We start from the raw sequence: 144,179 nt of genomic DNA, 5'->3' as shown, positions 1-144,179 counted from the left end.
GGGTATTTGTTACAGCAGCCTGGCCTAATACTAATTCCTTCACCTGCTCTCTGGCCGGGATCCCGGAAGATCTTCTTCTGCCTCATTCAAATGACCCATCACTGCAAAACAAAAGGACTGTGCCTTTGGGAACAACTCTGCCTCTCTAGGGAAAATAAAATAAAATTGAAGTCATAGACCAAAAGCTGGCGAATTCTTTCTGTAAAGAGCCAGATAGTAAATATCTTAGGCTCTGAGGGTCATGTGGCCTCTGTCGCAACGACTCGGTTCTGCTGTTGCCTTGCAAAAGCAGCCCCAGACGGTATGGAAATGATGGGCTTGGCTGTGGGCCCATTGAGCTTTCCTGAGAAAAACAGGCCACTGTGAGCAGGCATGCACTGACCCCTGCCACAGGCTCTTGGAACTGGGAGCTTAGCAAACATCAGATCCAACCCCGGGTGGAAAGGACGAGGACCAGCTAGAGGGCAGAAGGGACGTGCCTGAGGTCCCCTGGGGAGCTAGTGGCAGTCAGACTAGAAGTGGATGGCCCACTTCTTGTTTCTGCCCAGCGGTTCAGAAGCGAATCTCATACAGGTAGAGCTGGATCCTAAAGGTTGACAACAGAGGGTGCCATGTTGCCCCAGAAGGAGAAGGAAACCAGAGAAGTCAGCCGAGAGCCAGGCGTGGAGACGACTGTCAGCCTGACCCTCTGGGGTCTGCCTCCAAGGGGGCACAGCGAAGGGGCAACCCTGAGGCAGAGGATGATGCTGACCCATCATCATCAACAGGGGCCCAGAGTTCCGGGCCCCTGTTGCTCTTCGAGGGAAGACGGAAGGCTGGTCCCTCCCACCGCCGAGGTCAAGGTGAGGGGCTGAGGGAGGAGGCGTCCCAGTGGCTCAGAGTGCGGAGACCAGCTGAGGAGAGACCCTGGGTTCACACGTCCACGTCTGGACTGCTTACCTGCACAGGGGTGACCCAATCCCTGCTCTCACAGGCCTCTGCTTTAGGAACGAAGCCTATTTTGAGCCTTTTAATTTTTTAATTTTTTTTTGGCCTCCCTCCAAGGCTTGTGGGATCTTAGTTCCCTGATCAGGGCTCAAACCCTGGCCCCTGGCAGTGGAAGCGTGGAGTCCTAGCCACTGGGACGCCAGGGGAGTCCCACACTGTCAGCCTGTTCTGAGACATGCCAGCTCACACACTCTGACCTTGGCTTCAGCTTTCACAGAGGCTGCCTCCAGGGAAAACGTAGGCCCACTGGTCCCTGGAGAAGATATAAGGGACCTGGAGTCATCAGGACCTGTGGCCTCCCCTCTCTGTCTGTCCGCCTCTGTCTCAATTCTGCTGCCACAGACTGCTGGGCTCAGATGGAGGCCTCTTAACATATGCAGGGAAGGGGGGCCTGGCTCACCGAAGTGACCTTCTGAGAGCAGGGAGACTCTCTCCAGCCCCAGAGGCTCCTTGCGTGCTGTGCCGTGCTTCGTGACTCAGTCGTGCCTGACTCTTTGAGACTCCTTGGACTGTAGCCTGCCAGGCTCCTCTGTCCATGGGGATTCTCCAGGCAAGAATGCTGGAGTGGGTTGCCATGCCCTCCTCCAGGGCATCTTCCCAACCCAGGAACCAAACACAGGTCTTCCACATTGCAGGCGGATTCTTTACTATCTGAGCCACCAGAGGCTCCTTAAGGGCCCCTCAGAACCCTGGGCCTGCTCAACCCATATAGTCTCCCAGGTCAAAGTCTCAGGTTTTCAAGAAAGAAATGTTCAGGTTTGGAAAAAAGGCCATGGGGACTGTCGGGCCCTTGAGAGGATTAATTCTGTTTGGAATTCTGTGACTACCTCCAGCCTGAGTGAAGAAAAGGGACCCAAGCATATCACCAAGACCTGAGAGACAGATTTTTTTTTAACTCTTGGTATCAACAAAATTTCCATCTTCAATCATCTCAAAGTAAATAAAACCTAAGCAGCAGGAGTTACTGGAGACACATAGGGGTAAAGAGAGAATGGGGGAAAAAAGAGCTTTGCATCACGTGAATTTTTTTTTTTTTTTTTGATGCAGAAACTTAATGAGAAACACACCACATTTCCAGAACCCTCTTTCTAGTCAGGGCTCCCGCTGAGATAAAAGGTCACAAGAAGAGAAGGCGGGAGCGTGGGCGGGGGCTGGGGCTGGGAGCAGGCAGGCACTTTTACTGGAAAACAGGCCCAAATGTCATACAAGCTGCTATCAGCCTGAGAGTCTAGACTGATGATTTTCTTTGGATGCCAGATGTGAAGGGCTTTCACAAAGGAATCTCAAACGTCACCCATTTAAAAACAAATCGACCCAAGCTGCATTCACTGATGCAATTGGAGAACTTTCTATCCCAGACGGCAAGGAAAACACTGCCTGGTGGGGAAGAGGCCTGAACTCGGCGGCGTGTCCCGTTGCTGCCCCCTGCAGGCCATGAGCGGCAGGGCACCCGGGAAGCTGGCCAAGCCTGGGGACTCTAAGACGGGGGCAGGCTTCTGCCAGCTGCTGGAGACTTTCTGACCACCTGGCCCACGGTGGCTGGAGAATGGTCCTCTGTGAGGTGCCAGATCGTGGCTGGAAGGACTCCACTAGGCCTGCGCCTCAGCATTATACACATCGTCTCATTCAATCCCTAACCCTGCAAGGTGGAGATGTTGCCCCTACAGATTCCAAGAAGTCGAGTGATTTGCCCAGTGGATGCAACTGGCTTATTCAGTATCAGCATTTGACACCGCTGCCCCTTCCCTGACCCTATGTGCTGTGGCCATCACTGCCGGAATGCCCCTTCTCGGGAAAGATGGAATGATGTAACCAGACCTGCGTTATCCACACCAGACCAGACCAGCAAGTAGGAAGCCCTGCCTGTGAGGCCCACAAGGCCAGGCTGGGAGTGGCCTGGACTCAGGGAGGCTATTTCTGCTGTAAGGCTGAGTGGGGTGGGGGGTGGTGGGAGGGGTGTCTCCTTAATCCCCTCCCCCCACTGCCGGGGCTCTGGGAGGCTTGGTAGAGCAAGGAGCATCCTGGCCACCCTGGAATCTTCTGACAGTCCTGCGTTTCTCCTCCTGCCATGGCCATCTTGGGCTGTGACCCCCTCACACACACACAGGAACTGACTCTGTAAACATCACACTGAGATGACCCCTGACCAGAGACATCCCACTTGGCTGCGGCTACAGATCACAGTGCCAGACACTCCGGATCAGTGACCTTTAGAAGGGGCCGGGCGTGGCAAGGACCCCACGAGCGATTCATGTTTAATGGAGTGTGAAAGGACCTCTGCCCCCACCACCCAGGCAGCCTAGCCCTGCCCCACGCCCTCTGGCCTGCCTGCTCCCCCAGGTCACAGGGACTAGACAGGATGCTCTGGACAGCATTTGGTTTTCTGTCTGTGCTGTTGACTTAATCTGGGGTGGAGGAACCACACCACGAGGCATGTGGGATCCTTGTTCCCGAATCAGGGATTGAACCCATGCCCCCTGCATTGGAAGCATGGAGTCATAACCACTGGGGCATCAGGCGAGTCCCTGGTGCTGTTGACTTCAGATGCTGTGTGGGCATTCCTTCCTTTCCTGAATGTCCCTAAAGTGGCTCACTCACCTTTCAGGCTCCACCTGTCCACAGGGCTACTTCTCTCAAAGGCAAGGCTGTTTACTGAGCCCAGGGCTCCCCTGGGCTTGCATAAGCAGCTCCTCTGTCTGGAACCCCTTCTAGCCTTCATCACCTGCTTAACTTGAACTTGTCACCAAGCATCAACCTTCCCAAGATAGTTCTTCCCTGTCTCCTCCCCCGACCGCTCAGGCAGGGTGCCTGTTGCTCTGAGTTCCACCGCACTGCCCACCCTCGCCTTCCTCTGCCAGCAACATCACCACGCAGTCACCTGACCGCTGGTTCATCTTCCTGCCTAGAGTCCATCTGGAAAGCCCTTAGAAAATATTTGGTTGATTCCCTAACCTCTTGGCACCTGGATGTCACTGCCCTTATGCCCAGGGGCCGACTTGCTGAATTGGAAACTGGGACTTGGGACCTGACCACGGACTAAATATTGGCCTTTGGAGTTGTCCTGGGAGGAGAAGAGGTTTCCTTCCCGGTCCCTCACCAGCTTGCCCGGGTGACAGGGATAGGGGCCAACTTTCCTGTACCACTTGGCCTAAGGTGCCCATGGGGCTCCAGGAGGAGCAGCCGCTCAAGGGAGGGGCCCCTGAACCAGGGTTCCAGGCCCACCCTGGGCCTGGCTGACCCTCTCAAGCCACCTCCTCCCAGAAGGAGGCTGGGTTACTAGAGTACATGACGGGGAGCTGGGGAAGAAATCTCCCACAGTGGTGCAGCTCCTTGTGTTCACTTCTGGAAGTGCCGTCTGGAGAATGTGGCTGAAAGAGGCCTTGTTCATAGTCCCTGGGTAAAATCTAAGGATTGTTGTATAACGTATCAGTCATTTACACCTTAATGAAAACAAATGAATGTGATCCGGTCACTGAATCCCAGAACCTTAGGATGAAAGGGGCGTTTGCCACCAGCACCCTTTCAGTCCTGTTGCCTACTGTCCCATCCTTCAACTCTGCTGCCATACCTTGAGACGCTTACAAAACACATCCCCTCCCCCTCCTTGGTAGCTCAGACTGTAAAGAAATCTGTCTGCAATGCAGGATACCCCGGTTTGATCCCTGAGTTGGAAAGATGCCCTGGAGAAGGGAATGGCAACCCACCCCAGTATTCTTGCCTGGGAAATCCCACAGACAGAGGGGCCTGGCAAGCTACAGTCCATGGAGTTGCAAAGAGTCAGACATGACTGAGCGACTAACACCCCTCACAGCCCTCACTCTTTCTTAATGAATTTAAAATTCAGATGCTGACCAGGTACCTTATTAACACAGGCATCCCTCCATGAAATTACAAAACAGCTGAAAAGGTACCTGGTCCAATGCCCAGCTGGTGCAAACACTCTCTCATCTAGATGAAGCCCTGGGACCTGGGAGGCTCCCAGACACCCTGGGGCCTTTCAGAGAAGAGAAAAGCAGGAGGTAACAGCTCTGAGGTGGTGAGGAGGCCGTCAGCCTCAGGAAGAGTGTCCTGTATTTTCCAATTCTCTGTTCTTAGCGTGACTCCAGTCAACAGGATCTAAACAGGTCCTGAGAACATACCTGGAAATGTCATTGTTCCTAAGGAAGCCAAGTGGTGCCTGGGGTGGGGAGACCCCTCCTCTCATCCACTCTCCCTGCAGCAGGACATACCCAGAACAGGGCTCTCCATCCTGCCTTTCTAGATCTCCCACCACCCTCCTCTCTTCCACTCCACCCCAGGAGGGAGAAGCAGATGGGACTGAACTACCACTGACCCCAAAGAGGAGCCTTGAGGCTGCAGTTGTATAGACACAGAGGGGAAAGGACTTTGAAGCCTCCATCTGCTAATAAATGAAAATGTGGACAATAAGACACATTGTCTCCCACAGAAGCAATATCTCTTTGATTGGAAGAGGCCATCTCAGATATTGGGGAGAGTGCTAAGTCTTGAAGCCACAGCCTGGGATCGAAGCCTCCTTCTGCTAGCCGGCTGGGAGTCTAGAAGTACAGTGTGGAGGTTTCTGAATGCTGAAACATTCAGCGCTGTGTCCGGCACATGACTGATGCCGGAGGAGGAGGAGGAGTAACTGGCACACCAGGAGACTTGGGACCATAGGAAGAGCCACAGCAAGCACTTATGGCCAAAGTGCTCTTGGTTCTACTCTTGCACGTGATGCTCCAGGAGGCTCGAGCTGGAATCATGCCCACATCACAGAGGAGAAAATGAGGTTTCAAAGTGCCAGGAGCCTTGCTTGTCATCTACATGGGTTGCCCGATGCTTGGCAAGCCAGGAACATCAGAAAAGGAGAGGAGGTCTGATAAGGCCACCCAGCATTTCACCATCAGGAAACCTAGACACTCCTTGGTGATCGCACCATGCTCATTTGGGGTCTTGCAGGTACAGGGCTGTGTTTACACTTGTGGGGGAGGGGAGGGGTGCCACGAGCTCTCCAGAGTCCAAACCCAGCTGTGTGCCCCCTCCCTGAGGTAAATGCAGACAGGGCAGGGTTTCCTTGCTAGTCTCGGGGCATTCAGATCTCATGAGGCCGAACAGCAGATCCTGGAAGGCCCGCACATGGATGTCGTCATCTTTCACGTGTCCAGTTCTCCCCGCCCGCTTCACACTCAATTTTCGGTCAGAGATCCCACTACATTCGTGTGCCCTCTGTGCAGGTGTAGCCACCGCCGAGTTGCCCGGTTATGCCTGCAACTGGGCGCCACCTCGTGGCAGGTTTGGGCATGGCGGCCGAGTGTGCATTTTCTTCCAGGGCCGCCGGCCTACCCTGAGTCATCGCGTGGGAAATGGACACTTCGGACTCAGCACACCTGTGGCCCTGGTCCTCTGTGAACCTGTCCATATATCCTGCCCTGTGCCAGTTCCTCAGCTTTAACCATGCTGGGAAGCCTGAAGGCACTAACTGCCTAATTCTAAACCCAGTCCAAGACTGCCCACAGCATCTTTCCTCTTGCTCATAAAGCCCACGGGACTCTGACTTCCTGAGGGCTTTGCTGGAGCTGAACCGGCAGTCGCCTGGTGTGGCAGAGAGTATAAATGTAAGCATCCAAATACCTGAATTCTAATTTCACCGTCTCCACCTAGGTGGACTCGGTAAGTCACCCAAGTTCTCCAAATCCGCCTGCCCACCTGTGTAACCAGGATAAGACCCAGCCTCAACAACGCATCACGTCTTTCATGGTGAATGTGCTGCACAGATAAACATGTGATATTTCTCTGCAAGAGTCCGACACACAAGCCAAGCAAAAGTCTACATGCTTTGAAGAAATAGGTGGCAATCCTTATGCCCCGCTTCTCCTTGCCCTTGTACATGCTGGGTGCTCAGCCTGGCATCTCTTCGCCTCATTCCTCCTGGCTAACCCCTCCCTCATACACCCATCACCTCCTCCAGGAAGGCCCTCCTCCTCACTCCCCTGGACCGGACTAGGTACTCCTTCTCTGGCTCACACAGCACACTGCTCCGGCTCCTGTCGAACTTCGTTGGCATCCTCAGTTTCTTTTCATGCGATGAAACTGTGCTCTTTCAGAGAGAAGGGACTGTCTTCTTTATTCTTGCGTCCCTGCTGCTCAGCACAGAGTCCAGAATACAGTAAGTTCTCGATCCCTCTTTGTGTTGAATGGCTGAAAAAACGGAATGGAATAAACAAACGGGTCGTGAGAATGTTCTCTGTAATCTTCCAGAAGCCTTTCTATTCTGGATCTGAAATCCACCTGCATTTTGTGTATACATGAGGCAGGGGTAAAGCTAGACTCTCTCCCCATGTAGCTCTGCAGTTGACCCAAGACTTTCATTAAAAAGACCATTTTGGGGGACTTCCCTGGTGGTCCAGTGGCTAAGACTCCACGCTCCCAATGCAGGGGGCCCGGGGTTCGATCCCTGGTCAGGGAACTATATCCCATATGCTGCAACTAAGACCCAGTGCAGTCAAATAAATAAATAAAAACAAAATAGGCCCTTTTGTTCCCACTATATCGCAGGGTCACCTTTGTCATAAATCAGGGGACTATGAGTGGGTCAGACTCTATTCTGTCCCATTGATCAGCTATTCATTCAGCTTCCTGAAGCTAAGATACCATTTCAGACATTTTCAATGCAAATAAATAACTAAGTTTAGGCCAATAAATGTTTTCAGCAGTGCCAAGCCCACTTGAGAGCCCAAGGGGTGGACAGAGCCAGAGGAAGTGGCCAGGCTATGAGCTGAGGGAAGGTTGCAGCCATCTCTAAGGGCCCATGCACCTTGTGGAGCCAAACAAGGGGTGGATTGTCCCTTGACAAGAGCAGAAGCAGAAAGGCAAGCCAGGGCCCCAAGACTGGAGGAACCAGGCATCGCCTGAGGTCCACGAGAGGAGCCAGGGGGCTGTGCGCATGCTGCCCAGGGCTGAGTCCACTGGTGCCTGCTGCTCCGGCGTCTGGCTCTCAGCCCTGCAGGCAGCTCTTAGGGAGGCCCCCTACGGAGCAACGACTCCCCTGCGACTCAGTGGACACGAGTTTGAGCAAACTCAGAGACAGCGAATGCCGGGGAGGCCTGGCGTGCTGCAGTCCATGGGGTCACAAAGAGTCGGACATGACTGAGTGACTGAACAACCACCACCGCCTACAGGGTAGCTCAGTGCATCTAGAGAGTTCTGACAGCTGGGGCTGGGAAGGCTGCAGAGAATCGGGGCGGGAGGATGTTGAGAAAGGCCTCAGTTCCTCTTCGTCTTCACTTGGGAACCTCAAAGGAGTGACGAGGCTCTGGGCAGGGGCGGGTGGGGGATTGCATGCTGCGGAAGGGACATGTCCAATGACAGGGCACGTGGCTTTCCTTAAGGGGCAGCCGCTGCTCCGCCAAATGCTGCCACAGGGGAATAGCACCAGAGTCGCCAGCTCTTCCAGTTTTCCAAAAAAGGCTGCAAATTCAAACCTGTATGTCAGACTTTTAAGCATTGGCAGCTAACTATGTTTAATTGTAAACCCTGTGAGCCACATAAAACACCCCTGCAAGCTGTATTTGACTGTATTTGATTGGTATCTGATTGGTTTCTTTGAAATCAATATAGGAAGTCGTAAATCGTCTTATCCTTGAGTCCTGGGTATTGTTCAGCTATCAGGAGGAGAGTGTGGAGGCAGTGAGAAAATTTACTGTGAAAATGAGAAAAAAATAAATAAACGTGGCCCCCCTGCTGGGTTACTTTTCCAAGTATAATTGCATTTTAATAATCTGGGGCTAATTCTGAAGGTATTAATTGTTTGATTCTCACATTGGGTTTGTGCTGATTATTTTGGAAAATGTGTTGAAGCATATTTTATTTTCCGATTTTGTACCACTTTAATGAAAATTCATTTCCAACAGGGCTTTCTAAATTGGAAAGGGAGAAATTTAATATACATATCTCTATATAAATAAACAGGTATGCTAAAGAGATAAATTCCTTTTGAAAGTTGGAATCACATTGCTTTAAGGTTTGTTTATTTATTTATGGCTGTGTTGGCTCGGTAGTTGCGGTGCTCAGGTTTAGCTGCCCCACAGCATGTGAGATACTAGTTCCCCAATCAGGGCTTGAAACCTGCATCCCCTGCATTGGAAGGTGGATTCTTTATCACTGGACCACCACGGAAGTCCCTAAATAAATTCTTTGTACACGCGGTATCTGGCCCATGCTGATCAAATACAAATAAGGGAATATTCCAGCCTCAGCACCGAAAACTATGGAAAGAGTAAGTCAATGAAACAATACTATGTCAAGTGTCATTTGGGACAGCTATGTTATAAGTGATAAAGCATTAGAACCATAAGATCTGGTTTAAGTCCAGATTCTGCCCTTCTGGATAAATTAACTTCTGGATTATAAGATCATATATTCTTGCCCTGTGGGCCAATAAAAAGAGCAGAAGTGAGTCCATTTACTGTAAGTAAAGCTTCAAGAGCTTGTGCAAGTTTTATTGTGCTCTTTTTTCCTTCTGATATAGTGATCAGCAACATGCCAGGTGGTGAATACTCTGTCACCAGCGTACTGTCATGAAAACAGTGATGCAGAACAGTCTCAGCAATCCACCATGGACTTGAATATGAGCAAAAAAATTAACCTTTACTGTCTTAAGCCACTGAAAGAGGGTGGGCTGCTTGCTACTGCAGAACAGCCTGTTGTTGTTGACTCACTAAGTCCTTTCCGGCTCTTTGTGACCCCAGGGACTGTAGCTTGCCAGGCTCCTCTGTCCATGGGATTTCCCAGGCAAGAATACTGGAATGGGTTGCCATTTCCTCCTCCAGGGATAGAACCTGTGTTTGATCTCTAAAGGAGCTCCATGAATGTGTACATTCCTTTCTTTAGAAGAAATTTAAAAATACATAGCTGAGAGCATAGTGATGCATGTTACCTCACCCCACAAGGAGTAGGTAGGTTGAATTACTCATTTTTCTACATATACCACATACCACATCCATGCCCTCTATTCCCCATTATATATTTTACGTATAATTATATGTTGATATTTTCATGATATTATATTTCCTGAAGACAGGAATCCTGTCTTTTCAACTATATATCTCAAATAACAACAACAGAAAATCAAGCCATTTCAAGTTGGTATGGGCTTTTGCACCCAAAGCAAAATACATCATCCAGGGTACCATAAGAAAGACATCCTAAGCTCATCTTCCTGCTACAGAAAGAGACGGCATTTGGCAGGGACTGGAAAGAGTCCAATCACTGAACGGTCCAACCGCAGTGCAGAACTGCAGAACCGCAGCCCAGCTGGAAGGGCCAGATGCGAAGGGAAGACCAAAATGAAAGCTATCAACAGGATAAAAGAACACACAGGCAGGAAAACAGCAGGAGGGCTGCAGAGAGAGAGAGCTAGGCGCAGGGAAAGAGACCAAAAACATGAAATGTGCTGTCACTGATTTGCATGTTGGATTGGACCACTGCACACCATTTTTGGAATAGAAAATTAAAATGGGAGAGCATGGTTTTTAATGAACAAGAAAAGAGAGTATGCAGGCAGATTCATGATAACCTGGGAACAGGACCAACCTCTTTTAGCCAAAATCAAATCCCTGCAAGAGGAGGGGGTGGGTATGTGAATAAAGACCCATTCTAAACAAAGAGAAGAAAAGGTATTTGGGGTTGAGAGATGCTGTGTGTCTGAAGGCAGGTTCGTTGAATCTTTAAACATAATAAACACACATAAGGAGAATAAATGTTTCTTAAGGTATATGGTTCAGAGGCTAGGAACCCAAGACTAAAAGGCAGAATGAGCAGAAAACAGGGCATTTGGCCATCCCAGGTCACTGACATTGTCACTCATTATTCCACGTACGTTTAGCAAGCCCGGAGCCTGCAGTGTTCACCACCCAAACTGGACCACGGGATGACATCACCCCCTCATTCCTTGTGCCTTTTTCTTCCCCAGACCTCACTAAAGGCTCATGAATGCTTTCCTTCCACTCCGCAACCCTCTGCTCTGAGCAAGTCCCACCCCGCAACTCCCTGTGTTCCTGATCCAGCCTGAATCATAGTCCTCAACATTCCCCACCCCCCCCACCCCCAGACAGAGGTTCAGAAGTATGTCAGAGCATCTATGCTGATTTCTTTTAGATGTGATAATATAGGGTTTGTAAAACTACCTATCTTTTAAAGTTACCTACTGAGGTATTTATGAATGGAATGATGTATTTGAAATTTGCTTTAACATAATGTTGGAGAATATTACACAGCAATTATTAAAAACAAAAAACCAAATGGATGAGTCTCACAGACAATGTTAAGAAACTAGACCCCAAGAGAGTACATACAGGGGACTTCCCTGGTGGCCCAGTGGTTAGGACTCTGCGCTTCCACTGCAGAGGATCGGGGTTCAATCCCTGGTTGGTGAACTGATATCCCACATGCCTTGTGGTATAGCCAAAAAAAGAAAATCCCCAAAGAATACGGTTCTCTTTACATGAAGATTAAAAACAGGCAAAACCAACCATTTGAGAAACTAGTTAAAATAGTGGTTAGAATGCCTTGCTGGGAGAGATGTGATGGAAATTAGAATATACCTGCTTCTGGGTGGTAGGTGTTGACTGGAAGGGGACAGGAGGGAACGTTCTGAGATGACTGAGACGTTCTACATCTTGTCTTGCTGAGGACACACAGGTGTATGCACATAATTGCCAAAACTCATCAAATGCTCCAGATAAGCACATTTTATTGTATACTAGTTATAGTTCAATAAAAGTAGGTTTCAGTCTCTTGCCATCATAACAGTTGTTTCTTAGCTTAAAGAACTCTGGCTATCAGTTTTCTTCATGACTATTGCTATGGATATTCTCTTTGTATATGAATCTCCATGTAAGCCCATAAGGCATTAGTTTTCCTTGCCAGTGAAGAAGTGAATGAAAATAACTGTACTGTTATGTAGCTATGAGAATAATTCCATCCTGGGGTCATGGATACTTAGGAAAATCCAGCATCAGTTTATCACTAATAAATCACCCAACTAGGGATCTTCACTCTGAATTATCTTTTTTTTTCTTAGGAGGTATGTCAAGGATCCATGACCAATGAATATAAAACGAAAGTTCTCATTGGAGAGGCCAAAAGGCACCATATCAGTGAAATGAATATGGTGAAGCCAGAAAAGCCCAAACCCAGAAGTCCAGTGAAGGCAGGGGACCTCTTTGCCCTTCAAGCCAAGTATTCGAGGGTGTCAGGGTAGAGGTGACCCGCACACACCCTTCACAGGTCTAAAGGTTCTTCAAGGGGTGAAGCTTCTCCTCAGGAAAGAACTTGAGCCTTGGAAGCTAAGTACATTTTGAAAATAAATAGCAACTCAGCAGAGAGATGGAGGGTCTTCCCAGTCCTAAGAATACTGTGGGATCACCTAGAGGGTCATCTTAGCCAAGGTTCGCCTGGCTCTGAGTAGCAGGACAATTGTGACCTGAAGACTTAGGAGCTCCAGTCTCAACCTGAATTTATTCTTTCTTCCCCTGGGGTTGTTTATAGCTCTGTTTGAAAATACTTGGCAGCTTTCACCTGATTGGCATTTTTGTCAGTCTACTGAATTAATAGTCTGAAGTATGCTGGCATTCTGCAGCCATTTCACCTGCCAAGGAGAATTCAATAGAATTATAAAACTTGATTCATGTTCTGTCTTTTGTTCCACAGATTATATACATAGAGAGATTAAAAATCAGGGAGATGATACAGACAAGAAAGGAAAAGGATATTTACCTAAACCCTGAACATCTCCTGCAAAAGTACTTACTAACTACAAAAGGAAAAACAGGAATTTAATGGTGGAAAAAGCTGATGGACACCACCTTCACCAAATGATCAGTGTTCACAGCATCCACAGTGAAGTCAACCCACAATTACACTGAGAAGGACGTAATATCACTTCTAGGATATTCTTGGCCAAAAAGGATAATCTGAATCGAATAACAAGGAAACATTATAGAAACCAAATTTACATAAGGTAAAGGTCACCAAAGATAAAGAAAGGCTGAGGAACCGTTCCAAATTACAGGACCACAGAGAGGCATGAAAACTAAACACAATGTGTCATCCTGGCTTAGAATAAAAACAGCCGTGAACGACATTAATGGGATAACTGGCAATACTGGGATGCAGAGTATAAATTAGAAAATAGTATTGGATCAATGTTAAATTTCCGGAATCTGACAACTATGTTGATGTTACAGAAGAAAATATATTTGCTCTTGGATATGCCCATGGAAGTGTTTAAGAGTGAAGGGACATGAGGCATGCAACTGCTCTCAAATGATTCAGAAAAAAAAGTGTGTGTGTGTGTGTGTGTGTGTGTGTATATATATACATATATATACATGTGTGTGTATATATATATATATACATACACACACACATACACACACATGTATATACATTTATGTATGTGTGTGCATAGGGTATATATGGAGAGAGAGAGATAAATGAAATATGGAAACTGTTAACACATAGCTGGTGAATCTTTTTTCAAATAGGATTGTAAAATGAATAGTGGCTGGATCTAGTTTCCAGTGTTTATCTCCAGCATTTATTGCTTGTAGACTTATGGATTGCAGCCATTCTGACTGGTGTGAAATGGTACCTCATAGTGGTTTTGATTTGCATTTCTCTGATAATGAGTGATGTTGAGCATCTTTTCATGCATTTGTTAGCCATCTGTATGTCTTCTTTGGAGAAATGTCTATTTAGTTCTTTGGCCCATTTTTTGATTGGGTCATTTATTTTTCTGGAGTTGAGCTGTAGGAGCTGCTTGTATATTTTTGAGATTAGTTGTTTGTCCATTGCTTCATTTGCTATTATTTTCTCCCATTCTGAAGGCTGCCTTTCCACCTTGCTAATAGATCTTTAATCCATTTTGAGTTTATTTTTGGTGTATGGTGTTAGAAAGTGTTCTAGTTTCATTCTTTTACAAGTGGTTGACCAGTTTTCCCAGCACCACTTGTTAACGAGATTGTCTTTAATCCATTGTATATTCTTGCCTCCTTTGTCAAAGATAAGGTGTCCATATGTGCGTGGATTTATCTCTGGGCTTTCTATAGAACTGCCTTATGATCCAGCAATCCCACTGCTGGGCATACACACTGAGGAAACCAGAAGGGAAAGAGACACGTGTACCCCAATGTTCATCGCAGCACTGTTTATAATAGCCAGGACATGGAAGCAACCTAGATGCCCATCAGCAGATGAATGGATAAGAAAGCAGTGGTACATATACACAACGGAGTATTACTCAGCCATTAAAAAGAATACATTTGAATCAGTTCTAATGAGATGGATGAAACTGGAACCTATTATACAGAGTGAAGTAAGCCAGAAAGAAAAACAGCAATACAGTATACTAATGCATATATATGGAATTTAGAAAGATGGTAACAATAACCCTGTGTATGAGACAGCAAAAGAGACACTAATGTATAGATCAGTCTTATGGACTCTGTGGGAGAGGGAGAGGGTGGGGAGATTTGGGAGAATGGCATTGAAACATGTATAATATCATGTATGAAACGAGTAAAAAAAAAAAAATGTAGGTGGAGATCTGAACTGGGCTCATCCCTTCTCTGGATCATTCTCATACCAGAAATGTCAGAAGTCTCAGTTGATCCCAATATAACCAAATTGAACCAGTTTTGGGATCTATGTACACCCAGCTAAAGGACCTAAAATGACTCAGGATTTCATTTTATTCCCTTTGTTTCCATGGCTAACATTGTGCTTCCTCACACCACTTTTTCTTAGAAATATCACCAGTTTTTCATAGAAATATCACTTGCTTAAAATCTAGGCACAAATAAAATAAAGTTGTAAACAGTCCTAATTTTGCTCCCTTCCTCATCAATAAGGAAAGACTAAACATGCCACTTCTGATGCTGTTCATTTGCCTTTTACTAATAACAAGCACTTATCTACGTAAAAGTTAAAGTGTTAGTTGCTCACTCATGTCGAACTCTTTGCGACCCCATGGACTGTAGCCTGCCATGCCCCTCTGTTCATAGAATTCTCCAGGTAAGAATACTGGAGTGGGTTGCCATTCCCTTCTCCAGGGGATCTTCCCAACCCAGGGATCGAACCCGGGTCTCCTGCATTGCAAGCACATTCTTTACCATCTGAGCCACCAGGGAAGCCCATCTACAACTGTATATTTGCTTAATGTTTTAAGAAAATCTTTTCTGCATGTCCTTAAAGTAATCCTACCATTGTGGGAGCAGCTTATTCAATTTATAAACAAACTAGGATCCATAGATATTATTTGTCTGTATTTTAGTATGTAGTGAGAGCTCTTTTACAATTTATAGTTCATGAATCCCTATATATTTACTGCTTAGTCTTCTGGTGACATTAAGTTATAGCATGAATTATGATGAAGGCAATAACTACTTACACAAAGATGCTTTTGTAATTTATTTCTTCAAAAAGCATTTATTGAAAGCCTTCAATGTGTCAGGCACTCTGTCAGTTATTTGGAATGAGAGAGCTGTATGCATTAGACATGTCAATCAACCATAGATTATTTACTCTTTTCTTATACTAAAAAAAAAAAAAAACCCAAAAAACAAAAACCCACCACAATGGCTACAAGTTCAAATGAGAACCAACAGTTGATGACTGTTCATCACCGTCTTTCAGCACCAAGATCACAGAGATCTACCTTATCATTCAGGTTGGGTTTCTGCATGAAGAGAGTTGGAAAACCAGAAAAATGTCCAACAGCCCCACAGCTATGAACTAGACTAAATGCACCAACTTCAGCCTTGGACAATTCATGCTCAAGCTAACTCGAGACACCCAGCTCCCAGCTCACAGTTTCTAAATACTATTCCCCAAACCAGGAATCCTTGGAGAAATGGTTTATTTCAGGGCTGGGGATGGGAATTATCAGCCAGAAAACACAAAAATGATCAAGGACTAATTAGAGATAATTTAAGAATAATAAGAGGAAGAAATATGATTATAGAAAAGCATGAGTCCACAGCAATATTTAGATTAAAAAGGGATAAAAACATTATCATTGCTATTATTTTTTGGCTGTGCTACACACTTGCAGGATCTTAGTTCTCTAACAGGGATTGAACCCAGGCCATGGCTGTGAAAGCACGATGTCCTAGCCATTGGATCACCAGGGAATTCCCTAAAAAGATTGTCTTTACACTGGCTAAACTATGTAGAAGAAATAACAGAACTGGAAAAATACCCTCCTGCAATCTCCAATGAACTATTAGGGAAAAAAATCATTAATGGATTCTAAAACAATTAGACAAAAGGTTGTTGGGGAATAAAAAATTAGCATGATGTTCGAGTATCATGACATTAAATTACATAGTGATTTCAAAGAGAAAAAGGTACCTTTACAATGGAAAGATCTAGCGATTACCAATTTAACCAAGTGATCAAACTTAGGATTGTTAATAGGAAGGTACATGTGTGCATGCTAAGTCACTTCAGTCATGTCTGACTCTTTGCGACCATATGGAGTGTAGTCCACCAGGCTCCTCTGCCCATAGAATTCTTTAGGCAAGAATACTGGAGTGGGTTGCCATGCCCTCCTCCAGGGGGATCTTCCCAACCCAGAGATTGAACCCACATCTCCTGCACTGCAGGCAGATTCTTTACCATGGAGCCACTGGGGAAGCCCTAATAAGAAGGTATCTTAGCATTAAAGCCTCCTGAAAGATACTACATCACCATTACATGTTTTTGTCATAATCTAATCAAATCTCTTGACAAACTTTAAGGATACGGAGAAGAGAGGAACAAGTCACTACCCAGTGGAAGTAACCATACATATCAAGACTGGGGGACATTTTACAAGAAAACATTTTTTAAATTAACTACCCTTTTATTAGCACAAAACAAACCAACCCATCAGCCCCAGAGCCCAGAATAAATTAAGACACAGGGCCCTAGCCCTACACACCACAAACTTCCTGACCAGACTCCCAGGGAGGCAGATGGTTGGAGGATGCTTGAGGGGCTTGTCCTTTGAGATGAGGGAAATGGAGCAAGGTGTGAGTCCAAGAAGGGCCCCTGTAAACGTGAGGACACTGGATCCTGGCTGGTGGCATCTTCTGGCCATCCCGCCAGAGGCTCATTCCCACAAATAGGGCCCTTGATGGCCCAGTAGATAAAGCTCATATTGGACTCCAGGACCGGTGACAGGAATCCCGGCAGGAAGAAGGTGGTGCTGGAGACACTCGGAGCAGGGCCACCTGCAGCCCCACAGGATCAGCACTCTTACAGCACTCTTACTTGTGACCTCATAAGCAGGAGAGAGGAAACCTCCAGGGACATGCTTAAAGCAGACACTGGTCTTCTCCTGTTCCCCAGCCCCAGCAGCAGGAGCAGAAAGGATGCCAGAACCCCTGGGGGCTCCCCCTGCATCGAAGGGTATTGAGGTTTGTCTCGGAAAAAACAGAGACATCATAAGAAACATCAATTGAAACAATCATATTCAATTCGGGTTTGCTGGTGTTCCCTGGAGATCTCTGCCAGCTTGTTTCTCAATGTCTCTGTAACAGACCTGGGTTTGGGGGTAGGTACAGAGTCAAACAGAATGAGCATGGAATCTTTAAGGCAGGATATTTGTTGTAAAGAACATGGTAAATCAGTCAAAGGCAAGGCAAAAGACATTCCACAAAGGTTCATCTGATGACTTACCAGAGCTTATTGCAGCACCTATTATATGCGGGATGCGGCAGGGTGACTAAGAAAGTGGCCTGTGATTTGGGTTTTTGTTTTGTTTTTTCATTCTACTACTGTCAATCATCAAAAAGTGATGACAATTTTTTTCCTCTCCCCAGGAGAGTAGCCAGATATCTCAGAAAGTACAAAATCTGGATTTCCCTCTCCTTATGGGGGCAGTTAATAAGGGTTTGTGTTTCTAAAAAAAAAAAAAAAAGAAAGGAACTGTAAATCAGAGTCTAGTGTGAAAACAATATCTAAAAATAGGCATTTGCTACATTCTCATAATGAAGATGCACCAATGAGCATATTTAATACCAAGCTATGGACCTCCAGTTGTCTACTTCCCAGCAATGGCCTTTCTAGTCAGATCCATCCATGGGATCTTGCTGAGAATCAGGCCTTAACTCTCAAGAAATTAAGAGATTACTAGCGATATAACTGGGTTTCCCAGGTGGCTCAGTGGTAAAGAATCCACCTGCAAGACAGGACACTTGGGAGACTCCAGGGTCGGGAAGATCCCCTGGAGGAGGAAATGGCAACCCACTCCAGTATTCTTGCCTGGGGAATCCCATGGCCAGAGGAGCCTGGTGGGCTACAGTCCATGGGGTCACAAAGAGTCAGACACAACTGGGCACAGCAGAGCACAGGATATAATTATCATTATAAAGATCTCTTTGAAGCCAAAAAATTTTAAAAATAAAACCAGGCATTTGCTATTAGAAACAAACTTCTTGAGGACATTAACTAGACTGGGAAGAAGATGCAATGCAGGCTTTGTGTTTTTCTGGTTGGGAGAGGAACCTAGAAGGAAGACAGTTGTGCTCCCAGGATTGGAAAGAGAAATGGGAGAGGTGTGGACGCGAATTGGGGGTATTCAGAGGGTCTGAGGTGGCAGGACTGCAGGTGAGTTTGTCCACCGGTTCCTGGAAGGACTGAGCTGTAAGCCCTGAATTGTGGCAATTTCTGTGGAGGGCATCAGGTAATCTGTGTTTATGGAGTCCTCTGGATCATTCTTAAGCATGTTCAAGCTTGAGGACTAGTCTCTTAAAGGATCCCATTGGGGTTTAAAAAATTGTGTGTGAATACATGTACATACACACACACACACACACACATATACGTACATATATTTAAAAATCATACACATTCATAAACATATGCAAGAAGGCCAGAATAACATAAACTCCATTCACAGTAACATACGGATGAAAGATCCACTTGCTGTGTGTCTTTGGTTAAGAGTGAACAAATGGACTCCTCGAAACCCCTGCGGTTGCCCTAGTGTGTCATCAGCTAGAACCACAGCACGCTGCCGTGCCCTGGCTGGTAAAAAGAGGGGTGTAGGCCCAGCATGATCAGCTTGGACCAAGCAGGGTTTACCCTTTGGAGGTGCCCCTGCTACACATGGCCAGTGGAAGGCGCGAATGCTGAAAACTGGGTAGAAGGAAGAAAAAGATTGGCTGTTCTGTAGGCAATCAACAGTAGCTGCCACATGTTTATATTGCTCTTCACAGTTATTAATTTTAGACAGAATCCATTTTCTGGTTGTGATCATTAAGGATGTAATTTTTTACATCTCAACTCCAGTGTTCTTGCCTGGGGAATCCCAGGGACAGGGGAGCCTGGTGGGGTCGCACTGAATCGGACACAACTGAAGCGACTTAGCAGCAGCAGCAGCATACTCCATCATTCTCCCAATATATCACAAATGTTGGTTGTAGAATATGTAGTGCTTGCTTATCATGGTTGTAAACAGTTACTTCATAAGCCAAGGTATGTTTTATGATTACATGTTTCTTATTCAACTTTTGATTTCCCTGTACCTCAGAGTTGCCTAGATTTTTCTTTTGTAATTTGCTTTGTTTTGTACCGCCCCTTAATATCCTTTCCAGATTCTCCCACAGGTCTGTGAAACAATATTTTTTTCTGAACCATCAAACACTTCAGGTAATCCATCAGTTTCATTTTTGTTTTTTCAGATCTCTATCCTCCTATTTCAATCTGGACTGGTTACTGTTGCCATCTTGAAGCTTCCTTTCTTCTCCTGTGCTGGATTTCCAATTTCCCAGATCTTCTGTATTTTTTTCTACATAACATCCTCCTTTTTCTGAAGCACACATATTCTTGTAACATGATGATTAAATTACCTAGTCCTTAGATGTCTGAGGATACATTTTATACTACTTTTAAATTTCAAACCTGTAGAATAGTTCTAAGACTAAGAATAATTCCATGAAGGTCATGTTATCTCTTACCCACATTCACCTATTACTAACATTTTGCTCCATTTTCTTTAGTATTTCCTTTTTCTTTCTCTCCTCTTTCTCTCTCATGGATGGATGGAGGGATAGATGGAAGGAGACAGATGATCATTTTTTTCTGAAATGTTCAAGAGTAATTTGCATACATCATGGCCCTTTATCCATAAATACTTCAGTGTGTATATTTCCTTAGAATATTCTCTTATGTAATGACAATACTATTATTTTTAGTAAATTTAATACCAATTTTAAACTAATTTTTATCCAATTTTTACCTTATTGTCTATATTTTAATGTATGTCGGCCCAATAATGTCCTTTATAGCAGTTTATTTTTCCTTCAATAGAGCATCCACTCAAGTATTGCATTTAGCATCATATCTCTACAGTCATACTTAATCTGGAATACCTTCTCAGTCTTTGTCTTTTATGACAATTACATTTTTGGAAGAACAGGGAAACTCCTTTTTGAATAGAAATACACCATACTGGGTTTGCCTGGTGATTCCCCGTGATTAGATTCGGGATAATCATCCCTTACTAGGATACTCACAAGTGACGTGCTTTTCTCAGGTCATCAGGTATAAAGGGTACAATCTCAAAACGCCCCCCATTGGTGGTGTTAAGTTTGATAACCCAGTCAAGATGCTGTACAATTTGTAGAGTTTGTGATTACACTTGCAACTAATAAGCTTTCTACGGGTAGACACTGAAGGTTATACAAATACTCTAATTCTCATTAAATTTCCCCCTATACTGAGCATCCATTGATGACTCTTATCTGAACCAATCTTTATTATAATGGTCACAAAGTGATGATTTTCTAGTTCCAGCACTATCAGTACGTTTTATATAGTTAGCACTTGGCATTCTACTTGCATTAATATAGAATCTACTCGCATTAATTCTACTTGATGGATAGCTTGGCTACTCAGATAGTAAAGAATCTGCCTAAAATGCAGGAGACCTGAGCTCGATCCGGGTTGGGAAAATTCCCTAGAAGAGAGCATGGCAACCTACTCCAGTATTCTTGCATGGAAAATCCCATGGACAGAGGATCCTGGTGAGCTACAGTCCATGGGGTTGCAAAGTGTCAGACACTACTGAGTGACTAACACTTTGCCTAGGACTTAAATTCAAATTTGAAAATAATTTTCTTCAGAACTTTTAAGGTACTGCCCACTCTCCTGGAGCATCTCATGACGCTACTGAGAAGTCTCGTGCCATTCCGATTCCACTTCCTCGATGTATGTGACCTATTCCTCACTCCCACACACCTGCAGAGGCTCTTAGGTTCTTTCATCTTTGGTGTTCTGACAGTGCATAATGATGTGCCCGGAATTAGAATATTGTTGTCCTTTTTTCCTGGAGGCCTAACCCCCACAGTATTTCATTATCCTACTCAATTCAAACGGGCTGTTGCCTAGGACAGGTGTACAACTCTCTTCCCATCCCTTCACTATTCTGTGAATACTGGATCCTTCATTTCCTGATCTCTAAATATTTCTCTTTTTTGGTTTACTCCCTTACTTTCCTGAATCCTCTAGTAACATACCTCAAGCACAATGGTAATGAGGGAACATGATGCTGAGTAACAGGGGAGAGACTAATAACCCACAGAGACAAACAGAGAACCTGCGCATGAGGCTGCCCACAGCATGACTGCCTCCAGCGTCCCTCGGACAGCAGCACCGATGCTGGCTTTTTCAACGTGAAAAGCAGGGCCACTTATTTATAGAGTAGTTCTGGGAAAATAATAAAAGCAAAACAGAAGAACAGAAAGTGTAATGGGGTGGGTCCCCAAGGCCTACTGGCATTGCAGTGAGCCCTCCCCCTTTACTTTGTAAAAGGAGCCCGAATTCTGACTGAAGGAAGACGGTTCTTTGCGACAAGGCACTAGTCTACCATCTTCCTGGCCTGCTGGCTTTCCAATTAAAGTCATTATTCCTTGCCCCACAACTCATCTTTCAATTTACTGGCCTGTCCTACAGGGAGCAGGATGAGCTTGGGCTGGGTATCAAAGGGGCCCTCAGTTTAACAGAAATATTCCATTTCTTTTATTTAAAGAAAACTGTAGAAATGAACTAAAAATAAATAAATAAACCATAACTGTGTCAATCATGTATGTACTAGATATTCATCAAAGCATTTAAGGAGATTCAAAATGGAAATATCCTAAATGTTAAATAATAAGAGATTGGTTCCAGGAAGAAGAGAAATCCATGCAGTGCAACTATATGTAGCTATTAAACATGATATTACAGATGATTTGCCGACTAGGACAGGTCCATGGTGTTCTGCTAACTAGATAAAGCTTATGACAGAGTGCGTGCAGTTATAATTCACGGATGCATGTACATTCACTTTGTGTGTTTGTGTGGTCACCAAAGTGTTAAAAGTGGTGAGATTCAGGCCTAGGTACTTCCAGGCAAGATTTTTGCTCCAAAGCATGTATTTCTAATTAGAAAAAAAGAAACGTAAGAAATTTAAAGGCCACTTTATATGGTCAAGAGACTCAAAGTGGAAATAATATAGATACCTCTTCTTAATTACTTATAATTATACAATAATTAGGCATCTTGTTTGTAGAAATGAGAGTGCTGAGAAGGTATAAGAAAATTGCCCTGTTCCCAGCACAACAGTGCTATAAAAAGATCCTCCTTCTCAGGAATAGATACAATTTGGCTAGATGGTTTTGCTGCCTATACATCTGAGACTCATAATTTGCACTTTTATTGATACAATCTAATGACTGTCACTCCTTCCATAGTTAACCAATTTGCTAGTAGTCACTAAAGAAAAGATTACAACTAAGCTGTTAAGACTGCATGCAAAACAAGGGCAAGAAAAAAATTTATCTATCCCATATAAGTAATTTTTGATACACTGAAAATGCCTCCTATAATGGAGACTGTTTTTCTTAGAAAGTAAAACTTAGAGCTGAAAGTGGGCATTGAAATACTTCAGTTCTACCAAGGAAACCAGAACTGAAAGAGACACATGTACCCCCAGTGTTCGTTGCAGCAGCGTTTACAATAGCCAGGACCTGGAAGCAACCTGGTCCATGGCAGATGAACGCATAAGGAAGCTGTGGTACATATACACAATGGAATATTACTCAGCTGTAATAAGGAATGCATTTGAGTCACTTCTAATGAGGTGGATGAAACTGGAGCCTATTATACAGAGTGAAGCAAGTCAGAAAGAGAAACACCAATATACCATATTAATGCATATACATGGAATTTAGAAAGACGGTAATGACGACCCTATATGCAAGAGAGAAAAAGAGACACAGATGTAAAGAAAAGACTATGTGGGAGAAGGCAGGGGTGAGATGATTTGAGAGAAGAGCACTGAAACATGTATATTAACATACGTAAAATGGATAACCGGTGCAAGTTTGACGCATGCAGCAGGACACTCAAAGCCTTTGCTCTGGGACAACCCTGAGGGAGGGGGTGAGAAGGAAGGTGGGAGGGGGGTCCACGGTGGGGGGACACATGTGCACCCGTGGCTGATTCATGTCGATGTATGGCAAAAACTACCACAGTACTGTAAAGTAATTATCCTCCAATGTAAATAAATTAATTAAAAAAATAAAGAACTCAAATCTAAAAAAAAAGAAATACTTCAGTTCTGTCTCTAGTCGCTATGTCCTTAAGCAAGGTCACTTACCATTTCTGGAGTTTCTTTTTATACAAACCTGACATAGAGAAATCTAGCTTTCAGTGCATTGTGCTTAAATATTACGTGGCAAATAGCACCAGGAAAGTAGATATGTTTATCATTATTAAAATTCAAGAGGAGTGCCCTGATGGTCCAGGGGTTAGGAATCCCAACTCCCACTGCAAGGGGCCTAGGACCAAGCCCTGGTTGGGGAACTAAGATCCCACAAGCCAAGGGTTACAGCCAAAAAAAATTAAAGGTGCTCTTGAGAAGGTGTTTTTCAAAAAAAAAAAAACAAAAAACACCTGGGCCCCCTGCAGTGGAAAAGAAAAACTTAAAGGTGTTCTTGAAGAAAGTAGGGAAAACCACTAAACCATTCAGGTATGACCTAAATCAAATCCCTTACGATTATACAGTAAAAGGGACAAATAGATTTAAGGGATTCGATCTGATAGAGTGCCTGAAGAACTATGGAAGGAGGTTCGTGACACTGTATAGGAGGCAAGACCATTTGTATAGGATCAAGACCATCCCCAAGAAAAAGAAATGGAAAAAGGCAAAATGGTTGTCTGAGGAGATCTTACAAATAGCTAAGAAAAGAACAGAAGCTAAAGGCAAAGGAGAAAAGGAAAGATATACCCATCTGAATGCAGAGTTCCAAAAAATAGCAGGAGAGATAAGAAAGCCTTGCTGAGTGATCAATTCAAAGAAATAGAGGAAAACAATAGAATGGGAAAGACTAGAGATCTCTTCAAGAAAAGCAGAGATACCAAAGGAACATTTCATGCAAAGATGGGCACAATAAAGGGCAGAAATGGTCCTAACAGAAGCAGAAGATATTAAGAAAAGGTGGCAAGATACACAGAAGAACTATACAAAAAAGATCTTCAAGACCTAAATGACCACAATGGTGTGATTACTCACCTAGAGCCAGACCTCCTGGAATGTGAAGCCAAGCGGGCCTTAGGAAGCATCATCATGAACAAAGCTAGTGGAGGTGATGGAATTCCAGCTGAGCTATTTCAAATCCTAAAAGACGATGCTGTGAAAGTGCTGCACTCAATATGCCAGCAACTTTGGAAAACTCAGCAGTGGCCACAGGACTGAAAAAGGTGTTTTCATTCCAACCCCAAAGAAAGGCAATGCAAAGAATGTGCAAACTACCACACAACTGCACTCATCTCACATGCTAACAAAGTAATGCTCAAAATTCTCCAAGCTAGGTTTCAACTGCACGTGAACCAAGAACTTCCAGATGTTCAAACTAGATTTAGAAAAGGCAGGGGAACCAGAGATCAAATTGCCAATGGATGACAGAAAAAGCAAGATAATTCCAGAAAAACATCTACTTCTACTTTACTGACTATACCAAAGCCGTTGACTGTGTGGATCACAACAAACTTTGGAAAATTTTTATAGAGATGGGAATACCAGACCATCTGACCTGCCTCATGAGAAATCTGTATGCAGGTCAAGAAGCAACAGTTAGAACCAGACATGGAAGAATCAGTTCAGTTCAGTCGCTCAGTCGTGTCCGACTCTTTGCGAACCCATGAATCACAGCACGCCAGGTCTCCCTGTCCATCACCAACTCCAAGAGTTCACTCAAACTCACGTCCATCGAGTTGGTGATGCCATCCAGCCATCTCATCCTCTGTCATCCCCTTCTCCTCCAGCCCCCAATCCCTCCCAGAATCAGAGTCTTTTCCAATGAGTCAACTCTTCGCATGAGGTGACCATAGACTGGTTCAAAACTGGGAAAGGAATCAAGATTGCCAGGAGAAATATCAGTAGCCTCAGATATGCAGATGACACTACCCTTATGGCAGAAAGCTAAGAACTGAAGAGCCTCTTGATGAAAGTGAAAGAGGAGAGTGAAAAAGCTGACTTAAAACTCAACATTCCAAAAACTAAGATCACGGCATCCGGTCCCATCACTTCATGGCAAATAGATGGGGAAACAATGGAAACAGTGACAGACTTTATTTTGGGGGGCTCCAAAATCACTGCAGAAGGTGACTTCAGCCATGAAATCAAAAGACACTTGCTCCTTGGAAGAAAAGCTATGACCAACCTAGACAGCACATTAAAAACTAGCGACATTATTTTTTCATCAAAGGTCCATCTAGTCAGAGCTATGATTTTTCCAGTAGTTATGTATGGATATGAGAGTTGGACTATAAAGAAAGCTGAGCATCAATGAATTGATGCTTTTGAACTGTGGTGTTGGAGAAGACTTTTAGAGTTCCCTGGACTGCAAGGAGATCAAACCAGTCAATCCTAAGGGACATCAGTCCTGAATATTCATTGGAAGGACTGATGCTGAAGCTGAAATTCCAATACTTTGGCCACCTGATGGGAAGAACTGACTCACTGGAAAAGACCTTGATGCTGGGAAAGATTGAAGGCAGGAGGAGAAGGCGACAACAGAAGATGAGATGGTTGGATGGTATCACCAACTCGACAGACATGAATTTGAGCAATCTCCAGGAGCTGGTGATGGACAGGGAAGCCTGGCAGTCCACGGGGTTGCAAAGAGTTGGACATGACTGAGTGACTGAACTGAACTGAGAAGGTGGCAAAGGTGTTAAGATGAAAATTGTGACCAACTGAAATTTCCTTTAACAGCACAAATCTATTGTAACTAGTGAGGAGACTGGTAGAAATAACAATCATCACTGAATTATTTATGAGAAATACAAGAGCCCATCTTATAATTGGGCTTCATATAATAAAAGTATCAAAATGTTTTCTTTAAGCAATACACTTTTTTATATATTATTTAGCTTTTAACACAATATGACTTTGGGGCTTCCCTGATGGCGCAGTGGTTAAAAATCCACCTGCTAATAAAGAAGACATAGGTTTGATCCCTGCTCTGGGAAGATCCTACATGCCGCATGGCAACCAAGCCCACACATCACAGTTACAGAGCCAGTACTCTAGAGCCTGCGAGCTGCAGCTACTTAAGTCTGAGAGCCTATAGCCCCTGCTCCACCCCAATGAGGTTGCCGCAATGCAATGAACCCACGCACTGCAATGAAGAGTAACCCCGGCTTGCTGTAACGAGACAAAAGTCTGAACAGAGCAACAAAGACCCAGCACAGCTAAGAATAAATAAGCAAATCTTAAAATAAAACAATATGATTCTTAGGTTAAAGCAAATCATATGACTTCTTTCTGGACAGCCATGAAATAGCTATTTGTACTGATCCAGGGGTTTTAAAAGACCACATTTCATAAAGTACTTTGAGAATCATTAATTCAAGATATTTTTGGAAACAAAGCCCACTATTGTTTTCAGAAAACAAGTAGAGCAATGGTTGGGAGTGCTGGACCATGAGAGGTCAACATTTGGGACTGGGTTCCTGGAATACAGGACAGAATAAGAGAAGTAGGATTAGTAAGAGGAGAATAGAGGAAGGAGAGAGGAACAGTATATTTTCTCAGGCTGCACCACTGATGCTGATTGCTCTAAAAGTAATTTCTCTATAATTCTGCACTTTGTATAAATGTGTATAACTACGGCTTCCCTCATGGCTCAGTTGGTAAAGAATCCACCTGCAATGCAGGAGCTCCCGGTTCGATTCCTTGGTCAGGAAGATCCACTGGAGAAGGGAAAGGCTACGCACTCCAGTATTCTGGCCTGGAGAATTCCATGGACTGTAGAGTCCACGGAGTCACAAAGAGTCAGACACAACTGGGTGACATTCACTACTTCATTACTTTATAAAATGTATCTATTTCTAAACACTCTATTGTTGTTTTAACTCATATAAACCATATTACAGTGTATCTTAGGTTGTGGGGTGCGGTTTTGTTTTTGCTTTTGTGTTTTTGATTATCAATATATTTAATATCTATCTTATATCAAAAAATCTCCCATCTTCTTCAAAAATGGCTTGGCTATTCTTTGTCCTTTGCTCTTCTGTATAAATTCTAGAATTAATCTGTAAGGCTGCAGATGTGTGCACATGCACAACACACACACAACCCCCTCCTCTAGTAACTTTGATTGAAATTGCTTTTAACATATAAATTCATTTGGTACAAACTAAAATCTGGATATTCACCTTCCCTATCTATGAATATAGCACATTCATCAGAGATTTCAGTCATTTTCTATGCCTGTAAAGAGTATTTGATATTTTATAGCTGCCCAAAATATTTTGAAAATCCTTTCTCCTTTTCAGGACTCCTCCACATTATAAATCTCACTTTCTGAGAATGAATCCAAAAATTATTTCCTTGGAGTCCTTGCTCCTTAGATGTACACATACAGCCAATACAGTTGAGTGGCTACAACTTCTTGGAAGATGGAAATAAAGGTCATGAGACCCTATAGTCAGGATCCTTCTCAAACGGATGTGGATGCACCTGGTTTTTCTCAGCGCATGTAGCAAGCCTCCTGGAGGTCTAGCCCCTCTCTTCGGTGTGGTGAGGGTGCCAGTCCAGCAGCAGGCACCAGCAGCTGCTGGGTTTCCACTGGAGCCTCTTGGTACTGTCCTTGGTCCCTCTTCTGGGCATCTGCATATGTGAGATCCCAGCTTGGTTCCTTTTTGGGAATTCTGTAAGCTACCTAGTGGTTTGTAGCAAATCCCTTTCTGCTTAAACATGTTAAAATAGATTCTGGGGAATTCACTGATGGTCCTGTGGACAGGACTTTGCACTTTCACTGCTGTGGGCCCAGGTTCAATTCCTGGTTGGGGAACTAAGATCCTATAAGCCACATGGTGTGGCCAAAAAAAAAAAAAAAACCCCAAAAAGATTCTGTTGTCTACAACCGCACACTGACCAGGAATTAGGAAGTAGAAGCAGGTTGCTGAACGTGACAGAGCTGCCTTAGGACATGAGATGAGAAGTGGGTGGGAGAAGGTCAGATGTTGCAAGTTGAAAAGGGGAAGAGATAAGGGAGGGCCCCACCTGTGTCTCCTCACTCTGGCACCAGGGCCGAAGGCACAGCCACTTCCTGGAGCTCAGTTATCCCAGCGGAGAGCACAATCTATCAGCTGAGGCTGGTGACGACCGGGCAGGAGGGTCTGGGAGGTTTGTAAGAGGAGGTACAGAGCAGCAGGCCAGGAAAATGAAGGGAACCCTGGAGATACAGTATGATGTAGGAGGCATTAAGGGCCTACTTGAAGTTACTTATCATGAACCTCAAGCAGGATAATTCCACATGACAATGTGCTTTTCCCTGACTACTTTTGGTAGCATGGACGCAGGCACAAAGAAGGCAAAGAACTGCATTTAGTCAGAGATGGGGTCCTGCCAACTGAGTATACACCAAAGCCAGAAAAGGGCAAGTCCATTAAAGGAGAATGTAGAGGAACTGTTCTAATAACTGACCATGGACTTTAAGTGGGATAAAGAAAGAACAGGCATGAAGGAAGTGAAGAGCAGTGAAAGGGGGGAACAGTGGAGCTGAAGGACTGTTAGCATCAGGATTCTAAAAGGAAGAAATTAGAAAGACAGGTCATAGAGCAAGATATTTAAAGTGCTGAGGTTACAGAGGGGTGAAGTTTTGTATCATGAGGTCTAGGATATGATCAAGGAGTGGTTCAGGTAAAATGAAAAGGTAAGAAAGAAAATGAGAGGTGAGCTGTTGGAAGGCTCATCCACTGAAAACACCAAGAATTAAGACAAGATTAATGTTGAGCAGAGTGACAGCAGGTGATGAGCTAACATCTTCAAGGAACAAAGGGCATGTGACCCAGAGGTTCCAGCCTGATGACAGGATACAAAGATGGAGGTTTGGGGGCAAAGTGAGAGGTGAAGAGTGGCCTGAAACTTTCACAGAGAAAGAGGACCCAGAATTGTGATGTGAGGGATGGTGCTGGGGAAGCAGCATCCTCAAGAGATGAGTAGGTTTTGATCAGAGCAGGAAGGACTTAACATTCAGTGTGGTTCCCTGACACCCAAAATTCTGCTACACTGCTACTGAGGAGAGAAAGGTGGGGAAGTGACCCAGAATCTAAGTTTTTTTTAAAGACTTAAGCCAGTTTTCCTGTTCTTTGCCCCGTTAGCATCCCCATACACTTTCAGAAGTTATCTGAATCTTTCCTAAGCTTTTCTGCCACATGAGGGCACTGCTCAGCTCCCTGCAATGTGGCTTAGGATTTGCTTTCCTCAGCTCTGCTCCAAGTCACAACTCTTTCATCTGATTTCAAGCTTCCAAAGTGTTATCATCAGCTTATTTTCACTGTCCTGAGTTTATGTCTTTTAATTTTTCATTTAGTTTTCTTAATGGGGTTTCAGGAGGGTGTGGATGTCAACATGTTCAACCACCATCTTTACAAAACTACATTGTGCATCCTATTTCCACAAAGTTTACTGCAGGAGGAGGGGTCTATTTGTTTGGTTTTAGTTTCTGGTTAATTTTTTTGGCTCCCACCACTACCACCAGCCCAAATTTTCTGAACTGCAAGCATTCAAACTAGTTTTCTAAAGAATGCATCCAGGACTGTAAACCTTGCTCTTTGTTCCACCTTCTGCCACATCACATAGACCCCCGCTATGTCTCCAGACTCCTGTTGATCATCTCTAAACCATCTGCAGCATCCACTGTGTGCTGTCTTTAACCAAGGAGCTATTTTAAAGTGTATTAATTCATGTAAGAAAAAAATGTTCTCACTTTCAGCCAACATGCAAGTAAACAACAAAACCAGCAAAAAACAGCCACTGTCCACCTCAGGAACTTCCTGGTGGTGGAGAGCTCAAGGACTCCACAGGCCACATCAGATCCCTTTCCCCTTCCCTTTTCTTCCCTTTGCACCCATTCCACTTGCTTTTCTCTCTCCTTCTAAACTGACACCACCCAAACTATGTGTAGATGTCTCTTTCCTGAAGACCACTGAGAAATAGGGCAAGCCTTTTATCAATGTACACCCCCAGACATCTGCTCAAAGCAGCTCTTTCAAAGCGTGGTCCACGTAAAGGTCTGGGCATCACCATGGATATCCACAATCAGACTTCGCTGTAGAGCATAAACTAACACAACACTGTAAATCAACTATATTCCAATAAAAAGTTTTTATAAAATCAATCTCTGAGAGTTAGGCCAGAAAATTACTCATTTTACACCAGGTTCTTCAGACACATGGCAAAATTTAAGAAGCACTAATTGCAAGGTAGAAACATGTAGATAGAAAAACAACTTTTAAAAAATGTATGGCCCCTTGCATGAACATTTAAGGATTTACTTTCAGTTCAGTTCAGTTCAGTCACTCAGTCGTGTCCAACTCTTTGCAACCCCATGAATTGCAGCACGCCAGGCCTCCCTGTCCATCACCAACTCCCGGAGTTCACTCAAACTCACGTCCATCGAGTCAGTGATGTCATCCAGCCATCTCATCCTCTGTCGTCCCCTTCTCCTCCTGTCCCCAATCCCTCCCAGCATCAGAATATTTTCCAATGAGTTAACATTTCCCATGAGGTGGCCAAAGTACTGGAGTTTCAGCTTTAGCATCATTCCTTCCAAAGAACACCCAGGACTGATCTTTAGAATGGACTGGTTGGATCTCCTTGCAGTCCAAGCGACTCTCAAGAGTCTTCTCCAACACCACAGTTCAAAAGCATCAATTCTTTGGTGCTCAGCTTTCTTCACAGTCCAACTCTCACATCCATACATGACCACTGGAAAAACCATAGCCTTGACTAGACAGACCTTTGTTGGCAAAGTAATGTCTCTGCTTTTGAATATGCTATCTAGGTTGGTCATACTTTCCTTCCAAGAAGTAAGCGTCTTTTAATTTCATGGCTGCAATCACCATCTGCAGTGATTTTGGAGCCCAAAAAAATAAAGTTTGACACTGTTTCCAATGTTTCCCCATCTATTTCCCATGAAGTGATGGGACCAGATGCCATGATCTTCGTTTTCTGAATGTTAAGCTTTAAGCCAACTTTTTCACTCTCCTCTTTCACTTTCATCAAGAGGCTCTTTAGTTCCTCTTCACTTTCTGCCATAAGGGTGGTGCCATCTGCGTATATGAGGTTATTGATATTTCTCCCAGCAATCTTGATTCCAGCTTGTGCTTCTTCCAGCCCAGCATTTCTCATGATGTACTCTGCATATAAGTTAAATAAGCAGGGTGACAATATACAGCCTTGATGAACTCCTTTTCCTACTTGGAACCAGTCTGTTGTTCCATGTCCAGTTCTAACTGTTGCTTCCTGACCTGCATATAGGTTTCTCAAGAGGCAGGTCAGGTGGTCTGGTATTCCCATCTCTTTCAGAATTTTCCACAGTTTATTGTGATCCACACAGGATCCTTTGTAATCCACAAAGGCTTTGGCATAGTCAATAAAGCAGAAATAGATGTTTTTCTGGAACTCTCTTGCTTTTTCGATGATCCAGCAGATGTTGGCAATTTGATCTCTGGTTCCTCTGCCTTTTCTAAATCCAGCTTGAACATTTGGAAGTTCATGGTTCACATATTGCTAAAGTCTGGCTTGGAGAATTTTGAGCATTACTTTGCTAGCGTGTGAGATGAGTGCAATTGTGCAGTAGTTTGAGCATTCTTTGGCATTGCCTTTCTTTGGGATTGGAATGAAAACTGACCTTTTCCAGTCCTGTGGCCACTGCTGAGTTTTCCAAATTTGCTGGCATATTGAGTGTAGCACTTTCACAGCATCACCTTTCACGATTTGAAATAGTTCGATTGGAATTCCATCACCTCCATTAGCTTTGTTCATAGTGATGCTTTCTAAGGCCCACTTGACTTCACATTCCAGGATGTCTGGCTCTAGGTGAGTGATCACACCATTACGATTATCTGGGTCATGAAGCTCTTTTTTGTACAGTTCTTCTGTGTATTCTTGCCACCTCTTCTTAATATCTTCTGCTTCTGTTAGGTCCATACCATTTCTGTCCTTTATTGAGCCCATCTTTGCATGAAATGTTCCCTTGGTAGCTCTGATTTTCTTGAAGAGATCTGTAGTCTTTCCCATTCTGTTGTTTTCCTCTATTTCTTTGCATTGATCGCTGAGGAAGGCTTTCTTATCTCTCCTTGCTATTCTTTGGAACTCTGCATTCAGATGCTTATATCTTTCCTTTTCTCCTTTGCTTTTCGCTTCTCTTCTTTTCACAGCTATTTGTAAGGCCTCCCCAGACAGCCATTTTGCTTTTTTGCATTTCTTTTCCATGGGGATGGTCTTGATCCCTGTCTCCTGTACAATGTCACGAACCTCAGTCCATAGTTCATCAGGCACTCTATCTATCAGATCTAGGCCCTTAAATCTATTTCTCACTTCCACTGTGTAATCATAAGGGATTTAATTTAGTTCATACCTGAATGGTCTAGTGGTTTTCCCTACTTTCTTCAATTTAAGTCTGAATTTGGCAATAAGGATTTACTTTAAATTTGTGTTAATAAAGGCAAACCTTGGAGATACTGTGGGTTGGGTTCCAGACTACCATGATAAAGCAAATTCAGCAAGAAAGCAAGTCACATGAATTTTCTGGTTTCCCAGTGCATATAAAAGTTGTTTACACTATAGTGTATGAAGTATCATGTCAGAAAAAAAAAAAGGAAAAACCTTAATTAAAAAATACTTTATTGCTGAAATATCTTAGCTATAATATGATAATGCAGTGCTGCCACAAATTTTCAATTTGTAAAAAACACAGTATCTGCAAAACAGATACAATGAAGCACAATAAAATAAGCTGTGTCTATAATGCATAACTCAAGTTCTTTTCCCAGAAATTACTTCACATAGTTCTTTGCATAGTTACAAAAGACCTCATTTAAGGTCAAAAGCATGACCAATCCAAAATTGTACTTCACTAACCTGTCACAACCTCTTGACAGTCCCTTGGACTGCAACGTGACCAAATCAGCCCTGAATATTAATTGGAAGGACTAACGTTGAAGCTGAAACTCCAATATTTTGGCCACCTGATGCGAATAACTGACTCACTGGAAAAGACCCTGATGCTGGAAAAGACTGAAGGCAAAATGAAAAGGGGACAGCAGACGATGAAATGTTTAGATAGGATCACTGATCAAAGAACATGCATTGAGCTAATATGTATTGTGACAGTGGGGGATAGAGGAGCCTGGTGGGTTACAAGTTTGATGCCTGATCTGGGAGGATTCTATATACCGTGGGGCAACTAAGGCCGTGTGCCACAAATGCTGAGTCAAAGCACCCAAGAGCCCATGTTCTGCAACAAGAAAAACCACTGCAGTGAGAAGCCCGCACACAACTAGAGAAAGCCCATGTGCAGCAACAAAGACCCAATGCAAACAAAAATTATTAAAAAAAAAATTCCACAGGCATATTCAGATTTTCCCCAGATCGCCTGCTCCTATTTCTTTAGTAATTTGCCAAACTCATATTTATAATTTATGCTATCTGGAGAAAAGTGCAGAAACCAACGCCACTTGCAAATAGGAAGCCAAAATACCCACTAAGAAAAATTTACACAATGGATGGAGCAAAGATGAATGTCCTGGTGTACATGTACTAAAGAAACTAAACTTAAAAGGAAACAACCAGGGACTTTCCAATGTGATCGAGTGGCTAAGACTCCAAGCTCCAATGCAAGGGGGCCTGGGTTTGATCTCTGGTCATGGAACTAAGATCCCACATACCTCGGGGCAACTAAGCCCGTGTGTCACAACTAGAGAAGCGCCTGGGTCACAGTGAAGACCTGGAATGGCCAAATAAATTTTTTAAAAGTTCATTTGCTTTAAAAAAAAAAAAAGAAAGAAAGAAACAGCCAGGTATCAAGATCAAAACTAAAGATAAAAAACAATTTCATGTTTCAAGACCTGATTTCTCTCAATCATATAAATGATTGTTATCATTTTTTAAACTATTTTAACATTTTTTTAGTTGTTACTTACTTATTTTTTACTGTGCTGGGTCTTCATTCCTGCACGGGCTCTTCTCTAGTTGCAGGAAGCGGGGCTACTCTCTAGCTGCAGTACGTGGGCTTCCCACTGCAGTGAGAAGTGGGCTTCTCTTGCTGCAGAGCACATGCTCTAGGGCTCACAGGCCTCAGGAGTTGGGGCACGCAGGCTCAGGAGTTGTGGCTCTCAGGCTCTAGAGCGCAGGCTCAGTAGTTGTCACACACAGGCTTAGTTGCCCCACGACATATGGGATCTTCCCAGACCAGGGATCAAACCCATGTCTCCTGTGTTGGCAGGGAGATTCCTTACCACTGAGCCACCAGGGAAGCCACATATATGTTTTCTAACTGGTTATTTCATATGATTTTTAGCAGAGATGTACAAGATCCTCAATGATCTATGTCAAGGACAACCCAACTTCACCTGCATGAATACACATCTTCAGCCACTGAACCACCTACATTTATTTTTAAAGGCCCTGGCTGTAAGCTTATGCCACTTCTAAACTCTGACAGATCTTACATGCCTGTTTCTCCCAGGCAGCTTCTGTCACATCACAGGGGCCTTATATGGGGACGTCCTATCTCAAAGGTGCCTAATTCACCATAGCATCCTACCAGCACTTCCCAAACCAGCAGCCCCATGATGCAGATACAGTCGTTACTGTTCAAGCCTGAAAGGAACCAATATAGAAGTCATGTGTTTCCATTATCTACCCAAAAGAAAACAGAATATATTATATAAACACAGGTAAATATATCTTTAAATATATCTCAATTACAATGGAGTTTATGCTGAAATAGTAGGAACACAGGTACAGTGTAAAAGCTACAGATCAAGCTGAAGGCAGGTTAGAGATCTGCTGTAACAGTCAGAGAAGTGCCAAGAGAGAGGTCACAGCGGGTGAGGAGAAGGGGTCAGAATAACTGGGGAAGACTTCACAGCAGGAGGAAGACCCTGGAAGACACGAACTACTTGGACAGGGGAAGAAAGAACCCCAGAGGCGGGCAGCAGCATGAACACGGGCCCGGAGACAGGAATGAGGACAGCGTGTGGCAAGGCCACAGCCACAGCAGGAGCAGAGCCCGGGCCTGGGAGATACCCGGGAGCTAAGGATGCAGAGGGGCCCTGGGGACGCAGCAAGGGTTGCCCGAGAGCCTTGCTGGGCTTCTTCTCCACGGGGTGCACTTTCTGATGCTGAACAAAGCTGCCGTACCACTTGAAGGCTTTCCCACACACCTTACACTCATAGGGCTTCTCTCCGGTGTGAACTCTCTGATGCTGAATGGAGGCGATCTTCTGGCTGAATGCCTTCCCACACTCCTTACATTGGTAGGGTTTCTCCCCAGTGTGGATGCGCTGGTGGACGATAAAAAGTGACCTACACCCAAAACCTTTCCAACACTCCTTACATTTATAGAGCTTCTCCCCGGTGTGCAGCCTCTGGTGCTGCAGGTAGGCGGCGCTCCGGCGGAAAGCCTTGCCACACTCCTTACACGCGTAGGGCTTCTCCCCCGTGTGGATCCTCTGATGCTGGGTCAAGGCGGTGTTGGAACTTAGACCTTTGCCACACTCCTTACATTCATAGGGTCCTTTGCCAATGTGATTTTTCTCATGTACGATACAGTCATAGCTGGACTTGAAAGCTTTGCCACACTCCTTGCACTTGAAGGGCTTTTCCCCAGTGTGGCTCCTCTGATGCCGAAGGAGCTTTGAGTTATATCGGAAGATCTTCCCACATTCTTTACATTTGTAGAACTTCATGCCGCCTCGAAGTATCAGATTGGGATTCAGACTGAAAGTCTGCCACACTGCCTTGCTTTCAAAATCCAAGTGCTGAGACACGTTCGTGAGAAGCCCTCCCACGGGCCTGCTGTGGGCCTCTGTGCCCTCGGAGGCTTGCTGCGCTACCGCTGGCTCTTCTGTCTTGATGCCCCTCTCACCACCTGACCAAAGAAACCACAAGTTTCCTCGTTACTGAACTGGAAGGGAAACGGGATCCAGTGGTCCTGGTTTTTTTTATAGGATGCGATTTTTTAAAATACACCCATGAGATGGTTATGAGCTTCCATAAAGGAGGATGAGAGAGATAAGAAAAAACAACAGCATAAACCGGACAAGTGATGACACTGCAGTCCAGGAAGTGCCTCTTATAAGGAAGGGCTGGGCAATGAACCAGGGCAGGTGAGGTGGGCAAATGAGAACTTCAAGAGTGGGAAGGAAAGGAAGCAGGAGGGGAAAAAAGAATGGGTGAGGTAAGATGGACCACCACGAAATGCAAACAGACTTCAAAAGAGAGAGAGAGGGAGACCCTCAGGGAGGGAAAAGACATCGGTGAGACGAAGGGGAGCAGCTAGCAGCCCAGAAACACACAGTGAAATGATGGACCCCAGTGCCCCACCTGGAAGCCAGGAAACCACCCCCAACTCTGAATTCTACGTAACAGCCAGATAATTCTACTTTAAATATTTCACATACTATTCTGGGATAAAAGATTCTTTCTTTTAGGAAGTCAGAGGGAACATAAGGTGACTGGAGAACTGTAGGCCACTGTGCTGTTACCACTAAAGCAATCACTTTTCACAACATTACAGTATGTGTGAGAAGTGAGGCCTGAAAAGCTTCTTCCTAAAGTAAAGAAAATCCAAGTAATTAAAACCTTCCAGGACTGACTGGTAAGCAGACTGGAAATTTTAGAATGGGTGGGTGTGTCTTGAGAGTGTGGTATTGGAGGAGGTATTGGAGGTATTCTTGCCCTTTGCTCTATGGCCCCATTTAAAACAAATGCATTGTAAACCATAACATCATGGAACTTTAAAATACTAAAAATTATATAAATATTAAAAAGGCAAATAAAATCATAGATATGGTACAAATCAATCAGTTTGATGCACAGAATCACACCTTCTTTAAAGTATGGCTGAAACCCTACCACCCTGCCATAAAAACTGTCCTTACAGGTTTGGGATGGGAACTCAATACAGGTCAGAGGGTCAGCTACAGGGAGCTTTGCTCTCCACTGCAGAAGAAACATTTCCAGTAAACCAGGAAGGCAAAACCAGAAGGTGCTAAGTCCCCTTACTCACCTGGACAGATGCCTCTCAAATCCTCTGCTTCCCAGGGATCGGGGTCCCATGGAGCTTCCCCTCTCTCCAGCTGGGAGATCAGATCAGGTCTGGGGAATGGAGACACTACTCCAACAAGACAGAGAGACAGACAAGTTGAGGGGAGACATCCAGAGCTGTTACTGAGATCCCTCTACCCACCCCAAGGCAGGCAAGTTGAGTTGGGGGGGAGAAGGGGACTGCCTGGGGGACCAATGAGCCACACAGGGGTTCTGAGGAAGGGGTCCAAACTGACTCCATGCAAAGATCAGGGAGACAGTGATTCTCCCCAGGGAGGAAGTGCAAGCTCGCCCTGACTCAGAAGAAAGGACATCCCCTCAGGAAGGATGAATGTACCGATATCCTGGGAGGCTCCTGCACACAGGAGAGGGCCCACATCCACCACACTGCAAGGACGAAGGAACTGAGGTCTCCTGGGGCACCCCAAGAGTCCTTTCCCTCAGGGTCCAAAACCACGCTCTTCCCTGGGAAGGAATAAAGTCCAACTTCAAAGCCAAGGGGAACCTGGGATTTCCCCACCCAGCATCTCCACAGAACCCTGAGGACTACTAGAACTCCCAAGACATCTGAAGAACACATCAACTATCAGAGGGCCACTGAGAGACCTTACCAAGGGAAGCCACATTTGCGTAATTCTCCAGCATCACCTCCCTGTACAGGGCCCTCTGCGCAGAGTCCAGGCTGGCCCATTGGTTCTGGGTGAAGTACACGGCCACGTCCTCAAAGGTCACTGCCTCCTGAAACAACAGGTTCCTGCTCAGGCTCTGAGTGTGGGCCAGAGGGGGCCAGTGTGAGCTTCAGGGAAGAAATGGACCTGCCAAGGTCTGTGACTCTGAGCCCCGTGGAAGGTCTGTTCTATGGACAAGAGCACTCAGTACCCCAGCCCTCAGCCAGGGCTTCCACCTTCAAATGTGGAACACCAAGGCTATCCCACTTGCTCAGCTCTGCAGCTCCAAACTGTCATCCCAACCTCACAGCCTGGCATCTGGGGCTCTCCAGGCTGTAACTGTGTTAACCTCTTATGTTCCTGTCTCCATGGAGCTGTCTCTCTAGGACCCACAGACCTGAGGTACCCATAACCTGTCACCTTATCTCTGTACACCAACTACTCTCCCCGTCTCCTCTCAGCCAAAGTACATGTACACCACCGGACGTATTCCCTGCTCAGTTTCTCCTTGGCCTTTCCCACCAGCTTCCACTACACACAGAGAAGCCACTCCTTAGAAATAGCCCCAGTACAGCTATACATTAAAAAAAAAAAAGAAATCAGAACATTCTTTAACATGATATATAACAACAAAATCAAAATAGATTAAAGATCTAAATGTAAGACAGGATACTATAAAACTCTTAGAGGAAAACATAGGCAGAACACTTTTTGACATAAATCACAGTAATATCTTTTTCAGTTTGTCTCCCAGAGTAATGAAAAGAAAAACAAAAGTAAACAAATGGAACCTAATTACACTCAAAAGCCTTTGCACAGCAAAAACCCAAAGTGAGAGAAAATATCTGTAAATACAGATAATCCTGTACAGATTAATCCTGACAAAGGATTAATCTTCCACATTTACAAACAGCTTATGCACTCAATATGAAAAAAAAAAAATCCAATCAAAAATGGACAGAAGATCCAAACAGACGTTTCTCCAAAAAAGACATACATATGGCCAAGAGGCATGTGAAAAGATGTCAGCATCTTTAGAGAGACTATTAGAGAAATGCAAGTCAAAACCGCAATGAGGTATCACACTGTTCAGAACAGCCATCACCTAAAAATCTACAAATAATAAATGCTGGAGAGGGTGTGGAGAAAAGTGAACCTCCCTACACCTTTGATGGGAATGTCCACTGGCACGGCCTCTGTGGATAAGAGTACAGAGGTTCCTTAAAAACTAAAAACAGAGCTACCACATGATCTAGCAATTCCACTGCTGGGCATATATCCAGAGAAAACCATAATTCAAACAGATACATGCACCCCAATGTTCAGCATAGTGCAGCGCTGTTTACAACAGCCAGGACATGGAAGCAGCCTAAATGCCCATCAATGGAGGAGTGGATGAAGAAGATGTGGCACATATATACAATGGAATACTGTTGCTGATGTTTAGTAATTCAGTTGTGCCTGACTCTCTTGCGACCCCAAGGGCTGTAGCCCACCAGGCTCCTCTGTCCATGGGATTCACCAGGCAAGAATACTGGGGTGGTCGCCATTTTCTTCTCCAGGGGGTTCTCCTGCGTCTCCTGCATTGGCAGGCGGATTCTTTATCACTGAGCCACCTGGGAAACCCACAATGGAATATACTTGGCCATAAAAAAAAGAATAAGATTATGCCATCTGCAGTAACATGGATGGACCTAGGGATAGTCATATTGAGTTAAGTAAGTCAGATGGAGAGAGAGAAAATCATATGATGTAGCTTGTATGTAGAATGTTAAAAAAAAAAAAAAAAACAAGATACAAAAGAACTAAACAGAAACAGACTCACAGACTTAGAGAATGAATTTGTGGTTACCAGAGGGGAAGGTCAGTGGGGAGGGAAAGATTGGGAGTTTGGGACTGACATGTATACACTACTATGTTAAAAGAGATAACTGACGAAGGCCCACTGCATGGCACAGGGAACTCTACTGTATATTCTGCAATAACCTATATAGGAAAAGAATTTGAAAAAGAATAGATACTTGAATATGTATAACTGAATTGCTGTGCTGTATACCTGAAACTAACACATTGTTAATCAACTATACTACAATATGAAATAAAAATTTTTTAAAAAAAACACTCCCAATATTTCACAAATTTATTTTCATTCCTTCTTACCATATTAGAAAGCCAGCTCTCTTGAAGGAAACCTGCAGCCTGCCTATTCTGGCCTCTTCTCTGAACCACACATCTTCAAAGAAGGCTGGCTGTGTGCTGTCTCCGAGCACGGGCACATCCCCTGCCCTGCGTCTTGAGCTTCATCCCACTTGAGAAAGTTCACCCCTCTCTGTCTCCCCAGGCCATCATCCCAAGAGCGACATGAACTCATATTCATAGACTAGACCCTAGGCACCAGGCTCTTGGGTGGGTACTTCTAAATCTTGTCTGTCATTTACTCTTAACAACACAATGTGAAGTCAGAGTTATTTACCCCTCTTTTTCAAAGAATGAAACTAAAGTTCAGAAAAATTCACTACTTTGCCCAAAATCACACAACCAGGAAGTGACAGAGCTGGGACTTCAACCCAAACTCGTCAAACAGCAAACCCGGGCTCCTCCCACATAGCGAGCTGCCTCCAGCACAGGCTTCATGAACTTCTCCAAACACACAGCCAACCCCTGAACCTCCTCCTAACCTGGTGTCGCCCCTGTCTGGAGAAGATCTTTTCACATCCACAACTTCCAAAATCAACAGTCAATCCATCTTTATCAGGCTACCTCCAGGCAACACGAGGCCCCTCCCCCAATCTAGACTGAGGGATCAGCTATTTCAGAACAGCACACATCACCCTAGAAGCCAGAGCCTCTGCATCTTCTGAGACACAAGAACAGTCTCTAACGGCATCCACTGGCTACTCTCTTTGCTTCTATGGACAGACTGCACGATGCAGACCACAGAGGCTGCACTCCCAACCTGGAAGGGGTTTCCTGACTTCTGTACCTTCTCACCTTGATGACCCCACAGATGATTCTACCTCCTGGGATTCTCACTACCCTATGCAGTCAGCATTCTTTTCAGCCAATGAAAATGAAAACACCTACCCACTGGGGCTCAGCTAAGCCCCTAATTCTCTGAGTGCACCAATCTCTCCCGGCAGCCCCAGAGCAGCCTGTGCACTGGAGACAGCACAGGGGACAGGGAGAAGGGGACACTCTCACAACGGCTGCTGGAGGAGGCAGGGAAGAAACACATCCCCAGGACAAACGCTGCAACTGCTCCTAGCTACTCTCCTCGCTCTACACCCAGGCCGTTACGAGGGGGTCCTTTCCAAACCAGAACTACGGAATTCAAAAGGAGAGAGTGAAAGAAAAAGAACATAAAAGAACAAATTTAGCAGTTTCTCAAAGGAGAGCTGACCCTTAAACTGGGCACTGACAAAGTCCACAGGGCCCCTGGAATACTTGAGCCCCAATCCAAACATCAGATAGAACCATGATGTCCTGTGAGTAATCATGGATTCAGCAACAAGGCATTAAGGGATTCTGAGGCCACAGCCTGGTAGGAAAACCGAATTCACTCTGCTTCCCGGAAGTCAAGTCTCACTCCCTCACATCTCCAGAGCTGCTTCAGTCTTCCCCACCCAGTACCATCTTCCTTGACAGGCTGTTCTTCCCACCTGCTTTCAAATATTCCCAGGCATCATGAGTCCAAAAAAATTCCCATTATTAAAGGGGAACTTGGGCTTCCCTGGTGGTCTAGTTTTTAAGAATCTGCCTTGCAATACAGGGGACACTGGTTCGATCCCTGGTCTGGGAAGATTCCACATGCCATGGATTCTTCGGCTGCTACTGAAGCCTGCGTGCCTAGAGACCGTGCTCCACGACAAGAGAAGCTGCTGCAACACAGAAGCCCTCAAACCGCAACTAGAGAGTAGTCCCACTCACAGCTAGAGAAAGCACGGCGACAACAAAGATCCCGTGCGACCAAATTAAGGGAAACACGTTTTCTTAAATAAAGGGGAACTCGCTATTTTAAGACAGTTAGGCTATTGATATAATTTTCTTCCTCCTGTGGATGGTCCCTGTGTACCTGCACCTTACTTTTCTCCACTCTATTTTTTCATCATCTAACAAATTACACTTTTATCGTGTATCTCCCTCTCACCAGAATGTAAGCCATGAGGCAAGGATTCTGCTTTCCTCATTATTGCTTTCCTAGTGCACAGCAGGTTTTCCTAGTAGCTTTCCCTAGTGCTTGGCAGTAGGTAAAAGCTAGTAGTAGCTTTTCCTAATGTCTGGCAGATCCAAGGTGATTAATACGAATTTGGGGAAAGAATTAATTTCAAAAATGGTTCAATCACAAATAGAATTTTTACATTTATGAAGGAGGTCAGAAAAGAACAGCAAATACCACTTTCACAGTGAAATGCCAGGGCACATCCATTAAAGCTGATGGCTGATAATTTACCATGCGCTGAGGTTCTATTTTTGGTAAAAGACTGGATAAGCAGCATAAATATAGCTAATGAAGTAACATAAATATCTTTGTTTGCAGATGAAATGGCTATTTGCCTAAAAAATATCTAAGACCCAAGAAAATAAATGAAAAACATTTAAAACTGACAAGATAATTCATTAAGTTAGCCAGATATAGGATACATGAACCAAAATGATTAGCTTTACTAAGTATCAATATGAACGATTAAAAGACAAAATGGGAGAAAATAAGGTGCCATTCATATGAAAAATGCTAAGAGTAGACCCAACAAAAACCTGCAAAACCAAGATGAAGAAAACTAAATGATTATTAAATAAAATAGGAACTGAATAAATTAGAATATGCAGTGTTTCTACATGGGAAGAATCAAACTTGTAAAGAAGCCAATTATCCCCAATTTTGCCTATGATTCCAATAAAATCAACTTCTCCACCAAAAAAAATCAATGGGATTAATGCAGACGCTGGGGCTCATTTAAAGTCATCTGAGAAAAGTAAGTGTGAGAGACTACCTGAGAAGGTTTTGAAGAAAACACATTTTGAAAGAAAAGATGGGAGGGAATCAAACCCTACCTGAAAAGGACAATATTTCGAGGAAATGAGAATATAAGCCATAGATAGTGAGAAAACATATAAAGAGAAATACATAATAAAGGACTATTATCCCAAGTACACAAAGAACTCTAAAAACTCAACAGAAAAATGAAGAACCTGATTAAAAAATGGGCAAAAGACCCGAACAGAAATCTCACCAAAGACATTATACAGACAACAAACAGGTATACAAAAAGATACTCTACAGCATATGTGTTCAGGGAAATGCAAATTAAAACAATGAGATACCACAACACACCTAGTAGAATGACCAAAATCCGGAAACACTGACACCACCAAACACTGGTGAGGATGTGGAGCAACACGAACTCTCATTCACTGCTGGTGAAAATACAAACTGCTGCAGTCACTTTGGAAGACAGTTTAACAGCTCCTTACAACACTAGAATAAACACATTCTAACCATATGATCCAGCAATCAGACTCCTTGCTATCTTCCCAATGAGCTAAAAACTTATGTCCACACAAAAACAAGCACAAGGATGCTTACAGTAGTTTTATTCATAATTGCCAATCCTTGGAAGCAACCAAATGGGCCTTCAGTAGGTGAATAAACTGTGGTACAGTCAATGGAATATTATACAGTGCTTTAAAAAGCTATCAAGCCATGAAAAGTCACATAGGAACCTGAAATGAATACTACTAAGTGAATGAAACCAACATGAAAAGGTATGATACCAACTACACAGTATTGTGGAAAAAGCAAAAAGATTGACAGTTGCCAGGAAGGGAGGGCAGGACACAGGATTTTTAGAGCCTGTGAAAAGACACTGTATGATATGATAATAGTAAATGCACATCATTATACACATGTAACCCACAGAATGTACAACACCAAGAATGAACCCTAGTTGAAGCTATGGACTCTGGGTGACTATGATATGTCAATGTAGGTTCATCAATTGAACTAATGTACCACTCTGATAATGGGCTATGCATGTATGGGGCCAAAAAGCATATGGGGACTCTGTGCTATTTGTTTAATTATACTATGAACCTAAAAGTTCTCTAAAAAAAAAAAAAAGAAGAAGAAGAAGTCTACTAAGAAAAGAAAAGGGAGGGAGCAGAGAGAGCAATACTTAATCTCTTACCTGGATTGTAATATCCTCCAAAATGACTCACATTCTTTTGCAACCAACTCACCACTATAGGCCAAAAATCTTTTTAATATATAAATCCATTCCTTTCACATGCCCTGCTTAAAATCCTTTAGCATCTTCCTACTGAACTCAGAAGTGAGACCAGAGTCTTCACAGTGACCTCCGAGATACTAGCTGTGCCTCGTTGTCCCACCTCACAGTGAACTAGTTCCTCTAACCTTTACTTGTCTCTAGAATACACCCAGCTTTCTCCCCTACCTCAGGGCTGATGCATTTGCTATGCTCAGCTTTGGCTCTCTCTCCAGTAGTTCTCCAGCCTATTTTTACTTCTTTCATGAGGTCTCAAGCTCATGTGACCAGTTCCATGAGGGCTTCCCTGACGACCACCTTCAAAGGGAGCTTCTTTGAGGCTTCTCAAATTTGAGAGGGTGCATAAGAATCACCCACAGAACTTGCTACAACAGATTCCTGACACGACCTACCCTCCTCCCCAGGATGATTATTGATCTAGGGTGGCACCTAGCAACTAGTGATTTTAATGAGCACCCAAGTGATCCTGAAGCGGCCCACCTGTGGCCCTCACTGTTAGGAAGCACGGTACTTGAGCAACAGGTACTTATGATATCAACTTACTTGTTTTTGGTAAAAGTACCCTCCATGAGAAAGGAGAACTTGTCTGCATTATTCAGACTAGCACTACGTGCCTAGTCTGAAAATACATATGGAAAGAACAATGCAGGTCTCTCTGGGATACATCTGGTATTTGTGGAGGAATCTCTTCAATTGAGAATTTTTCTCAAGCGGTTTCTCACCTAGTAACCTTATTTTTTTTGCTAATCCCATATTCCTAATTTATCCCCCACCCCCAACGTGTTTCCCTCTAGATAAGGTTGTTTTCTATATCTGTGCACACAACTTTTATTTGTACAACATGATCTGGATTTTCACTTTCTGAGGGAATTTCTTGACGTGAGTCCCCCCTTTTTTACTTAAACCTGTATGTCCAAACTCTTCACACTACACACAAGACTCTTACCTCCCCCACCACGTATTTACAACCTTAGCCCTGGGGATGGACTCAAGGGGGAAACCACAGCCTCACCAACTTAGGCCTTTTAGGTCCCTTCCTAATGACCTGATAACTAATGTGACTTTTAAGACTCAAATGAAGGTAGGCTCACCTGAGGCCAAGTGGTTTGGAGCATGGCTGATGTCCCCTGGCTCTGTGCACTCTTCCCGGTTTGGAAAAGCAAGAACCTTAAAAGCTAAGACAAGAAGAGCCATGAGCGCAATGGTCCCTTTTCTACATCACCAACAACCGCCCACAGTCTTCCATCTCATTTCCAGCATTGGCAGGAGTCTCTACCAGCCCTCCACTGGCTGATCGCTCCCACCTCCTCATGAATTGCTGTAGCTGGTATTCGGGACAATCCACCACCTGCCTCCTCTGCCCAAGAGCGCTCCTGGGACCATTCACACCGAGTGGACCGAGACACACATGACGAATTCGGCCCCTACAGTGCTGGGTCTGAACAAATTAAAAAACCTAAAAAAGTGCTTATGGGGACCACGTCACTGACTCCCAAAAGTGCCTATGGAGGAGACAAAGATAACTGGATTTGGACTGAGTGAAATATTCATGGTCACATTAGCTATCAGGTGACGGGAGACCCCAAGAGGCTCTCCACCCAAGCAAGCAGGAGACCCCAAACATCAGAAACTTCAGTACCGGCCACAGGGGGCTGTTAGGCCAACTTCTTTTAGACAAAAAAAGGATCACGCCTCGGTGGGCAAGGGACTGGACCAGGACTCTAGAGGCCTGCAGCCACCTCGGCGGCTTCTGTGAGGCCGAGACGCCGGGGCATCCGGTCAGAGGGAGGCGAGTTCAGGGGCAGCGTGCTGACGAGGCGCTAAGGAAAACGAGGAAGCCGGCGCCTAACGGGACTGGCAAGAAGAGCTAGCCAGAATTTACCCTCTTTCCCTCATAACCCCTAGAAACGGTCCTCTCAAAGATCATGCAGAACCCAGCGCAGGTGTTCACCATCCCTCTAGGCCGCCCATCTCGGTGGTTCCGGCGGCGCGACCTCACGTAACCCGAAGGGGCTGGGCTTCGGACAGGCGCTTGCCCGTGACGTCATTGGTGGGCGCGGTAACACAGAACTAGGGGCTGGTCTCTCCGCCCTTGTGCTCCAGCCGCTCAGGGGGCTAGAGGTTGGGTGTCGCGGCACCCCTTAATCTACTCATATCTCGGCCTCTGGGCCCAGGTATGTGCTGTGTGCTAAGTCGCTTCAGTAGTGTCCGACTCTGCGACCCCATGGCTCCTCTGTCCATGGAATTTCCCAGGTAAGAATACTGGAGTAGCCATTTCCTCCTCCGGGGGATCGTCCAGACCCAAGAATCGAACCCGCGACTCCTGCATTTGCAGGCGAATTCACCACTGGCCCACCTGGGAATCCGGTGCAAGCGGCTGAATGGTTCCAGTCCTGAGGATTTCCCAGGAGGTGTACACTACTTGTAGTTGCCATTCCAGATAACAGGGACATTGCTCCAGATGTGCCCACGCGGCCTGGGCCCTGTGTCTACACCGCTGTGGGAGAATCGGAAATGGGAAGAGTAGTGCCCACTATTTCAGTGGCCAAATGTGTACGGGTTGAGAACGTCAACCAGCTAGTTCCAGAAACCTGGCTGAACCACTCACTAACTGGGTTTGCCTGTTTCATTGTCTGTTATATGGGTATGATGGGGGTACCCCCCACAAAGGGCTGCTGAAGTTTAATAATTAAATGAATTCACAGATTGGTACAGTGTTTACGGTGGTGTCTGGCACGAAATAAGTGCTTGTGAGTCTGTTCTGTTTTGTAACTGTGTTGTTTTTAGAGATACAAGTCCTGCTGGGACTCGAATCTGTAACACAGTTTAGGAAACAGCCATTAGCATTTATTCTTAGAGCCCCTTCCCACCATGTATCTGTATGTATGTTCCAGGCCCAACTTGGAGAAATTCAGCATCTCTGTCCAGAAAGGTTTTAATTACAAAGGCATTTTCAATTCGTGCAACTACATGACAGAGGGCCAGGATAGTAACTGAACTAGGAATGGCTTCTCTCCTGTGGCCGCAGGTACTGTGGTGTCCAGGGACTTCTCCTTTGCTGTTTCAGATGCCCTATGATGGAACCTTTAGCGCTCAGTTGCTCAGTCATGTCTGACTCTTTGCGACCCCATGTACTGTAGCCTGCCAGGCTCCTCTGTCCATGGGATTTTCTAGGCAAGAATACTGGAGTGGGTTGCTGTTTCCTCCTCCAGGGAATCTTCGCAACCCAGGGATCAAACCCATGTCTCTTATGTCTCCTGCATTGGCAGGCAGATTCTTTACTGTTGCCACCTAGGAAGCCCTATGATGGAGGCCTTTCACACACTGTATACTCAGATTCTCCTGCAATTAAGCATCTGCTTCACATTGCTCCAGCCCAGCTCCCTTTTGTAATTACACATATAAATAGATACTGAAACCAAACAGAAACAGCTAGATGGCAACAGCAATCCAAAAGGAAAAACTAATAAATTTGTTGCAATCAATTCATATTCATTGTTGTGTTGCACTAGTCACTTAAACGGTCTTTGTATAATAACTAAGATTTATGAGACCTTAATATGTGCTAGAAACTATGCTAAGGCTTTATAAGCATCATTGCTTTTCATCTTCATTTCTTAGGTAAGTACTGTTACGTTCCTCGTTTTACAAGTGAGAATACTGAACCTAAAGAAGTTTAGATGTAATAAGAGGCCACAGAGCTAGGAAAGCTTATTAACCAACATCTGTACAGTTTCTCCTGGGAGCTGAAAAGCACTTTAAATACCATGGAAACATTACAGAGAATCCCTGCCTCAACAGCCCACTGCCTCTGCTGCACTACTCAGCCCTCCTGTGTTTCCCCAGCAATTGTCTGAACTGCCTGATGTCATGGTATTTGCAGTCCTCCTCCTGTCCCCCCTAGATTCATGCTCTACTCATCTACTATCCCAACAGCGTCTTCCAAAATCTTCTAAATTCTACGGCCCCCAAAGACAGGTGTGAGTAAGTGGCACAGGAGACCTACCTGTTGGTAGACTTTGACTTTAGAAACTGATGTGGGTTTCTAGCCCCCAGAAAATTGTACTGACAGGTGCTTCCACTTCATGCAATTACACGGATCTTCTGAAAATCATGTCCTCTCTGTAGACAAAGGTATCTCCCGCTGGGATAATCTCATCTCACCTCAAACCACGTTTCCTCAAGCACACCCCCACCTGGGTGGACACACATCCATGCCTGCCATAACTGCTTGTCAAAGGGGAAGCCAAGTCAGGCCAGAGTCTGGCACTGACTTCTCAGAGCGCTCGTCTAAGAAAAGCTGTCAGGAAGCTAGCATTCCTGAAGCCCCACTGTGTGCCGTGTTCTTCACAATCATGACCTTAGCCTGCCAGCAACTCTCCAAGGTAGTTAGCTCTTACCCTCTTTGTACACATAAGGGAACTAAGGCTCAGGGCTTTCGGTGACTTGCCTCTGGTCATGCAGCTGGTAAGCAGTAGGAATTGGATTTGAACCCAGATATATTTGACTCAAAAACCTCTATGCTGTGGTAGATATATTTCCTCATCTTCCTCACATCAGTCTCTCCCCAGAGAAGAACTGTGGCTCCACTGGTGCCTGGCTATTTCCCTTTTCTCTCCCTTCTCTCCCCTTCTTCCCTTCACCCCTCCACCCCCACTGCTGCTGCTGCTAAGTTGCTTCAGTCGTGTGCGACCCCATAGACGGCAGCCCACCAGGCTCTGCTGCCCCTGGGATTCTCCAGGCAAGAACACTGGAGTGGGTTCCACCCCCACTAGTGAGTTTTAATGTTGGAACGTGGGGATTGAGAGGTTCTAGATATGGGGAGTCAAGCCCATCATTCCCTCGTTCATCCCACTGTGGGTTTGGGAGGCCATGTGATTATTTTTCAGATGACACCCGTGTTCTCTGCAGAGGCACAGATCGAAAAGAATTCATAAGAGGGTTTTCAGAGCATGTGTTTGTGATGTGTTTGGTTGTATGCACAGCGTGCAGAATTTATGAGCATTTAGAAATCAGTGCCCATTGCAAAGCACCTTCAGTGCTTCTCCCAGATGCCAGTTCCCTGTGATGCCAAGGTGCCTCTGCCAAATCAGAGGACGTTTAGAGCAAACACTCTGTGGAATATCTGCAGAATAATGTGATAGGAAGAGGAGCAGCCCAGCCTCTGCCGCTGAACGCAGAGTCTAGCTTGCCTGCTGTACCCTCTCTTCCTCTCCTTTTCCGAGTCTGGCTACTGAGATCTTTCTTGTGTGCGCTCAGGGATCCTGGAGGATGAGTCAGGCCCATGTGTCAGTGGTGCCATTGGTACAAAACTCAGAATATCCAAGACACACAGAGCCTCCCAATTTTAAGACTTGAGTATAAATCCTCCTAGGTTCAGTGGGATTTCCCTGGTGGTCCAGTGGTTAAAACGCTGGGTTTCCAATGCACAGGGGGTGGGTTCAGTCCTTGAAAGGGAACTAAGATCCTACATGCCACACAGCCAAAAATAAGTAACCAAATTCTAGTAGGTTCAATGAGACAAAATGGCTCAATGTATTCTTATGGCTGCACCATCTCTTTTATTGGGTTTGGCCTGAATGGAACCTGCCTTGGAACCCAGGACAGTTTCTGAAAACAAATAGTGCTTAGGGAAGGTCTAAATCTTTGAGGCGTATAACTACAAAGAGCCTCTAAAGGTTTGTGGCAGGGTGAAAAGGCTTCTCTTACATCAGTCCTACTCTCTCACCACCCCATTCAACCCACCAGGAGAAACCCTGGGAATTACAGAACACTTATCTGGCACTGAGACCACACATTGTCAGTTAATTCCAGAAATCTCCAGAGTGCAACACGGAACAAGAAGGGATGGAATCCTAAGAACAGAGTTATAAGAGACAAGAAATGAAGGCAGCATTTTGTTTATGTAAGGAATAGTCATCTGTTTGTGTAAAACTGCAGGAAATGAATTCTCACCATGGTGAAGCATATTTGTTCTTAAACTGCCTTAGAAGGAAACAAGCAAAAATGCAGGCTGAAGCCCTTCCTTTGCTAACATTCTGTATTAGAGAAACAGAACGAACAGGGTGTGTGTGTACAGAGAGTCTAAGAAATAAGCTCATGCAGGGACTTCCCTAGCGGCCCAGTGTATAACCATGTGCCTGCCAATGCAGGGGACACAGGTTCAATCCCTGGTCTGGAAGATTTCACATGCTGCAGAGCAACTAAGCCTTTGCACCACAATTTCAGAAGTCCATCCTCAACCTGGAGCCCATGCTTCACAACAAGAGAAGCCACTGCAGTGAGAGCCCTCTCATAACAAAGAGTAGCCCCCATTAGCCACAACTAGCAACAAAGACGCAGTGCAGCCCAAAATAAATAAATATAAACTGCATCTTAAAAAAGTTGTAAAGAAATGAGCTCATGCATATGTGTGTGTGTGAAAGTTGCTCAGTCGTGTCTGATTCTTTGCAGCCCCATGGACTATACAGTCCGTGGAATTCTCTAGGCCAGAATACTGGAGTGGGTAGCTGTTCCCTTCTCCAGGGGTCTTCCCAACCCAGGGATTGAACCCAGGTGTCCCACATTGCAGGCGGATTCTTTACCAGCTGAGCTACCAGGGAAGCCAATGGAATATTACACAGCCACTGAAAGGAATGAAATAAGGTCATTTGTAGATATGTGGATGAACCTAGAGTCACTCATACAGAGTGAAGTAAGTCGGAAAGAGAAAAACAAATATTGCATATTATTGCTTTTATGTGGAATCTAAAAACATGGTACAGATTAACTTATTTTCAAGGCAGGGATAGAGATGCAGACGTAGAGAATAGACATTTGGACATGGGGCGGGAGTGAGGGGGGTGACTGAGATGAATTGAGAGATTAGGATTGACATATATATACACTACCATGTGTTAAATAAATAGCTAGTGGGAACTTGCTATTAATATAAAGCACAGGAAGCTCATCTCGGTGCTCTGTGATGACCTAAACGGGTGGGGTGGAATATGTGTATACGTATGGCTGATTCACGTCACTGTACAGCAGAAACTAACACAACGTTGTAAAGCAACTATATTCCAATAATAAAAAGAAAGAAAGAAATTGGTGCATGCAATTGTGGAGGCTTGGAAAGTCCAGAATCTGCAGGGCGGGCCCACAGCTGAAGACCCAGGGAAGAGCTGCGGTCTGAGTCCAGACGTGGTCAGCTGATAGGAATCCCTCTCCCCAGGCGCTCCGCCTTCTTCTCGTCAGCTCAACATTGCTACTGCCGTCTTCTGCCCTACCGCATGGTTCAGCAGACGAGACCATGTTCCCATCTCTGACAGAGCCAAGGGACCTGGTAGAAGCAAAAGTCCTTACTGACAGCGAGCAGATGTCTGAGACTAGAGCGCTGGGGGTGGGTCGTCAGGGGATGAAGCACCCCAAGAACAACAGGACACATGGCTCTAAGGGGGACATAGCCCCCCAGAAACCTAGCAGTGAGGGCACCTGCGTGAGTGGCATCTGGACAAAGAGCACATCACCCAGTACACGCTATGCTCTACATTTATGGGATCACACTCTGTGTATGGCTCTATAACCATACAGTCAAAAATCATCTGGATCAGTTGACAGCTAACCAACCCTCAGACATGTGAGTGAGCCCAGCTAACGTCAGCACAGCCACCCAGCCAACCACCCCAGAGGCAGGGCAACAAATGCTCAGTGTGATAGAGGCCACTGCGGCTCTGTGACTGTGATGCTCATGATGCCGCATTTTCTGGCAACAAACTGTTACACCTACTTTCCAAGTCAAGGGATGGGCTGACAGATCGAACACTGACAGGGAAAGGCAGGTCCTATAATCCAGTGAGAGGCAGAGTGGAGTTTGTATTAAACTAGGAACCACACGCCCATCTAACGTGAACAGCTGGACTCAGTCCCAGCCAGTCACCCCAGCTGGAAATGTTGATTTGGTGCAGCTACATTAACTTTTTAAGAAAGGAGATTAAGGTTTCTGTGAAATGTATTATTTTATATGTTACCAATACATTGTATTTTCCTCCAAAAGTTGGGCAATAATAACAGAAATGCAAATTATACTGATATTTCTTACCTTTCCAAAAGATTAGCAAAAATAAAAAAGCTCAAAAGTACACTCTTGAAACTAACTTCCAAAGTTAATGAAACTTTGGAAGAACCAGTACCTTTACATATTGCTAGAAGGAATACAGGGGTTTCCCAGGTGGCTCAGTGGGTAAGCAATCTGCCTGCAATGCAGGAGACACCAGTTTGATTCCTGGGTCAGGAAAATCCCCTGGAGGAGGGCATGGCAACCCATGCCAGTGTTTTTGCCTGGAGAATCCCAGAGACAGAGGAGCCTGGTGGACTACAGTCCCTAGGGTGGCAAAGAGTCGAGACAAAGTGACCGAACACACAGGCTTGCACACAGAATGCAAATGGAATAACCTGTACGGAAGAGAATTTGAAGATATTTAGCAAAATTATATATTCTTTTACCCTTTGATTCAGTAATCATACTTCTTGTAATCTATTTCAAATATATACTGGCAAATAAAAAAGAGATATATGGAGCTTCCCTAGTGGCTCAGAGGTAAAGAATCCGCCTGCCAATGCAGGGGACATGGGTTTGATCCCTGGTCCAGGAGGATCCCACATCCCAAGGAACATCTAAGCCTGTGCACCACAGCTACTGACCCAGTGCTCTAGAGCCGTGAGCTGCAATTACTGAAGCCCATGGTCCCTAGAGCCCATGCTCTGCAACAAGAGAAACCACTGCAATGAGAAGTCTGGACACCATAACTAAAGAGTAGCGCCTGCTCACTGCAACTAGAGAAAGCCCACGCACAGCAACAAAGAGCCAGCGCAGCCATAAATAAATCTTAAAAAATCACACTGCAGTCATAGATAAATCTTTCTTTAAAAAGAGAGAGGTGTACAAGGACACTCTATAAAAGCTAAGCCATAAAACAACTAAAATGCCACAATCTGGGACTGGCTGAATAAATTATGCACATCCTTATGACAGAGTAGTATATAACTATATTGTAATAATGAGTATCTCCATCTACTATGGAGTAATTTCCAAGATACATTGTTAAAGTGATTTTAAGTGCATAAAAATGTGTATACTACTATTTCTATAATAAAGGATATAAATATATACAGATTTAATTCTCTTTTTCCATGGACAAATAAACCACAAAAAGGTTTTAAGGGTTCTCTATAGGATAAAGAAAGGTATAGAGCGTATGAGACAAGGATAGATACAAACTAGACTTGCATATATTTTGGTTTCTATGTATGTCTTTGATACTGTGTGATTCAATTTTAAAATATTAATCCCAAAATATAAAAAAATAAATGAACCTAACTGTGTATCCATTTTGGTAGCAAAACTACACAAAGAGAAGCTATAAGAATCTGTGCTCCCCTAGTGGGATGCATCCTAAGTACAAAAAGGACTGTAGATGGTACCGATGAACCTATCTGCAGGCCAGCAGTGGAGACACAGACGGAGAACAGAATTGTGGACACAGTGGGGGAGGAGGGACGGATTGAGAGAGCAGCACGGAAACATATACATGAACGTATGTAAAACAGAGCCAGGGGGAATTTGTTGTATGACACAGAGAGCTCACATCAGGTGCTCTGTGACAACCTAGAAGGATGGGGTGGGTGGGAGGCGGGAGGAAGGTTCAAGAGAGAGGGGACATATGTATGCCTGTGGCTGATCATGTTGATGTGTGGCAGAGACCAATACAATATTGTAAAGCAGCTATCCGCCAACTTTAAAAAACAGCAACAGAGTAACTTTTCAGTAATGATATTACTGTGGTTCTGCTATTTTAGACTTGTCATTTGGGTAATGCAATGTCAGATAAAACTACTGAAAAATTACATGATATTTTATCATTCATGTTGTTTTTGAGAACGAAGATTCTGGCTGTGGGAAGAAGGAAATACAAGTATTAGAAGAACTGAGTAAAAATCATATAATCCAGAACCTTAAAAGGAAGCATAGGTTCAAATTTATGATGTTATTTCATGATTGATTAGATAGCTAGCTAGATAGGTAGACAGATACATAGACAGACAGGTACTTCCTGTTCCCCAGTTCTGTCCACTGGAAACTGACAGTGCTGATCGCATGAGCACCCGTAGCAGGCTCTCTATGGGCCATTTCTCATGAAAAGGAACCAGTGCTGCCTGGACAAATAGAACTCCCAGTGGCCAAAGATGGGACAGTCTGAGCATGGGTAATAATAATAGTAAAGATAAGTAATAAAATGAATCATGATAATCTTTGCAAATGAATTCAAACGTCAGCTATGATTAAATCCATGGATTCATAAAGATGCTTTAATAAGACAGTTGGGAAAACGTGAATTGTGATGGCTACTCCATAATGTTAAGGAATCTAGGAGCAAAAATGGTAATTGAAGCTACGTTTTTAAAATAATTCTTATATTTAAAAGATGCATACAGCCAATTCTTAATATTCACAGGTTCTATATTTGTGGATTTCTATACTCAGAAAATTCATTAGTAACCCCAAAATCAATACCCTGGGTGTTTTTGTGGTCATTCACAGACGTGTGAAGAATGGCAAAAGCCTTGAGTCACCCACTCTGCATATTCCTAGATGAGGTTGATCAAGGGGACTCTGCCTTCATTCATCCTTTAGGCTATACACAAATGCCTTTTCTGTAGTTTTATTTAATGTCACTCTGTTCACACTTTTGTGCCACTTTTTGTTAGTAATTTCACCACTTAGGATGGCTCATTGCATTTATGTCCTGAAATGCAATCCAGTGTTCCTAAAAGCAAGAAGGCTGTGATGCGCCTTATGGAGAAAATACATCTGTTAGATAAACTTAATTCAGGCATGAGTTATGATACTGTTGGCCATGAGTTCAGTATTAATGAATCAATGATGTATATGAAATAACTTGTCTCTAAAATAAAACACACATAAAATAAGGTCATGTTTTTATTAGCTGATGAAACTATGGCCAGAGTCTCACAGAAACCTACTCCTGTATTTCCCCTGAGAGAAGGGTTCTTCTATATTTACTAATTCAGTGTTCACAGTGACTTTATGGAACTTAACTACCACAGATCACTTCATGGCAAACAGATGGGGGAAAAATGCAAACAGTGACAGACTTTATTTTCTTGGGCTCCAGAATCATTGTGGATAGTGACTGCAGCCATGAAATTAAAAGACATTTGCTCCTTGGAAGAAAAACTATGACAAACCTAGACAGGGTATTAAAAAGCAGAGACATCACTTTGCCAACAAAGGTCCATACAGTCAAAGCTATGGCTTTTCCAGTAGTCATGTATGGATGTGAGAGCTGGACTATATAGAAAGCTGAGCACCAAAGAATTGATGTATTTGAACTGTGGTGTTGGATAAAACTCTTGAGAGTCCCTTGGACAGCAAGGAGATCCAACCAGTCCATCCTAAAGGAAATCAGTCCTGAACAGTCATTGGAAGGACTGAAGCTGAAGCTGAAACTCCAATACTTTGACCACCTGATGGGAAGAACTGACTCATTTGAAAAGACCCTGATGCTGGGAAAGATTGAAGGCGGGAGAAGGGGACGACAGAGGATGAGATGGTTGGATGGCATCACTGACTCAATGGACATGAGTTTGAGTAGACTCCAGGAGTTGGTGATGGACAGGGAGGCCTGATGTGCTGCAGTCCATGGGGTCACAAAGAGTCAGACACGACTGAGCAACTGAACTGAACTGATACTCTCCCAATAAGATGGACCAATGAGCATATTTAACCTGAGCTATGGACCTCCAGTTGTCTATATACCAGCAGTGGCCTTGCCAGACAGAGCCATCCATGGGCTCTTTGCTGAGAGCCAGGCCTTAACCTTCAAATATGTGGCCTCATTTACCCATGTGAAGTACCTCCAAGAGGAAATACAAGTTTATCTCAATTCTTCACCCACTAAATTTTGCCCAAGAAATTAAAAGGAACTACTAATGATACAAAGAGGTTTCCCAGGAGGCTTGGTGATAAAGAACCCACCTGCACCACAGGAGACTCAGGAGACTCGGGTTCGATCTCTGGATTGGGAAGACTCCCGGAGGAGGAAATGGCAACTCACTCCTATTCTTGCCTGGAGAATTCCATGGATAGAGGAGCCTGGTGGGCTACAGTCCATGGGGTTGCAAAGAGTTGAACACAACTCAGCACAGCACAGCAGTGATATAATTATCTTATCATTATAAAAATCTTTTTAAATAGGCATTTGCTATTAATATACCACTTGGGGGCCCTCCTGCATTGAATGGTATTGAGGACTGTCTCTAAAAAACAGCCTTTCAATTCGGGTCGGCTGGTGTTCCCTGAAGGTCTCTGCCAGCTTGTTTCTCAATGTCTCCATAACGTACCTGGGTTTCAAAGTAGGTAGAAAGTCAAATGAGGAGGACATTAACTAGACGGGGAGAAGATGCAGTGTAGGCTTTGTGCTTTTCTGGTTGGGACGGAAACCCAGAAGGAAGACAGTTGTGCTGTCTTCCACAGCACAGCTCCCCCTGATGAGGAGCACCACAGAGAAGGTGCTGTGAATGGGGCTCACAAGATGACTCAGGAGCTCTGAACACCACATCCAGAAATGACAGTGCCTAAAGGCCACTTGCTATGTAAAGTGGACTCCTTGAAACCTGAGAAGCCTTCCCTAGTGTGTCATCAGCTAGAACCACAGCACACTGCCATGCCCTGGCTGGTAAAAAGAGGGGTGTAAGCCCAGCATGATCAGCTTGGACCAAGCAGCATTTCCCCTTTGGGGATGCCCCTGCTACACATGGCCAGTGGAAGGAGGGAAATGCTGAACAAAATCCAGAAGAGGAACAAATGGATTGGCTGTTTCGTGGGCAAACGACAGCAGCTGCCACGTACGTTTACATTGCTCTTCACAGGGTTGTTTTTAGAATCTGTTGAGTTCTGATGGTGATCATTGAGGATGTAATTTTTACATCTCACTATACTCCATTGTTTTCCCAATATATCACAAATTTTGACTATAAAAATGCAGTCTTTACTTATCATGACTAAATATCATTACCTGATAAGTCATGGTGTGTTTTATGATTATCTTTTCTTTCTTTCTTAAATTTTTGGCTTTTCCTGTACTTCATAGTTCCCTGGATTTTTTTTGTTTTGAAATTTGCTTTGTTTTGTATTGCCCCTTATTTTTTTTTCCCAAATTCTCCTACAGATTTGTGAAACAATAATTTTATGAACACTCAAACACTTCCCAGTAATCTATCAGTCCCCATTTGTTTTTTTTTTGTTTTTTTTTTCAGATCTATCTCCCGGCATGCTTCATCCTTCTGTTCCAGTCTGGACTGATTACTGTTGCCTTCTTGGGGCTTCCTTTTCTCCTTCTCCTGTGCTGGATTTCCAATTTCCTAGATCATCTGTAGTTTTTTTCTACATTGCTTCCTTATTTTTCTGAAGCACATCTTGTAACATGATGGTTAAACTATTTGGTCCTTGGATGTCTGAAAACACGTTTATATTACTTTCTTTATATTTCTAACTTATAGAATAGTTCTAAGAATAAGAATAGTTACATGAAACTTGTGTTACCTTTTATGCACATTGACCTGTTACTAGCATTTTGTTCCATATTCTTTAATATCTGCTTTTTCTTTTTCTGTCTCTCCTCTTTCTCTCTCATGGATGGATGGAGGGAGGGAGGGAGGGAGGGGTAGATGGATGGAGAGAGATGATCATTTTCTCTGAAATATTTAAGAGTAATGTTCATACAGTGTGAAGATTCCTTAAAAAACTGGAAATAGAACTGCCATATGACCCAGAAATACCACTGCTGGGCATGTACACCGAGGAAACCAGAACTGAAAGAGACACGTGTACCCCAATGTTCACTGCAGCACTGTTTACAATAGCTGGGACATGGAAGCAACCTAGATGTCCATGGGCAGACAAATGGATAAGAAAGCTGTGGTACATATACACAATGGAATATTACTCAGCTATTAAAAAGAACACATTTGAATCAGTAGTCCTCATGAGGTGGATGAAACTGGAGCCTATTATACAGAGTGAAGTAATTCAGAAAGAAAAAGACCAATTACAGTATATTAACGCATATATATGGAATTTAGAAAGATGGTAACAATGACCCTATAGAGACAGCAAAAGAGACACAGATATAAATAACAAACTTTCGGACTTTGGGAGAAGGCGAGGGTGGGATGATTTGAGAGAGTAACATTGAAACATGTATATTACCACATGTGAAATAGATCAAGGTGAGGGTGGGATGATTTGAGAAAATAACATTGAAACATGTATACTACCACATGTGAAATAGATCACCAGCCCAAGTTTGATGCAAGAAACTGGGCACTCAAAGCCGGTGCACTGGGGCAACCCAGAGGGATGGGATGGGGAGGGAGGAGGGAGGGGGTTCAGGATGGGGGACACATGTACACCCATGGCTGATTCATGTCAATGTATGGCAAAAACCACTACAATGTTGTAAAGTAATTAGCCTCCAATTAAATAATTTTAAAAAGTAATATTCATACATCATGGCCCTTTATCCATAAATATTTCAGTGTGTATATTTCCTTAGAATATTCTTACATAATAACAATACTGTTAACCTTTAGTAAATTTAATATTGATCCAGTTTGGATCTAATCTATTGTCTATATTTTAATGTTGCAATAATGTCCTTTATAGCAGTTTATTTTTCCTTCAATAGACCATCCACTCAGGTATTGCATTTAGCATCATATCTCTTTAGTCACACTTAATCTGGAATACCTGCTCAGCCTTTGTCTTTTATGACACATTTTAAAAGAACACAGAATCACCTTTTTGAATAGAAATACACCATACTGGGTTTGCCTGGTTATTCCCTGTGATTAGATTTGGGATAATCATCCCTTACGAGCATTCTCACAAGTGATGTGCTTTTCTCAGGGCATCACATATGAAGGATACAATCTCCAAATTCCCCTCTTTGGTGGTGTTAATTTTGATAATACAGTCAAGGTGCTGTGCAATTTGTAGATACTTTGTGATTTCTCTTGCAACTAATAAGCTTCCATGGGGAAACACTGAAGATTAAACAAATATTCTGATCCTCATTAAATTTCCCCCTAGACTGAGCATCCATTGATTCTTACCTGAACCAATCTTTATTATAATGGTCAGAAAGTGATTTACAGCTTCAGTACTCTCAGTACATTTATAGTTAGCACTTAGCATTCTACTTGCATTAATTTACTTTTGATGGATAGTTTGGCTAGGGATGGAATTCTAGGTTGAAAATAATTTTCTTCAGAATTTTTAAGGCACTGTCCACTCTCTTGGAGCATCCCATGATGCTACTGAGAAGTCTCGCGCCATTTCGATTCCACTTCCTCGATGTATGTGATCTATTCCCCACTCCCACACACCCGCAGAAGCTCTTAATTAGGTTCTTTTACTCCTTGGTGTTCTGACAGTGCATAATGATGTGCCTGGAATTAGAATATTGTTGTCCTTTTTTCCTGGAGGCCTAACCCCCACAGTATTTAATCATCCTACTCAATTCAAACGGGCTGTTGCCTAGGACAGGCGTACAACTCTCTTCCCATCCCTTCACTACTCTGTGAATATTGGATCCTCCATTTCCTGAGCTCTAAATATTTCTCTTTTTGGTTTACTCCCTTACTTTCCTGAATCCTCTAGTAACATACCTCAAGCACAATGGTAATGAGGGAACATGTTGCTGAGTAACCGGGGAGAGACTAAATAACCCACAGAGACAGAGAACCTGTGCACGAGGCTGCCCACGGCATGACTGTCTCCAGCGTCCCTCGGACAGCAGCACCAATGCTGGCTTTCTCAACGTGAAAAGCAGGGCCATTTATGATTTATAGAGCAGCTCTGGGAAAATAATAAGAGCGAAACAGAAGAACAGAAGGTATAATAGGGTCAGGTCCCCCTGGCCCACTGGCATTGCAGTTAGCCCTCCCCTTCCCTGTGCAACAGAAGCCCAAACTCTGGCTGAAGGAAGAGGGTTCTTTGCGACAAGGCATTAGTCTATCACTCCTGGCCTGCCGGCTTTCCAGTTAAAGTCATTATTCCTTGCCCCAACGACTCACCTTTCAATTTATCGGCCTGTTGTACAGTGAGCAGGACAAGCTTGGGCTGGGTATCAAAGAGGCCTTTAGTTTAACAGAAATATTCCACTCCTTTGAAATGGAATGAGGTAAAAAATAATAAATCATAATTGTGTCAATCACATATGTACTAGATGTTCATCTAAGTATTTAGAGAGATTCAAAATGGAAATATCCTAAACATTCAATAATAAGATATTAGTTCCAGGAAGAAGAGAAATCCATGCAGTGCAATATCACGTGATACTACAGATGATTTGTTTACTAGGACACATACATTGTGTTCTGCTAACTGAAAAGAACTCTGTGACAGAGTATGCATAACTATAATTCATGCATGCATGCACATTCACTGTGTGTGTGTGTGTATATTCACCAAAGCATTAAAAGTGGTGAAATTCAGGCCTAGGTGTTTTTCCAGGCAAGATTTTTGCTCCAAAGCATGTATTTCTAATTAGGAAAAAAAAAAAAAAGAAATTTAAAAGCCACTTTATATGGTCAAGAGCTTAAAAGTGGAGATAATGTAGGCACCTCTTCTTAACTGCTCATAAAATCATTAGGCATCTGCACTTGCCTGCTGGTCCAGTGGTTAAGAGTCCGTCTTGCAATGCTTCACAGGTTCAGTCCCTGGTTGGGGAACTGTGACCCCACATGTCTCAGAGTAACTAAGCCCTCCAGCTGCAAGTAGAGATTCTGTGCACCACAGTGAAAGATCCCACTTGAAGCAATAAAGATTGGTATAGCATGCCTCGACTAAGACTCAATGCAGTCAAATAAATAAATATTAAAAAAATAATAATTAGGCATCTTGTTTATGGAAAATTAGACAGCTGAAAAGGTACAAGAGAACTGCCCTGTTCCCAGAACAGTGGCTATGAAGAAAACCTTCTTAGGAACAGACACAATTGGCTTCATATTTTTGCTGCCTATACCTTTGAGACTCATTATTTGCACTTATATTGACAGAATCTAATGAACTTCACTCGTTTCTTAGATAACCAATTTGCCAACAGTCACTGAAGAACAAATTATAACTAAACTGCTAAGATTGCTGGCAAAAAAAGGGCAAGAAGAAAATTCATCTATCCCATGTATTTATTTGATACACTGAGAACTGCTATACCTGAGACTGCTTTTCTTACAGAGTAAAGATTACAGCTGAAAGTGGGCATTGATACATTTCAGTTCTGTCTCTAGTCACTGTCCTGAAGCAAGGCCATTTACCATTTCTGGAGTTTTTTAAAATACAAACCTGATATAGAAAAATCTAACTTTCAGTGCATTGTGCTTAAATGTTAAATGGTAAACAGCACCAGTAAAGTAGATATTTTTCTCATTATTAAAATCCAAGGGGAATTCCCTGGTGGTCTGGTAGTTAGGACTCTCCACTTCCACTGCTAGGGGCCAGGGTTCGGTCCCAGGTTGGGAAACTGAATCCCATAAGCCACAGGTCATGACTAAACAATTCAAGGTGTCCTTAAGAAGGTGGTAATGGGGTAAATTGAAAATTGTGGCCAACTGAAATTTCCTGTAACAGTCCTGGTAGCTCAGACAGTAAAGAGTCTGCCTGCAATGCAGGAGACCTGGGTTCAATCCCTGGCTCAGGTAGATCCCCTGGGGAAGGAAATGGAAACCCACTCTAGTATTCTTGCCTGGAAAATCTCATGGACGGAGGAGTCTGGCAGGTTACACCCTGCGGAATCACAAAGAGTCCGACAGGACTGAGCAACTAACACACATTGTAACTAATGAGGCGAAATATTTTGGTAGAAATAACAATCATTACTGATTCATTTATGAGAAATAGATGAGCCAGCCCTACAACTGGGCTTCTTGTAATAGAAGTTTCAAAATATTTTCTTTAAGCAAGATATTCTTTTATATATTAGCTAGCTTTTAAGATAATATGACTTGGGGCCTTCCTTGGTGGCACAATGGTTAAGCATCTACCTGCTAATGAAGAGGACACAGGTTTGATCCCTGCATCCGGTCCCATCACTTCATGGGAAATAGATGGGGAAACAGTGGAAACAGTGTCAGACTTTATTTTTGGGGCTCCAAAATCACTGCAGATGGTGACTGCAGCCATGAAATTAAAAGACGCTTACTCCTTGGAAGGAAAGTTATGACCAACCTAGATAGCATATTCAAAAGCAGAGACATCACTTTGCCAACAAAGGTCCGTCTAGTCAATGCTATGGTTTTTCCTGTGGTCATGCATGGATGTGAGAGTTGGACTGTGAAGAAAGCTGAGCGCCGAAGAATTGATGCTTTTGAGCTGTGGTGTTGGAGAAGACTCTTGAGAGTCCCTTGGACTGCCAGGAGATCCAACCAATCCATTCTGAAGGAGATCAGCCCTGGGATTTCTTTGGAAGGAATGATGCTGAAGCTGAAACTCCAGTACTTTGGCCACCTCATGTGAAGAGCTGACTTACTGGAAAAGACTCTGATGCTGGGAGGGATTGGGGGCAGGAGGAGAAGGGGACGCCAGAGGATGAGATGGCTGGATGGCATCACTGACTCGATGGACGTGAGTCTGAGTGAACTCCGGGAGTTTGTGATGGACAGGGAGGCCTGGAATGCTATGATTCATGGGGTCACAAAGAGTCGGACACGATTGAGCGACTGAACTGAACTGAACTGGGAAGATCACAGATGCCGCATGGCAACCAAGCCCATACGTCACAGTTACAGAGCCAGCGCTCTAGAGCCTGCGAGATGGAGCTACTGAAGTCTGAGAGCCTATAGCCCCTGCTCCACCCCAGTGAGGCCGCTGCAATGAGAAGCCTGTGTGCCGCAACAAGAGTAGCCTCCACTCGCTGCAACTAGAGAAAAGCCAGAGTACAGCAATGGAGACCTAGCACAGCTATAAACAAATCTTAAAAAAATTAATAAGACAATATGATTTTTACCTTAAAGCAAATCATATAACTTCTTTCTGAACAGCCATAAAATAAGCTTTTTGTACTGATCTACTTATAGAAGTGTAAAAAGACCACATTTTGTAAAGCACTTTGAGAATCTTTAATTCAAGATATTTTAGAAACAAAATATCTACTATTGCTTTCAGAAAACAAATAGGGCAAAGGTGGGGAGTGCTGGACCACTGAGGGGCAGCATTTGGGACTGGGTTCCTGGAATGTGGGACAGAACGAAAGAAGTAGTAAGAGGAGAAGAGAGGAGGAAGAAGAGGAGAGGAAGTATGTTTCCTCAGCCTGTGCCACTGATGCTGATCACTCTATACTTTCTCTATAATTCTGTACTTTGTATAAATGTGTGTAACTGTGTATAAAATGTGTCTATTTCTAAACACTCTATTGCTGTTTTAACTCACATAAATCATATTACAGTGTATGTTAAGTTTAGGTCAGCTTTGTTTTTGCTTTTGTTGTTTTTCATTATCAATATATTTAATATCTGGTAGCACAAAATCAGCCAACTTCTTCAAAAATGTCTTAGCTATTCTTTGTCCTTTGCTCTTCTGTATAAATTCTAGAATCAATTTGTGAGGTTCCACACGTACACACATGCACGCACACACAGACAACTTCCCTTGTAAATTTTGATTGGAATTACTTTTAACATAAAAATTCACTTGGCAAAAATTGAAATCTGGATATTGACCTTCCCTACCCATGAATATAGTGTATTCTTCAGAGATTTTGGTCATTTTCTATGCCTGAAATGAATATTTGATATTTTATAAAAGCTGCCCCAAATGTTTTGAAAATCCTTTCCCTTTTTTTTTTAGGACTGCTCCACCTTATAAATCTCACTTATGAGGCAGAATTCAAAACTATTTCCCAGAAGCCCTTGCTCCTTAGATGTACACATACAACCAATTTCCATTGAGCAGGTACAACTTGGAAGATGGAAATAAAGGTCATGAGACCCTATAGTCAGGATCCTTAAACGGATGTGGATGCACCTGGTTTTTCTCAGCGCATGTAGCAAGCCTCCTGGAGGTCTAGCCCCTCTCTTCGGTGTGGTGAGGGTGCCAGTCCAGCAGCAGGCACCAGCAGCTGCTGGGTTTCCACTGGAGCCTGTTGGTGCTGTCCTTGGTCCCTTTTCTGAGCATGCCTATGTGACAGCCCAGCTTGGTTCCTTTTTGGGAATTCTGTAAGCTACCTAGTGGTTTGTAGCAAATCCCTTTCTGCTTAAACATGTTAAAATAGATTCTGGGGAATTCACTGATGGTCCTGTGGACAGGACTTTGCACTTTCACTGCTGTGGGCCCAGGTTCAATTCCTGGTTGGGGAACTAAGATCCTATAAACCACACAATGTGACCAAAAAAAAAAAAAAATGTCTGCAACCGCACACTGACCGGGAATTAGGAAGTAGAAGCGGGCTGCTGAACGGGACAGAGCTGCCTTAGGACATGAGATGAGAAGTGGGTGGGAGAAGGTCAGATGTTAGAAAGTGAAAAGGAGAAGAAATGAGGAAGGGTCCCACCTGTGTCTCCTCACTCTGGCACCAGGGCTGAAGGCACAGCCACTTCCTGGAGCTCAGTTATCCCAGCAGAGAGCACAATCTATCAGCTGAGGCTGGTGACGACCGGGCAGGAGGGTCTGGGAGGTTTGTGAGAGGGGGTACAGAGCAGCAGACCAGGAAAATGAAGGGAACCCTGGAGATACAGTATGATGTAGGAGGCATTAAGGGCCTACTTGAAGTTACTTATCATGAACCTCAAGCAGGATAATTCCACATGACAATGTGCTTTTCCCTGACTACTTTTGGTAGCATGGACGCAGGCACAAAGAAGGCAAAGAACTGCATTTAGTCAGAGATGGGGTCCTGCCAACTGTGTCTATACCAAAGCCAGAAAAGGGCAAGTCCATTAAAGGAGAATGTAGAGGAACTGTTCTAATAACTGACCATGGACTTTAAGCAGGATAAAGAAAGAACAGGCATGAAGAAAGTGAAGAGCAGTGAAAGAGGGGAACAGTGGGAGCTGAAGGACTGTTAGCATCAGGATTCTAAAAGGAAGAAATTAGAAAGACAGGTCAAGATATTTAAAGTGCTGAGGTTACAGAGGGGTGAAGTTTTGTATCATGAGGTCTAGGATATGATCAAGGAGTGGTTCAGGAAAAATGAAAGGGTAAGAAAGAAAATGAGAGGTGAGCTGTTGGAAGGCTCATCCACTGAAAACACCAAGAATTAAGATTAATGTTGAGCAGAGTGACAGCAGGTGATGAGCTAACATCTTCAAGGAACAAAGGGCATGTGACCCAGAGGTTCCAGCCTGATGACAGGATTCAAAGGTGGAGGTTCTGGGGCAAAGTGAGAGGTGAAGAGTGGCCTGAAACTTTCACAGAGAAAGAGGACCCAGAATATTTGACGTGAGGGATGGTGCTGGGGAAGCAGCATCCTCAAGAGATGAGCAGGTTTTGGTTACAAGGGGAAGGACTTAACATTTATTGTTGTTCCCCGACACCAAAAATTCCTGCTACACTGCTCCCAGGGAGAGAGGGGTGGGGAAGTGACATGGAATCTCAGTGTTTCTTAAAGACTTTTAGTTGATTTTCCTGTTCTTCACCCCACCAGCATCACCTACACTTCCAGAAAAGAGAAAGTGTTAGTCGCAAAGTCATGTCCAATTCTTTGCAGCCCCATGAACTGTACAGTCCACCAGGCTTCTCTGTCCATAGGATGTCCAGGCAAGAACACTGGAGTCGGTAGCCATTGCCTTCTCCAGGGGATCTTCCCCACCCTGGGATCCAACCCAGGTCTCCTGTGTTGCCAGCAGACTTTCAGAAGTTACCCGAATCTTTAACCTTTTCTGCCACATGGAGGCACTGCTCAGCTTCCCGCAACATGGTTTAGGATTTACTTTTCTTAGCTGTACTTAGTCATAACTCCTTCACCTAATTTCAAGTTTCCAAAATGTTATAATTAGCTTATTTTCACTGTCCTTCTGAGTTTATGCTTTTTAATTTTTAATCTCTTTCTCAATGGGGTTTCAGGAGGGTGTGAATGCTATGTTCAATGGCCATCTTAACAAAGTCTGTTGTATCTTATTTCTGCTAAGTTTACTGGGGGAAAAGGTCTATATTTGGTTTTAGTTTTGGGGTAATTATTTTGGTTCCCACGACTACCACCATCCCCAACTCTGAACTGCAAGGCTTCAAACTTCCCAGGTGGATCAGTGGTAAAGAATCTGCCTGCAATGCAGGAGACCTGGGTTCGATCCCTGGGTCAGGAAGGTCCCCTGGACAAGGAAATGGCAACCCACTCCAGTATTCTTGGTGGAAAATCCCATGGACAGAGGAGCCTGGTGGGCTACAGTTCACGGGGCTGCAAAGAGTCAGAACACGACTGAGTGACTTTTCACACAAAGAATGCATCCAAGACTGTAAAGCTTATTCCAAGCCCCACCTTCTGCCACATGCCATAGACCATGCTACATCTCATCCTTCTGCTGTTCAGTCCCACTCATCTGCAGCATCCACTCTGTGTTCTCTTTAACCCAAGAGCTATTTTTAAAGTGTATTAACTTTATATAAGAAAAAGTATTTTCTCACTCTTTCAGTGAACATGCAAGTAAGCCACAAAAACAGCAAAAAGTAGCCACTGTCCACCTCAGGCACTTCCTGGCAGGTGAGAACTCAGGACTCTCCACAGGCCACATCAGATCCCTTTCCCCTTCCCTTTTCTTCCTTATGGACCAGTTCCACTTGCTTTTCTCTCTCCTTCTAAAGTGACACCACCCAAACTATTTTTAGAGGTCTCTTTCCTGAAGACCACTGAGTTAACAGGGCAAGCCCTTTATCAATGTACAGCCCCAGACATCTTCTGCTCAAGGCAGCTCTCTCAAAGCATGGTCCACACTAAAAGTCTGGGCATCACCATGGATATCCACAGACACTTTGCTGTAGAACAGAAACTAACACAACATTGTAAATCAACTATACTCTCATAAAACATGTTTTAAAAATCAGAATCTCTGAGAGTTAGGCCAGAAAATTACTCTTTCTATACCAGGTTATTGAGACACATGGTAAAGTTTAAGAAGCACTAATGGCAATGGAGAAACATGTAGATAGAAAAACAACTTTAAAAAATGTATGGCCCCTTCCATAAACATTTAAGGATTTACTTTAAATCTGTGCTAATACTTTACCAGCTTCCACGGTAGCTCAGCTGGGAAAGAATCCGCTTGCAATGCAGGAGACCCCAGTTCCAATTCCTGGATCGGGAAGATCCCCTGCAGAAGGGAAAGGCTACCTACCCCAGTGTTCTTGGGCTCCCTGGTTGCTCAGATGGTAAAGAATCCGCCTGCAATGCAGGAGATTTAGGTTTGATCCCTGAGTTGGGAAGATCCCCTGGAGGAGGACATGGCAACCCATTCCAGTATTCTTGCCTGGAGAATCCCCATGGACAGAGGAGCCTGGCGGGTACAGAGTTGGACACCACTGAGTGACTAAGCACAGCACAACAGTGCTAGTAAGGCATATGTTGGAGATATTGTGGGTTTGGTTCCAGAGGACCATGATATAGCAAATACAGCAAGAAAGCAAGTCACGTGAATTTTTTGGTTTCCCAGTGCATATAAAAGTTGTTTACGCTACAATCTGTGAAGTGTGTAATAGTATTATGTCAAAAAAAAAGAGGAACAGCATTAATTAAAAATTACTTTATTGCTAAAATATCTTAGCCATTTTCCAATAATGCAGTGTTGTCACAACCTTCAATTTGTAAAAAACACAGTATATGCAAAACAGATATAATGAAGTGCAATAAAATAAGGTGTGCCTGTAATGCATAACTCAGTTCTTTTCCCAGGAATTATTTCACATAGTCTTTTGCATAGTTATAAAAGACCTCATCTAAAGTCAAAAGCAAGAACAATCCAAAGTTCTACTTCACTAACCTGTCACAACCTCTTGAGAGTCCCTTGACCTGCAAGGAGATCAAACCAGTCAATCTAAAGGATATCAACCCTGAGTATTCATTGGAGGGACTGATGCTAAAGCTGAAGCTCCAATAATTTAGCTATCTGACACCAAGTTAACTCACTGAAAAGACCCTAATGCTAGGAAAGACTGAAGGCAGAAGAAGGTGGAGGATTAGATGGTTAAATAGCCTCACCGATCAATGGATAAGAATTTGAGCTAACTCCAGGAGACAGTGGAGGACAGAGGAGCCTGGTGGACTGCAGGTTTGACCCCAGGTCTGGGAAGATCTCACACAATGTGGGGCAACTAAGGCTACGTGCTACAACTACTGAGCCCACACACTTAGAGCCCGTGCTCCACAACAAGACAAGCCACTGCAACGAGAAGCCCGCACACCACGAGTAGAGAAAGCCCAGGGCAGCAGTGAAGACCCAGTGCCAACAAAAATAAATAAGTAAAAATTATTTTAAAAACATTACACAGGCATATTCAGATTTCCCCCAAATCTTCTGCTCCTATTTCTTTAGTAGTTTGCCAAACTCATAATTTATGCTATCTGGAGAAAAGGAAATGCAGAAACCAATGCTTGCAAACAGCAAACCAGAACGCCCACCAAGAAAAATGTACCCAATGGGTGGAGCAAAGATGAATGCTTTGGTGTGTGTGCGCTTAGGAAACCAAAGGTAAAAGGAAACTACATATCAAGAGCAAAACTAAAGATTAAAAAATAAAAAACCTTTCATGTTTCAAGACATGATTCCTATCAATCATATAAATAATTGCTATCACTGTGTACATGTATTTTTTTTGACTGTGCTGGGTCTTCTTACTGCACAGGCTGTTCTCTACCTGCAGCAATTAGGGGCTACTCTCTGGTTGCAGTACACAGGGTTCTCACAGCAGTGGCTTCTCTTGTTGCAGAGCATAGGCTCTAGGGCTCTCGGGCTTCAGTAGCTGAGGCAGGTGGGCTCAGTAGCTGCAACACAGGGGCTTACTTCCTCCATAGCATGTGGGATCTCCTGGACCAGGGACTGAACCCATTTCTCTTGCACTGAGGGTGAATTCTTTATCCCTGAGCCACCCTTGAAGCCCAATACATGTTTTTTAACTGGTTATTCCACATGATTTTTTGCAGAGACGTACGAGATCCTCAATGATCTGTGTCAAAGGCAACCCAACTTCCACTGCATGAAGACACCATGAACCTTCAACCACTGAACCACCTGCATTCATTTCTAAAGGCCCTGGTTGGAAACTCAGGCCAATTCTAAACTCTGACAGATCTCACATGCCTCCTGTTTCTCCCAGGCAGCTTCTCTCACATCACAGGGGCCTGACATGGGGATATCTTCTCTCAAACATCCCTAATTCACCACAGTGTCCTACCAGCACTTCACCCACGAGCAGCCCCATGATGCAGATACGGTCATTACTGTTCAAGTCTGAAAGGGACCACTATGAAAGTCAAGTGTTTGCATTTTCTACCCAGAAGAGAATATATTGTATATAACACAGTCTTTAGATGTATCTCGATTACAATGGGGTTTATGCTCAAATAGCTGGAACACAGGTACAGTGTAAAAGCTACAGTTCAAGCTGAAGTAGGTTAGAGATCTGCTGTAACAGCCAGAGAAGTGCCAAGAGAGAGGTCACGGGGGTGAGGAGAAGGGGTCAGAATAACTGGGGAAGGCTTCACAGCCGGAGGAAGACCCTGGAAGACACGAACTACTTGGACAGGGGAAGAAAGAACCCCAGAGGCGGGCAGCAGCATGAACATGGGCCCGGAGGCAGGAATGAGGACGGTGTGTGGCAAGGCCACAGCCACAGGAGTAGAGCCCGGGCCCGGGAGACACCCAGGAGCTAAGGATGCAGAGAGGCCTTGGGGACGCAGCAGGGGCGGCCCAAAAGCCTTGATGGGCCTCTCCACACGGTGCCTTTTCTGATGCTGAAGAAAGCTGGGGTACCACTTGAAGGCTTTCCGACACACCTTACACTCATAGGGCTTCTCTCCGGTGTGAACTCTCTGATGCTGAATGGAGGTGACCTTCTGGGTGAACGCCTTCCCACACTCCTTACACTTATAGAGCTTCTCCCCAGTGTGTAGTCTCTGGTGCTGGGTCAAGGCAGTGTTGGAACTCAGACCTTTGCCACACTCCTTACATTTATAGAGCTTCTCCCCCGTGTGGATCCTCTGATGCTGAGTCAAGGCGGTTTTGGAACTCAGACCTTTGCCACACTCCTTACATTCATAGGGTCCTTTGCCAATGTGATTTTTCTCATGTACAATACAGTTCTGGCTGGACTTGAAAGCTTTGCCACACTCCTTGCACTTGAAGGGCTTTTCCCCAGTGTGCCTACTCTGATGCCGAAGGAGCTGTGAGTTATATCGGAAGATCTTCCCACATTCTTTGCATTTGTAGAACTTCATGCCACCTCGAAGTATCAGATTGGGATTCAGATTGAAAGTCTGCCACATTGCCTTGTTTTCAAAATCCAAGTGCTGAGACACGTTCGTGAGAAGCCCTCCCACGGGCCTGCCGTGGGCCTCTGTGCCCTCGGAGGCTTGCTGCGCTACCGCTGGCTCTTCTGTCTTGATGCCCCTCTCACCACCTGACCAAAGAAACCACAAGTTTCCTCGTTACTGAACTGGAAGGAATGGGATGCAGTGGTCCTGGTTTTCTCTCGTAGGATGCGATATTTCAAAAATATCCCATGAGATGGTTATGAGCCTCCATAAGAGAGGATAAGAGAGAAAAAGGAAAACAACAGCATAAACTGGACAAGAGATGACACTGCAGTCCAGGAAGTGCCTCTTATAAGGAAGGGCTGGGCAATGAACCAGGGCAGGTGAGGTGGGCAAATGAGAACTTCAAGAGTGGGAAGGAAAGGAAGCAGGAGGGGAAAAAAGAATGGGTGAGGTAAGATGGACCAGCACGAAATGCAAACAGGCTTCAAAAGAGAGAGAGAGAGAGACCCTCAGGGAGGGATAAGACATCGGTGAGATGAAGGGGAGCAGCTGAGAAGCCCAGCAACACAAACAGAGAAACGATGGACCCCAATGCCCCACCTGGAAGCCAGGAAACCACTCCCAATTTTGAATTCTAAATAACAGCCTGACAATTCTACTTTTAAATATTTCATATAACATTCTGGGATAAAAGATTATTTCAGCAAGTCAGTGGGAATACAAGTTGATTGGAGAACTGTAGGCCACCGTGGTTTTACTGCTGAAGAAACCACTTTTTACAGTATCACAATATGTGTGAGAAGTGAGGCCTGGAAAGTTTCTTCCTAAAGCAAAGAAAAGTGAATTCGCTCAGTCACGTCCAACTCTTTGCGACCCCATGGACTGTAGCCTGCCAGGCTCCTCCATCCATGGGACTTTGCAGGCAAGAATACTGGAGTGGGTTGCCATTTCCTTCTCTAGGGGATCTTCCCAACCAAGGGATTGAACCTAGGTCTCCCACATTGCAGGAAGATTCTTTACCATCTGAGCTACCTGGGAATGAGTAAAGAAAACCCAAATAATTAAAACCTCCCAGGACTAACTCATCAGCAAAGATTCCAGGAAATTTTAGGGTAAGTGGGTGTGTGTGTTCAGTGGGGTAGTATTCTTGCCCTTTCCTCTATGGCCCCATTTAAAACAAATTCATTGTAAACCAAAACGTTATGGCATCAGGAACTTTAAAATACTAAAAATTATATAAACACTAAAAAGGCAAATAAAATCATAGATATGGTACAAATCAATCAGTTTGATGCACAGAATCACACCTTCTTTAAAGTATAGCTGAAACCCTACCACCCTGCCATAAAAACTGTCCTTACAGGTTTGGGATGGGAACTCAATACAGGTCAGAGGGTCAGCTACAGGGAGCTTTGCTCTCCACTGCAGAAGAAACATTTCCAGTAAACCAGGAAGGCAAAACCAGAAGGTGCTAAGTCCCCTTACTCACCTGGACAGATGCCTCTCAAATCCTCTGCTTCCCAGGGATCGGGGTCCCATGGAGCTTCCCCTCTCTCCAGCTGGGAGATCAGATCAGGTCTGGGGAATGGAGACACTACTCCAACAAGACAGAGAGACAGACAAGTTGAGGGGAGACATCCAGAGCTGTTACTGAGATCCCTCTACCCACCCCAAGGCAGGCAAGTTGAGTTGGGGGGAGAAGGGGACTGCCTGGGGGACCAATGAGCCACACAGGGGTTCTGAGGAAGGGGTCCAAACTGACTCCATGCAAAGATCAGGGAGACAGTGATTCTCCCCAGGGAGGAAGTGCAAGCTTGCCCTGACTCAGAAGAAAGGACATCCCCTCAGGAAGGATGAATGTACCGATATCCTGGGAGGCTCCTGCACACAGGAGAGGGCCCACATCCACCACACTGCAAGGACGAAGGAACTGAGGTCTCCTGGGGGCACCCCAAGAGTCCTTTCCCTCAGGGTCCAAAACCACGCTCTTCCCTGGGAAGGAATAAAGTCCAACTTCAAAGCCAAGGGGAACCTGGGATTTCCCCACCCAGCATCTCCACAGAACCCTGAGGACTACTAGAACTCCCAAGACATCTGAGGAAGACCAACTATCAGAGGGCCACTGAGAGATCTTACCAAGGGAAGCCACATTTGCGTAATTCTCCAGCATCACCTCCCTGTACAGGGCCCTCTGCGCAGAGCCCAGGCTGGCCCATTGGTTCTGGGTGAAGTACACAGCCACGTCCTCAAAGGTCACTGGCTCCTGAAACAACAGGTTCCTGCTCAGGCTCTGAGTGAGGGCCAGAGGGGGCCAGTGTGAGCTTCAGGGAAGAAACAGACCTGCCAAGGTCTGTGACTCTGCGCCCCGTGGAAGGTCTGTTCTATGGACAAGAGCACTGGTTCCCACCTTCAAATGTGGATCACCAAGGCTTCCTACCTGCTCAGCTCTGCAGCTCTAAACCTCAAAGCCTGGCATCAGGGGCTCATCAGGGGCTGTAACTGTATCAACCTCTTACGTTCCTGTCTCCATGGAGCTGTCTCTCTAGCATCAGCTGCCCTGACATACCATACTAAAAGTTGTTCAGTTGTGTCTTTGCAACCCCTGGCAGGACTGTAGGCTGCCAGGCTCCTCTGTCCATGGAATTCTCCAAGCCAGAATACTGGAGTCCTAGCCATTCCCTTCTCCAGGGGATCTTCCCAACCCAGAGATCAAGGCCATGTTTCCTGCATTGTAGGCGGATTGTTTACCATCTGAGCCCCCAGGGAAGCCCAAGAAAACTGGAGGGGGTAGTCTATTCTTTCTCCATCAGATCTTCCTGACCCAGGAATCGAACCAGGGTCTCCTGCATTGCAGGCAGATTCTTTACCAGCTGAGTTACCAGGGAAGTCTGGGGTACCCATAACCTGTCACCTTATTCTCTGTACACCAACTACTCTCCCTGTCTCTGCTCAGCAAAAATACATGTGTACAACCACATATGTTCCCCGCCCTAGTTTCTCTCTAGCCTTCTCCACCAGCTTACACTACATGCAGAGAAGCCACTCCTTTGAAATAGTCCCACTACAGCTACACATTTAAAAAACTGAAATTAGAACTTTCTTTAACACCATCTACAAAAATAAATTCAAAATAGATTAAATAAATGTAAGACCAGATACTATAAACTCTTAGAGGAAAACATAGGCAGAACACTCTGAAATAAATCGTGTCAATATCTTTTTCAATTCATCTCCCAGAGTAATGAAGAAAATGAGACCTAATTACACTCAAAAGCCTTTGCACAGAAAAAACCCACAGAATGGGAGAAAATATCTGCAAGCAATATTACCAATAAGGGATTAATCTCCCAAATTTACAAACAGCTCATGTATTCAATAAAAAAAAAAAAAAAAAAAAACCCGAATCACAAATGAGCAGAAGATCTAAACAGACATCTCCAAGGAAGACATACAAGTGGCCAGGAAGCACATGAAAAGATGCAAATCAAAACTACAATGAAGTATCACACTGATCAGAAGAGCCATCATCTAAAAATCTACCAACAATAAATGCTAGAGAGGGTGTGGCGAAAAGAGAGCCTCCCTACACTGATGATGGGAAAGTAAATTGATACAGACTCTGGAGAAGAGTACAGAGGTTCCTTAAAAAACTAAAAATAGGAATGTTAGGAGATCCAAGATGGTGGAGGCATAAGTGGAAAAGGAGTACTTCTCTCTCCATGGATTCATCAGGAATACACCTTCAGACACAGACGATCTTATAGAACAGCAGCTGAGAGCGAGCAGGAGTACCTGATCACCAGAAAAGAATATATAAAACCATGCAAACTCTGTAGGACAAAAGAAGTAGGGGGGAAAAGAGGAGTGTGAGGAGGACTGCACCTGGGGGTGAACTGAAGGAGGGGTGAGATCCCACATTGAGGCAACCGTTTAGGACAGAGGAGAAACATTTGAGGCTGTTGGGACAGTGAGGCAACTGATCTGTGAGTCTGAATGGAATGATAATCACAAAGGCAATCCTTGCTGCAGCCATATGTACCCTGAACAGGGATACTATATAATTTCAGTGGCTCAGTTAATCCAAATTTTTGCAAGCCCATGGTCTGCAGCAAGCCAGGCTTCCCCATCCATCACCAACTCCCGGAGCTTACTCAAACTCATACCCATCAAGTTGGTGAGCCATCCAACCATCTCATCCTCTGTTGTCCCCTTCTCCTCCTGCCTTCAATCTTTCCTAGCATCAGGGTCTTTTCCAATGGGTCAGTTCTTCCCATCAGGTGGCCAAAGTATTGGAGCCTCAGCTTGAGCATCAGTCCTTCAAATGAACTTTCAGGACTGATTTCCTTTAGGATGGACTGGATGGATCTGCTTGAAGTCCAAGGAACTCTCAAGAGTCTTTTCCAAAACCACAGTTCAAAAGCATCAATTCTTCAGTGCTCACCTTTCTTTATGGTCCAACTCTCACCTCCATATATGACAACTGGAAAAATCATAGCTTTGACTAGATGGACCTTTGTCAGCAAAGTAATGAATGTGTCTGCTTTTTAATATGCTGTTTAGGTTGGTCATAGCTTTTCTTCCAAGGAGCAAGTGTCTTTTAATTCCATGGCTGCAGTCATAATCTGCAGTGATTTTGGAGCCCCCCAAAATAAAGTCTGTCACTGTATCCATTGTTTCCCCATCTATTTGCCATGAAGTGATGGGAAGTGTACAAAAAAGATCTTCACGACCCAGATAATCACGATGGTGTGATCACTCACCTAGAGCCAGACATCCTGGAATGTGAAGTCAAGTGGGCCTTAGAAAGCATCACTACGAACAAAGCTAGAGGTGGTGATAGAATTCCAGTTGAGCTATTTCAAATCCTGAAAGATGATGCTGTGAAAGTGCTACACTCAATATGCCAGAAAATTTGGAAAACTCAGCAGTGGCCACAGGACTGGAAAAGGTCAGTTTTCATTCCAATCCCAAAGAAAGGCAATGCCAAAGAATGCTCAAACTACCACACAATTGCAGTCATCTCACACGCTAGTAAAGTAATGCTCAAAATTCTCCAAGCCAGGCTTCAGCAATATGTGAACCGTGAACTTACAGATGTTCAAACTGCTTTTAGGAAAGTCAGAGGAACCAGAGATCAAATTGCCAACATCCGCTGGATCATCGAAAAAAGCAAGAGAGTTCCAGAAAAACATCCATTTCTGCTTTATTGACTATGCCAAAGCCTTTGACTGTGTGGATCACAATAAACTGGAAAATTCTGAAAGAGGTGGGAAAGCAGACCACCTGACCTGCCTCTTGAGAAACGTGTATGCAGGTCAGGAAGCAACAGTTAGAACTGGACATGGAACAACAGACTGGTTCCAAATAGGAAAAGGAATACGTCAAGGCTGTATATTGTCACCCTGCTTAACTTATATGCAGAGTACATCATGAGAAATGCTGGGCTGGAAGAAGCACAAGCTGGAATCAAGATTGCCAGGAGAAATATCAATAACCTCACATATGCAGATGACACCACCCTTATGGCAGAAAGTGAAGAGGAACTAAAAAGCCTCTTGATGAAGGTGAAAGAGGAGAGTGGAAAAGTTGGCTTAAAACTCAACATTCAGAAAACGAAGATCATAGTATCTGGTCCCATCACTTCATGGGAAATAGATGAGGAAATAGTGGAAACAGTGTCAGACTTTATTTTGGGGGCTCCAAAATCACTGCAGATGGTGACTGCAGCCATGAAATTAAAAGACACTTACTCCTTGGAAGGAAAGTTATGACCAACCTAGATAGCACATTCAAAAGCAGAGACATTACTTTGCCAACAAAGGTCCGTCTAGTCAAGGCTATGGTTTTTCCAGTGGTCATGTATGGATGTGAGAGTTGGACTGTGAAGAAAGCTGAGAATTGATGCTTTTGAACTGTGGTGTTGGAGAAGACTCTTGAGAGTCCCTTGGACTGCAAAGAGATCCAACCAGTCCATTCTGAAGGAGATCAGCCCTGGGATTTCTTTGGAAGGAATGACACTAAAGCTGAAACTCCAGTACTTTGGCCACCTCATGCGAAGAGTTGACTTATTGGAAAAGACTTTGATGCTGGGAGGGATTGGGGGCAGGAGGAGAAGGGGACGACAGAGGATGAGATGGCTGGATGGCATCACTGACTTGATGGACATGAGTCTGGGTGAACTCTGGGAGTTGGTGATGGACAGGGATGCCTCGCGTGCTGCGATTCATGGGGTCACAAAGAGTCGGACACAACTGAGCGACTGAACTGAACGCTTAAAACTGGAATCTAGAAAGATGGTACTGATGAAACTATTTGCAGAGAAGCAATGAAGACACAGACATTGAGAACAGACTTATGGACATGGCTAGGGGTAGGGGAGGAGGAGAGATTGGGAGGTATGGAGGGAGTAATATGGAAACATACACTACCATATGTAAAACATATAGCCAACGGGAATTTGCTGTATGACTCAGAGAACTCACACTGCGGCTCTGTAACAACCTAGGGGGTGGGATGAGGAGGGAGGTGGGAGGGATGGTCAAGTGGGAGGGAACATGGGTAAACCTATGGCTGACTCATGTTGATGTTTGGTAGAAACCAATGCAATACTGTAAAGCAATTATCCTTCAATTAAAAATAAATAATTTTTTTAAAAAGATTGGAGAAGGCACATAAATATAGAAAAGCAACATAAATATCTTTGCTTGCAGATGAAATAGCTATCTTTTTAAAAAAATATCCAAGACCCAAGACAATGAAAAACATTTAAAACTGACAGAATAATTCATTAAGTTACCTAGATATAGGATAAATGAACCAAAATGATTAGTTTTCCTAAGTATCATCATAATCAGCTAAAAGACAAAATGGTAGAAAATAAGATGCCATTCATATGAAAAGAGCTAAGAACAGACCCAACAAAAACCTGTAAAACCAAGATGAAGAAAACTATATGTCTATTAAAATAAATACAAGAGGAACTGAATAAATTATACAGTGTTTCTAAATGGGAAGAATCAAACTTGTAAAGAAGTCAATCCCCAATTTTGTCTATGATTCCAATAAAATCAACTTCTTCACCAAAAAAAAAAAAATCAATGAGATTTATGCAGCAGTTGAGGTTCATTTAAAGTCATCTGAAAAAAAGTAACTCATCATAGAGCTGAGAAGGTTTTGAAGGAAATACATTTTTGAAAGAAAAGATGACGGGGAATTAAACAGTACCTTAAAAGGACAATACTTCAAGGAAATGAGAATACAAGTCACAGATAGTGAGAAAACATTTAAAGAGACACACATAACAAAGGACTATTATCCCAAGTACATAAAGAACTCTTAAAAACTCAACAGGAAAATGAACCCAATGAAAAAGTGGGCAAAAGACCCGAACAGAAATGTCACCAAAGAAGTTATACAGATGGCAAACAGGTATACAAGATACTCTACAACTTATGTGTTCAGGAAAATGCAAATTAAAACAATGAGATACCACAACACACCTAGTAGAATGACCAAAATCCGAAACACTGACACCACCAAACACTGGTGAGGATGTGGAGCAACACGAACTCTCATTCTTTTCCAAATACAAACTTTGGAAGACAGTTTAACAGCTCCTTATAAAACTAGAATAAACACATTCTAACCATACGATCCAGCAATCATACTCCTTGGTATCTACCCAATGAGCTAAAAACTTATGGCCACACAAAAACAAACACAAAGATGTTTACTGCAGCTTTATTCACAATTGCCAAAACTTGGAAGCAAACAAATGGTCCTTCAGTAGGTGAATAAATTGTGGTATAATCAATGGAGTATTATAGAGCACTAAAAAGAAAACAAGCTATCAAGCCATGAAAAGTCACACAGGAACCTGAAATGAATACTACTAAGTGAATGAAACCAACATGAAAAGGTAGGATACCAACTACACAATATTTTGGAAAAAGCAAAAAGATCAACAGTTGCCAGGAAGGGAGGGCAGGACACAGGATTTTTAGAGCCTGTGAAAAGACACTGTATGATATAATAGTAAATACACATCATTTATACACGTTACCCACAGAATGTACAACACCAAGAATGAACCCTAGTGCAAGCTATGGACTCTGGGTGACTATGTCAATGTAGGTTCATCAGTTGAATTCATGTACCACTCTGATAATGGGCTATCCACGTATGGGGCCAGAAAGCATTTGGGGACTCTGTGGTTTTTGCGCCATTATACAATGAACCTAAAATTTCTCACTGGGGAAAAAAAAAGAGTCTACTAAAAAAAGAAAGATGAGAGAGCAGGGACACCAATACTTAACCTCTTACCTGGACTGCAACATCCTTCTAAGTGACTCACACTCTTGCAAGCAAGTCACCACTATGGGCCAAAAATCTTTTTGATATGTAAATCCATCCCTTTCACATGTCCTGATTAAAATCCTTTACGGTCTTCCTACTGAACTCAGAAGTGAGACCAGAGTCTTCACAGTGACCTCCAAAACACGTGCCTAACTGTCCCACCTCACAATGAACTACCTCCTCTAACTTCTGTCTCTAGAATACACCCAGCTTTCTCCCCTACCTCAGGGCTGACACATTTGCTATACTCCCTGGAAAGCTCAGCTTTGGCTCTCTCTCCAGTAGTTCTCCAGCCTATTTTTACTTCTTTCAGGAGGTCTCAAGCTCATGTGACCACCTCCATGAGGGCTTCCCTGACGACCACCTTCAAAGGCAGCTTCTTTGAGGCTTCTCAAATTTGAGAGGGTGCATAAGAATCACCCACAGAACCTGCTACAACAGATTCCTGACACCGACCTACCCTCCTACCCAGGATGATTACTGATCTAGGGTGGCACCTAGCAACTGGCGATTTTAATAAGCACCCAAGCGATCCTGATGCTGCCCACCTGCAGCCCTCACTGTTAGGAAGCACGGTACTTGAGCAACAGGTACTTATGATATCAACTTGTTTTTGGTAAAAGTACCCTCCATGAGAAAGGAGAACCTGTCTGCATTATTCAGCATTATGTGCCTAGTCTGAAAGCACATATGGAAAGAACAATGCAGGTCTCTCTGGGATACATCTAGTATTTGTGAAGCAATCTCTTCAATTGAGAATTTTTCTCAAGCGGTTTCTCACCTAGCAACCTTATTTTTTTGTTGTTGCTAATCCATATTCCTAATTTATACTCCACCCCACATGCTTCCCTTTAGGCAAAGTTGTTTTCTATATCTCTGCACACAACTTTTATTTATATAATACCTCAAATTATCTCTATTTTCATGTTCTGGGGGAATTTCTTGACATGGGTCCCCCCTTTTCTACTTAAACCTATATATCCAAACTCTCCACTCTACACACAAGACTCTTACCTCCCCCACAACATATTTACAACCTTAGCCCTGGGGATGGATTCAAGAGGGAAACCACAGCCTCTCCAACTTAGGCCTTTTCGGTCCCTTCCTAATGACCTGATAGCTAACGTGACCTTTAAGACTGAAATGAAGGTAGGCTCACCTGAGGCCAAGTGGTTTGGAGCATGGCTGATGTCCCCTGGCTCTGTGCACTCTTCCCGGTTTGGAAAAGCAAGAACCTTAAAAACTAAGACAAGAAGAGCCATGAGCGCAATGGTCCCTTTTCTACATCACCAACAACCGCCCAAGGTCTTCCGTCTCATTTCCAGCATTGGCAGGAGTCTCTACCAGCCCTCCACTGGCTGATGGCCCCCACCTCCTCATGAATTGCTCTAGCTGGTATTCGGGACAATCCACCACCTGCCTCCTCTGCCCAAGAGCGCTCCTGGGACCATTCACACCGAGTGGACCGAGACACACATGACGAATTCGGCTCCTACAGTGCTGGGTCTGAACAAATTTAAAAACCTAAAAAAGTGCTTATGGGGACCACGTCACTGACTCCCAAAAGTGCCTATGGAGAGGAGACAAGGGTGGCTGGATTTGGATTGAGTAAAATATTCAGGGTCACAAGAGCTATCAGGGGACGGGAGACCCCAAGAGGCTCTCCACCCAAGCAAGCAGGAGACCCCAAACATCAGAAACTTCAGTACCGGCCACGGGGAACTGTTGGGCCAACTTCTTTCAAACAAAGAGGATCACGCCTCGGTGGCAAAGGTCTGGACCGGGGCTCTAGGAGGCCCAGCAGCCATCTCTGCGGCTTCTGTGAGGCCGAGACGCCGGGGCATCCGGTCAGAGAGAAGAGAGTTCAGGGCAGCGTGCTGACGAGGCGCTAAGGAAAACGAGGAAGCCGGCGCCGGACGAGACTGGCACGAAAAACTCGCCAGAACCTACCCTCTTCCCCTCCGAACCCCAAGAAGCACTCTCACAGCCCACACAGAAGCGAGCGCGGGCACCCAGCGCACTTCTGGGCAGAGCATTTCGGTGGTCCCGGCGGCGCGACCTCACGTGACCCGAAGGGGCGGGCTTCTGGCCGGCACTTGCCCGTGACGTCACTGGTGGGCGCCGTAACGCAGCGCTAGGAGCTGGTCCCTCCACCCTTGTGCTCCAACCGCTGAGCCGACTAGGGGTGGCGTGTCGCGGCACTGTTGACGCCTTAATCTACTCAGATCTCGGCCTCAGGGCGCAGGTGGGGCCGCAGTTAACGGACAGCTTCATCAGCTGTTTGCCTCATTTTCTCCTTGGGTCATCTGGAGTCTGGGCTGTGCAGTTTAGGGAGAGGGACTCCTGCTGTGTCATGTCTCAGAGGCCCACGCCAGGGATCGTGCTTGTGTCCTAGGCCGGGCAGCCCTTAGGAAAACCATGGTTTCCATCTACCTTTTTAAAGCCCTCTCCCTTCCTAGGACCTAGACGCGTGTGGGACGTTTAAGATAGAACTAGACCTACTCATATTTGGACAACGGTGTACCAGTCCACCAGGCTCCTCTGTCCATGGGATTCTCCAGGCAAGAATACTGAAGTGAGTAGCCGTTTCCTCCTCAAGGGCGATCTTCCAGACCCAGGGATCAAACCCGCATCTCCTGCATTTGCAGGCTGATTCTTCACCACTGATCTGCCTGGGAATCCGGTTCCAACTGCTGAATGGTTTCAGTCCTGAGGACTACCCTGGGTTCTCTGGTCTATGCCAGTTGTTGTTGCCATTCAAGATAACTGAGGTACATACATTGCTCCAAATGTGCCCAGGCGACCTGGGTCCTGTGTCCATACCGCTGTGGGAGAATTGGAAATGGGAAGAGTAGTGCCCACCATTTCAGCGGCCAAATGTGTGTGGGTTGACAGCATCAACTAGCTAGTTCCAGAAACCTGGCTGTAGCACTTAATAACTGGGGGATCAGCAGCAAGTTGCTTTGGCTGTTTCATTGTCTGTTATATGGGTATGATGGGGGCACCCCCCACAAAGGGCTATTAATAATAAATGAAGGTTAATAATTAAATGAATTCACAGATTGGCAAAGTATTTATGGTGGTGCCTGGCACAAAATAAGTCCTTGAGAGTCTGTTCTGTTTTGTAACCGTTGTTTTTAGAGATACAAGTCCTGCTGGGGCTCCAACCTGTGGCACAGTTTAGGGAAACAGCGATTAGCATTTATTCTTAGAGCCCTTTCCCACCATATAACTGTATGTGTGTTCCAGGCCCAACTTGGAGAAATTCAGCATCACTATCCAGAAGAGTTTAATTACAAAGGCATCTTGTAGTTAGTGCAACTACATGACAGAGGCCCTGAATAGAAACTGAACCAGGAATGGCTTCTCTTCTGTGACCACAGGCATTGCAGTATCAGGGACTTCTCCTCTGCTGTTTCAAATGCCACACAATGGGACCTTTTGTGCTCAGTTGCTCAGTCATGTCTGACTCTTTGTGACCCTTGGACTGTAGCCCGCCAGGTTCCTCTGTCCATGGGATTCTCCAGGCAAGAATACTAGAAGGGGCTGCCGTTTCCTCCTCCAGGGAATCTTCCCAACCCAGGGATCAAACCCATGTCTCTTATGTCTCCTGAATTGGCAGGCAGATTCTTTACCACTATTGCCATCTAGGAAGCCCTATGATGGGGGCCTTTCACACACTGTATACTCAGATTCTCCTGCAATTAAGTATCTGCTGCACATTGCTCCAGCCCAGCTCCCTTTTGTAATTTGCCTGGCTCCGCAGCCCACTGCCTCTGCTGCACTACTCAGTCCTCCTGTATTTCCCCAACAATTGTCTGAAGAGCCTGATGTCATGTTATTTGCAGTCTTCCTCCTGTCCCTCCTAGATTCATGCTCTACTCAATCTAAATTTCACGGCCGCCAAAGACAGGAGTGAACCATTGGCACAGGCGGCCTGTCTGTGGGTAGACTTCCTCTGTAGAAACTAATGTGGATTTCTAGCTCCCAGAAAATTTTACTGGTAGATGCTTCCACCTCAAGCAATTACATGGATCTTCTGAAAATCATGTTCTCTCTGTGGAACAGGAGAACAATTATGCCAAAGAAGTTTTCACATTGTTATGAAAGTTCTAGGACCCACCACAGATTTCCTAACCTGGGGATGCGGCAAAGGGACTAAGAACCCCCAGGGAATTTGACCTTGGAGGCCAGTGGGATTTGATTACAGAACTTCCACAGGACTGGAGAAACAGACTCTTGGAGGGAACAAACAAAACCTTGTGCACACCAGGACCTAGGAGATAGGGCAGCGACCCCACAAGAGACTGAGCCAGACTTGCCTGTGAGTATCCAGGAATCTGTGGTGGAGGCGTGGATTGACGGTGGCCTACTGCTGGGTCAGAGGCACTGAATACATCAGGGCTGGAATAAGTCTTTTTGAAGGAGGTCCAAGTCTATGCCCCAACCACTAATGCCAAAGAAGCTGAAATTGAACAGTTCTATGATGACCTACAAGACATTGTAGAACTAACACCAAAAAAAGATGTCCTTTTCATCATAGGGGACTGGAATACAAAAATAGGAAGTCAAGAGATACATGGAGTAGCAGGCAAGTTTGGCCTTGGAGTAAAAAATGAAGCTGGAGAAAGGTTAACAAATTTTGCCAAGAGAACACACTGGTCATAGCAAACACCCTCTTCCAACAACACAAAAGATGATTCTACACATGGACATCACCAGGTGGTCAATACCGAAATCAGATTGATTATATTCTTTGTAGCCGAAGATGGAGACACTCTATACAGTCAGCAAAAACAAGACCGGGAGCTGACTGTGGCTCAGATCATGCACTCCTTATTGCAAAATTCAGACTTAAATTGAAGAAAGTAGGGAAAACAAACCACTACACCATTCAGATATGACCTAAATCAAATCCCATATAATTATACAGTGGAAGTGACAAATAGATTCAAGGGATTAGATCTGATAGAGTGCCTGAAGAACTTTGGAAGGAGGTTCATGACACTGTATAGGAGGTGGCAATCAAAACCATCCCCAAGAAAAAGAAAGCAAAAAGGGAAACTGGTTGTCTAAGGAGGCCTTACAAATAGCTGAGAAGATAAGAGAAGCGAAAGGCAAAGGAGAAAAGGGAAGATACACCCATCTGAATGCAGAGTTCCAAAGAATAGCAAGGAGAGATAAGAAAGCCTTCCTCAGCAAAGAAATAGAGGGAAACAATAGAATGGGAAAGGCTAGAGATCTCTTCAAGAAAATTACAGATACCAAGGGAACATCTCATGCAAAGATGGGCACAATAAAGGACAGAAATGGTATAGACCTAACAGAAGCAGAAGATATTAAGAAGAGGTGGCAAGAATTCACAGAACAGTACAAAAAAGGTCTTAATGACCCAGATAACCACAATAGTGTGATCACTCACCTAGAGCCAGACATCCTGGAATGCAAAGTCAAGTGGGCCTTAGGAAGCATCACTATGAACAAAGCTAATGGAGGTGTTGGAATTCCAGCTGAGCTGTTTCAAATCCTAAAAGATGATGATGTGAAAGTGCTGCACTCAATATGCTAGCAAATTTGGAAAACTCAGCAGTGGCCACAGGATTGGAAAAGGTCAGTTTTCATTCCAATCCTAAAGAAAGGCAATGCCAAAAAATGTTCAAACTACCACACAAGTGCACTCATCTCACACGCTACCAAAGTAATGCTCAAAATTCTCCAAGCTAACCTTCAACAGCACGTGGACCAAGAACTTCCAGATGTTCAAGCTGAATTTAGAAAAGGCAGAGGAACTGGAGATCAAATTGCCAACATCCATCGGATCACTGAAAAAGCGAAAGAATTCCAGAAAAACATCTACTTTATTGATTATGCCAAAGCCTTTGACTGTGTGGATCACAACAAACTTTGGAAAATTTTTAAAGAGATGGGAATAGCAGACCACCTGACATGCCTCCTGAGAAATCTGTATGCAGGTCAAGAAGCAGCAGTTAGAATTCGACATGGAACAATAGACTGGTTCAAAACTGGGAAGGGAGTACATCAAGGCTGTATATTGTCACCCTGCTCATTTAACTTATATGCAGAGTATATCATGTGAAATGCTGGGCTGGATGAAGTACAAGCTGGAATCAAGATTGCCGGGAGAAATATCAATAACCTCAGATATGCAGATGACACCACCTTTATGGCAAAAAGCGAAGAGGAGCTAAAGAGCCTCCTGATAGTGAAAGAGAGTGAAAAAGCTGGCTTAAAACTCAATATTCAAAAAACTAAGTTCATGGCATCTGGTCCCATCACTTCATGGCAAATAGATGGGGAAACAATGGAAACAGTGACAGACTTTATTTTCTTGGACTCCAAAATCACTGCAGATGGTAACTGTAGCCGTGAAATTAAAAGATGCTTGCTCCTTGGAAGAAAAGCTGTAACAAACCTAGACAGCATATTAAAAAGCATAGACATTATTGTGCCAAAAGAAGTCCATTTTGTCAAAGCTATGGTTTTTCCAGTAGTCATGTATGGATGAGAGTTGGACCATAAAGAAAGCTTAGCACTGAAGAACTAATGCTTTTGAATAGGGGTGTTGGAGAAGACTCTTGAGAGTCCCTTGGGCAGCAAGGAGATCCAACCAGTCAATCCTAAAGGAAATCAGTCCTGAATATTCATTGGAAGGACTGATGCTGAAGCTGAAACTCCAATATTTTGGCCACCTGATGCAAAGAAGTGACTCATTTGAAAAGACCCTGATGCTGGGAAAGATTGAAGGCAGGAGGAGAAGGGGATGACAGAGGATGAGATGGCTGGATGGCATCACCGACTCAATGGACATGAGTTTGAGCAGGCTCCGGGAGTTGGAGATGGACAAGGGAAGCCTGGCATGCTGCAGTCCATGGGGTCACAAAGAGTCAGACACAACTGAGCAACTGAACTGCAGACAAAGGTATCTGCCACTGGGATAATCTCATCTCATTTTAAACCACATTTCCCCAAACACAACCCCACCTGGGTGGACACTCATCCGCACCTGCCATAACTGCTTGTCAAAGGCAGGCCTGAGTCTGGCACCTACTTCTCCAAACGCTAATTTAAGAAAAGCTGTCAGGAAGCCAGATGCCCTCTGAGCATGCCTTCTGAAGCAAGGCCATGGTCCCCTGGCTTTCTGCACGGCTCTCAGATTTGAGAAAAGGAAAAGTCTCAGATCTAAGGAGAAAAGAGCTCTGAGTGAAACCGCCCCTCTCTTGCAGTCCATGTGAGCATTACTCCCCTTCACATCTCTCACCACCATCCCTGGACTCCCCTAACTCTTAGAACAATGACTGTTCTACGACTCCATGGCAGCCTGCGCCTCACCCATGGAGTTTTAACTGCTCTGTCCACTTACTGGCAGGGCACAAGGCTTCTAAAAATTTACTACAACACTCCATTATCCAGAACTGAGTCTCGGCTAAAGGAGGGTCCTAGCCTCAGTGACTGCTTGGGTTGGAGTAGAAAGTTATTTTTACTGAATGTGTCAGTAAAGGCGAGTGCAAAGAAAAAGAGAGCAAATCGGGCAATCAGGCAAGAAAAGGGAAATTTATTAGAGGGAAATGGGAGGGTGACTGGCCCTTAAGGAGAACCAGCGTCCTCCCTTTCTTACAGGGTCTTTCTTATACCCCACCAATGAAAAATTCTCTGAAGGGATGGTTAATTTTTAGCCTGTAGTTGAGTCCTGTGGTCACGTAGCAGGAGGTCTGGAATCTGGTGGTCTCGTAGCTTTGAGAAGGTAGGCGCCAGTGAGAAAACAGAATGTCGTTTGGGCAATTTGCTTAGTCTCAAGGATCACTGGGATTTTATTCTTTGTTTTTGAGCTCAACATAATGAGCCATCTTAACAATGAGGTGCCATGTGGGCCCTATCAGTGTCCAGTGACCATAACCATTGATAAAGATTCTGTCCTTGACCAAACTCTAGCCAGGCTCCTGTAAGCCCTTTCTTGGCTAGGCTTTTGAACCTTCACCTATAAATGTTAGGGAACCACAAGTCCATGTGCCCAGCGCATTGTAAGGCCAAACAATACCAAAATCTCAGAGTCTGGAACAGAGAAAGGTTTATTGCACAGCCAAGCAAGGAGATGGGTGGCCCATGCCTTAAAAACCCCAAGCTCCCCAAAAGTTCTCAGCAAAGCCCTTTTATAGGAAAGGTTAAGGGAGGGGCGTGGTTAGTTGCTGCAGACTTCTTGATGTCAAATCCTTTGTTCTAGAGGGCAGGTCATGATCAGGTAAAGATGTTCCTGTAAATCTCTACCAGACGAATGTTACTCACCGGAAATACTCTCCCAGAGGCCTATTCTTTTCAGAGGCAAGGCAGTGGAAGCTGCTGTAGGGGAGAAATCATGCCACTATTTGTTCTTCTTATCAGCAACCCAGCTTCCACACTGGAATGACTGTGAAAAGAGAAGGAAAAGCAGGAGAACTATAAACAGAAATGAACAAGATGGAGAGCTATAACTAGAGAGTCAGCCTTGCCACTGCTGAGTTAATTACACACATACATCCCAAAGAAAAAGATCCAAGAGCCACAGAGCCTCCCTCAGTCCATGACCAGAAGTACCTGTTTACCCCGAACATAGAGCACAGAAGAAATCATCGGCAGCATATCCCCACTTCACATAAGTGAAAGTCGCTCAGTCATGTCTGACTCTTTGCAACCCCATGAACTATACAGTCCATGGAATTCTCCAGGCCAGAATACTGGAGTGGGTAGCCTTTCCCTTCTCCAGGGGATCTTCCCAACCCAGGGATCAAACCCAGGTCTCCCGCCTTGCGGACAGATTCTTTACCAGCTAAGCCATAAGGGAAGTCACTTCACAAAAGCCCACCAGCAAATCTACCCCAATCCTGGTCAGCCACAAGCCATCAAAAAGGAGAATCTGAATGCACAGACTGAGCTCACTATGAGCCAGGAAATGTTAATGGAGGATAGTCAGTGTATCTGGTGGAAGATTGTCAAAGATAAATTGCCCAAAGCTTCCCTAAAGTTATCTTTGTTGCAAGGAGACATGGACTACAGGAATGACAGGAAGATTGTAGGGAATTCCTGGTGGTCCAGTGGTTAGGAGTCCATGCTTTCCCAGGCCTGGGTTCAATCCCTGGTTGGAACTAAGATCCCACAAGTTGTGTGGCACAGCAAAAGAAGAAAAAAACAACAGATAGCCATCAAAGAAGTCGGCCACAGATATCTTTTGGGTACTTGCTCCCTTTCCACAGGGTGGGGCCCCAGAAGCTCATTGCATTGTGTGAACCACCCTACCCTCAGAGGAGAGCAGGCCAGAAGTAAGCACTTAAACTGGACAATTCAGATTGTTTTTCCTAAGAATATGGACTCAAGCCTGGGAGATTATGCTTGGGTTGGTCCCTAGAATGGAGTTGTAAACGTGGGACCTGTAGCAAATTCTGCCCTGTGCCTGGAGATGAAGAAAACAGGAATTCAAAGAGGGGAGAAGAGGTGGAAGGTGCAAAGCCTGCTTAGACTGAGCCTGAGTGTTGCATGAAGTTCTGACTGGGTTTCTAGCCTCCAGACCCCTCTGCTGTAACCTCACCCTTGGGTGCCAGGATACACACAGGAGTCATAATAAATTAAGTATATCTGAATTAATTCAAGTGGGTCTCTGCTATTCTTAAACAGATCCTAAATAATATATTTAGCAAGTCATCAGTCAGTGCAAATGTCTCAGAACTGAACTCAGGTAAAATGACACCCACATACCTTTCTGGAGGGAAGCAGGCAGTCCTCAAGCAAATCAGCAGGGGTGGGGGAGGTCAACTGGTTATACTGTTATTTTCACTTTCAGAAAAAAAATAGAAAGTTGTGAAAGAACACTATGTGTAAGTTTATTTTTACACATCTATCCTTTCTGTGAGCTACATTATGGCCCTTTTCAAAAAAACTCCAGAACATCTAATGAAGTGCCAGACACCTGACAACCCTGAGCCCTGAGTTAGAAAGAATAGCCCATTACTCACCCTTCACCTAGTAGGTGCTGTGGAGACTGATTAATAATGTTCAATTAACAACAGGGGGAAACCCTAAATGCCTGTTGAATTAATGAGTAAAGGAAGAACTAAATGGGAAAACAGAAGTTACCAAAAGTCAGAAAATGATAACTCTCTTGGCTGGGAAGACTCAAAAGCCACTTCCAGCCCAGAGCAGATCTGTTAACTTCATCTACACTTCTTGCTTTCCTCTCTTGGTATAATCTGTTTAGAAGTTCCTCTTTTCTGCAAGAGTCCTTAGTCCCGCCCTTCCTCGTTATAATCCTCTCAGGTGCCTTGAGCCCCTTCTTGTTAAACGGTGTTTTGGGGAAGTAAATAGGACAAAATTTATATACATATATACACACACACATACACATATTACATATATATTATTTCCAACACACACACACATCTCTATAGGTGTGCATGTGAAGAGAAAAAGTTAAAATTTTACATAACCTCCTGCTCCTTCGCACCTCTATAACTCAGCTTGCTCCTTGCAAAATCTGGATCACGTAGGTCACGTAGTCTCAGAAAGTGGGGACTTACAATACTAGGAACTGGAGCTTAACTCTCATCCTTGTCCTGCTCTTTGCAAATGCCCAGCCCCTGCACAGCTGCTTAATCATGCCTGTCCATGTAAAGGTGAGGCACCCCCTCCCCATCTTGACTGCTATTCCCGTGTGCAAAACCCCTTAGTTTAAACCAGCCTATTAACAGCTAGTGTTGCCCACTATAGTCTGTCTATAATATCTCTGTAACCACTTTGTTCGGGGCTCAGAGCTCGGAGTGTTAACTCCCGTGGGCCCGCGGGAATAATAATCCTGAGTTCTCCAACTCTCCAAGTGTGGTGCCTGGTTTCTTGAGTACTGATTTCTGCAACACATGTGTCAGAAATATGATAATGAAACCATAGTTACTGTCATTTCCCCTACATTTTGACTTTTTCTTTACAATGATTCTGGATAAGGCATCTTTGCATACTGTGGAAGCTCTGACCACAGTTGGGTAAATAAGTTTGATTTGTGCCTGTTAGTCTCTTGTATCGGAGAAGGCAATGGCACCCCACTCCAGTACTCTTGCCTGGAAAATCCCATGGATGGAGGAGCCTGGTAGGCTGCAGTCCATGGGGTCACTGGGAGTCGGACACGACTGAGCAACTTCACTTTCACTTTTCACTTTCATGCATTGGAGAAGGAAATGGCAACCCACTCCAGTGTTCTTGCCTGGAGAATCCCAGGGATGGGGGAGCCTGGTGGGCTGCCGTCTATGGGGTGGCACAGAGTTGGACATGACTGAAGTGACTTAGCAGCAGCAGCAGCAGCAGCAGCAGTCTCTTGTATTACATAAACCTTATCAAGAAATGAGAATAAAGGAAAAAATCCTTAACACCCTACCAATCTTTTAAATTTCTCCCTATGCTGAGGGAATTTTTGGGGCCAATAAAAATTTTCTATGTCTCAATTATATAACTATATTCATTTGTCAAAACTCGCCAAACTGTATATTTAAAATGATGAAGTAACTGTCTATAAAGTATATCTCAATAAACCTAACCAAAATCCAAACCCAATCTTTATGCCCAACGTACATATCATTTTCTTAGTATCCATCCCCATCTAATTATTTAAAAGTAACTTCTATGTCACTACACTGAAGCTGTCATTCTGAGAAAGGACAGGGCATCTAACCACTGGATGAAAAGTGTGATCAAGCCAGTGAGATCATAACATCTGGTCAGATCAGCATCCTTTAAACTCTTGTGTTATCAAAATCATTAATTAGAAAATTAATTCAAAAGCACCCCACCTCCAGGACTTCCCTGGTGGTCCAGCGGTTAAGTCTCTGCACTGCCAATGAAGGAGGCTCAGGTTCAATCACTGGTCGGGAAACTAAGATCCCATATGGTGCCCAGCTTGGCCAAAACATAAGATGACAATAACAATAATCAAATTAAATATAAAAAGTACCACCCCTCACAAACGACTGATAGGGGCCGTGGAGCAGATGTGAACATGTGAGGGCAGGCATGGTAACTGACCAGGAGCAGGCTCTCCTCTAAGACAGGAGCAGCAGCAAGTCACGGCTGGGCTTCTCTTCCCTCCGGTGTTTCCCAGTGTGATGCCAACAAGATCACCCCGTGTCTAATTTAGAGACACACCCAGAGGCCTGCCCTCAATGGCACAAGTCACTTTTGTACCTACATACTTGAGTAGGCACTAAAGTTAAATAGTGACATGGATGGGAGTAGCAAAGAAACCCAAACAGAAAAACCACATCCTTTTTCAATCATATTCTTGTCACTGATTATTTTCCTGCTCTCTAGCTTGGTTACACAAGATCTTGATAATGGTCATTATCAAGGTAATAGAAATCCAAGGCTAGATGCCCCACAGTGAACTTTGCTACTGGCCCCACCAAAGGGCCCTCCTGAAATTCTGAAAGTAACCACTGGATAGTTTTTATGGTTACTTCCTCCCACAGACTGCATTTCCTCTACTTGGTGAATTACAATAGCCCTTCTCAGTTGTAATGCCATTCTCCCAAAACCCAAAATGTTCTATGAACTCTTCCAACTCTAGTATTAGAAGGCAGAAGTGGACTGACGGTAGGCCAAAACTGGACATGATAAAGAACAAATACTGGAACCTCCCTGGTGGTCCAGTGGCTAAGACTCTGTGCTCCCAATGCAGAAGGCCCAGGTTCAATCCTTGGTAAGGGAGCTAGATCTCACATGCTGCAACTGAGAGTTCATATGCTGCAACAAAGACTCGAAGCAGCCAAAAAAAAAAGGAACAAATACTACTGGGAGTTCCCGGGTGGCCCAGTGGTTAGGATTCTAGGCTTTTACTACCTTGGCCTGCGTTCAGTCCCTGGTCAGGGAACTGAGATCCAGTAAGCACCATGGTGCAGTCAAAAAAAGAAAAAGGAACGAACACTACCATTTCGTACCGGGGGAAAGTGAAGGTGTTACTTGCTCAGTCATGTCCAACTCTTTGTGCAACCCCAAGAATCTATACATGGACATCAGCAGATGGTCAATACCAAAATCAGGTGGATTATACTCTTTGCAGCCAAAAATGGAGAAGCTCTTTACAGTCAGCAAAAACAAGACCAGGAGCTAACTATGGCTCAGATCATGAACTCCATATTGCCAAATTCGACTTAAAATTGAAGAAAGAGGGAAAGCCACTAGACCATTCAGGTATGACCTAAAGCAAATACCTTATGATTATACAGTGGAAATGACAAACAGATTCAAGGGATTAGATCTGATAGACAGAATGCCTTAAGAACTATGGATGGAGGTTTGTGACATTGTATAGCAGGCAGTGATTAAGACCATACCCAAGAAAAAGAAATGCAAAAAGGCAAAATGGTTGTCTGAGGAGGTCTTACAAATAGCTGAGAAAAGAAGAGATGTCAAAGGCAAGGAGAAAAGGAAAGATGTGTCCATTTGAATGCAGAGTTCCAAAGAATAGCAAGGAGAGATAAGAAAGCCTTCCTCAGGGATCAATGCAAAGAAATAAAGGAAAACAGTAGAATGGGAAAGACTAGAGGTCTGTTCAAGAAAATTACAGATACCAAGGGAACATTTCATGCAAAGATGGGCACAATAAAGGACAGAAATGGGATGAACCTAAGAGAAGCAGAAGATATTAAGAGGTAGCAAGAATACACAGAAGAACTATACAAAAAGATCTTCATGACCCAATCACGATGGTGTGATCACTCACCTAGAGCCAGACATTCTGGAATGTGAAGTCAAGTGGGCCTTAGAAAGCATCACTACAAACAAAGCTAATGGAGGTGATGAAATTCCAGTTGAGTTATTTCAAATCGTAAAAGACGATGCTGTGAAAGTGCTGCACTCAACATGCCAGTAAATTTGGAAAACGCAGCAGTGACCACAGGACTGGAAAAGGTCAGTTTTTATTCAAATCCTAAAGAAAGGCAATGCCAAAGAATTTTCAAACTACCACACAAGTGCACTCATCTCACATGCTACCAAAGTAATGCTCAAAATGCTCCTAGCTAGGCTTCAACAGCATGTGAACCAAGAACTTCCAGATGTTCAAGTTGGATTTAGAAAAGGCAGAGGAACTGGAGATCAAATTGCCAACATCTGTTGGATCATTGAAAAAGCAAGAGAATTACAGAAAAACATCTACTTTATTGATTATGCCAAAGCCTTTGACTGTGTGGATCACAAGAAACTGTGGAAAATTTTTAAAGAGATGGGAATACCAGACCACCTGACCTTCCTCCTGAGAAATCTATGCAGGTAAAGAAGTAACAGTTAGAACTGGACATGGAACAACAGACTGGTTCAAATCGGGAAAGGAGTACGTCAAGGCAGTATATTGTCACCCTGCTTATTTAACTTATATGCAGAGTACATCGTGAGGAATGTTGGACTGGATGAAGCATAAGCTGGAATCAAGACTGCCAGGAGAAATATCAGTAACCTCAGGTACGAAGACAACAGTGAGAGACTTTATTTTTGGGGGCTCCAATATCACTGCAGATGGTGACTGCAGCCATGAAATTAAAAGACACTTGCTCTTTGGAAGAAAAGCTATGACAAACCTAGACAGCATATTAAAAAGCAGAAACATTACTTTGCCAACAATTGTCTGTCTAGTCAAAGCTATAACTTTTTCAGTAGTCATGTATGCACATAAGAGTTGGACCATAAAGAAAGCTGAGTGCATAAGAATTGATGCTTTTGAAAAATAAACAAATGGGGCCTAATCAAAATTAAAAATTTTTGCACAACAAAGGAAACTATAAGCAAGGTGAAAAGACAGCCTTCAGAATGGGAGAAAATAATAGCAAATGAAGCAAATGACAAAGAATTAATCTCAAAAATATACAAGCAACTCCTCCAGCTCAATTCCAGAAAAATAAACGACCCAATCAAAAAATGGGCCAAAGAACTAAACAGACATTTCTCCAAAGAAGACATACAGATGGCTAACAAACAGGAAAAGATGCTCAACATCACTCATTATCAGAGAAATGCAAATCAAAACCATAATGAGGTACCATTTCACACCAGTCAGAATGGCTGTGATCCAAAAGTCTACAAGCAATAAATGCTGGAGAGGGTGTGGAGAAAAGGGAACCCTCTTACACTATTGGTGGGAATGCAAACCAATACAGCCACTATGGAGAACAATGTGGAGATTCCTTAAAAAACTGGAAATAGAACTGCCTTATGACCCAGCAATCCCACTACAGGGCAAACACACCAACGAAACCAGAATTGAAAGAGACACGTGTACCCCAATGTTCATCGCAGCACTGTTTATAATAGCCAGGACATGGAAGCAACCTAGATGTCCATCAGCAGACGAATGGATAAAGAAAGCTGTGGTACATATACACAATGGAATATTACTCAGCCATTAAAAAGAATACATTTGAATCAGTTCTAATGAGGTGGATGAAAGTGGAGTCTATTATACAGAGTGAAGTAAGCCAGAAAGAAAAACACCAATACAGTATTCTAACACATATATATGGAATTTAGAAAGATGGTAATGATGACCCTGTATGTGAGACAGCAAAAGAGACACAGATGTATAGAACAGTAATTTGGACTCTATGGGAGAGGGTGGGGTGGTTGGGGAGAATGGCATTGAAACATGTATATTATCATATGTGAAACGAATCGCCAGTCCAGGTTCGATGCATGACACAGGGTGCTCAGGGCTGGTGCACTGGGATGACCCAGAGGGATGCGATGGGGAGGAAGGTGGGAGAGGGGTTCAGGATGGGGAACACATGTACACCAGTGGCAGATTCATGTCAATGTATGGCAAAAGCAATACAATATTGTAAAGTAATTAGCCTCCAATTAAAATAAATAAATTTATATTAAAAAAAAAAAAAGAATTGATGCTTTTGAACTGTGGTGTTGGAGAAGACTCTTGAGAGTCCCTTGGGCAGCAAGGAGATCCAACCAGTCCATCCTAAAGGAAATCAGTCCTGAATATTTATTGGAAGGTCTGATGCTGAAGCTGAAACTCCAATACTTTGGCTACCTGATGCGAAGAACTGACTCACTAGAAAAGACCCTGATGCTGGAAAAGATTGAAGGCGGGAGGAGAAGGGGATGACAGAGGATGAAATGGTTGGATGGCATCACTGGCTCAATGGACATGGGTTTCAGTAAGCTCTGGGAGCTGGTGATGGACAGGGAAGCCTGGCGTGCTTCAGTCCACAGGGTTGCAAATAGTTGGACACGACTGAGCGACTGAACTGAACTAATGGACTGTAGGCCACTAGACTCCTCTGGCCATGGAATTATCCAGGCAAGAATACTAGAGTGGGTAGCCATTCCCTTCTCCAGGGAATGTTCCCGACCCAGGGATTGAACTCAGGTATCCTGCACTGCAGGCAGATTCCTCATCATTTGAGCCACCAGGGAAGCCCTACCAGGGGACAGAAGAGGGTAATCAAACTTCGTCCTTAAGTATGAGAACTTAAGTGGAGCTGGGAAAACAATAATGACTTACTTATAGGAGACCAGAAGAGTATCTTTAAAGACATGAGCAGAAGCCCAGAGGAGTCTGCCACTCTAGGGATGATGGAGTTGGGGACATGCAGGAGCTCACAGGGAATGAGGTAAAGGGTTCAGGCTATGAGTAGTTGACTTCCAAGGAGAAGCATGATTCTGAAAGAAATGTACAACTTGGACAGGTGAAGACATGGCCATTTCCGATGAGGGGAGCAGCAGGAAGAGAGGCACAGAAGGAGGAAGACGCAGTGCCCGTGGACAAGACAGGGGCACCCCTGGCGTGGCTGGGGCAGGTCGCGCATGTTGGGGAGACAGAGGGGATAGGACTGAAGTGGGGCGGCAGGGCTTCACTGGGGATGGCCTTGTAACTCGGTCGGGTTTCTTCCTGGTGTGCAGTTTCTGATGGTGAATGAAACTTGTGCTCCATCTGAAGGATTTAACACACAGTTTATACTCATAAGGTTTCTCCCCAGTGTGAACTCGCTGATGCTGAACCAGGGTGATTTTCTGATTGAACGCCTTCCCACACTCCTGGCATTCATAAGGTTTCTCCCCAGTGTGGATTCTCTGATGTACTATAAAGCGTGAGCTACAACTGAAAGTTTTCCAACATTCGTTACATTTATAGAGCTTTTCCCCAGTGTGGAACCTCTGGTGCTGGAGAAACAGCGAACTCCGGTGGAAAGCCTTGCTGCACTCCTTACATTTGTAAGGTTTCTCTCCAGTGTGGATCCTCTGATGCTGAATCAGGACTGAATTTGAACTGAAGCTTTTCCCACACTCCTTACATTCGTACTGCTTCTCCCCAGTGTGAATTCGCTCATGGATGACGCGGTCATAGTTATACTCGAAGGCCTTCCCATATTCCTTACACTTAAAGGGTTTCTCCCCAGTGTGGATTCGCTGATGCCGGATAAGTTTTGAGTTGTAGCTGAAGGTTTTCCCACAGTCCTTACGTTCGTAGGGCTTCTCTCCCCCGTGGAGTTTCTGATGCTGAAGGAGGTGCAAGTTTTGATTGAAGGCTTGTCCACATTCCTGGCAAGGGTACGGTTTCTCCCCAGTGTGGATCTTCTGGTGCCGTGACAGTTTTGAGTTATATCTGAAGGCTTTGCCACATTCTTTGCATTTGTAGGGCTTCTTGTCCATGTGAATTCTCTGATGCTGGTGAAGGTCTGAATGTTGGTTGAAATATCTGCCACACTCACCACAATTATAAAATACCTGTTCTCTAGGGAGGCCCTGCTTAGTAATGAGATGCATGCAGACACCACGGCTTCCTTGCAATTGTCTGGCTATCTCTTCTCTTTCAACAGTGGAGGATGGATGATCCTGGACTGGCAAATCTGTGAAATCGCCGTTCTTTGAGTGTTTTTTCTTCCCTGGGTCATACAGCTGCAGCTTCTCTAAGCTGTTCTCAAAGAGAGGGTGCCTGGGAACATCCACCAGCAGCACCTCCGTTATCAACTTGTGAGACTGTGGTCCCTTTGAAATCCTCAGCTCTGCAGTCTGCCTTCCATTCTCAGTCTTGTTTTACCACCTAGCATGATGAAAACATAACATGATATCACCGAATCACTCTGCTGTACATCTGAAACACAACACTGTTAATCAACTGTATTCTAATATGAAATAAAAATTCTAAATAAGTAATAAAGACACACAAACACTGAAAGTGAAGGGATGGAAAAAGATATTCCATGGAAATGGAAATAAAAAGAAAGCTGGAGTAGCAATACTCATACCAGACACAATACAGTTTAAAACAAAGACTGTAACAAAAAAAAGGGTATTATATAATGATAAAGGTATTCAAAAAAAGAAAAGAAAACATAACAGTCACCTAGTTATGCTGAAAGGAGAAAGGGATTAAGCAGTACTATTAATGCCATGACCAGGACATGTGTACTTCTGGAGAGAGACATAGCCTCCTGATGATACCCTGAGGGAAAAGTAAAAATATTGGAGGTAAAGAAAGCAAGCAATGCCATTAGGACAACAAAATCAGTACAGACAGCAAAAACTATTAATGGAGACAAATGGAAAAAGAAAAAACAGGAATAGGGTGGAGAAAATGCTGAATGGGAAGCAATTAAAAAAGCAGAGGGAGGGAATTCCCTGGCAATCCAGTGGTTAGGACTTAGCATTCTCACTTCTGCGGCCCTGGATTCAATCCCTGGTCGAGAACTAAGATCCCACAAATCACAACGCGTGGCCAAAAGAAAAGAAAGCAGATGGAGCTGAGGTTGAAGAAGATCTTTACACTGGAGCAAAAAGAGCTGGGTAAGCAGCTCTCACAGCACACAGCATCCAGAGGGCTGGAAGATGCTGTCTGCAACAGTGGATCTCAAGGCCCCCCGTGAAGGCAAGAAACTGTCCGAATGCTTTAGAATATTTTGTAATGTTTAAAGAAATGTTTTATATTGCAAGCCTGACTGGGGAAAGGACGGTTTGTAATACTGCAGGTTGTGAGGGGTTCATAAAAGGAATGTAATTGCAAAACCTGTGTGCTGTCCAGTGGGAGAGAGACTTAACTGTGGAAGTGAGAGGGTAACAGGCAGGAAGGCCAGGGGTCTCCAAATGGAGGAAATAGCCTGCAAGTGTCAGACATTTTTATCTCTCTTAAGCGGCAGGAAGAAACAAACTAGCAATATTTTTTCCTTAGGTTTCTCTTAAAATACTGTGTTGCCATAATGACACCGGGTTTCGCCTGAGGTTAGCTATTCTCGAGCCTAGAGATAACCAATGCCTTTTTCTTATGGAAATGTTCATCTTAAGCTATGCTAATGTACTATGCCTTTACCCCAAACTCTGTCTCCAAGTCGGTTCCGCCTCTTGGCCCAGAACCTACTTGACAAACCAGTATGGATATTGTTCCCCTAATCTATGTAAATGAAACTATTTGTATGGTGGTCTGCCCTTCTTCAAGATTCAAGTTAATCATTTTATGGCCCAGGATAAACCATTTGGTGCCAAGATTATCCCAAAATGCATCTTATGGGTGAGGGGCCTGGTGCCATTCTGAATTTTAAGACATTCCTTTCTTTCATTAACAGACTGCTAGTGACTATATAACATCCAGCTAAAGACTAGCAGGGGGTACTCTTTCTGCCCCCTTCTGATGCCTATGTCAGAAGCTTTCTCTATCTCCTTTATACTTTAATAAAACTTTATTACACAAAAGCTCTGAGCGATCAAGCCTCGTCTCTGGCTCCGGATTGAATTCTTCTCCTCCGGGGGCCAAGAATCCTGGTGTATTCGCGTGATTCAACAACAACCTTTCAGAAGGAAAAAAGACATGGCTGGTTCAGACCCTTCTAGGACTGCAGACGGCCATTGGTGGGGAAGGGGGACCCACACTCTTACTGGTGGCGCTACAACAGAGAAGCCATGTTTGCCTTTCCAGGCACCAAGGATTTGACAAATGAAACTTGTGGCTTAGTGTTTCTCAAGTGTTTCTGACCATGACTCACCGTTTAGATCCCATGGAAACAAGAGTTTTGAAGAACACTACCCTTAATAAGAATGATGAATATATGACGGATTTTATACTAGTTTGGTCTATTTTATTTAAGTCTAGCCCAATCTAGTCTACTTTTTAAATGGTGAGCACAACTCACTAAGGAGTTGCAACCCAGAATTTTAAAAACACAGTTCAAGATTCTCAAGAACAGAGGTCTTCAAAGTGTGGTCCCAGGACCATCATGGTCTGGGAACTCATTAGAAATGCAGATTCCCAGGCCCTACCCCAGTCTACCAAACTAGAATTTCTGGAGGTGGCGTCCAGCAGTCTGAGTTTAACAAGCGTTGCAAGTGATTCTGACGCACACTAGGGTTTGATATGGTTTTTCCTGTGGTCATGTATAGATGTGAGAGTTGGACTGTGAAGAAGGCTGAGCACCGAAGAATTGATGCTTTTGAACTGTGGTGTTGGAGAAGACTCTTGGGAGTCCCTTTGACTGCAAGGAGATCCAACCAGTCCATTCTGAAGGAGATCAGCCCTGGGATTTCTTTGGAAGGAATGATGCTAAAGCTGAAACTCCAGTACTTTGGCCACCTCATGCGAAGAGTTGACTCATTGGAAAAGACTCTGATGCTGGGAGGGACTGGGGGCAGGAGGAGAAGGGGACGACAGAGGATGAGATGGCTGGATGGCATCACTGACTCGATGGACGTGAGTCTGGGTGAACTCTGGGAGTTGGTGATGGACAGGGAGGCCTGGCGTGCTGCGATTCATGGGGTCGCAAAGAGTCAGACACGACTGAGCGACTGATCTGATCTGATCTGATCTGATCTAGAAACTAAAAGAGGCAGCTGGAGGCTGTGTTTTAAATTGTTTTAGGTTGCATTGTCTGATTAGGGCCATTAACCACATGTGGCTATTAATTAAAATGGAACCAAGTTAAAAATTCAGTTCCTCAGTTGTATGACCAACATCTCAAGTGCTCATGTGGCTAATGGCTCCCATATTGGACAGTGCAGATACGTAACATTTCCATCACTGTAGAAAAGTGCTACTGGACAAAGCTGTTGACAGGCTAATGGACAATGTGCAGCTGTGGCAAAGAGAGACACTGACAACTGCAGGTGGGCCCCTGGGAAAGCTTTTTACATCAAGGTGGGCTCAAGTGTTGGAGTCAATCTAAAGGCACTAGATGAAGACAGAACTGGGGTGAGTAAGAAAGGGCATTTGGTTTACAGAGGTTCTGAATAGCATTAGGAATTGAGGGAGTTTAAGAACAGGGGCGACCGAATGAGAAAGACTATCCACCAAATCTGTGGATAGTTCTTTACATTTAACTTCAATTCATTATCTTTCAAAAAAGGGGAATTCCCTAGCAGCCCAGTGGCTATGACTCTGTGCTTCCACTGCAGCAGGACAGGGGTTCTTCTACTCCCTGGTTGAGGAACGAAGATCCCTCACCCAAAAGACAAAAAAAGAAACCACTCATTCCCAATAAATAAACATGTTTTCTACAAATCAACTGATGTGAAACTTCACATGAATAGAATGAAAGAAAAGAATCATACGATCATCTCAACAGTTAAAGGCTACCCTGAAAGGTCAGTTGGTAAAGAATGTGCCTGCAATGCAAGAGACCCCAGTTCGATTCCTGGGTCAGGAAGATCCACTGGAGAAGGGAAAGGCTACCCACTCCAGTATTCTGGCCTAGAGAATTTCATGGACTGTACAGTCCATGGGATTGCAAAGAGTTGACACAACTGAGCGACTTTCACTTTCAATAGGTAAAGGAAAAGAATTTCACAAAATTCAACATTCACCATAAAAACTCTTAGCAAATTAGGTAGAGAAGGAACATGGGCTTCCCTTGTAGCTCAGTTGGTAAAGAATCTGCCTACAATGCAGGAGTTACTAGTTTGATTCTGAGGTTGAGAAGATCCCCTGGAGAAGGAAATGGCAACCCATTCCAGTATTCTAACCCTGGAGAAGCCCATGGACAGAGGAGCCAGGCAGGCTATTGTCCATGGGGTCACAAGAGTTGGACATGACTTAGCAACTAAACCACCGCCACAGGGAAGGAACATATGTCAACATAAAAAAGGCCATAAATGAAACGCCCACAGCTAACATCATACTCAAGAGTGAAAGGTTGAAAGTTTTTCCTCCAAGATTAGGTACAAGAGCATCCACTCTCACCACTCCAATTTAACACAATGCTGAAAATCCTAGCTAAAGCAAACAGACAAAAAATAAAGAAGAAGAAAGAAAGAAAAGAAATAAAAGGTACCAGAATTGGGAAGGAAGAGATACAATTTGTTCTATTTGCACATAACAAGATTTAAAATATAGAAAATCCTTCAGACTCAACAAAAAGAATAGTTAAATCTAATCAGTGAATTCAGTAAAGCTGCAGGATATACAATTAACATATAGAAATCTGAATACTTTTTATACACTAACAATGAGTTTTCTGAGAAATAAAGAAATTGATCCCATTTATAACAGCATCGAAAACACTAAAATACTTAGGAATAAATTTAACCAAGGGGTTGAAAGATCTCTACTCTGAAAACTACAAGACATGGATGAAAACGACCAAAGAAGACACAAATAAATGGAAAAATATTCCATGTTTGTGAACTGGGAGAATTAATACTGTTCAAATGTCAAAACTGGACTTCTCTGGTAGTCCAGTGGTTAAGAATCCACCTGCCAATGCCAGGAACATGGGTTCAATCCCTGTTCCAGGAAGATCCCACATGCCTTGGAGCAACTAAGCCTGTACACCACAACGACTAAGCCTGTGCTCCAGACCCTGTGCTCCGCGACGAGAGAAGCCACTGCAACAAAAAAGCCTTGCGCCACAAGAAGAGGAGCCTCTGCTCGTTGTAAAGAGAAAACCTGAACACATCAAGGAAGACCCAGCACAGCCATAAATAAATAAATCTTAAAAAACAAAAGTCAGTACTGCTGAAAGTCATCTGTAGAGTCTATGCAATCTCTATCAAGTTGCCAACGGCATTTTTTTTTAACAAAAGTAGAAAAACACTCCCCAAAATAAATACGGTTTCTTTCAAAAGCTACTTCCCAATTTAGTGTTTAGGGATTTATAAAAAGTCCATTCTTCTGCTACAGTTTCTCTCTCACAGACACACAAACACATACAAAATGTCCTTACAGAAACAAGTTCTCTGTTTTGTATATATTCTTAAGTTAATCAACAGAAGTCTATCTGCACTAGTAAAGGTTTGAAATCCTTTAGCTTTACAAAGAAGAATGACAGAAAATGAAAGGTCTGGACTCGTCTTTTCCAGTTTGGGGCTGAAGCTCTATGGAGAAGAGAATGGCAGGTTTTCCTGCTTACCTCCGCAGGTGCCTCTCGGGTCCTCTCCCCTGACCAGTGTCCAGGGATCCAGGCGCCCTGGTTCTTCCCCTCGCTCCAGCCAGAAGATCAGATCTGGTTTGGGGAATGGAAATGCTGCTGAAGGACACAGAAAAGGAATAGAAAGTTGAGGAGAGTCTCCTCGGACCCCTCTCAGTCTACCCTCCGCTTTGCCAGGTGGAAAGAGCAATGACGTCCCAGGAGACGAAGGGAGGCCAGAGTGGAGAGACTCTGGGGATGAAAGGAGGGCTCAAACTGTTTTGCCCAGGAAGCTTATTCTGGCTCTGAAAGCACAGGAAGTCCACACTGTCACTGGAAGTGTGTATAGAAGGCCTTAGGAGACTCTCACACAGAGGAGATGGGGTCACAGTCTCCTCCAGGGAACTGAAAGAGTGAAGGAACGAATATGGAACCTTCTCAGTGCTCTGACCCCAGGGCAAAGCCCCTCCCAGGAGAATTCCCAAGGGGAAAGAAGGAAGTTTTTTTTTTTCTTTTGGCCACACCGCTCAACCTGTGGGATCTAAGTTCCCCAATCAAGGATTGAACCCACACCCTTGGCAGTGTGGAGTCCTAACCACTGGACTGCCACGGAATTTCAGGGAAGTCTTGTTTAAAACTGAAATGAACCCAGATCTTTCTCCAGTAGTTAGTTACTCCTGCAACTGAGGATCAGGGAGCTCAGCTCATGGAGCATCAATTCTGATGGTATTAGAGATCCCACATACATTATAGAGGAAGCCAGGAGCCCCCAAGGGCAGAAGCTGAGTTTTAGGAAGAAGGACTCACTCAAGGAAGTTATGTTTGGGTAATTCTCCAGCATCACCTCCCTGTACAGGGCCCTCTGCGCAGAGTCCAGGCTGGCCCATTGGTTCTGGGTGAAGTACACGGCCACGTCCTCAAAGGTCACTGGCTCCTGAAACAACAGGCTTCTTCTCAAGCCCCGGACGGAGGCAAAGGGAGGGGCCTGAACTTCAGGGAGGGCAAGTCCTGGAATAAAGAGCCACCAAAAAAGAAGCAGAGGACTTGTAGCCATCACTGTAAAGACCCGTTTAGACAAGAACCACTGCTAGATGCAAAATCTAGGAGGAAATGTTGATAAGCAGGATATCTGCATGATTTTAAATGATTCCCAATAGATTTCTAATCAGTTGCAGGGGGAAAAAATAATAACTATACAGTGAAGAAATCAGATAACACCTTGACCAGGAAATCTAAAGTTGGCTAGTGTGACTGATGAACTGGATTTATAATTTTAATTCATTTTAATCTAAATAGGCACCTAGGTAGCTAGTGGCTCCCTTACTGAACAGTGGAGAACAGACACTTTGCTGACCCTGAATGTTAATATTCTGCCTCTACTTCCTTGAGAGTCAGCAGCTGAAAGCACAGTCCTGACCATCTTCCCTCACATTAGGGCATCCACCCTCCACACCTCTCTAATTACTTATGTATCCTTTGTTCTTTGTTCTCTGCAACACGCAGATTCTCAACATCCAGCTCCATCTCTCATCATTCTGCTTCATTCCCTTGCTGACACTTCTTCCCTCTCCATTATTAAATTAACAGGGGACTTCCCTCGTGGTCCAGCGGTTAAGAATCTGCCGGCTAATACAGGGGACTGGGGTTCAAGCCCTGGTCCAGAAAGATTTCACATGGCATGGTGGAACTAACCCCGTACACCACAACTACTGAGCCTGTGCTCTAGAGCCCGTGCTCTGCAACAAGAGAAGCCACAACAGTGAGAAGCCCACACCACTAGGGAGCAGCCCCTGCCCCTGCAACTAGGGAAAACCTGTGTGCAGCAACGAAGACCCAGCAAAGCCAAAAATAAATACATTAAAAAAAATCAATGGGGCTGTTGATTCCCCTACATGGGAAGTGGGTTTCAGAGGCGGCACAGATTCATGACAAACAGCAGAGACTTTAGAGCTGTGGTTCTCAGTGGGGGGCAATTGTGCTCATCAGGGAATAAGTGGCGGTGTCTGGAGACGGTTTCCGTTGCCACCACCTCCGGAGGGTGGTGATGCTACTGGCACCTAGTGGTTAGAGGCCACGGGTGCATGTTACTTAACATCCTACAGTACACAAGAGGGTCCCCCACAGCAAAGGATTACCTGGCCCGAAACAGCAACAGTGCTGAGGTTGACGAACGCAGCTCTACAGTCACACTCCCGAGGTTCAAATTCCACCACTATAGCCATTAGCTGTATTAACTTAGATGAGCCACTTAACGTTTTGTGCCTCAATTTCTTCATCTAAAAAACTGTGATCCTAGCAATACCAAGCTGACGAGGATCTTGTAAGGATGGAATGAATTAGTATGTGTAAAGCAAACATCACCTGGCACATGATAATATATAAATCTGAGCACTTATTACAACAACAGATGAGACTGGGGGAACTTCCTAGATGATTCCAAATAACAAGTGTTTCTCGTAAGAGACTGTAGCAAAGACTGACAGTTATTAATATATCTATCCATCCATCTATCTCACTTCTAAGAGGTTTCTAAAAGAGAAGAGCTGAGAGGTTTGCATTTTTAGCATCTCCTCTTCTAGGTGGAATGTACATGAATGCTGGATATCAGGCAGCCGCCTTAGACTGTGAAGTAACCCTGGGCAGGACAGCCAGTGCTAGGATGGTGGAGCAGAAAGACAGAAAGAACCTGCATGTGTGACGATAGTGGAGCCATCACACTCGCCCTAGACTGCCTCTCCCAGACTTCTCCGGTGTGAGAGAGAAGGTTTTTTCCTGTTTAAGCCACGTTTAAGCCACTGTCACTTGGGGTTTGTTTGGCCACACCACAAAGCATGGAGGATCTTAGTTCCCTGACCAGGGATAAAACCCACACCCACTGCAGTGGAAGCCTAGAGTCTTAACCACTGGACTGCCAGGGAATTCCTCAATTGGGGGGTTTCTTAGTGGAACATAATCCCCCATGACTACCATACTTTAGGCAAAGCCCCTGGAGAGAAAAGACTGACCCCAAAGATATTAAAATGTTTCCTAACATGGAACTGATGTTGGCTTAAGTGCTGAAACAGAAGTGGATGGTCCAAGGTCCAGAAAAATAAACCAAATATACACTGCTCTGAAGTTTCTGGGATGGAGCTTTCTCATTTTATAATACATCCATTACATGACACACCAGCTTTCTCATTGCATGGTCTAGGACTCTGGAGAGAAATTCACTGAAATCATCCTCTATCAGTAAGAAAACTTGAGAGGGAACACTTCCTTTAATGCTGCATGAATTTGTGCCAACAATGAATACAGCCTTTTAACACAGATTAAGCTGCAGTTTTTGCAGTGGACTTAGAGGTACTGGCTTCAGCGCCAAACTCAGCACTCCTCCAAGAATTCACCTCTCTCATCAATCCACACCCTCCAATGCTCCCAATTTGGGTTTCATTGCACCCTGACTCCATGGTCTGCAGAGCAAACTCCTCCTGTGGGCATGCCTGTTTAATCTCAGGAGGTGGCCTTCCTCTGTGTATTGCCACACAGACTAGCGCTCCCCAAATTTTAACTTGCCCACTAATTCCCCAGATATTGTACAAATGCAGATTCTGATTCAGTAGATGAGGTTCTGCCTTTCTAATAAGCCCCCTGGTCAGGCCAAACATGTTCATCTGTGCACTGTCCTTGCGGTCTGCCTGGATGTAGATTCTCATTTTCTAGAATTTCTAGGCTGGTGCTTCCCTCTTTTCATACCTGATCCTTCCAAATTTATTCTACTCTCCCTCATCAACTCCCCTAACACACTCCTTTGCCATACTCTTTGATGGATGCAAAGCTAAGCACAGGACTGGCCAAGGCATGTCCTGTAATGCCCTTTCATATCTGTTCTGAATGTGGAAATCTGGAAAAACACTCAGCTCACCTGGGACCATGTCTGGAGAATGGCTGATGACCCCTAGCTTCATGCCCTGCCCTGTTTGGAAAAGCAAAAACCTGGAGAGCTAAGAGGAGAAAGAACCACAGTGAGACTAACCCTATCTTGTTTCTCACACTCACCACCTCTTCCTCCCTCAGTCTCCTCACCACTATCCTAGGAAAGATACTCTTAGGACACTCTGGATGTTCATTGCACCCCCACTAGGGATTCACTGCATGCTGCCACTGCTCCTTTGTACACTCTACAAATTTGCCTGATGAGGATAGAAATTCCTAGAAAGAATCTGAAGCAAGAGTCAAGGACTGCAGAACATTTGACTTTTAAGAAAATCCCTGGCCCACTTTGAATGCATTACTATGTAGTCTGCACTGAATGCTTCTCCTGACCATGGTTGGCCAAGATCCCAAACAAGCTTTTGTAGAGAAAATAGAGTAATACAGGCCTCTGGACCTCTGCAAGGGCTGCAGAACAAAATGCAAGTGGAGTTCTGACCCCGGGAGGAAAGGGAAAAAGGGAAGCCCGTATCCTGATCTGAACACTCCACCCTGGGAAACAGGTGACTCCAAATGTGACCGGTCCCCACCCTGAGTACCTCGAGTCAGAGGAAGGAGGTCGGGCCGGCCCTTCAGGGCAGAAAGGTCGATTGCTCCTCTCCAGCAGAGGGCTGGGCTCAGGCTCGCGGAGCTTCGGAGGCCTCTGCTCGGCGAGCTCCAGGATGAAGAGGACTGCGCCACCAGGGAATGGGATCGCGGAATTCCCGGCAGCTTGGTGAGCGCGAGTGCCAGCACCGACCGTAGCTAAGGCGGAAGCGCTCCCAACTGGCGCTCTCAGCGCCTCTCTAGGAAGCCCGGAGGCTGGCCTTTCTCCATGGTTCCCCCCAAGCCAGATACCTGATGACTGCAGGCGCATTAGCTCGTATCTGTGGCTGCTTACGCCAAGTTGACACTTCGTCAAGGACCGAGATTCCACATTATACTTGTGATGCTTTAAGTTATGGCGCTAACACTTGCTGTGTGCTTAGTCGCTCAGTCCTGTCCAACTCTTTGCGACCCCACGGACTGTAGCCCGCCAGGCTCCTCTGTTCATGCGGATTCTCCAGGCAAGAATACTGGAATGGGTTGCCATGCCTTCCTGCAGGGGATCTTCCTAACCCAAGGATCGAGCACACAATTTTCCACGTTGCAGGCGGATTCTTACCGTCTGAGCCACCAAGGAAGCCCCACACTTGCTAGCAGCAACTTAACCTAATGAATATAGCCCGTCTCCCCTGCTTAGTGGCTGATGGTCTGGACTGTGACCTAAAATCATGAAATCTGAGATCTGACTAGGTTCAAATTGTCTTCACTGTATGGCCTTGGCAAATTACTAAACTCTTCCTCAGTTTCTAATTGAGAATGGAAGTAGTTTCAAACTCATAAACTGAACAGATTAACTGAGTCAATTCATAAACTGCAAATTATCACAGAGATACAGGGTGTAATACTATGACTTAAGAAATACGTATTTGGTATTTGTGTCCAGTTCTTGACACAAGCAGCTTCTAAAATTCTTGGGGAGTCTCCAGAGTGGTAGGACTGTCCTTTTTGACTGAGATGACCGGTGGCTAGGGTGTCCTAACTTAAGATGGGGATGGGTGGGGGGAGGCTGCTCAGCAGAGGAACCACAACTTCATAGTCATCCATCGTGGGTGACCTGGTCACCACCACCACCCCCACCTCCCTAACTGCCTGGAGCAGAAAGGCTGGGGATCTAACTAATCACCAATAGCCAATGATTTAATCAAACATGCCTACCTAATGAAATTTCATAAAAAGTCTAAAGGCAAGGCAGTTCCCAGGATGAATATAAAGGTGCTGGGAGGGTAGCAAGCTAGAGAGGGCGTGTAAGTTGTGTGCCCCTTCCCTCACACCTTAACTCATGCATTTCCATTTGGCTGTTTCGAGTTACCTTTTGTGACAGGCCTGTAACAAATGTTCGAGTTCCTTCTCCAGATCTTCTGGAACCAGGGATAGAACCTGCAGGGATAGTCTCCTGCTTGGCAGGCACATTAACACTGAGCCACCTGGGAAGCCTGCAACATGCCTTAGTTCTATTAACAAAGGAGGGAGTCATGTGAACTCCAGTTACAGCTGCAAGAGGCCCAAGAGCCTTGCAATTGGCATTTGAAGTCAGGGCAAATCCCTCTGGGGCTTCCCTGGTGGCTCAGCTGTAAAGAATCCAACTGCAATGCAGAAGAGGAAGAAGACACCATGGGTTCAATCCCTGGGTCAGTAAGATCCCCTGAAGGAGGGTATGGGAACCCTTTCCAGTATTCATGCCTTGGAGAATCCCATGGACAGAGAAGCCTAGCAGGTTACAGTCCATGGGGTCACAGTCAGACACGACTTAAGTGAATGACCAGGCACACACCCATTCACCTGTGTGGTCTGTGGCTCACCTGGGCAGTTTCTATCAGATGTGCTAAGTAAAAATTCTTAAGGGGGAAATAACTACTTTCAGACAAGCAAAATGAAAACTGAAAGTGATGTTGCTTAACTGTGTCCGACTCTTTGTGACCCCATGGACTGTAACCTATCAAGCTCCTCCAATCATGGGATTCTCCAGGTAAGAATGCTGGCGTGGGTTGCCATTTCCTTCTCCAGGGATCTTCCTGACCCAGGGCTTGAAACTGGGTCTCCTGCATTGCAGGCAGGCGCTTTACCATCTGAGACACCAGGAAGCCCAAAATATACATGTCCATGGACCATACAATCCATGGAATTCTCCAGGCCACAACACTGGAGTGGGTAGCCTATCCCTTCTCCAGCAGATCTTCCCAACCCAGGATCGAACTAGAGTCTCCTGCATTGCAGATGGACTCTACAAACTGAACTACCAGGGAAGATTTCAGACAAAAAAGCATTCAGAAATTGTTATACTCATGAATGCTAACTAGAATATGCAGTTCTAGGAATACTAGAAGATGCAGTTCATGAACCTCAATACAATTTCATCAGTGCCACTTTGGGCTTTGGACCTTTACAGAGTAAAGAGTACTGCCAAACTTGAAACCACCTGACCTTCTCAACTCTTCTGTCCCATGTTTCAGTTCGTTCAACAGGACACAATGTAAATTTTAGACATCACTCTATTTAAAAAACACTCTATGGCTTTATACACACTATCCACCCACCACAGAGCCAACACCTGGCTTCCTAGTCCTGTGGTCTCTGGCAAGTCTTCTACATGCCTGAAATTCATACCCCCCTTCCCCACAACCCCTGTTCTGGGTGGAAGCTGAAGACTCCACTTTAGACAACCCCCCTTGTCCTTGTCAGAAGGACAAGTAACCCAAAATTGCCTGTATTTCCTCTATCACGGCAACTATTACACTGTATCACTTGCCTATTAATGCCACTAAACAAAACTAAAAAATGACCGGGAACTGGAAACTAAGTAACCGACCTATCAAAATGTAGTATTTGTTTACCTACAGTGTATTTTTGTAAGAAAATTTACTCTTGAGCATCAGAAGCATCTGGGATTTTAGTTATTTATGAGATGTATATTTGTACAGGGAAAGAAAATTAACCCAGTGGTCTAATTATGATTTCCCTAAGAACATTACTTAGGACTTTGTGTGATGACTTGATAGTATCTGAGTCTGGACAGAGTGGGACTCGGGAATTCCTTCTCCAATGAGGACAGTAACAATCCTACCATCAATCAGCCTCATAAACCCAGCCCCAGCAAGAAGACTTTAATCCACAGATTAAATAATTTGCCAACATGTCAAAAAGAACTTTTATTCTGATTCGAATAGCCTCTTATGCACTCATGCTTTCTTGCCAGATGCCTTTGGAGCAGGTGCTTTCTGGGATGGAGCTTTCTGACCCTTCTGAGTTTTAGGAGGAGGTGCTGCCTTCTGGCCTGCAGCTTTCTGGGCAGGAGCCTTCTGGGCTGGAGCCTTCTTACCCTCAGTGGTGATCTTTTTTGCTGGAACCTTGGCAGCAGCAGCAGCTACTGCAGTTGCCCCCTTAGCAGCAAGGGCTTTCTTGGGAGAAGCTTTCAGGAGAGCTGCCTTTTGAAGTTTCTTAACTTCAATCTTGATTAGTCTGTTCCTCTGAAAAATTTCAATAAAAATGTTCATTATATATGCACACAAAACTCTTACCCATCCTATATGTATGGATATGTAGGTAGGTACAGGATGTACCTACTTAGATGTAGGTATAACATCTAAGACTTCTATGATGTCAACTTTGTGGTCTAGAAACTTAGGCAAACAGAATTACCAGACAAATAAATTCAGGGCTGGAATACAACAATCACAAAAACTTACCATTTTCCTTGCCTTCATGACTTTGTAACGATCAAAATCTGTCATCTTGGCTTTCTGTGTTTAAAAAAAAAAAAAAGAACTCTGTCAAACCACCTTCTAATCCTCCAAAATCAGAACATGTCCAACTTCAAATAACTCTAAATCATTACCTTCTCTCTGGCTTCAATCTTCTTGGCCCACCTTGTGGCGGCCCACTTTGCATTGATATCTGCCTTCTCCCAGGCTTTCCGGACATACTTCTGGCGGGCACTAGAAAGAAACAAGAACAAAGATTTAAGAAATCAGCTCTGAGGTCACACAGATTCAAGGACAGCTTTTCATCCTCTGAAAAAGCACAAGAAAAGTGCCACAAGAACCCTTGTTTTTTCTACTTCCAGTTGTAGTGTCTCCACAGAAAACAGCACAAGGCACAATGTTATCTTCTACTTGTTCCAACAGTGTTCACTAAGCCAGGATGTCTTATATCCTCAAAACACACAACTTTTTAATAAAAATATGCCAACCACTCCACTTTCTGGGCTTAAAAATCACCTCCAATAATATGCATATATCACTCAAATAGTGGATGAGTAGAAAGCAATTGGAGAAGGCAATGGCACCCCACTCCAGTACTCTTGCCTGGAAAATCCCATGGACGGAGGAGCCTGGTGGGCTGCAGTCCATGGGGTCTCGAAGAGTCGGACACGACTGAGCAACTTCACTTTCACTTTTCACTTTCATGCATTGGAGAAGGAAATGGCAGCCCACTCCAGTGTTCTTGCCTGGAGAATCCCAGGGACGGGGGAGCCTGGTGGGCTGCCGTCTGTCTCTGGGGTCACATAGAGTCGGACACGACTGAAGTGACTTAGCAGCAGCAGCAGCAAAAAGCAATTTCCTTTTCATAAAGAATAATGTAGTTGTCCCTTATGCCTTGTTTTATCCTGTACAGTAATGCTTAAAGATTTGTGTTCAAATGCCGTAAAATGGAATTGTAACCACTTTGGTATTTGTTTCAAACATCAAAATCCAGTATGCTTAGAAAGTAAACCAGTCATAGCACAGGTTACATTGCCAACAATTGTCACCACACAGCAACACGTCAGTTTTTAACTTCCATAACCTACATCATGTCAAGAATCACAGAATGACTGCCTTAATTGCTCATGAACAGCCAGGAAGAGAACCTCTTTGGTGGCTGTCATAAGGAGATGATAAGTTAAATATTAGCCAACACATATGAAAAGTTCAACTGATGATAGTATTTTTTGTTCTAAAGCTAAAATTGACTAACACATGTTCAGGGAACTACACATATAGAAAGTTCTTTGTTGTGCAAATCCTGAAAGAAAGGGGTACAAGAGAAAAAGAATGGGAAATTTGAACAAAGGGAAAGCCAGAGAACCACCGGATCCCAGGGCATTTTAGAAGTAAATAATGTCTGTCTACTTTTAGAATGCAAATCTCTCTTCTAAATGGCTCTCACTTTCACACTGCTTACTATATTCTCAAGAGAAAAACAAAACAACCAACAACATTTTTAAATGAAATTAAGCAAATTTTTACTAGTATTAACAAAACTATGGGAGGGGTGATAGTTGGATAGTTACCTGTGTGGGAACTTGAGGATGAAGTCAGTGAGCTGCATGCATTTGAAAGGCATAGCCTGTCTCCTTACTTGAGTGCAAGGTCCATCCACCAAAGCCTAGAAGACATATGATCAATGACCTCAGTATAAAAATGTAACAGTATTCAAAATGCAGATATCCTACATATTAGTCTTTTCAGAATCATCAAATTCTTATATTTAAATGCTTTCTTAAAGGTTAAAAAGATTTAGCAGTAATAGTTAAGCACAGAACCCAACATATAATTTTGTATTTAATATTTCCATTTCCCACAAAAAACTATCTGCTCAATTCCTAAGTTTGTGGTGCTCAATAAGTGACAACAGGAAACAGGGCTTTCTATGGCTTTGTTCCAAACTCGCTTTGAACATAGTGATTTACATCTCGCCTGTTTTAGCTCACCTTTAGTCTAAAACTGCCTAGTTTAAGAGACAGAAGTATTACTCAAACCCAGTAATACAGGTCAATTCGGGCCTCTGCTCTGTAACCCCTATCTGCGCTGGCTGTTTAATTAAAACTACCACCCATAGTACTCTATCTTAAAAGGGCCGCTGAAACCATTACCATTGTCGTCTACACTGCCATGTGAAGCCGTGACACTTTTCCTTACACTTACCCTGTTCTGATCAATAACATCTACAATCGCGACCAGCTTCCCGGCATGAGGCCCAAAGGAGACGTAGGCCACCCGGCCAACCTCTACGAAGCGCCTGAACACCTAAAATTGGGAGGCGGGAGGAGAGAGAACAGCGAGATTGATTAAAAATACGATCCAGTTTGCCAGTCTTTGCAATTTAAAGATAGTGCGGCTAAAAACAGGAAAAAAGAATGTTGAGGAGAACACGCCTAAGTGCCATGGAACAACCAGGATGGACGAAATCCACAGAGGGAACGGTGGCAAGTCAGTCTCCCGCTGGCCTCCCCGTCTACGAAGCCAGCACGGCCAGACCACCATGCCCTGCCCTGCTTCGGCCCCGGCGGGCGGGCTAGGCGACTGGCCGCCGCAACGATACGGCGGAGGCGGCCAGAGCGCGCTCGCGTGGCCCAGCGAGCGCCCGGCCCGGTCCTCCACGCGCTCCTCGGGCGCGCATCCTGAAAGCTCCCAACTCTTGTGTCTTGCCCACCCGGGGAACCTCACTGCACGATACCTAACATCCACTGAGCGCCGCTGCTCGCCTCCGGCCCCCAGCCCAGGCAAAGCTGGAGCGGCATAGGGGTCAGACATGGAGCCCGCACCGGCGATACTCACCATGTTGGCGGCGTTCGGCGAGAAGGAAGAAGGCCCGCCCAACCCTGCGCCTGTGTAGAAGGCCGCCCCGCCCCGGTAGTGAACGAGTCGCCGACGTGGGCACCGATTGGTTGGGACGTATGCACGTATGCGCACACATGCTCACTGGGAAAACATGGCGGAGTCGGCTGGAGCTCGGCTATGCTTTCGCTATTGGGTTTCGTGGGCTTGGCTTAGTCGACGCCGCGCGTGAGCAGCTGTCTCTTAAAACTTCAGGGTGCAGAAGAGCACAGAAGCTGTGCTTTCCTTTGTGACTATTTGCAGTCCTTTCGACTTCATCTTTTAACGTTCTTCCTTTTGTTTTTCACTACTCGTCTAAATGTTACTGGTGTCTTAGTACAATTTTTTTTTCCTCTCCGTAAGTGACCCCATTAATTTTATTAACCTTTCTTCTTAAAAGATTCAAACTTTACAGAAAAGTTACAAAACAAGTATAAGTAATTCCCGTAAACATTTCACTTCGAGTTCCCAAATGTTAATATTTTCCTATTGCTTAATTTTTTTGACCCATTTGAGAGGAAACTGCAGACATGATGTTCCTTTACACTTAAATGTGATGTTTCCTAGAAACAAGAGCATGACTTTACATAATCAGTACAATACTCAAATTCAGTAAGTTAATAATAATCATATATCTGTGTATATATGTGTATGCATATATACACACACACACTTATGTATATACATGTATGTATGTATTATTTTGGCTGTGCCTCAAGGCTTGCAGGATCCTAGTTCCCAGACCAAGGGTCCAGACGCTTGACCCAGAATGAAAGCCCAGAATCCTCACCACTGGATCACCAGGGAATTCCCACCTAATTTATTAATTTGCACTCCTTATTTAACTATCAGCAACTGTTCCATTTATGTTATTCCCAGCAAATGAAAAAGCCTTCCTGGCCTATGATCTTGTGAAGGGTTACAGCCTGCATTTAGTTATGTCTGGTCTTTTAAAAAATTTGTAATAAACCTATCCTTGTCGTTCATATTACTGACATTTAAAAATACAGGCTAGTTGTTCTATAGGTCTCAAGTATATGCTCTGTAATTTCATTTATAGAAAATTCAAATCAGGCAAACTAATCTATGTTAGTAGTCACTTTTACCCCTGGTGCAGGCAGCAGTGGCTTGGAGGGGGAAGCGGGGTTTTTGAGCTGCTGGTGAGTTTCTTCATCTGGGTGTTGGTGGTTACACCAGTGTGTTCAGCTTGTGAACATTCAAATCTCTGCCTTTATGATTTGTGCATTTCTTTCCCCCAAACACGTTTCCTAGCTCTACAACCAGAGAATCTTGATCTGCAGGTCTGCAGAGGAGCAAGAATTTGCATTTAATAAACAAGCTCCCCAAGTCGTTCACTGAATACTTTGGGAAAGACTTTGGGATTCCCCAGTTATTTTTCTAGAGTTCACTAAATGATTATGTCACACTTGTTTGAAGTACTCCAAAAGTCCATTTTTCACCACATAATCCTGGGGTCCCCAATTCCCTGCAACCAGCACTCACAGCAGGAGGGGAGCAGTTATCCTCCCCGAAACTGGTCCCTGGTGCCAAAAAGACTGGGGACCGCTGACTCAGTCTACAGGATAAAGTCCTAACTCCCCAGCAATTCAAGGCCTCCATAGTCTAATCCTAACCCCTTCCTAAATTTTTTCTGTCTGGGCATTCTGCCTCCTTTACCCCTAACATCGCAATAGGTACAAGTTTCGGGACTTTCCATGTAATCAGCCGCCTCTTCCTAGAATGTGCTCCCCTTCTTTCTTTGAAAAATGACAAGGATAAGACGCCTTCCCAAGCAGCCCCAGGCAGTTTTCAGGTTTTTCAAAGCTCCATTAAAATGCAAGATAAATCTCCAAGCAAGCCTTTCTGCCTCGCGAAAAGGTCAGGGTCGTCCGAGAATGAGCAAGAGCATTTCATACAGTTACACCCTTGAAACAAGAGAAAAGAAAACGCACGCTCCCAGGTCTGGTTGGCTGATTACGTCCCTTCCGGGACACAAAACCGGCTCGTCCAATCACCAGGAGGGAGGGCAACTCGAGGAGGATGCCAGGATCCAAGATGGCGTCATCCGGTAGTTTCCTCAGCCTCTTTCTGCGGGGCCACGCCCCTGCCGTACGCCGTTGCTTCTCGTCCAATCACTGAAAGGCGGATCAAAGCCAGCGCCAGCGAGAAACATGGCGACCGCAGAGCGTGGTAGAGCTCAGGTGTTTCGTGAGCGTGAAGTGTCTTGGAAACTATGTTTCCTTTTAAGCCGCGCGCCCTAGTACCTATTTGTGACAAGAAGTGAACGTTAAAGGCGAGGCGGGCGCCCTGCTTCGGGTTTCAGTTTGAGGCTGAGAGCATAGGAGCACGCTGGTCCTGGATCTAGGCCACGGATTGCGGGGGTGGGCAGCAGCTGACCCCTTCCCCCCAGTTTCCACAATACCCGCGAATGTCAATGTGGCCAGAGCTGTCTACCTGTACAGCTTCAGCTGAGTAAATGTCTCTCGAGTTTTTTATTCCCCTCAGTCATGAGGGATGGAAGCATCAGTTTAGGAGAGGAAAATATTTGGGACTAAAAAGAGGAAAAGAAAATCTAAGTCTGTTCCAAGAAGTGAAGTAAAAGCCACCGAGTACCAAGACAACCTTGTTCCTGTACCCTTTCTGGGATATGAACTCATCCCAATTATAGTGAAACTGGCATGGTAGACAGTATGCTTACCTGGCATATTATATTTAGGGATGAAAAATGCATGTTACAGTCAAGTGAAAAAACTATACCACCTAACAGTTGAGAATTATGTTGTATTTGGTGGCTTTTCTGAGGACTTAAGATTGGAAGATTGCCTCTCAGATCTCTCTGAGGGACTACTGAAGAGGTAAAGGAGGAGCCAGGATACACAGGAGTTTTGTAGTAACACCTGTGAAGTTCATGAATTTAGTGCTTTTTTATGTGTGGGAAAATGCAAGAGTGTGGGCTGTTTGAAATTATCTCTTTGATAATGGGCTCCCATCGTGTCTCAGCCCATGGAGAATCTGCCTGCAATGTGGAAGACCGGGTTCGATCCTTGGGTTGGAAAGATCCTCTGGAGAAGGGAATGGCACCCCTCTCTAGTATTCTTACCTGGAAAATTCTGTGGGTAGAGGAACCTGGTGGGCTGCAAGTCCATGGACTGCAAAGAATTGGACATGACTGAGCAATAATTTAGCTATTATAGCTATAGTGTATTATAGCTGTAGTCCTTCTAGGGCTGTCTAGAAACAATATGCTGTTCTTTTTTCCGTTGTGATTGCCCTCTGGGTGCATAGTTGGGGTAGTTACAGTAATTGATGGCTGCAACATCCTTTGTTACTGATATAGCAGCATTTTTCATCCACACAACTGTTTAAAATTTTTTCGTGTTTGAACCCTGGAAGCTGAACAAGACAGGATCCAAGCCCCATCAACCTAAGACCACCTGGAATAAACCTGTAGTACAGCAAAGTCAGATCTCTTGATAAAATTATAATGAAGGACACTGCACACCAGAGACGTTATGGGACATATAACTGAGTGAAAGAATGAGGTAGGGTTATATAGGATTGTGGGGATATGAAGTTTAGATGAAATGCACATGAAATATTGCTTTGACAAAGCAGAGCAGAATTTTCTAAAGTGATCAACATCAGCCCTAAGACAACAAAACGGACCCATGATCCTGTTTTTATTAAAATGTTGTCCAGAAGCACCCTTTCTGAAGCTTTATCCCTGAAAAGTAAATTGAAATTGTTTCATTCTTACTGATAAAATGTAAAGCACAAGGTTTTCCAGAGGCTTTGATTTTAGACAACAAAGTTTCTCAATGAGAGAGCTGCTGCTGCTGCTAAGTCACTTCAGTCATGTCCAGTGAGAGAGCAGTAGTCACTTAAAGAAGAAAGTTAACATGACTCTTCACAGATGTAGCATTCATTTGCAGAAATATTGTTTTCCTATTTACTTTATTTCTATCTGATTTTCCTGCACAGTGAATAGTCATGCAGATTTTACTTTCTGAGACAGAGCTAATTTTTAATTAACAGAAATGTTGATGATATACAGGAAGATATCCTGAGGGTTTCATCCATGGGGAAGTTTTAAATCTTTGTGTTGCAAAACAGGAGGTAAACTCACAAACCACAGGAAATTACACACCCATGGATGAATAAAATGTCCATCATGAGGAGGACATTGGCCTATTAAATCACAAGAACCTAAGTAGTGTCAAATGAAGCTTACTTACTAACCCAGTGGTTCCTCACTTCTGACTTCCAGTTCACAAAGAAACTAACAGGCTCTGAAGTGGGTCAGGACTCTTGGGCTGTAATGCCCAGTTTTGTTTTGTTTTTTAGTACTACAAGTTCCTCCAATACTCCAAATGTCTGGATGGAGTATTTTTGGTCTGTCTGTTCTGTTTAACAACCAAGGAGGTAGTATTGGTTTCTGTGCCACTACAGACTGCTCCAGTGTCAAGAAATTACTTGGGAAAATATGGTGATTGATAGATCAAGGGGGTTGGCATTTGCAAACTATTATACATAGAATGGATAAATAATAAGCTCCTACTGTATAGCACAGGGAACTACATTCAATATCCTGTGGTAAGCTATAGTCTATAATGATATATATATATTCCTTCATTTATACTATATTTTAGTATAGTTTATGTATATGTCATAGTTTACCACAGGATATTGAAAAAATATATGTATTCTTTTTCATTATAATTTGCTACAGTAAGACCTTACTATTATACATACACACACGCACACACACACACACACACACACGTGTAACTGAATTGCTTTGCTGTGCAGCAGAAATTAACACTAAATCAACTATACTTCAATAAAATAAATTTCAAAAAAATACTTGGGAAACATATCAGATCTATACTTGGGGAAACATCAGAACATAGTAAGGCCACAGCAAAGCTGGAGGCTTTTGTTGCCCCTGAGTATTAGAAGTTTAGACCATTAAACTCACTTTCTGTGGGAGATAGAATATTCTGTCACATAGAAGGCTCACTAACACCAGGATTAAATATGCACTCTCACGTTATATTACAGGATTGGACCCAGTATTGAAAGAGAACATTAGCTATGTACTGCACAGTGCTCTGGGAATAACTGAATAAATACAGAATGAACCGATAAGCTAATAAGCCTTCAAATCCAGAACAAGCTCCTGGAGCAGGTAAAAGCAGCTGAATTCTTGAGTGTGATCAAAACTTCCAAAGAAAATCTTCCCCTCTTTGTGTGCTGTTTTTACCAGAGTAAGGAAGGTAAGTGGAGTTTTGTTAATATCTAATTGACTTTGTAGAGGCTGTTGACATGACAGAATTTCCCAACCTAATATTTCTTGTAGAGAATAGCAGCCTGGGGTTTCGCAAAGGAATTACTGTGGGGTTTTGATGATCAGAGGGTGATCTCGTTCTTGGCTTCTAAGCTACAGAAGCTGGACTCAGCTATTATTTGGTCCTGTGCAGTGGAGACAGTCACCAATTTGGTCATGTACCACTAAAAGCATTCTCAAAGCACTTTGCATCTCACCTAGGTTTGATGCAGGCATCCTTGAATGAATGGGGTGAGTACTGGGAGGAGGAAGAGAAGTGGGACATTGTGATTTATAAGGAAAATATTTATTTTGTCATTCAGATGGCTAAAACTTGGAATTTCCTAAATGTTGAGAGTGATAAAGGTGTCTTTTTTTTTTTTTTTAACTCAGCTGTATTTGTTACAGCTTTTAAAGGTGTCTCTTGTTATGTTAATAAGGTGACTTTTAAAAGTAGTATGGGGGCCGGTTGCCTGGAGAACCAACTCTGTGATTAGAGGGTTGGAACTTGCAGTTCCATCCTTTGATTTTCAGGAAGAGGGGAAAAGGGTCTGAGATTGAATTAGTTGCCATTGTTTCCTATGCCAGCATTAATAAACAACTTTCTTCATTATGGTCACTATTTTAGCCACTATACCCATCTGTGGGCTTTCCTAGTGGCTCAGTTGGTAAAGAATCTGCCTGCAATGCAGGAGACCCAGGTTTGATCCCTGGGTCAGGAAGATCACCTGGAGAAGGAAATGGCAACCCACTCCAGTACTCTTGCCTGGAGAATTCCATGGACAGAGAAGCGGGACAGGCTGCAGTTCATGGAATTGCAAAGAGTTGGACACCACTTTGTGACTAACTTTCACTTTTTCTCATACCTGTCCATGTCCCACCTGATGGTGGAAAGGATCAGAATCTGTCAGAGGCATTCTGGAAGGAAGCAAGAGCTTTGGCTGCCCCTAACGGGTATTACTCAGGACACCTAATATGCATAAGGTCTTGAATGACTTTGACCTATATTTACACTGACCAGTTCAGTTCATTTCAGTTGCTCAGTCATGTCCGACTCTTTGCGACCCCATGGACTGAAGCACACCAGGCCTCCCTGTCCATCACCAACTCCTGGAGTTTACTCAAACTCATGTCTGTTGAGTCGGTGATGCCATCCAACTGTCTCATCCTCTGTCATCCCATTCTCCTGACTTCAATCTTGTCCAGCATCAGGGTCTTTTCAAATAAGTCAGCTCTTTGCATCAGGTGGCCAAAATATTGGAGTTTCAGCTTCAGCATCAGTCCGTCCAATGATTATTCAGGACTGCTTTCCTTTCGGATGGACTGGTTGGATCTCCTTGCTGTCCAAGGGACTCTCAAGAGTTTTCTCCAACACCACAGTTCAAAAGAATAAGTTCTTCGGCGCTCAGCTTTCTTTATAGTCCAACTCTCACATCCATACATGACTACTGGAAAAACCAGAGCTTTGACTAGACATATTTTTGTTGGCAAAGTAATGTCTCTGCTTTTTAATATGCTGTCTAGGTTGGTCATAACTTTTCTTCTGAGGAGCAAGCGTCTTTTAATTACATGGCTGCAGTCACCATCTGCAGTGATTTTGGAGCCCAAGAAAATAAAGTCTGTTTCTACTGTTTCCCCATCTATTTGCCATGAAGTAATGGGACCAGATGCCATGATCTTAGTTTTCTGAATGTTGAGTTTTAAGCCAACTTTTTCACTCTCCTCTTTAACTTTCATCAAGAGGCTCTTTAGTTCTTCTTTGCTTTCTGCCATCAGGGTGGTGTCATCTGCATATCTGAGGTTATTGATATTTCTCCTGGCAATCTTGATTCCAGTTTGTGCTTCATCCAGCCTAGCATTTCACATGATGTACTCTACATATAAGTAAGTAAGCAGGGTGACAATATACAACCTTGATGTATTCCTTTCGATTTAGAAACAGTCTGTTGTTCCATGTCCAGTTCTAATTGTTGCTTCTTGACCTGCATACAGATTTCTCAGGAGGCAGGTCAGGTGGTCTGGTATTCCCATCTCTTGAAGAATTTTCCACAGTTTGTTGTGATCCACACATTGAAAAAGCAAGAGAGTGCCAGAAAAACATTTACTTCTGCTTTATGGACACTGACAGTGGCTGGAATGTTTTCTGAGTTGCTCAACTATATGAGTACTTGAAACTTGCCTCAGGGCAAATGTGTCTGCTGAGCATATTTCTGAGATTTGCTCTCTGTTTTATAAGATAGTTTTAGGAAATTCCCTGTGGTCTAGTGGTTAGCTAGAACTCGGCACTTTCACTACGGTGGCTGAGTTCAATCCCTGGTCAGAGATCTAAAATCTCACAAGCTGCATGGCGCAACCAGAAGAAAAAAATTTGTTTCAAAAAGAATTTCCAGTGCAAATGGAGTTTGTACTTGTACCAGAGGAAGTAGTGTTACCAGCAAAATGGCAATACCTTTGTTCTTATGCTCTCAAAGAAAATAATTCAATCAACAGACTTAGCGCAGTTTTAAACAGCCAGAGTTTTAGTTTTAAAAAAGCAAAAGTATGCTTTCAGAAAAGGAGAGCAGGCCAAATGGAAACCAGAAGCAGGACTACATTGGATAGTGTTGAGTTTTTTACAGTGGTGATCCCTTCCTGTGTCCTGTGTTATTTAACAAGTTGATTGACAGCTTTTGGTTATATAACTTTTCTCTTAGTGTGCAGGCGCTTACCCATAAGCACCCAAGTAAGACCCATTTGCAAAGAAATAGAGGAAAACAATAGAATAGGAAAGACTAGAGATCTCTTCAAGAAAATTACAGATACCAAGGGAACATTTCATGCAAAAATGGGCACAATAAAGGACAGAAATGGTATGGACCTAACAGAAGCAGAAGATACTAAGAAGAGGTGACAAGAATACACAGAAGAACTATACAAATATGACCCAGATAACCACATGGTGTGATCACTAACCTAGAGCCAGACATCCTGGAATGCGAAGTCAAATGGGCCTTAGGATGCATCACTATGAACAAACCTAGTGGAGGTGATGGAACTCCAGCTGAGCTATTTCAAATCCTAAAAGATGATGCTATTGAAATGCTGCACTCAATATGCCAGTAAATTTGGAAGGCTCAGCAGTGGCCACAGGACTGGAAAAAGTCAGTTTTCATTCAAAGAAAAGCAATGCCAAAGAATGTTCAAACTACTGCACATTGCACTCATCCCACACGCTAGCAAAGTAATGCTCAAAATTCTCCAAGCCAGGCTTCAGCAATATGTGAACCGTGAACTTCCTGATGTTCAAGCTGGTTTTAGAAAAGGCAGAGGAAGCAGAGACAAAATTGCCAACATCCACTGGATCATGGAAAAAGCAAGAGAATTTTAGAAAAACATCTACTTCTGCTCATTGACTACACTAAAGCCTTTGAGTGTACAGATCACAACAGACTGTAAAATTCTTCAAGAGATGGGAATACCAGACCACCTTACCTGCCTCCTGAGAAATCTGTATGCAGGTCAAGAAGCAACAATTAGAACTGGACATGGAACAACGAACTGGTTCCAAATTGGGAAAGGAGTACGTCAGGTTGTATTTTATTACCCTGCTTATTTAACTTATATGCAGAGTACATCATGAGAAATGCTGGGCTGAATGAAGCACAAGCTGGAATCAAGATTGCTGGGAGAAATATCAATAACCTCAGATACGAAGATGACACCACCCTCATGGTATAAAGTGAAGAAGAGCTTAAGAGCCTCTTGATGAAAGTGAAAGAGGAGAGTGAAAAAGTTGACTTAAAACTCAACATTCAAAAAATGAAGATCATGGCATCTGGTCCTATCACTTCATGGCAAATAGATGGGGAAACAATGGAAACAGTGACAGACTTTATTTTCTTGGGCTTCAAAATCACTGCAGATGGTGACTGCAGCCATGAAATTAAAAGACGCTTGCTCCTTGGAAGAAAATCTATAACAAACTTAGACAGCATATTAAAAAGCAGAGACATCACTTTACGGACAAAAGTCCATATAATCAAAGCTATGGTTTTTCAAATTATCATGTATGGATGTGAGAGTTGGACTGTAAAGAAAGCTGAGCACTGAAGAATTGATGCTTTTGAACTATGGTGTTGGAGAAGACTCTTGAAAGTTCCTTGGACAGTAAGGAGATCAAACCAGTCAATTCTAAAGAAAATCAATCCTGAATATTCATTGGAAGGATTGATGCTGAAGTTTAAGCTCAAATATTTTGGCAATCTGATGTGAAGAGCCAACTCATTGGAAAAGGTTCTGATGCAGGGAAAGACTGAGGGCAGAAGAAGAAGTAGGCCACAGATGATGAGATAGTTAGCATCACTGACTCAATGGACAAGAATCTGAGCAAACTGGGAGATTGTGAAGGACAAGGAAGCCTGGCGTGCTATGGTCCACGGGGTCACAAAGAGTCGGACATGACTTAGTGATTGAAAAACAACAAAAGTAGAGGGTTGGTTGGGATACTACAACAAGGCTGGTGCTCCTACATCAGTGGACAGGGTCACGTCTGAAAAAGTAAAAGGACAGAGGCACATGGGATGGCCTTCAGCTCCACTAAACTTTATTTACCAAAACAGGCAGTAGCTAGAATTGACCATCCTTTGCCAACCCGTTTGTATAGATAAAGTCCTTAATCTATCACAGAATCCATCTTCAGTTAGTCTCTGTAATAATGTATTCAATATTTAAGTGTGTGGTAGGTGGATGTTCTAAGACCTGTGGGCTTCCTTGTCTTCAGGTAAGTAAAAAAGAGGCCAGATTCTTGCTGGATGCTGGATGGGAGGATTAGCAGACTAGTAGGAAGTCTTCCTTGATTTTGTGTTATGCAAATGAGGACCTTTGAGGACTGGTTTTAGAATTCTTTTGACTTTAAAATCTTTTCCTTTTCTTCATTCCTTTGTCTCCCCCCTCCTTTTTTTTTTTTAATTGAAATATAGTTTGATTTACAATGTTGTGTTGATTTCTGCTGTACAGCAAAGTGGTTTTGTTATACATACATGTACATTCTTCTTAAAATATTCTTTTCCATTATGGTTTATCATAGGATATTGAATATAATTCTCTGTGCTATACAGTAGGACCTTGTTGTTTATCCATTCTGTATATAATTGCTTACATCTGCTAACCCCAGCATCCACTCTGTCACTCCCAACTCCCATCCCCTTGGCAACCACAAGTCTATTGTCTATGTCCATGAGTCTGTTTCTGTTTCATAGACAGGTTCCTTTGTGTAATATTTTTAGATTCCATAAATAAGTGATATCATATGATATTTGTCTTTCTCTGTATGGCTTACTTCACTTAGTATGGTAATCTCTAGATGCTTCCATGTGCTGCAAATGGGATTATTTTTTTTATGGCTGAGTAGTGTTCCATTGTATATATGTACCACATCTTCTTTATCCCTTCATCTCTCCATGAACATATAGATTGTTTCCATGTTTTGGCTATAGTGAATAGTGCTACTGTGAACATATGGGTACATGTATCTTTTTGGCTTAGAGTTTTGTCTGGATATATGCCCAGGAGTGGGATTGCTGGATCATATGATAATTCTGTTTTTGGTTTTCTGAGGAACCTCCATACTGTTTTCCATAGTGACTTTACCAAGTTACATTCCCACCAACAGTGTAGGAGGATTCCCTTTGTTCCACATCATCCCCAGCATTTGTTATTTGTAGAGTTTTTAATGATGATCATTTTGACTGTATGGATCATAATAAACTGTGGAAAATTCTGAAAGAGATGGGAATACCAGACCACCTGACCTGCCTCTTGAGAAGCCTATATGCAGGTCAGGAAGCAACAGTTAGAACTGGACATGGAACAACAGACTGGTTCCAAATAGGAAAAGAAGTACGTCAAGGCTGTATATTGTCACCCTGCTTATTTAACTTCTATGCAGAATACATCATGAGAAACGCTGGGCTAGATGAAGCACAAGCTGGAATCAAGATTGCTGGGAGAAATATCAATAACCTCAGATATGCAGATGACACCACCCTCGTGGCAGAAAGTGAAGAATAACTAAAAAGCCTCTTGATGAAAGTTAAAGAGGAGAGTGAAAAAGTTGGCTTAAAAATCAACATTCAGAAAACTAAGATCATGGCATCCGGTCCCATCACTTCATGGGAAACAGATGGGGAAACAGTGGAAACAGTGGCTGACTTTATTTTCTTGGGCTCCAAAATCACTGCAGATGGTGATTGCAGCTGTGAAATTAAAAGACGTTTACTCCTTGGAAGGAAAGTTATGACCAACCTAGACAGCATATTAAAAAGCAGAGACATTACTTTGTCAACAAAGGACTGTCTAGTCAAGGCTATGGTTTTTCCAGTAGTCAGGTATGGATGTGAGAGTTGGATTATAAAGAAAGCTGAGCACTGAAGAATTGGTGCTTTTGAACTGTGGTGTTGGAGAAGACTCTTGAGAGTCCCTTGGACTGCAAGGAGATCCAACCAGTCCATTCTGAAGGAGATCAGCCCTGGGTATTCATTGGAAGGACTGATGTTGAAGCTGAAACTCCAGTACTTTGGCCACCTGATGCAAAGAGCTGACTCATTTGAAAAGACTCTGATGTTGGGAAAGATTGAAGGCAGGAGGAGAAGGGGACAACAGAGGATGAGATGGTTAGATGGCATCACTGACTCAATGGACCTAAGTTTGGGTAAACTCTGGGAGTTGGTGATGGACAGGGAGGCCTGGTGTGCTGTGGTTCATGGGGTCGCAAAGAGTCGGACATGACTGAGTGACTGAACATAACTGATTCTGACCAGTGTGACCCCATTCCTTTGTCTTTTCACTACTTTCTAAGGGTTTGATGAAATGGCATCTTCTAACCTTCTAGTTAGTTTTTAATGTCTGTTATTAGGTTATTAATTTTTAAGAGTTATTTCTTCTTAATCCCACCTGCATTAAAAAAAATTGTTGCTATCTCATAGAAGCAATATCTTCTATTATCTCTCTTGGATATTAATCAAAACTTCCTTTTAAAAATGTATTTATTTTTTAATTGAAGGATAATTGCTTTACAGAATTTTGTTGTTTTCTGTCAAACCTCAACATGAATCAGCCATAGGTACACATATATGCCCGCCCCAGGACCTCCCTCTCATCTCTCTCCCATCCCACCCTCTAAGTTGATTCAGACCCCCTGTTTGAGTTCCCTGAGACATACAGCAAATTCCCATTGGCTATCTATTTTATATATGGTAGTGTAAGTTTGCACATTACTCTCTCCATACATCTTACCCTCTCCTCCCCTCTCCCTATGTCCATAGGTCTGTTTATGTCTGTTTCTCCATTGCTGCCCTGAAAATAAACTCTTTGGTACCATCTTTCTAGATTCTATATATGTGTGTTAGTATTCAATATTTATCTTTTTCTTTCTGACTTACTTCACTCTGTATAATAGGCTCTAGGTTCATCCACCTCATTAGAACTGACTCAAATGCATTTCTTTTTATGGCTGAGTAATTTTCCATTGTGTATATGTAACACAACTTCTTTATCCATCTGTCTGTCAATGGACATCTAGGTTGCTTCCATGTTCTAGCTATTGTAAATAGTGCTGCAATGAACATTGGGGTACATGTGTCTTTTTCAATTTGGTTTCCTCAGGATATATGCCTGTGCCGGGGACCAGCCCCAGCTGATCCAGGGTATTCGAAGGAGAGACGGCCTAGGCGACTATTTATATGCTAATTAGAGATATAAAGAATAGAAGAATGAGGATAGCTCAGTAGGAAAATTCAGTGGAGAAAAGAGGCTGAGTAGCTTGGTTTACGCGGGAGACCAATAAAACTTCAAGACAAGAAGTTTGCACCACTTACGTAGGCTGCAGGCGCCCTCTCGAATAGCGGAAGGTGCCTCACCCTAGACACCTTCTCGAGTGGGTCTTAGAAGCCCAGGCATAATTAGTAAGCGTGGTGGGTTCCACGCTCCAGATGGAGACTTCAGCCAGAACGTGAAAAGAATGACATGGGGAGACCAAGTGCTGGTGAGCAAGGCCCGTAGCTTTATTTTCAACAGGGGCTTATATACCCTAAGTTACACATAGAGGATAATAGGGGATGCAAAGTCAGCAGTCTTTGATTCTTATCAAAACCCAGGGTTTCTTTCCTGCAAATTTATCTTATACAAATGGTTTAGGTGATTTACATCATCTTCTGGCCAGAAGGCTTATTAACATTTTATGACTCTTGACAAGGACTTATCAACAAAGACTTATTTTCTCTAAGAGTAATTATTTTAAGGTTTGGCGCCATCTTCCAAAGATAAAATTGCATTCCTATAGGGTGGATGTGTAATGGGTTTACAACAAAGGAAAGAATTTATTACCTTAAGGGTCTAAAGTTACTAACACCAAGGCCACTACTTATTTTTTCTATATACCAACTATATTAATTAATACATATTCAAGGATACAATTCAGGGGATGTGAAAACTTGGCAGCAAGCATTGGCTCATCAATGAAATCCTTTACTAGTCTTATTCTGACAGTTTCTAACTCTCTGAGAGGCTCTAAGCTATTTGAATATCTTAAGCTTCCCGTGCCTCTGGAGGCTGGGAGACTGTAACCAATCGTATGCATAGCTGCAGGAGTCCGGGTAAACTTGTCAGACGAGTTAGAGAGCCATCTGAGGGGTTTGGATTTAAACACTCCTGATTGCCCAGGAACTTTATTAATTGGAGCTGTAAGTTAACTCTTTGACAGAGAGAGCGAGATGGTGGTAGGGGACAGCCCCCAGTAAAGTCAGAGGTGAGAGCACAAAGCAATAAAGTAGGCAGACTCTGGCTTTTTGGGGGAAGATACTCGAGAATATCCAGGGAGACTTCTGAGGCTCGATCCCGCCTTTGCCTATGCCGAGCCTCCTTCCTCATGACCTTTGTCACGAGCGGAATGTCTCTCGCCGGCTCCCGGCATGCCTGTGAGTGGGATTGCTGGGTCATATGGTGGTTTTATTCCTACTTTTTAAAGGAATCTCTATACTGTCTTCCATAATGGCTGTATCAATTTATGTTCCCACCAATAGTGCAAGAGGGCTCCCTCTTCTCCACACCCTCTCCAGCAATTTTTGTTTGTAGACTTTTTTTTTTTTTTTGGTAGACTTTCTGATGATGGCCATTCTGATTGGTGTGAGGTGATATTGTAGTTTTGATTTGCATTTCTCTAATAATGAGCAGTGTTGAGCATCTTTTCATGTGTTTGTTAGCCATCTGTATGTTTTCCACACTTTTTGATTGGGTTGTTTGTTTTTCTGGTATTGAGTGGTATAAGCTCAATAAATGGATACAGCCATTATGGAAGACAGTATGGAGATTTCTTAAAAAACTAGGAATAAAACCACCATATGAGCCAGCAATCCCACTCCTAGGCATATACCCTGAGGAAACCAAAATTGAAAAAGACACATGTACCACAATGTTCATTGCAGCACTATTTACAATAGCTAGAACATGGAAGCAACCTAGATGTCCATTGACAGATGAACAATAGATGTCTGAGATATCCACTGACAGTATATTTTGGAAATTAATCCTTTGTCAGTTGTTTCATTTGCCATTATTTTCTCCCATTCTGAGGGCTGTCTTTTCACCTTGCTTATAGTTTGCTTTGCTATGCAAAAGCCTTTAAGTTTAACCAGACAGGTCCCATTTGTATACTTTTGTTTTTATTTCCATTACTCTAGGAGGTGAGTCATAAACGATCTTGCTTTGATTTATGTCATAGAGTATTCTGCCTATGTTTTCCTCTAAGAGTTTTATAGTTTCTGGTCTTACATTTAGGTCTTTAATTGATTTTGAATTTCTCTTCATATATGGTGTTAGGAAGTGTATAATTTCATTCTTTTGCATGTAGCTATCCAGTTTTCCCAGCAGCACTTATTGAAAAGACTGTCCTTGCCCCATTGTATATTCTTGCCTCCTTTGTCAAAAACAAGGTATCTCTGGGCTTTCTATCTTGTTCCATTGGTCTATATTTCTGTTTTTGTGCCAGTACCATACAGTCTTGATGACTGTAGCTTTGTAGTATAGTCTGAAGTCAGGAAGGTTGATTCCTCCAGCTCCATTCTTCTTTCTCAAGACTGCTTTCGCTATTTGGAGTCTTTTGTTTTCCCATATGAATTGTGAAATTTTTTTGTTCTAGTTCTGTGAAAAATGCCATTGGTAATTTGATAGGGATCGCATTGAATCTTTAGATTGCATTTGGTAGTATAGTCATTTTTCACAATATTGATTCTTCCTGCCCAGGAACATGGAATATCTCTCCATCTGTTTATGTCATCTTTGCTTTCTTTCCTCAGTGTCTTATAATTTTCTGTATACAGTTCTTTTGTCTCCTTATGTAGGTTTATTCCCAGATATTTTATTCTTTTGGTGCAGTAGTAAAGGATTGATTCCGTAATTTCTCTTTCTGATTTTTCATTGTTAGTATATAGGAATGCAAGTGATTTCTGTGTATTGATTTTGTATCCTATGACTTTGCTAAATTCACTGATTAGCTCTAGTAATTTTCTGATAGTATCTTTAGGGTTTTCTATGTAAAGTATCATGTCATCTGCAAACAGTGAGTGTTTTGCTTCTTCTCTTCCAATTTGAATTCCTTTCATTTACTTTTCTTCTCTGATTGCTGTAGATAAGACTTCCAAAACTACATTGAATAATAGTGTTGAGAGTGGACACCCTTGTCTTCTTCCTGATCTTAGGGGGAATGCTTTCAGTTTTTCACCATTGAGAATAATGTTTGCTGTGGGCTTATCATATATGGCCTTTACTATGTTGAGGTAAGTCCCTTTTATGCCCATTTTTTGAAGAGGTTTAATCATAAATGGGTGCTGAATTTTGTCAAAGGCTTTTTCTGCATCTATTGAGATGATCATATGGTTTTTATCTTTCAGTTTATTAATATGTTGTATCACACTGATTGATTGATTTGCATATATTGAAGAATCCTTGCATCCCTGAAATAAACTGAGCTTGATCATAGTGTATGAGTTTTTTAATATGTTGTTGAATTCTGTTTGCTAGAATTTTGTTGAGGATTCTTGCATCCATGTTCATCAGTGATATGGGCCTGTAGTTTTAACTAAGTTAATTAATCAAAACTTCCTTTAAAAATTTTTTTTTCTTCTCTGTGGATAGTTTCTGTTTTTTCCAATTCACTTTTTCCTATTGATTTGTTTTGTTCTTTACCCTTATATTCCAGCTAATAGATGTCAGTTGGCAGGATATTAGATATATAAATCTGGAGTGAAGGAAAGAGGTCAGAGAATATGAAGTTTGTCTACCTTATTGTGACTATGTGACTATGAAATGATATAATGATATTATTTGTTTAGCACAAAGCCGGGAATATAATTAGAATTCAAATGTTAGATGTTACTTTTACTATTTAGTGATTGCATGCAGCACATGGGTGAACATAATTAATTTAACCATTCTTTTATTGTTATGAAGAACTAAAGTGTCTCTTCAGTTCAGTTCAGTTCAGTCACTCAGTCATGTCCAACCTTTGTGACCCCATGAATCGCAGCACGCCAGGCCTCCCTGTCCATCACCAACTCCCGGAGTTCACCCAAACTCATGTCCATTGAGTCAGTGATGCCATCCAGCCATCTCATCCTCTGTCGTCCCCTTCTTCTCCTGCCCCCAATCCTTCCCAGCATCAGGGTCTTTTCCAATGAGTCAACTCTTTGCATGAGGTGGCCAAAGTACTGGAGTTTCAGCTTCAACATCAGTCCTTCCAATGAACACCCAGGACTGATCTCCTTCAGAATGGACTGGTTGGATCTCCTTGCAGTCCAAGCGACTCTCAAGAGTCTTCTCCAACACCACTGTTCAAAAGCATCAATTCTTCGGCGCTCAGCCTTCTTCACAGTCCAACTCTCAGATCCATACATGACCACTGGAAAAACCATAGCCTTGACTAGACGGACCTTTGTTGGCAAAGTAATGTCTCTGCTTTTTAATATGCTGTCTAGGTTGGTCATAACTTTCCTTCCAAGGAGTAAGCGTTTTTTAATTTCATGGCTACAGTCACCATCTGCAGTGATTTTGGAGCCCCCCAAAATAAAGTCTGACACTGTTTCCAAAGTGTCTCTTAGTGAAAGTGAAAAAGGAGAGTGAAAAAGTTGGCTTAAAACTCAACATTCAGAAAACTAAGATCATGGCATCCAGTCCCATCACTTCATGGCAAATAGATGGGGAAACAATGGAAACAGTGACAGACTTCATTTTCTTGGGCTCCAAAATCACTGCAGATGGTGACTGCAGCCATGAAATTAAAAGATGCTTACTCCTTGGAAGAAAAGTTATGACAAACCTAGATAGCATATTACTTTGCCAACAAAAGTCTGTCTAGTCAAAGCTTTGGTTTTTCCAGTAGTCATGTATGGATGTGAGAGTTAGACTGTAAAGAAAGCTGAGAGCTGAAGAATTGATGGTTTTGAACTGTGATGTTGGAGAAGACTCTTGAGAGTTCCTTGGGCAGCAAGGAGATCCAACCAGTCCATCCTAAAGGAAATCAGTCCCAAATATTCATTGGACAGACTGATGCTGAAGCTGAAACTCCAATACTTTGGCCACCTGATGTGAAGAACTGACTCATTTGAAAAGACCCTGATGCTGGGCAAGATTGAAGTCAGGAGGATAAGGGGATGACAGAGAATGAGATGGTTGGATGGCATTCCCGACTCAATGGACATGAGTCTGAGCAAGCTCTGGGAGATGGTGAAGGACAGGGAAGCCTGGCGTGCTTCAGTCCATGGGGTCGCAAAGAGTCGGACACGACTGAGTGACTGAACTGATCTTACTGTTATAAGTACTGGACAATTTTTCTCACTTTTTACTATTGTATAAACAGGAATGAACACCTTCTTGAAAACAGCTTTATTCATATATTTAAAATATTTTTTAATGGAAAATTACAAAAGTAGAGAATGTGATATAATGAATTCCTATGTACCCATCAGATCAGATCAGATCAGTCGCTCAGTCGTGTCCGACTCTTTGCCACCCCATGAATCACAGCACGCCAGGCCTCCCTGTCCGTCACCAACTCCTGGAGTTCACTGAGACTCACGTCTATCGAGTCAGTGATGCCATCCAGCCATCTCATCCTCGGTCGTCCCCTTCTCCTCCTGCCCCCAATCCCTCCCAGCATCAGAGTCTTTTCCAGTGAGTCAACTCTTCACATGAGGTGGCCAAAGTACTGGAGTTTCAGCTTTAGCATCATTCCTTCCAAATAAATCCCAGGGCTGATCTCCTTCAGAATGGACTGGTTGGATCTCCTTGCAGTCCAAGGGACTCTCAAGAGTCTTCTCCAACACCACTGTTCAAAAGCATCAATTCTTCGGCGCTCAGCCTTCTTCACAGTCCAACTCTCACATCCATACATGACCACAGGAAAAACCATAGCCTTGACTAGACGGACCTTTGTTGGCAAAGTAATGTCTCTGCTTTTTAATATGCTGTCTAGGTTGATCATAACTTTCCTTCCAAGGAGTAAGCATCTTTTAATTTCATGGCTGCAGTCACCATCTGTAGTAATTTTGGAGCCCAGAAAAATAAAGTCTGACACTGTTTCCACTGTTTCCCCATCTATTTCCCATGAAGTGGTGGGACCGGATGCCATGATCTTCATTTTCTGAATGTTGAGCTTTAAGCCAACTTTTTCACTCTCCACTTTCACTTTCATCAAGAGGCTTTTGAGTTCCTCTTCACTTTCTGCCATAAGGGTGGTGTCATCTGCATATCTGAGGTTATTGATATTTCTCCCGGCAATCTTGATTCCAGCTTGTGTTTCTTTCAGTCCAGCGATTCTCATGATGTACTCTGCATAGAAGTTAAATAAACAGGGTGACAATATACAGCCTTGACGAACTCCTTTTCCTATTTGGAACCAGTCTGTTGTTCCATGTCCAGTTCTAACTGTTGCTTCCTGACCTGCATACAAATTTCTCAAGAGGCAGATCAGGTGGTCTGGTATTCCCATCTCTTGAAGAATTTTCCACAGTTTATTGTGATCCACACAGTCAAAGGCTTTGGCATAGTCAATAAAGCAGAAATAGATGTTTTTCTGGAACTCTCTTGCTTTTTCCATGATCCAGCAGATGTTGGCAATTTGATCTCTGGTTCCTCTGCCTTTTCTAAAACCAGCTTGAACATCAGGAAGTTCACGGTTCACATATTGCTGAAGCCTGGCTTGGAGAATTTTGAGCATTACTTTACTAGCGTGTTTTAATAATTACCCATTTATGGTCAATCATTCAAACATATTTATGTTTAATGCAAAATTTTGTTTTATTAATAGGAATACAGTCATCCCTTGGTATCCATGGAGGATTGGTTCCAGGATCTCCATAGATACCAAAATCTGCAAAGGCTCAATACCTTATATAAAACGACTTACTGTTTACATGTAACCTACACACATCGTCCTGTATGTATACTTTAAGTTATCCCTAGATTACTCATAATACATAATACAATATAAAAGCTATATAAATAGTTATAAATACAGTTGACCTGGGTTTGAACTGCAAGCATCCATTTATATTCAGATTTTTTTAATAGTAAATACTGCAATACTACATGATCCATAGTTGGTTGAATCTATAACTGGTGACCTTGAATATAGAAGACTCATGGATATGGAGGGCCAGCTCTTTCTGTTTTTGCTGTTCAGAGAGTTGGGATCCCTAACCGTAGTGTTGTTGAAGGGCCAACTGGGTCAACTGCTCTAAATAGTTTATAGCATATGGCAAATTCAAGTTTTTTCCTTTTGGAACTTTCTAGAATTTTGTTTTCCCTGGACATTTTTGATCTGAGATTGGTTGAATCCGAAGAATGTGAAGCCTGCAGATATGTCGGACTGATGGTATATAGACTCTATACCAGTGCTGTCCAATAGAAACATAATGTAAACCACAAGTACTAATACAAGCCACCTTTATAATTAAAAATGTTACTTAAATGTGATTTAAACTTTTCTAGTCATCCATGTCACAAAGAGAAAAGAAATAGGTGAAATTAATTTTAATGGTACATTTTCTTTTTTTCAATATATCCAAAATATTATTTTAATAGATGTCCCATATGCAAGTTATAATGACATATTTCACTTTTTCTTTTTGACATTAAGTCTTCAAAATCCAGTGTGTATTATACATTTACAGCACACTATAATGGGACTATGTACATAGTGGCTTTCATATGAGAAAATATAAATATACCCACTAAATATGATTATTCTGAAGCAAGTTTTAGACATTGTATCAGTATATTCATAAGCAGTTCAGTTTGTATTACTACTAATAGTATTCACATTAAAATTTTTCCTTAGTATAAATTTCTAGAAATTAGATTGTTGGATTGCTCATTTAAAATCTTACAGCCTATTACCAATAATTTTCCAGAAAGTTGACACCAATTTACACACCATCAGGAGTGCTTGATGGGGCCCACATCACTCCATACAGTGTATTTTTATTCCTGACTAGGTTTCTGAAATCCAGAGAAAGGCAATGAGACTTTCATCCTGAAGAAAGGTCAAGTTCTAAGATGATTTGGAGGTGAGTTTTAGGCAGATAAGAACAAAGCAACAAAACCAGGGGCCTCTTGGAATATTACTTTGTTTTTCTTTTCTTTTTTTAAGGAAAGAATAGGGCAAAGGAAAAAAGATAGTGGGGAGGTAGAAATAAAACAGACAGACTCTGGGTAAAGATGTCTGATAGAACACCAACATCTAATTGTGTTCCTTCCTCACACTCCAGTAAAAGTACAATGAGGCTCTGCCTAGATACTTGGCAGTCCTTGTTTATCATCTCATTTTTGAGCGTGGGTGTTGGTGAATAGGATGAAAAGCTGATGTAAGTTCTAAGTTCTTGACTCAAGTTTCACTACAGAGTGATCTGACTGGGGAACTCCAAATGTCAGCACATTTTGTCCTTTTTCCTGGGCTGTTTGGGTTTCCCATAATGGAAAACTTTTCCAAAGTCCTGTCTGGAGGGAGAGTTACACAGAACCCGAGGGATGGACTTGAGATCTAAACAGTGTGTGTGCTCTGTCTGGTTCTCTAAATCCTGCTGTTCTGGGTATGATACCTCCAACTTCAGCTGTGACTTGTGCTGTCCAGTCCTCTGCCTGTGTTGGGGAGAGAGAATCATTCTTTAGCAGAGTAGGAGAAGGGATTAGGGAGCTACATTCTTAAACAGCTTTAAACTGTTTTAATCTTGTAACCATCTTTATTTTATATCCACGAACTCAGCTTCCAGCTGTACATGATACCATGAACTCCTGAACTTTTTAAAGATGCTACTGTTTAAACAGGTTGATTCTCAATTTCCTCATTGAGTTAGGATTAGGCTTTCTTGGATAGCTAAGCCATTAACCCTGGTCCATCAGCTTTTCAGGTGCCAAAGCTGTTGTTGCCATTTTCTTTCCTCCTCTTTTCCATACTTGTGGATTTGTGCTGGTGCAATGTAGAGTTAACTCTCTCTGATGCATTCACTGCTCAGTTAATGGCAACCCCATATTTCTAGTTCCTTAGGCTAAAATTTTAGAATAATAATAATCCTAGACTCCTCCTCTCTCTCACCCCGCATATTAATAAATGCAACAGCAAATCTTGGTGCTCTGACTATTGCTCAGCGTCTCTAGCACTACCAGCCTGGTCCTCGCCACTAGCATTTTTTGTCTGTATGTTTCTAACTGACTACCAGTTGATTTTCCTGTTTCTGCCCTTGCCCCTTTTGCTTTATTTTTATCACTGCAGCTAGAGAGCAAACCCTCTAAACCAGAAGCCAGATGCCCCTCCTTTGTTTAAAACCACCTAATGACTCTGTCTTGCACAGTCTGTTTCCTGTTAACTCTCTGACCCCATTTCCCACGTCTTCTAGTTATTTGTTCTCCTCCAATCACTCTAGCTTCTTTCTGGACCTTGAATGCCTCCTACTTGCATATGCTATTTCCTTTGCTTAGCGTGCTCTTCTACCAAATACTGTCAAATGGCTGACTCCTTCACTTCCTTCAAGTCTTTGTTCAAATGTCATCAGACAAGACTTTCCTGACTTGTGTGAAGTAGCAATCCCTGCACTCACTATCCCGTTACTATGTCTCATTTTTCTCTGGATTAGTTGTAATCCCCTGAGCAATATGCACTTAATGTCTGTTTCCTCCAGTAATGTCAGTTCCATGAGAGCAGAGACTTTGTCTTTTTTTTTAATTGGTGTAGCCACAGCATCAAGAACAGGATCTGGTTCAAAACAACAAAATTCTATAAAGCAATTATCTTTCAATAAAAAAAAAAAAAAGAACAGGATCTGGTTCAGAGGATACTCACAGTATTAGCTGAATGAATGGATGACTATATTAAAAGAAACTGAGGTATAGAGAGCACCTAAGAAGTGTAGGCCAGGGTCACTCAGCAGCGAATAGAAGAACCGGGATTCAAACCAGGTTTGTGTGATGTCAGTGCCTGAATTATTAATCCTTTTGTTTGATATTTGGGAAGAATTTTTAATGAGGTATGAAAGTGCTAATGAAATAAGTAATGAAATGCTATAAAAGAAGTAGATATAAAGTTGTAACTCCAGTATGATCTTAACTATGTGAAAAAATGTAGAGAAAAATATCCAGAAATAAAAATACCAAATATAAAGCAGTGGGTTTCTGAGTGATTTAAAGTATATTTTAAAACTCTCTTATTGTAGAAAATTGTGAGATACACAAAGCAGACAGAACTATAGCAAACCTCCATGTACCCATCACCCAGCCTCAAGGACAATCAAACCACAGGCCAGTCCTATTCCGTCTGCATTCTCCCTTCTGTGTTGTTTTGAATCAGTTCACAAATGTGATGGTCAGTTTTATGTGTCACCGTGGCTAGGTTACAGTCCTGTGTTATTTATTAATCTAAAGTGACTAAAACCATAATCAGTTGTTTTTAAGTATGGGAAATTATCCTAGGTAATCTAGCTGAGGCTGTCCTGTGGGTTTCTGACTCTCCTCGATAACCCCTACAGTCACATCAGTTACTAACAAAAGCAATTTCTCGTGAAATTGAAATTGTATGTATCAGTGTATCTCCTACTTGTTCTATTTCATGGGTTAAATCCTAACTGCTATAATAGACGTATCAGTTCATCTTAAATGGTTTAAAAAGTTTCTAAATGGTGATTCTTTTTTCTTTCACTTTTTATTGGAATATAGCTGTTTTACAATGTTGTATTAGTTTCTGCTGTACACCAAAGTAAATCAGTTATATGTATACATATATTCTCTCTTTTTAAGATTTCCTTCCCATTTAGGTCACCACAGATTATTGAGTAGAGTTCCCTGTGCTATGGAGGTTCTCACTGGTTATCTATCGTGTACGTAGAAATGTATATATGTCAATCCCAATCTCCCAATTCCTCCAACTCCTCTTTCCCCTTGATAACTATAAGTTTGTTCTCTACATTGTGACTCTCTTTCTGCTTTGCAAATAAGTTTATCTGTATCATTTTTCTATATTCCACATATAAGTGATATTATAGGATATTTGTTTTTCTTTTTCCAACTTCACTCTTTTTGACAATCTCTGTGTGCGTGCTAAGTCGTTACAGTCATGTCTGATTCTGTGTGACCCTGTGGACTGTAGTTTGCCAAGCTCCTCTGTGGAGCTTGGGGATTGTCCAGGCAAGATTGTCCAGGAATGGGTTGCCATGCCCTCCTCCAGGGGATCTTCCCCACTTAGGGATCGAATCTGAGTCTCATGTCTCCTACATTGGCAGGCAGGAGCTAGCTTCACTAGCGCCACCTGCGAAGTCCATGACAATCTCTAGGTCCTTCCATATCTCTGCAAATGGCACTATTTCCTTCCTTTTTATGGCAGAGTAATATTCTATTCTATATGTGTACTGCGTCTTTATCCATTTGCCTCTGTCAGTGGACATTTAGGTTGCTTGACATGAGTCCTTGCTATTGTAAATCGTGCTGCAATGAACACTGGAGTACATGTGTCTCTTGAATTACAGTTTTCCCTGGGTATAGCCCAGGAGTGTGATTGCTGGGTCATATTTTTAATTGTTTAAGGAACCTCCATACTCTTTTCCATAGTGGCTTTATTAGTTTACCTTCCCATCAGTGTAAGAGGGTTCCCTTTTCTTCACACCCTCTCCAGCATTTATTGTTTGTAGATTTTTTCGATGATGGCCATTCTGACTGGTGTGAGGTGATACTTCACTGCAGTTTCTTTTTTCATTGTAGTTTTGATTTGCATTTTGGTAATAATTAATGATGTTGAGTCGGAGAAAGCAATGGCACCCCACTCCAGTACTCTTGCCTGGAAAATCCCATGGACGGAGGAGCCTGGTAGACCGCAGTCCATGGAGTCGCTAGGAGTTGTACATGACTGTGTAACTTTTAAGTAGACACCCTGAGCGACTTCACTTTCACTTTTCACTTTCATGCATTGGAAAAGGAAATGGCAAGCCACTCCAGTGTTCTTGCCTGGAGAATCCCAGGGACAGGGGAGCCTGGTGGGCTGCTGTCTCTGGGGTCGCACAGAGTCGGACACGACTGAAGCGACTTAGCAGCAGCAGCAGCAGCAGTGATGTTGAGTATCTTTTCATGTGTTTGTTGGCCATCTATATATCTTATTTGGTGAAATGTCTATTTAAGTCTTTTGCCCATTTTTTAATTGTGTTGTTTTTTTGATATTGAGCTGTCTGAGCTGTTTGTATATAAATCTGTTGTCAATTGTTTCATTAGCAAATATTTTATCCAATTCTTAGGGTTGTCTTTTCATTTGTTTATGGTTTCCTTTGCTGTGCAAAAGATTTTGAGTTTGATTAGGTCCCGTTTGTTTATTTTTATTTTCATAAGCGGTAGGCAAACAGTAAGGATTATTCTTGAAAAAGAAATCCACAATACCATTATTTCACCTAAACAAAAATTAACAGAAATTCCTTGATATTACCAAATGTTTAAATTTCCAATTATCTCATTATGTTATAAAATTAAAAATATTTTTAAACTCTAATTTTTTTTTTTCAGCATCTTTAATTAGGGAGGAAAAAAGTGCATAACCAGAAAGAGTTTTCTCCATAGCTCCAGTAGGGGGTGTTAGTGTCTCACATGTTTCAAGAGGAAAGTTGATTCTTTTCTCTTCCAACCTTAGTCTTCCAGCCCAGTGAGAGATTTAGCACCTGATAGACTTTTGGAAAATGTTAGTGCATTCGTGCTTAGTCATATCTGACTTTTTGCGACCCACTGGACTGTAGCCTGTCAGGCTTCTCTATCTGTGGGATTCTCCAGGCAAGAATACTGGAGTAAGTTGCCATTTTCTTCTCCAGGGGATTTTTCCGACCCACGTATCAAACTGATGTCTTCTGAGTCTCCTGCATCTCCTGCAGTGGCAGGTGGATTCTTTTACCACTGAGTCACCTGGGAAGCCCTTGGTAAATGTATGATGAGTGAATAAATAAATGGGTGAAAGAAATACTTTTTTATACTTTTATTCATTGGCTGTACTCTGTGCCAGGTCCTAGCTGAGTGCTACATTTTCTCTTTTTAAAATTTGTAACAGGAGGCAGATATTATCTCCATCTTATACATGAGAAAATCTAATGGTCAAAGAGATTGAAAGACTGTATGAACATCATGGAGGTAGCAAATCCTGAGTTAGCCCAGATCTATAATTTTATTTTTCAGTCACGTAGGACATACAGTAAGTGTATGAATGGTTGAAAAAGGGAATACCTGTAACTACTACCCATTTGTAGAACCTCACTGTCAAACATGGAACAACAGACTGCTTCCAAATTGGGAAAGGAGTATGTCAAGGCTGCATATTGTCACCCTGCTTATTTAACTTATATGCAGAGTACATCATGTGAAATGCTGGCTTGGATGAAGCACAAGCTGGAATCAAGATTGCTGGGATAAATATCAATAACCTCAGATATGAAGATGACACCACCCTTATGGTAGAAAGCAAAGAAGAACTAAAGAGCCTCTTGATGAAAGTGAAAGAGGAGAGTGAAAAACCTGGCTTAAAACTCAACGTTCAGAAAACTAAGATCATGGCATCCGGTCCCATCACTTCATGGCAAATAGATGGGGAAACAATGGAAACAGTGAGAGACTTCAATTTTTAGGGCTCCAAAATCACTGTAGATGGTAACTGCAGCCATGAAATTAAAAGACGCTTGCTCCTTGGAAGAAAAGCTATGATCAACCTAGACAGCATATTAAAAAGCAGAGACGTTATTTTGCCAACAAAGGTCCGTCTGGTCAAGGCTATGGTTTTTCCAGTAGTCATGTATGGATGTGAGAGTTGGACTATAAAGAAAGCTGAGTGCCGAAGAACTGATGCTTTTGAACTGTGGTGTTGGAGAAGACTCTTGAGAGTCCCTTAGACTGCAAGGAGATCCAACCAGTTCATCCTAAAGGAAATCAGTCTTGAATATTCATTGGAAAGACTGATATTGAAGCTGAAATTCCAATTCTTTGGCCACAGGATGCGAAGAACTGACTCATTTGAAAAGATCCTGATGCTGAGCAAGATTGAAGGCAGGAGGAGAAGGGGATGACAGAGGCTGAGATGGTTGGGTAGCATCACTGACTCGACGGACATGAGTTTGAGCAGATGCTGAGAGTCGCTGATGGACAGGGAAGCCTGGCATGCTGCAGTCCATGGGGTCACAAAGAGTCAGACATGACTGAGTGACTAAACTGAACTGAACTGTCACTCCATAAGTCCTGTTTTTACGGACTGTCTGCTTGTGTGCCCCCAATAGTCATATGTAGAAACCATCATCCCCAGTGTGGTGGTGTTTGGGTATGGGACCTTTGGGAGGTAATTAAGGTTAGATGAGGTTATGAGGGGGGTTCACTAATCATAATGAGATGATTATAAAAAGAGAGAGCTCACCTTTTCTGCATAAGCACAGAGGAAAGGTCAGTGAAAGGGTAGCCATCTACAAAGCAGAGAGCTCTCACCACAGGCACTGAACTGACCAGCACCTTAATCTCAGACTTCTTAGCTTCCAGAAGAGTGAGAAAATAAACTTCTATTGTTTAAGCCACCCAGTCTGTGGTATTTTATTATGGCAGCCCTGCTACTGCTGCTGCTAAGTCACTTCAGTCATGTCTGACTCTGTGCGACCCCAAAGAGGGCAGCCCACCAGGCTCCACCGTCCCTGAGATTCTCCAGGCAAGAACACTGGAGTGAGTTGCCATTTCCTTCTCCAATGCATGAAAGTGAAAAGTGAAAGTGAAGTCGCTCAGTTGTGTCTGACTCTTCATGACCCCATGGACTGCAGCCTACCAGGCTCCTCCATCCATGGGGTTTTCCAGGAAGAGTACTGGAGTGGGATGCCATTGCTTTCTCCAGTGGCAGCCTTAGCAGACTGAAATACCTGTTTATCTCTTTCCATACAAAAGGTATCAATTTTACCTTCTTTGTTTAGTTTTACCTGTTTTTGAGCTTTATTTTAATGGAATTATTCTACCTACCTACTTAATGACTTGTTTTTTAACCTCAACATTATGTTTCTAAGATCCATCCATATTGAGTATATATGTGTAGTTCTTTTGTTTTAATGCTGTATGGTATTTTCTAGTACCAACATGTTACTATTTATTCTTCCATTTTATGAGATGGGAGTCTTGGTTGCTGGTAAGAACATTCCTAAACATGTATCCTGATATACATTAGAACACATATCTCAAAGATAAATACCTTGGCCTGGAATTTCCCGGCCATCTGGTATGCATGTCTTCAGCATTATTAGATAATAGCACAGGTTCTCAGAGTGGTTGCACTAACTTTCATTCCCACCATCAGTAAATGAGAATTCCATTTTTCTATACTTTCATTAACACTTGGTATTGTCAGACTTTTAAATTTGCCAGAATAATGGGTATATTGTGCTATCTTATAGTATTAATTTGTATTGCCCTGACCTGTTTAATGAAATTGAGCACCTTTTTATATTTATTGGACATTTAAATTTCTTCTTTTGTAAAACGTCTTTTCAAACCTTTTGCCCACTGAGAAAAACTGGGTCATCTGCCTTCTCACTGATTTGTGGTTCTTCATACAGTTAATCAGCTATATACTTTGCAGATACCTCTTCCCATGCTATGGCTTATTTTTTCATTCTTAATGCTGTTTTTTGACCAGTAGATTAATCACATTAATCTAATGTGATCCATCATATCCAGTATTCTTTTATGGTTAATGCTTTTTGTGTAGTGTTTAAGAAACCCTTTCCTTATTTAAGATCTTACATTTTCCACCCTACATTCTATTCTAAAACCTTTGTAGGTTTATCTTTCACACTTACTACCTGGGGATGATATTTTTAAATCCTTGTTTGTTTATTTGGCTGCATCAGGTCTTAGTTTGGCACACAGGATCTTCGTTGTATCATGCAGGATCTTTTGTTGAGGTTCACAGACTCACTGGTTGTGGGGTGTCAGTTACTTGCTGTGCAGCACGTGGCATCTCAGTTCCCCAACCAGGGATTGAACCCATGTTCCCTGCATTGCAAGGCGGAGTCTTACCCCCTGGACCACGAGGAAAGTCCCTGGGAATGATTTTTGAAAATGTGAGAGGAAGGGTTGAATTTCCTTTATTTCTCCATGTGGAAATCCAATTGTCCCACTTTTTTCACTACCGCTCTGATGAGATACCTCTGTCATAAATCACACAACTATATGAATGGGTATGTTGGACTACAAAATTCTAAAGTCAGATGCCCAACTGTCATGATGTTGACTTTGTGAAGGGAAATATGATGGACATAATGTGGTTTCCTTGTAGTCAAAGTGTGGAGTCCTAACCAATGGGAATCCAGGGAATTCCCCAATTTTTAAAAAAAAATTTATTTGTTTTTTCCAAATGTATTTTAGACTTAACCAGACTCTCAACTCACAATCTCCATCTCCAAAAATGCTTACTAGCTGGTAATGCTGGTGTGTTATTTTACCTTTGAGCCCATGTTTTTCTTGCATGGTTATTAAAAGGAGTAGGCATAATTTGTGACACCTAATCATAGTTAGTGATTTATCATCAGTACATATTTCACATGTAAGCACTTGCCCTGTTTGGAGCTTAGGAGCTTGGAGTTCTGTAGTTGTGTTAATTTTTTATGGCTGTGTAACAAGTGGCCACAAACTCAGTGCCCTATTACAGCACCCATTTCTGACCTCACAATTCTGGAGGTCAGAAGTCTGGGTGGGTTCTCTGCTTAGAGACTCACAAGGCTGAAATGACTGGAGGCTCTGAGGAGATCTGCCTTCAAGTTCACTTAGGTTGGTGGCTGAGTTCAACTCCTTGCAGTTGTAGGACTGAGATCCTTCTTCCATGCTGGCTGTCAGCTAGGGGTTACTCTTAGTTCCTAGGGGCTGCCCTAGGGCCCTTTCTTCCCTAAGGAGGATATCTACACAAATCCTCCTAATGCTTTGAATATGACTTTCTTTCTTGGAGAAAATGAAAATGAAAGTGAAAGTCACTCACTTGTGTCCAACTCTTTGTGACCTTATAGACTATGCAGTCCATGGAATTCTCCAGGCTAGAATACTGGAGTGGGTAGCCTTTCCCTTCTCCAGGGGATCTTCCCAATCCAAGGATTGAACCCAGATCTCCTGCATTGCAGGAGGATTCTTTACCATTAGAGTCACCAGGAAAGCCCAGGAATAGTGGAGTGGGTAGCCTATCCCTTCTCCAGTGGATCTTCCCGACCCAGGAATTGAAGTGGGGTCTCCTGCATTGCAGGTGGATTTTTCATTAACTAAACTATCAGGGAAGCCTGGAGAGAACACTCTGCCTTTAAAGAAGTCATGGAAATTGTAAGTTGAGATTAGATTAGAATTTTGTA

General features: G+C 43.4%; 4 protein-coding genes and 1 long non-coding RNA gene across 7 annotated transcripts; 1 reads left to right on the top strand and 4 right to left on the bottom strand.

The window, feature by feature from the left end:
• Positions 1–33,197: 33,197 nt before the first annotated feature.
• Positions 33,198–72,689, bottom strand: LOC133235090 (zinc finger protein 621-like). Of its 3 annotated transcripts, none has more exons than XM_061396035.1 (5): positions 72,603–72,689; positions 45,686–45,769; positions 38,254–38,380; positions 37,605–37,709; positions 33,198–36,464 (listed from the first exon to the last, which is right to left on the bottom strand). In XM_061396035.1, exons 2-5 carry the CDS (start codon positions 45,707–45,709, stop codon positions 35,413–35,415), a joined length of 1,308 nt encoding a protein of 435 aa, XP_061252019.1. In that variant the 5' UTR covers positions 45,710–45,769; positions 72,603–72,689; the 3' UTR covers positions 33,198–35,412. The 3 variants fall into 3 exon arrangements, with proteins under 3 accessions (XP_061252019.1, XP_061252018.1, XP_061252017.1); XM_061396034.1 differs by lacking the exon at positions 72,603–72,689 and adding an exon at positions 46,234–46,635; XM_061396033.1 differs by lacking the exon at positions 72,603–72,689 and adding an exon at positions 46,480–46,635 and having other exon boundaries at positions 45,686–45,770.
• LOC133235091 (zinc finger protein 621-like) lies at positions 68,370–80,704 on the bottom strand. Its single transcript, XM_061396037.1, has 4 exons — positions 80,628–80,704; positions 73,250–73,376; positions 72,603–72,707; positions 68,370–71,256 (listed from the first exon to the last, which is right to left on the bottom strand). The coding sequence occupies exons 1-4, from the start codon at positions 80,649–80,651 to the stop codon at positions 70,253–70,255; spliced, it is 1,260 nt and encodes a 419-aa protein (XP_061252021.1). The 5' UTR covers positions 80,652–80,704; the 3' UTR covers positions 68,370–70,252.
• Positions 80,705–81,628: 924 nt separating this feature from the next.
• LOC133235094 (uncharacterized) lies at positions 81,629–89,101 on the top strand. Its single transcript, XR_009732440.1, has 2 exons — positions 81,629–81,713; positions 81,928–89,101. It is a non-coding gene; the product is annotated as an uncharacterized LOC133235094 (long non-coding RNA).
• Positions 87,532–105,290, bottom strand: ZNF619 (zinc finger protein 619). The gene is given in 3 exon segments (XM_061396039.1): positions 87,532–97,544; positions 102,828–102,948; positions 103,636–105,290. Coding segments are annotated over 3 exon segments (1,812 nt in total). The 5' UTR covers positions 103,883–105,290; the 3' UTR covers positions 87,532–96,100.
• Positions 105,291–110,518: 5,228 nt separating this feature from the next.
• RPL14 (ribosomal protein L14) lies at positions 110,519–114,040 on the bottom strand. The gene is made up of 6 exons (XM_061396038.1): positions 113,922–114,040; positions 113,289–113,390; positions 112,655–112,749; positions 111,218–111,317; positions 111,069–111,122; positions 110,519–110,849 (listed from the first exon to the last, which is right to left on the bottom strand). The coding sequence occupies exons 1-6, from the start codon at positions 113,922–113,924 to the stop codon at positions 110,562–110,564; spliced, it is 642 nt and encodes a 213-aa protein (XP_061252022.1). The 5' UTR covers positions 113,925–114,040; the 3' UTR covers positions 110,519–110,561.
• Between the last annotated feature and the right edge of the window lie 30,139 nt (positions 114,041–144,179).

Source organism: Bos javanicus, chromosome 22, assembly GCF_032452875.1.
Source record: "Bos javanicus breed banteng chromosome 22, ARS-OSU_banteng_1.0, whole genome shotgun sequence".
Lineage (NCBI taxonomy): Eukaryota > Metazoa > Chordata > Mammalia > Artiodactyla > Bovidae > Bos > Bos javanicus.
The sequence above is the reverse complement of the archived record's forward strand: the minus strand, read 5'-3'. Positions and strand labels throughout refer to the sequence as shown.

Excerpts from the sequence above, each read along its gene's own strand:
- LOC133235090 (XM_061396033.1), bottom strand. Across the intron at positions 37,710-38,253 it reads CGCAAATGTGGCTTCCCTTG|TGTCTCCATTCCCCAGACCT; the intron begins GTAAGGTCTCTC and ends TTGTTGGAGTAG. Across the intron at positions 36,465-37,604 it reads TTTGAGAGGCATCTGTCCAG|GTGGTGAGAGGGGCATCAAG; the intron begins GTGAGTAAGGGG and ends TTCTTTGGTCAG.
- LOC133235091 (XM_061396037.1), bottom strand. The coding sequence starts at position 80,651 with ATGCTCCAAACCACTTGGCCTCAG. Across the intron at positions 72,708-73,249 it reads CGCAAATGTGGCTTCCCTTG|TGTCTCCATTCCCCAGACCT; the intron begins GTAAGATCTCTC and ends TTGTTGGAGTAG. Across the intron at positions 71,257-72,602 it reads TTTGAGAGGCATCTGTCCAG|GTGGTGAGAGGGGCATCAAG; the intron begins GTGAGTAAGGGG and ends TTCTTTGGTCAG.
- RPL14 (XM_061396038.1), bottom strand. Across the intron at positions 112,750-113,288 it reads ATGTTATTGATCAGAACAGG|GCTTTGGTGGATGGACCTTG; the intron begins GTAAGTGTAAGG and ends TATGTCTTCTAG. Across the intron at positions 110,850-111,068 it reads TCATGAAGGCAAGGAAAATG|AGGAACAGACTAATCAAGAT; the intron begins GTAAGTTTTTGT and ends GAAATTTTTCAG.